The 121,896-nt window shown below is 37.9% G+C and overlaps 1 protein-coding gene across 2 annotated transcripts; it reads right to left on the bottom strand.

The window, feature by feature from the left end:
- Positions 1-52,807: 52,807 nt before the first annotated feature.
- On the bottom strand, positions 52,808-118,080 carry CCDC50 (coiled-coil domain containing 50). Of its 2 annotated transcripts, XM_032337823.1 has the most exons (12): positions 117,252-118,080; positions 90,066-90,128; positions 88,412-88,538; positions 83,496-83,586; positions 74,665-74,782; positions 69,850-70,377; positions 62,835-62,950; positions 62,370-62,414; positions 62,169-62,273; positions 60,289-60,368; positions 54,889-54,995; positions 52,808-53,341 (listed from the first exon to the last, which is right to left on the bottom strand). In XM_032337823.1, exons 1-12 carry the CDS (start codon positions 117,298-117,300, stop codon positions 53,322-53,324), a joined length of 1,449 nt encoding a protein of 482 aa, XP_032193714.1. In that variant the 5' UTR covers positions 117,301-118,080; the 3' UTR covers positions 52,808-53,321. The 2 variants fall into 2 exon arrangements, with proteins under 2 accessions (XP_032193714.1, XP_032193721.1); XM_032337830.1 differs by lacking the exon at positions 69,850-70,377.
- Between the last annotated feature and the right edge of the window lie 3,816 nt (positions 118,081-121,896).

A 121,896-nucleotide genomic window follows, 5' to 3' on the forward strand; every position in this document is an offset into this window, starting at 1 on the left:
TCCTAATAAAAGGAACACATTTCAACCTTGATCTTACTTTATTTCTCTGAGGTATAAAGAAGTCTGGACCAAACTTCTCTTGAAATTGTCTCCTGAAGTTTCCCATGATACAATTCTTGCCTATTTTTCCATCTACATCCGTGGCCACTTCTTAACCTCCTGCCAGGATCTGACTTCTCTCAGCTACCCCTTAAAAGACAGCGTTTCTCGGAGTTCCACCTTTGTTCCTCTTTTCCTCTTACAGTATTTGATCCTCCTGGGTGGCTGCATCTACTCTTTCGATTTTAGTTACCACTGTCCTGACAAAGCACAGATCTATTCTGCTAACCTAGATGTCTCTCCAAGGTACCTAGCCCCACCAAATGCCCTTCATAACTTCTTGATCTACTTATTCAGGGACCACGTTAGGCCGCACAGGATCACTCAATACTTTGTAACATCTCTCCAAACCTCCTTCCTTTTTAGCCAATAGAACCAACACCTCACCTAATCCAAATCAAATCACAAGAAGTGTGCTCAATACTTCCCACTTCCCCACTCCTCACGTATGATTGGTCACCAAGTCCTGTGGAGTCTCTCCACAAAAGGTCCCAGAGTTCTCTCAGACACTATTCCCCTGCACAGGTCCTGAAGCTTCAGAACCTTGCCATTTACATCCCCTGCCAAGCTCTTCTCCCTGCCCACAGTTAATACTTACCTTTACTAATTCTACCATAGCACTACCAGAATGATCTTTCTAAAATGCAGAGCTGATCAAGCTATTTCTCATTTCCACTAGTGCTTAAAACAGCTCATAGGCTTCCTACAGTCTACAAAATAAAATATCAACTCCTAGGCATGGTCCTCCACAGTCTGGCACTGCCAATCTCTGAATTCTTGTCTTTTACCACATTTGCCTTGCAGCCTACATTTTATCCTACTGAAATGTATATATATACCAAATACTGACATTTCAATCATATTGAAATAAATGCTCTGAATGAATCCCTGAAAAACCATGCTCTTTCAAACATTTGCACCTCTGCACATCCTTCTCGCATGACTCAGATTAAGCAGCACCCAGGAAGCTTTGTCCTCTCCTAAGAGACAGGGGAAATTCTCCTGTTGTATATTCTCATAGCTCATTGAACTAATCTTAGCTATAAGATCATCTTACTGTTTTATGAGAGTGTATGTATGTATTTACCAGTGCACTCTCTGGGCAAGTGGATTCACTATACCTTGATGACATGGATTTTATCTTCTTCATATTCCCATTTTTCCTCAATGACTGACACATACTGTATACTCCATCAATGGTGAAAAAATGAATATAAGCTCTACTTACTATATTCCTTTGTCATTAGTCATGTGATAAATGCATATGATTTACCAAACTGTACAAATATTTTACTTCTTATGGATGTACTGATAGATGTATAAATGAAAATTAAATTGGGAATTTGTAGTCTGGTCCTTCCCACTGTAGACATTAACATTTTTGCCCATAATTTTATGTGTTCCCATACACAAACACACATGCAGAAAAGTTTCTTATTCTGTAGAAATGCAAAATATTATTTTTGGAAGCTCTGACAAAATTATTAAAATGCTTTATGAACCAGAAAGACAGTTATTATAATAAGGTACATGAAAGTGGAACATGCAGATAAAAAATTCTTATGTAAGTAAACAGTATTCAATGAACATTTTTGAGATCATAATTCCTTTTTTAATGATATTCTTGTAAACGTATAATGTGTAAACATATTTTCTACATATATGTCTTTAAGGACATTATTAACCAAATGCATCTTTGAGGTTTCAAAGAATATTAAAATATTGGAACTCTGTGAAAAATACCTTGCATGTAAATGGAAAAGTCATAAGATACTAAAATTTTAAGAATTAAATACATCTCGCTACTTTATTGGAAATAAGTTTAACTTAATATATTGTAGCCTCTAGGATTTTTTCTGTAATTTTAAAGTCTCACTTAGACTTATAAGACAAAATAAAAATAGGGATTCTATGTGGTACCCATTCATGATAAGACTTTTTTATGTTAGTTTAATGGGTACCATAGGGGCAGTTTACACTTCATCTGCTTCCAGCCTTAAACTCCTGTCAAGTAGAATTCCAGGGAATACAACTTATGTGCCATTAAACCATCAGGGGCTCTTAATAAAATAGAAATCTACAGTTAGGTAATGTCGGCAATGGCTTAACCATTCTGAGGAGAACTAAACCACCAGGTCACAAGAAAAAGTACCCAGAAAAGCAAAGGCTCCCCTTCCATGTCTAACCTTGCCATTATGAGGGCTCACTCCCAACAACCTGGTGACACCACCCATCTGACACACAAAAGCTAGACCAAGAGACAGGAAGAAGATGACACGAATGTATCTACAGTAAGACTACTGACCCCTACTACACTTTACTGCATTGTAGTTTCTTTTCATACCTATCAATTCAATACCTGTGAAGCTCACTTTTTATAAAAAATGAGACAATATACAATGAGCAATATGTGAAATATATTAGATTAAGTTCCCTGACTTAGGTCACTAACTGTTCTTCTTTAATTATCAGAAATGTTTCATACTCCAGGAAAAATCTGATATTGATGTTTAAATATGATTTTGGGTTCTAAGAATTCTTATGTATTCATGATAATAAAAACAACTTCTACAGTTTAACTAATTCTATGTATGGTTCATAAAATGCTCCCATATATGTTTTATTGACCTCCATATAGGCCTTTTTAAGATTTTTTTTTTTAAATTTTAGAGTTGTATTAGAGTAAGCAATATCACATTAATTTGAAAATTCACATACAAACTAAATGGGAGGTCCTAAAACTGATCCCGTGAGTTTGGGCACCAAGTCCAGTGTTCTTTCCACTACTTAATTCTGCAATGTTGTTAAACACACAATATTAAAAAGACAGTAATGTATTTTTTTTTCTTCAACAAAATTATTCAGAGTAACTCTATCAGTTTAGACTTTGGAAGGTTATTTATGTGTGTGTGAGAAAGAGAGCACATGTAGAGAGGCAGAGGGAGAGGGAAACAGAAACTTTACAAGACTCTTCACTGAGGTCTTAGCTGGTTGGATGGAGGGATGCAGGGCTCCATCTCAAAACCCTGAGAGCAAGACCTGAGCTGAAACCAAGAGTTTGATGCTCAAATGACTGCATCATCCAGGGTCCTCCAGTTTAGGGTTTCAATTTTATCTGCCTTGTAAAGATATGCTTCCATCCCAAGAAGAGTACCCAAACTTTTAATTCCCTAAATAAAAAATAGAAACCATTATTAAAGGATAAATAAGTTGAAGAGATGAAGAAAGGGAGGGTAGAAAGAAGAAAAGAAGGAAAGTGGGGGAGGGGAGATCAGGCATGTCATTTTCAAGAAGAGAAATGGTGTGCTAGATATCTAAAACAATCTACTTTTAAAAACCTTTAGCTCTTAGCAAATTCTAGGTAAAATTCCTTGTATGCAAATATGCATGATTTTCTGGGGAAAAGAATGTAACGTTTTCATCTACTGCAGTCCACTATAGAATCATCAAATGAAAAAGAAACTATTTGTGTAGGAGACAAAAAATAGAAGGGCAAAATGTTCAGGGATAAGAAAAAGCAACTGAATAAATTTTAAAAAACTGAATACATTTAAAAAAATCTTGGAGGGGTTTATGGAACTCACAAAATCTATACTGGGTCTTGAAAGATAGGTTTAATTTTGTTTGATAGGAAGGGAAAAGAGGAGAGGGCATTTCCTGTTAAGAGAAAGGTAGGAGGAGAGGAATCAAGATGGTAGAGGTGTAGCAGGTTAAGATGACATCAGGTCACAGGAATTCATTTAGATAGTTATCAAATCATTCCAAACACCTAGAAGTCTAACAGGAGATCAAAGAGAAGAAGAGCAGCAATTCTTGAAACAGAAAATCAATCACTTTCTGAAAGGTAGTACCTGCGGAGAAGTGAATCTGAAGCAATGGGAAGATAGACCGCAGGGGGAGGGGCCAGCTCCCAGCAAGCAGCAGAGCAATGGAACACAAAATCAGAACTTTTAAAAGTCTGCTCTATTGAGGGACATTGCTCCAGAGGCTAAGCAGGGGTGGAGCCCTCACGGGGACAGAGTGGTCTCAGGTCCCGTGGGGTCACAGAAGGATCAGGGGTGTCTGAGTGTAACAAAGCTCACTCATTACAGGGGGGAAGACGGCTATAGAGACAGAGCCGAAGAGTGATCTCTCAGCTCAGGGTTACCTTAAACTGTGATCCATGGCACAGTTGGACCACTGCTCTGTGAGCAGGGACCCCACAAGTGGCAGATCTGGGAAGACTCACCTTCCTTCTCTGGAGGCAGGAATCTGCTGGATTTGGAGACTCCAGATGGGACTGTGTACTAGAGACAGAAACACTCAGTCATAGACCGGGTGAGCTTGGAGCAGCCAGAGGCCAGGGGGACAGGAGTGATTGAGAGCTTTTCTCCGAGGGTGCACTGAGGAGTGGGGCCCCGAGCTCTTGGCTCCTCTCAGCTGAAGATGGGAGGCTGCTATTTTCATTCCTGTCCTCCAGAGCTCTACAGAAAGCATTCAGGGAACAGAGCTCTGGGGAATGACCCTGAACAGATTATTAGCCTGGCCTCTGGCAAGGGCAGTGCAATTCTGCCTGGGGCAAAGACAGTTGATAATAATTACAACAGGCCTCTCCCCCAGAAGAAAAGCAAGAACATTCAGCTAAGACCAAGCTTACTGATCAAGGAGAACAGCAGAATTCCAGAGGAGGGGAAAGCAAAACATGGAATTCAAGGCTTTGTACCCATGATTCTTTAGACTTGCAAAGTTAATAAATTTTTTTTAAACTTTTACACTTTACTCTGTTAAAGTTTTACAAATAGTTTATCTTAATAATACATTTCTTTAAAAAATCTTTTTGAACCTTCATTATTATAGTCATATTTTATCTTTCATTGTATCTAACTTTATATTTTGCATACACATAGGGTTTTTTCTTCTAAAAAATTTTGGGATACAACTTATTCTAATAGATCAAAATATACCCCAAATCTAGCACAGGGCTTTGTTCTAGTCTCCAGCCTGAGCAATTCTCTCCACTTTCTTTTTCTTTCTTACCCAACCAACTTATCTTATCAACTCCTTTTTTAGATTTCTTAAAAATTTTCATCTTTATAGTCATATCCTATTCCTTCATCATGCTTACTCTTATTTCTGTATATATGCATAAGTTTTCAAAATTGTGGTAGGTAGTTTTTTCTCAGAGACAGAAATATAACCAAAATCAAGTGGGTGGCTCTGTTCTATTCACCATTCTAATACATATATATATATATATATATATATTTTTAATTTTAATTTTTTACTTGAAATTTTTACCCCCTTTCTTTTCCCCATGATTTGGGGTCTCTTCTGATTTGTTTAGCACACATTTCTCTGGGGTCTTTGCCACCTTTTTAGTATTTTATTCTCTCATTCATATATTCTTATCTGGATAAAATGACAAGGCAGATAAACAGACCACAAAAGAAAGAACTAGAGGCCATACCAAAGGGCAGGGACCTAATCAAAACAGACATTGGTAATATGTCAGATCTAGAGTTCATAATGATGATTCTCAAGGTGCTAGCTGCACTAGCATGGAAGATATTAGAGAAACCCTGTCTGGAGAAATAAAAGCCTTTTCTGGAGAAATAAAAGAACTAAAATCTAACCAAATTGAAATTAAAAAAGCTAATGAGGTGCAATAAAAAAATAGAGGCTCTTACTCCTAGGATAAATGAAGCAGAAGAGAGAATTAGTGATATAGAAGACCAAATGACAGAGAATAAAGAAACTGAACAAAAGAGAGATAAACAACTACCTGACCACGAAGGGAGAATTCAAGAGCTAAGTGATACCATAAAACAAAACAATATTAGAATAATTGGGATTCAGAAGAAGAAAGAGAGAGGGGGGTAGAATGGCATGATATATTCAGAGCACTAAATGAGAAAAACATGCAGCCAAGAATACTATATCCAGGTAGGCTATCACTGAAAACAGAAGGAGAGATAAAAAGCTTCCAGGACAAACAAAAACTAAAAGAATTTGTAAACACCAAACCAGCCTTACAGGAAATATTGAAAGGGGTCCTATAAACAAAGAGAGAGCCTAAAAGTAGTAGACCAGAAAGGAACAGAGACAATATACAGCAACAGTCACCCTCCAGGCAGTACAATGGCACTAAATTCATATCTCTCAATAGTTACCCCTGAATGTAAATAGGCTAAATGCCCCAATCAAAAGACACAGGGTATCAGAATGAATTAAAAAAAAATCAATATGCTGTCTATAAAGAGCTCATTTTAGACCTAAAGACACTTCCAGATTTCAAGTGAGAGGGTGGAAAACAATTCACCATGCTAATGGACATCAAAAGAAAACTGGGGTGGCAAATGTTACATGAGATACATTAGATTTTAAGCCAAAGACTGTAATAAGAAATGAGAAAGGACACTATATCACACTCAAAGCATCTATCCAACAAGAAGATCTAAAAATCTTAAATATCTATGCCCCTAACATGTGAGCAGCCAACTATATAAACCTATTAATAACAAAATCAAAGAAACACATCAATAATACTACAATAATAGTAGAGGACTTTAACACCCTCCTCACTGACATGGTCAGATCATCCAAGCAAAAGATAACAAGGAAATAAGGGCCTTAAATGACACACTAGACCAGATGGACATCACAGATATATTCAGAACTTCCCACCCCAGAGCAACAGAATACACATTCTTCTCCAATGCACATGGAACATTCTCCAGAATAGACTACAACCTGGGTCACAAATCAGGTCTTAACAGGTACCAAAAGATTGAAATCATTCCCTTAATATTTTCAGACCATAATGCTCTGAAGCTAAAACTCAATCACAAGAGGAAATTTGGAAAGAACCCAAATACATGGAGGTTAAAGAGCATCCTACTAAAAAATGAATGGGTCAACCAGGAAATTAAAGAAGAATTGAAAAAATTCATGGAAATAAATGATAATGAAAACACAATGGTTTAAAATCTGTGGGACACAGCAAAGGCAGTCCTGAGAGGAAAATATATAGCAATACAAACCTTTCTCAAGAAACAAGAAAGGTCTCAAATACACAACCTGACCCTACACCTGAAGGAACTGGAGAAAAAACAGCAAAGAAAACCTAAACCCAGCAGAAGAAGAGAAATAATAAAGATCAGAGAAGAAATCAATGAAATAGAAACCAAAAAAACAACAGAACAAATCAATGAAACCAGGAGCTGGTTCTTTGAAAGAATTAATAAGATTGATAAACCCCTGGCCAGACTTATCAAAAAGAAAAGAGAGAGTACCCAAATAAATAAAATCATGAATGAAAGAGGAAAGATCACAACCAACACCAAAGAAATATAATTATAAAAACAAATTATGAGCAACTACACGCCAACAAATTTGACAATCTGGAAGAACTGGATGCATTTCTAGAGACATATAAACTACCCCAACTGAACCAGAAAGAAATAGAAAACCTGAACAGACACATAGCCAGTAAGGAGATTGAAGCAGTCATCAAAAATCTCACAACAAACAAGAGCCCAGGGCCAGACGGCTTCCCAGAGGAATTCTACCAAAGATTTAAAGAAGAATTAATTCCTATTCTCCTGAAACTGTTCCAAAAAATAGAAATGGAAAGAAAATTTCCAAACTCATTTTATGAGGCCAACATTACCTTGATCCTAAAACAAGACAAAGATCCTATCAAAAAAGAGAGTTACTGATCAATATCCTTCATGAACACAGATGCAAAAATTCTCACCAAAATGCTAGCCAGTAGGATCCAACAGTACATTAAAAGGATTATTCACCACGACCAAGTGGGATTTATTTCAGGGCTGCAAATCTGCTTCAACATCCACAAAACAATGTGATACAATACATTAATAAAAGAAAGAATAAGAATCATATGATAATCTCAATAGTTGCTGAAAAAGCATTTGACAAAGTACAGCATCCTTTCTTGATCAAAACTCTTTAAAGTGTAGGGATAGAAGATACATACCTCAATATCCTCAAAACCATCTATGAAAACCCCACAGTGAATCTCATTATCAATGGAGAAAAACTGAGAGCTTTTCCGCTAAGATCAGGAACACAGCAGGGACATCCACTATCACCAGTGCTATTCAACATAGTACTAGAAGTCCTAGCCTCAGCAATCAGACAACAAAAGATATTAAAGTCATCTAAATTGGCAAAGAAGTTAAACTATCATATCACTCTTAGCAGATGATATGATACTATATGTGGAAAACCCAAAAGATTCCACTTCAAATCTGCTGGAACTTGTACAGGAATTCAGTAAAGTGTCAGGATATAAAATCAATGCACAGAAATCAGTTGCATTTCTCTACACCAACAACAAGACAGAAGGAAGGGAAATAAAGGAGTCAATCCCATTTACAATTGCACCCAAAACCATAAGATATCTAGGAATAAACCTAACCAAAGAGGCAGAGAATCTGTACTAATAGAAGTATAAAGTACTCATGAAAGAAATTGAAGACGACACAAAGAAATGGAAAACATTTCCATGCTCATGGATTGGAAGAACAAATATTTTGCAAATGTCTATGCTACCTAAGGCAATCTATACATTTAATGCAATCCCTATCAAAATACCATCAATTTTTTTCAAAGAAATGGAACAAATAATCCTAAAATTTATACGGAACCAGAAAAGACCCCAAAAAGCCAGAGGAACATTGAAAAAGAAAGCCAAAGTTCATGGCATCACAATTCCTGACTTCAAGCTCTATTACAAAGCTGTTATCATCAAGACAAGATGGTACTGGCAGAAAAACAGACACATGGATCGATGGAATAGAATAGAGAGCCCAGAAATAGACCTTTAGCTCTATGGTCAACTAATCTTTGACAAAGCAGGAAAGAATGTCCAATGGAAAAAAGACAGTCTTTTCAACAAATTGTATTAGGAAAATTAGACAGCCACATGCAGAGAATAGAACTGGACCATTTCCTTACACCACACACAAAAATAGATTCAAAATGGATGAAAGACCTCAAAGTGAGACAGGAATCCATCAAAATCCTTGAGGAGAACACAGGCAGCAACCTCTTCGACCTCAGCTGCAGCAACTTCTTCCTAGAAACATCACCAAAGGCAAGGGAAGCAAGGGCAAAAATGAACTATTAGGACTTTATCAAGATCAAATCTTTTGCACAGCAAAGGAAATGGTCAACAAAACCAAAAGACAACTGACAGAATGGGAGAAGATATTTGCAAACAACATATCAGATAAAGGGCTAGTATCAAAAATGTATAAAGAACTTATCAAACTCAACCCCCAAAGAACAAAGAATCCAATCAAGAAATGGGCAGAGAACATGAACAGACATTTCTGCAAAAAAGACATCCAAATGGCCAACAGACACATGAAAAAGTGCTCCACATCATTCGGCATCAGGGAAATACAAATCAAAACCACAATAAGATACCACCTCACACCAGTCAGAATGGCTAAAAATTAACAAGTCAGGAAATGACAGATGCTGGTGAGGATGTGGAGAAAGGGGAACCCTCCTACACTGTTGGTGGGAATGCAAGCTGGTGCAGCCACACTGAAAAACAGCATGGAGTTTCCTCAAACCCAGCAATTGCACTACTGGGTATTTACCCTAAAGATACAAATGTGTGATCTGAAGGGGAATGTGCACCCAAATGCTTATAGCAGCAATGTCCACAATAGCCAAACTATGGAAAGACCCTAGATGTCCATTAACAGATAAATGGATAAAGATGTGGTATATATATATACAATGAAATACTATGCAGCCATCAAAAGAAATGAAATCTTGCCATTTGCAACAATATGGTTGGAACTAGAGGGTATATTGCTGAGTGAAATAAGTCAATCTGAGAAAAACAATTATCATATTATCTCCCTCATATGAGGAATTTGAGAGGCAACATGGGGGGTTTCGGGGTAGGGAAGGAAAAAATGAAACAAGATGGGATCAGGAAAGAGACAAACCATAATAGATTCTTGATCTCACAAAACAAACTGAGGGTTGCCAGAGCGGGGGAGGTATGAAGAGGGTGGTTGGGTTATGGACATTGCAAAGGGTTTGTGTTATAGTGAGTGCTGGGAAGTGTGTAAACCTGGTGATTCACAAACCTGTACCCCTGGGGCAAATAATATACTACATGTTAATAAAAAATTAAAAATTAAAAAAGAGAGAGAGGAATGTAGGAGCAAACACACACACACACACACACACACACACACACACACACGTTTGTGAGGTACAGATGCTGCCACCTAACTAGATCTTAGATTGTGCTTAAGTGTTCATGGGGGATCTGAGTGCTAAATGAAGGGGCACTGAACTGAAAACAAATACATTTTCTCCTTTTGAAAGCAGTGTTTGTTATTTTCAGTAAGAAAAGCAACACCAGAACATGTGAGCTAGAAAACACCATTTGTTTTCCTGTGTTTATTTTACAAAGGAGAAACTTAAGTCTTAAACCTGCTTTCCAGCTCTGGGCTTTCTTTCAGCTCTTTTACATGAAGGCTAGGCTGTAGTTATATTCCATTTTAGAAATCTTCAATAAATACTTGTGCTACTAGGTATGCTTTCTGCCTCACTGTCATAAATAATTTGGTCATTTCTTCCATTGAAGAAACTCAGTACTTTCTCCTAAGTATATAGGTAGAGTATACCTCAAAGTATATTTGGTTTTTGTTTAGCTTGGGAGAGATATAATTATATCTTTCAATGGGCTGAGTTAATGTGTGGATTTCATCCATTCCCACTTCTCTGAGTACCGTTTATGCATCCATTCCAATGCATGCAGTTCAAGAAAACTGAGTAAATTAAGTTACGTGTGTCAAGAGTAAGTTTATTTGATCCTTTTCATTAATGGCTGAGTCCAGCACAAAGATCTTTGAGAGAAAAATTGATTATTCTGTAGAAACAACTTAAGAAATGTAATTTTCACTGGTTAGATGAGCACTGAAGTCCTTCTCTAAAATTTCTATTTTATGTTCTCAAATTTTTCTTTAGAGAAAAATAATTCTTATATATTTGGTTCTACTTAAATTGCCTAACTGTATTTTTATTTGTATCCTAGATTATTAGAGACTGTGCAGTTCTCCCTTATGCAGAGATTAACTAAATTCTAAAAGCAGGACAGAAGGTGAAAATCCCACCTTCCAAATTACCCTATATGTGCCTATATGTATGTGTAAGTATTTGTCATACTATGGTAATTTAAAATAGTGCCTACCAAAGACACAGAGAGACAGACAGACTCATGAATTATACAATGAAAAACATACAGAGTTTAAAATTAGTCATTTCAAATGTCATTTGATAAAACTCTATTATATATTTAATTACAGACCCCTGCAGTGATGGTAGTACATCTGTAAAGAGTAAGTACACTGAGAAATTACTTTCTTTGTATTAAAATTTATTGTGATTAGTTATCCATCTGCTTCTACCTCCAAATCGATTCTATACTCTGTTCTGAAACACTGGGGTTCAAAATACGCAAACTATCTTTCCTAGACTCCCATGCCAGCTGGCTGACTGAGAAATTTGGTCAATAGGCTGCACTCATTGATACTGGAAGTGTGGCAGGTGGAGAGTGAACTGCCTGCCTCACCTCCAAGCCAGCCTCAGTAGCTGCTGTAGCAGTGATGACACCCGGTCAAGCTGGTAGCTTCCTACTGCATTCCCCAAGCCAGCCACACACACTGTGTCCCTTTTCTTCTATGCTTCCTCTTCATCCCAGGCTCCTGCTGTAACTCCTATTCTAGGTCACCGGTACTCCCTTTACGCTCTCTCAGCTCTTCAGTGACTATGTAATGATAGCCCGAATCAAGTCAACTCTATTTTAAATGACTAATATGGCTTCCATGTCCCATCAGGATTCTGACTAAGGCTATAAAGGATATCCAATTGAATGTCAGTCTGTATACACTTTGCCACATGACCACAGAATGTGTATGATGAGAAAGTGGAAAAAATCCAATGACAGTGTCCTGCCCTTTGGAGAAAGAAAATAGTACAGACACAAACATGTGCCCAATCCAGTGAGCAAAAGCTATATTCTCAGAAGTGATCAGGGAAAAACAAAACTCTCTACACATCAGTCACTCAGAAAAGAGGAAGTAAAAGGGCAGCAATTTTAGAAGAGCTTTCCACTAGAAACTGGGCCAAAAAAAAAAAAAAAAAAAAGGGAAAGGGGGCATTGAGGAATAATTTTATCTTCGCTTGGAGAGCTTCAACATTATTTTATGCTTTTCAGCTTCAAAAATTGCCTTCTTCATTAAAGTTTTATGAGTAATTTAAGTATTTTCTGCAAAAAGATACAGAATATACAATGAGTTTCTAAGTTCAGGGATTTCCTCCATTAGCAGCCAATTTCTGATGCTTCTCAAAAGGCCCCCCAGAAATGTTGATCTCTCTAAGCTACTCACACTCTCATTTAGTGAATAATTAAATGAAAACTGAGCACCATTTTAATGTTACCTTAAGGGTAAAGGTAATGTTATTTTAAATGTTAAATATTTTAGTTTCAGAAAACAGCATGGTGCTTAAGTGTCTCATAGAAAGAAAAAAAGAAAGAATACTAATAGGCCACCCAGTAAGGTATACCTGAGATGTAATTTTATGGCCACACTCAAATGAAGCCTTTGATATGTGAATCCTAACAGAATTGTTCTAAGGATTCTAACAAGAACAGTCATTTTGAAATCCCACTGCGTGCTGCCAGCAGAAGTAACATATAACCCCTTAAGAGCAATCAAGTATCATCAAGACCTCGGAAATGGGGGAACACATGTAGCCCACAGGGGTTAAGAATGTTAGCAGAGCCTTCCCACTCATCTGTGAGTATTCCAATAGAACAAGTAGTTCATTGTATCAATGTTTCCAGAGGAAGATTATTTATCCTAGTAAAGTAGTTTTACTCCTGCTCATTTCAGTCTTCTAAAAATACAATAATGCCATTTCACAGTTACAGAAAAATGTATGGATCCTTGCCACGTATCTTATCTAATCTGATCCACACAGAAACATCCCTCCAACTTGAGAGATGAAAAACAAGAATGTTCCAGAGGTGGGGTCTTAGACCTGCTCACACAGATATTGAACTAGGAGTCCAGAATAAGCAGTCAGAAATATCAGAAAGCTGGGAAATATGGTCCTCACTATTCTCAAACACAGAGGTCATACTTCATTCTTTTCAAAGAAGAAAATAATGTTGTTTTATTTCAGATCTGTTCAGAGATTTCAGAGGATAAATTATTTCGGCCATACCCAAGCAAGATGATGTCCTGTATCCACAGGAAAACAAAACCAAATTATTGAGTTACCTGCATTCCTTTGGAGCTAAAGTCTTTGTTTTGAAAGAATCTAAAAAATGAAAATGTCTAACATGACCTAATACTATCCTTAGCTTACTCACATGTATATAACAATACAAAAAATGTTGATGACACTCTACAAGCTAAAAAGCAATATAAACTTCTAACACATAACTATAGTAGATGAGCTTCCAAAGTTGTCAAAACCTTGGCATAGTCTAAAGCAGTAGTTTTCACAATGTGATCCCTGGACCAAGAACATCAATATCATCTGAGAACTTGTTAGAAAAGCAAATTTGGGGTCCTTACTGAATCATAAACTTTTGGGGTGGCACCCAGAAATCTACCTTTTACAAATCCTCCAGGTAATTTTGATACATGCTAAAGTTTCAGAACATCAGAGCTAATTGAAGAATTCAATTTAAGGTCACATTTGAACTTGTAAACAGATTTGGCTGTCTACTGTGTCATCTAGGCTGAATGATTCAGTTTTTCATAGCCTAAATGTATTTTCCACCAAAATGAAAATAACACCTCTCTGTTGTATTATTTTAGAATTTAAAATAATCATAATAGCCAGTGTTATGGTGAAAAATGAGCCCAGATATATGCTAATAAGAGAACCAAACAACCACTCCACAAAGAAGTTACAACCAAAATAAAATTCCATGGACACCTGCTTCACCTTGAGAATGCTTGGGTCATGAAAGTTTAAAAACCACAGAGGTTGCCAAAGACTCCACATGGAGAAGACCATTCTGTAAGAATGCTGAGCATGGTTTATGCATTGAGGCAGAACTCAGTCCTCATCCATTTTGCATTGCTCCTTTGAAGGGTGAATGTACAAGATTTCAGGGCATAAATAATTTACCTAAATACCCACGGATCTTCTAAGTATTAAGATTGTCCTTTTAAATAGGCCAAACACTGAAAATTTGCCAAAGAAAGACAGCAATGCCCAGCAGCAAAAGCTGTTCTTTAGTGAGAGCCAGTAATGGAATGGCAGGCATTCCAGGACTAATCTCATCCCTGGAAATGGGGGATTTTCTTATTTTCTTCCCGCTGTGTCTGGAGGGCCTCCAAACCTCCCCATGGGTCTTCCCCTAAATGCTTCCAGAACAGATCTAATCTAGGAAGTGTCTAGCTTTACAAAGCTAGCTTTTCAGAACCTCATGAACACAATTTCAACTAGTCACCCTAATTCCAAATGGTTGAGTTTAAGTGATTTTTTTTCTTACCACAGTGGGGGGGGGGGAACACAGATACTTTTTCTAGACCAGGAATCTCCTGGCTTAATGGCTCCCAAGAGATCAAATGGCTGAGATAAGTAGCCTCCTTCTCTTTTAAGAAGATTCCAGTGAGTTCTTAAAAACACTCTGCTTTCATTTATAGTGCTCTAAACCTAAGACCGACCTCTCTGGCCTTAAAAGAACTAGGGCTGCAGAATTTGGCTATAGTATCCCCAAAGGTCCCAGAATCTGGGTATCCACTTGGAACTTCTTCATACCATCTCTGAAAAGCTCCAAGATTATGGAATTCTAGATAACATGTAAATCCTGAGGGAGCCTAGGACTGTTTCTGTAGCTCACAGTAGGTATGAGAACACCCAATCATTATCCTAGATCCCTCTGTGGAAGCCAGGTTAGCCAAGAACTGTCTAAAGTCCTTGCCTGAACCCACAGTCGTTTATGGTCCTCTGGAACCAGATCCTGGCACATAAAGTATTTTCAGGTCCAACGAAGATGCCCAGGTTGCTCCTTGAGCTCACCATGCCCTGATAACACCCAGAAATCTTTTTCCTCACTTTCTCATGAAGCAGACCCCCAGGAAGAACAAGGCCCTAAAGGCCACTGAGAACATTGGAATCCAAGATAAAGAGCATAAAGACTCTCTTAGATCTTCTGGAACATGCTGGGGATGTCATTTGTCCTCAGCAAAAGCCAGCAGTCATTAGTGAGTATTCTAGATGCAGTCTGTTGAAAGCTTTTCAGAGCTGACTGTGAAGGTCTCAAAGTGAGCAAAATGACCAGTCAACTTTGGTGAGGTTGATGCCATCAAGAACTGGGCTAAAATCTGCTGTTAGAGATCACATTCTGGTCACAGCCAGAGGACCTCAATTCTGAGACCCCTGGAAACTTATTCTACATTTGGACAGTTAATATTGCTGTACCAGAGAAGCCTTCGAGGTGAACTTGACCATATTCTTGGGGGAATTTTGACTTCATGTGAAGAGACATTATATAACTGATTATCTCTCTCAGTCTCAGGAGCCTGAAGTTAGAGATTTTTACTACCAAAAAATCCTCAGGCTAATCCAAGTGTTTAGAGGCTAGGGGAAGTCTGACAGTTAGTGCAAAATCTCATTCAGTTCGAAGTGGGACACCCATAGAAGAAATAATTTTGCAAGGCAGAGAAGCCCTATAATTGTACCAATGACTTTCATTTAGTAAGACCCAAATATCCTCTGAAAACCTGGGACTCTGCTGAGCCATCCTGTGATCACTTTCACAGATCATTAACCTTTGGGTCAGACTTAGCATTAACTGACACTGTATTTCCTTAACAAAGTTCCTGAAATCAACCACTTTTTAAAATAAAACCCCAAAGTGATACATGTTTGCTTTAACAATTTAAAGGAAATTGTAAGAGCTTATAAAATAAAATTAAGTTTCTTCCTTCTTCCAGTTTTTCTGAAACAATCTGGTATACATGCATTCATACTCTTTCCTATGATAGATATATATTTATCATAGGAAAGAGTATGAATTAAATGTATATATGTATAAAGAGTATGAATTAAATATATATATATACTTAATTGCTGGTTAAATCTTCCTTGTGAAACTAACAACTGGAATTATAGCTATAGCAGATCCAAGATAAATAATAACATTATTAATAAATAAATAATATGCTGGGCCAAGCACCTGCACATTATTATCAAAGTGATTTTCCAAGTATTAAGTAAATGATATTGATGAGAAGCTGCTATACCAGAGCTACAACTAGCAAGGTATGTGGAACTGTGGAGAATCCAGGGCTGATGGATAGAACTCAGCTTTGTTCATTGTTACCACACATGGCTAGAACTCAGCTTTGTTCATTGTTACCACACATGTTCTGACTGTGTAATGACTTGGAGACTTCACAAGGTGTGCTTAATAGTCAAAAGACTCCACTGTATTGGTGTCATGCATGATTTGTGGCTGCCTTTAATTTATCCCATCATTAAATGAAATGAAATGGTGCTGAGTAAAGTCCATTCTTTCCCTCATGAGTTTATCAATCAAACCGAAGATCAATTGTCACTGGTCAAGCAGAGTGGGCACTGCAGCATTAATTTGAATTTTCCTGACTACGATTAGGTTTCCCATCTCCACATCTTCTCTGAACAATCTGCTTATAAGTTTTACACTTTTTTCTATGGGTTGTTTGTGTTTTTCTTATTGCTTTGTTGGAAGACTTTACACACTAGGTATAGTACCTAATTTATAAAAAAAAAAAAATCATTTATTTTCTTCTCACGGTCAAAATTTTTTTTTTCAGCATAACAGTATTCATTGTTTTTGTACCACACCCAGTGCTCCATGCAATCTGTCCCTCTCTAATACCCACCACCTTGTTTCCCCAACCTCCCACCCCCTGCCGCTTCAAACGCCTCAGATTGTTTTTCAGAGTCCATAGTCTCTCATGGTTCACCTTCCCTTCCAATTTCCCCCAACTCCCTTCTCCTCTCTAACTCCCCTTTTCCTCCATGCTATTTGTTATGCTCCACAAAAAGTGAAACCATATGATAATTGACTCTCTCTGCTTGACTTATGTCACTCAGCATAATCTCTTCCAGTCCCCCCCCCCATGTTGCTACAGAAGTTGGGTATTCATCCTTTCTGATGGAGGCATAATACTCCATAATGTATATGGACCACAGCTTCTTATCCATTCATCCATTGAAGGGCATCTTGGTTCTTTCCACAGTTTGGCGACCGTGGCCTTTGCTGCTATAAACATTGGGGTAGAGACAGCCCTTCTTTTCACTACATCTGCATCTTTGGGGTAAATACCCAGGAGTGCAATTGCAGGGTCATAGGGAAGCTCTATTTTTAATTTCTTGAGGAATCTCCACACTGTTCTCCAAAGAGGCTGCACCAACTTGCATTCCCACCAACAGTGTAAGAGGGTTCCCCTTTCTCCACATCCCCTCCAACACATGTTGCTTCCTGTCTTGCTAATTTTGGCCATTCTAACTGGTGTAAGGTGATATCTCAATGTGGTTTTAATTTGAATCTCCCTGATGGCTAATGATGATGAACATTTTATCATGTGTCTGATAGCCATTTGTATGTCTTCATTGGAGAAGTGTCTGTTCATATCTTCTGCCCATTTTTTGATATGATTGTCTGTTTTGTGTGTGTTGAGTTTCAGGAGTTCTTTATAGATCCTGGATATCAACCTTTTGTCTGTAACATCATTTGCAAATATCTTCTCCCATTCCGTGGGTTGCCTCTTTGTTTTCTTGACTGTTTCCTTTGCTGTGCAGAAGCTTTTGATTTTGATGAAGTCCCAAAAGTTTATTTTTGCTTTTGTTTCCTTTGCCTTTGGAGACATATCTTGAAAGAAGTTGCTTTGGCTGATATCGAAGAGATTACTGCCTATGTTCTCCTCTAGGATTCTGATGGATTCCTGTCTCACGTTGAGGTCTTTTATCCATTTTGAGTTTATCTTTGTGTACGGTGTAAGAGAATGGTCAAGTTTCATTCTTCTATATATAACTGTCCAGTTTTCCCAGCACCATTTATTGAAGAGGCTGTCTTTTTTCCACCGTGTATTTTTTCCTGTTGTGTCGAAGATTATTTGACCACAGAGTTGAGGGTCCATATCTGGGCTCTCTACTCTGTTCCACTGGTCTATGTGTCTGTTTTTATGCCAGTACCATGCTGTCTTGGTGATCACAGCTTTGAAGTAAAGCTTGAAATCAGATAACGTGATGCCCCCAGCTTTATTTTTGTTTTTCAACATTTCCTTAGCGATTTGGGGTCTCTTCTGATTCCATACAAATTTTAGGATTATTTGCTCCAGCTCTTTGAAAAATACTGGTGGAATTTTGATCGGAATGGCATAAAATTATAGATTGCTCGAGCAGTATAGACATTTTAACAATGTTTATTCTTCCAATCCAAGAGCATGGAATGGTCTTCCATCTTTTTGTATCTTCTTCAATTTCTTTCATGAGTGTTCTGTAGTTCCTCGAATACAGATCCTTTACCTCTTTGGTTAGGTTTATTCCCAGGTATCTTATGGTTCTTGGTGTTATAGTAAATGGAATCGATTCTCTAATTTCCCTTTCTGTATTTTCATTGTTAGTGTATAAGAAAGCCACTGATTTCTGTACATTGACTTTGTATCCTGCCATGTTACTGAATTGCTGTATGAGTTCTAGTAGTTTGGGGGTGGAGTTTTTTGGGTTTTCCATATAAAGTATCATGTCATCTGTGAAGAGAGAGAGTTTGACTTCTTCATTGCCAATTTAGATACCTTTTATTTCTCTTTGTTGTCTGATTGCTGTTGCTAGGACTTCTAATACTATATTGAACAGAAATGGTGAGAGTGGGTATCCTTGTCATGTTCCTGATCTCAACGGGAAGGCCACAAGCTTTTTCCCATTGAGGATGATATTTGCTGTGGGTCTTTTGTAGATAGATATTATGAAGTTCAGGAATATTCCCTCTATCCCTATACTTTGAAGTATTTTAATCAGGAACGGATGCTGGATTTTGTCAAATGCTTTTTCTGCATCAATTGAGAGGACCATGTAGTTCTTCTCTCTTCTCATATTAATTTGTTCTATCACTGATTGATTTGCAAATGTTGAACCATCCTTGTAGCCTGGGAATGAATCCCACCTGGTCATGGTGGATAATCTTTTTAAGGTGCTGTTGGATCCTGTTTGCTAGGATCTTGTTGAGAATCTTAGTATCCATATTTATCAGTGATATTGGTCTGAAATTCTCCTTTTGATAGGGTCTTTGCCTGGTTTGGGGATCAGGGTAATGCTGGTTTCATAGAAAGAGTCTGGAAGTTTTCCTTCTGCTTCAATTTTTTGAAACAGCTTCAGGAGAATAGGTGTTATTTCTTCTTTGAAAGTTTGGTAGAATTCCCCAGGGACTCCGTCAGGTCCTGGGCTCTTGTTTTTTGGGAGGTCCCCTTTGATCACTGCTTCAATCTCGTTACTAGATATCGGTCTATTCAGGTTGTCAATTTCTTCCTGGTTCAATTTTGGGAGTTTATAGTTTTCCAGGAATGCATCCATTTCAGCTAGGTTGCTTACCTTATTGGCATATAACTGTTGATAATAATTTCTGATGATTGTTTCTACTTCCTTGGTGTTAGTTGTGATCTCTCCCTTTTTATTCATAATTTTATGAATTTGGGCTTTCCCTCTTTTCTTTTGGATTAGTGTGGCCAATGGTTTATCAATCTTATTGATTCTTTCAAAAACCTAGATTCTAGTTTCATTGATACGTTCTACTGTTTCTCTGTTTTCTACCTTATTGATCTCAGCTCTAATCTTGATTATTTCCCTTCTTATGTGTGGAGTTGGTTTGATTTGCTGTTGATTCTCCAGTTCTTTAAGGTATAGAGACAGCTGCTGTGTACTGGATTTTTCAATTTTTTTGAGAGAGGCTTGGATGGCTATGTATTTCTCCCTTAGGACCACCTTTGCTGTATCCCATAGGTTTTGGACCAAAGTGTCTTCATTCTCACTGGTTTCCATGAATTGTTTCAGTTCTTCTTTGATCTCCTGGTTGATCTAAGCATTCTTAAGCAAGATTAGCTTTCATGTGTTTGAGTTCCTTCTGAACTTTTCCTTATGACTGAGCTTGTTTCAAAGCATTGTGATCTGAGAATATGCAGGGAATAATCTCAGTCTTTTAGTATCGGTTGAGTCCTGATTTGTGACCCAGTATGTAGTCTATTCTTGAGAAGGTTCCATGTGCACTTGAGAAGAATGAGTATTCTGTTGTTTTAGGGTGGAATGTTCTGTATATATCTATGAGGTCCATCTGGTCCAATGTGTCATTCAATGCTCTTGTTTCTTTATTGATTTTCTGCTTTGATAATCTATTTCTGAGAGAGGTGTGTTAAGATCTCCTACTATTAATCTATTCATATCAATATGACTATCTTGATTAACAGTTTTCTTATGTAATTGGCTGCTCCCATATTGGGGGCATAGATATTTACAATTGTTAGATAATCTTGGTGGATAGTCCCTTTAAGAATTATGTAGTGTCCTTCTGTATCTCTGACTACAGTCTTTAGTTTAAAATCTAATTTGTCTGATATGAGAATCGCTAGCCCGGCCTTCTTTTGAGGTCCATTGGCATGAAAGATGCTTCTCCATCCCTTCACTTTCAGTCTGGGTTTATCTTTAGGTTCAAAATGGGTCTCTTGTAGACAACATATGGATGGGTCCTTTCATTTTATCCAATCTGCAACCCTGTGCCATTTTATAGGCACATTTAGGCCATTCACATTGAGAGTGATTATTGATAGATACATTTTTATTGACATCGTTTTACCTTTGAAGTCTTTCTTTCTGTAGATTGTCTCTATATTTCTGTTCAATGCTAGTCTTAGGATTTTTCCTCTTTTATAGAGCCCCCCTTAATATTTCCTGCAGTGTCGGCTTGGTGGTTGCATAGTCTTTTAAGCCTTGCCGGTCTTGGAAACTCTTTATCTCTCCATCCATTTTGTATGTCAGTCTTGCTGGATAAAGTATTCTTGGCTGCATGTTCTTCTCATTTAGTGCCCTGAATATATCTTGCCAGCCCTTTCTGGCTTGCCATGTCTTTGTGGACAGGTCTGACGTTATTCTGATGGGCTTTCCTCTGTAAGTAAGGAGCCTCTTTGTCCTAGCGGCTTTCAAGAGATTATATCTAAAATTATACCCCTCAATTTGACTATCAGGTGCCATGATTTTTTTTTGGAATCTATAATCTTGGGTGGAGACCGTTCGGCCTCTAGTACATGAACGCTGGTTCCATTCGTGAGATTGGGAAAATTTTCATGAAGAACTTGTTCCACTTTATCTTCTAGACTTCTTTCTTTCTCCTCCCCTTCAGGGATTCCAATAATTCTGACATTGGAACGTTTCATGGCATCATTTATTTCCCTGATTCTGTTTTCATGGCTTCTAAGCTGTTTTTTCCAGGCTTCCTCCTGATCCTCTCTCTCTATCTGTTTGTCCTCCAGATCACTAATTCTATCTTCTGTCTCAGTTACCGTAGCTTTGAGAAAATTTAGATTAGTTTGGAACTCATTGAGAGCATTGTGAACTTCATCCCTGGTAGCTTTTAGCTCTGCCCTAACACTGTAAACATCATCTCTGGTCGCTTTCAGTTCAGCCCTAATCAATTCTGTTTGGTCACCCATGGCCTTCTCCAACCTAGCTATTGTCTGGATAATTGTTAGCCTGAATTCTCTTTCCAACATATTGTCTATGTTGATAGCCATTAGCTCTGTTGCAGAAGGTCTATCCTCTGTATTTTTCTTCTGTTGGGCATTCCTCCTCCTAGTCATTTTGGTGAGAGATGACTGAACAGATGTAGCTGGATGTATCAAGCGTGGTGCAGTCAAGGTGCACCCTGGAACACTTCTGAGAAATCAGGATTCCCCACTCAAATGAGAGAAAAAAGAAAAGAAAAAGAAAAAAAGAGAGAGAGAGAGACAGGAAAGAAAGGGAAGATAAAAGAGAAGGTTCAGCCCAAATGGTCCCCGAGGTAAGATTTATGAAGTATACAAACAAAAACAGACAAACAAAAAGACTAATAAAAGTACATGACAAGAGAAAAAATATATATATATAAGCAAATAAAGGAAGAACCTCATCAAAAAGAACCCCAAGTGTAAGATTTATATACTATCAGGACAAACACAAAAACACAGAAACACTGGTGGAAGAAAAAGATGGGAGAGTGGTTATAAATTCTCAGTGTGGGCGAGGAAGGTTGTTTTGATTCTTCTTGGATGTATCTTGGTATCTTTATTAAAGGACTCAACTTTCCTACGATAAAGGGGGATTAAAAATTGGTTTACCTATAGGGGTAGTATTGATTGGGCAAAGGGTATTACTTTGAAGTTTAACTCTATATGAATATTAGACAATAAAAATAAAAAAGGAATAAACTAGACTAAACTAAACTAAAATTTTTTTAAAAATTTTAAAAAATACAAATGCAAAATAAAGACACAGGTGTATGTATCAAAAAGTTCAGGTTAGAAGGTTATTATGGAATTTGATGTACTGGACAGCTCACTGTGATGGTAAATAGGTTAAAAAATTAGCTATATAAAAAAAAATGAGCCAGAATAGTGGGAACAAATTAAAAATAATAGTTGTCCTATGAAGTAGTGGTAGTTGTTCGCTTGTAGTCTTTTTTTTTTTTTTTCTTTCCTGCTTGGTTTTCTGGGGGAGGGGCCTGCCACGTGAGTTTTCCAGCAATGATGTTCCCTGAGTTAAGTCCTCCTGCACCCCTCAAGGGGGTGGGCTCTGAGGAAACTGTTTTTTTCAGGCTTTTATTCTCTGGAGGTTTTTATGTTTGTTCACTTTTTGTTTTTTTTTCCTCTTGCCTTGACTGCTTTTGATGGTTTTTGTAGGTTTAGAGGAAAGCAAACTGCACCCTGACCTCCCTCTCAGACAGAAACCTCAGTCTGCTCTTCTGTGGGTGTTGCAGAGCCCATATAAATTCCCCCTTGGCCACTGGCAGAGCAGGTTCTGAGTCGCAGTCCCTGGGGAGGCAGGATCTTCTGCTTGTACTCAAAATCACAGCAGCGGCAGCTGTCTGGGCAGCTCCAGACCACCAGAGAGGTTCCAAGCAGTGATCGCACACTGAGATTTTCCCGCTGGCCCAGGCTGAAAGTGCCTGGTCTTTCTGGGTCTCAGAGTGCCCAACTTGTGCACACCTCTCTCAGGGGAGGCTATGGGTCGTGTGCGCATCTCAGGCTCTGAGAGCAGGGCACAGGTCCGAAAGCACCAGGCTGGGCCTTTGCGTACCTGTCTCAGGGGAGAGTTTGGGGTGCATGTCTCAGGGTCTGAAACAATGGCACGGGTCTAAGAGCGCCGGGTGGGCCTTTGTGCACCTCTCTCAGGGAGGGTGAGGGGTGCGCATGTCTCAGGCTCTGTAGCAGGGCTCGGCCTTCTGCCATCTGGCATGGCTCCCAGACCCTCACAGGAGCCAGATCCCACACAATCTCGGGCTCGCTGGCGGCAGAGACCAAGACCTGGTTTCTCCGCCTCACTCTCTCTGGCTCAGCCAGGGGAGGCTGTCCTGGGTCCGGGGACTTAAGCCCCTGTCCCTAGTTGCCCTGATTCCCACAATCCCCCCCCCCCCACAATCCTTTGCTCTTTTTGAGTGATTTCAACCAGTCTCCAAGTTAATACTGGTCCCCAGATGCAGGGCACTCTCGTATTAGGGGTATTACTTTCCAATTGGTCGTCTCTGGTGGCTCCCTCCCCCTTTTGTTTATCTTCCGATATCATTCCAATGTTCCCATTCTACTTAACCTGCCCACTGGTGTCTTCTGCCCCTGTAGAGATCCAGACGTGTATAATTCTGATCTCAGGCTGATTTCATGGGTGATCGGAGTTCTTTGGTAGGTAATCAGCTCACTTTAGGGTATAGGTTGAAAAGGCACCTCCTCCTACTTCTCCGCCATCTTGTCTCTTCCCTTCACAGTCAAATTTTACATTTATCACATAATTTATTTTTCTCACTTAGACTGCAATGTGCCATTATATCTTGTACACCTAACTTGATTTCTTTCAAAAGAAAGTCAGTTATCCCATTACCATTTATTAAATAATCCATCCTTTTCCTTTTCCCTTGAACTAAAATACAACCTATTCAGATACTAAGAAAATACACATTTACATTTACATTCAATTCTGTTTCCTACTACTCTCTACCCTGATCTCTGATATATTTGTCTATTCCTGTTGTTTCTTTTTAAAATAATAATAACATTATAGTCTTGGTATGCAGGTCTTCCTCCATTTTTATTCGTCAATATCGTCTTTAGTTTCTGTTGGGTAATCATGCAAGAGCTTACACCGGGTTTACAAGAATATAATTTTGAACAAGTCACTTATTTACCCTCTCTGGAACTCACTTAGAAAATAAGATGAGTAGTTCTCAGTGTGTTCCACGGCAGTTCACGTACTTACACCCTCCTTTTCAGTTCTCTACTTAGTGTTCCTGGAGATTTCCGACCTTGTAAGTGATGTCCTATTAAAACCTCAGTTGTGCTTTGAGTAGAATATCAATTATCTTTCATCCAGTATCCCGAGTAGCTGTGCGCCTGCGTGTGCGTTCATGTGCACGTGCGTGAGTGTGCACACGTGCATGTTGTGCGGAGAGAGTTCTAGCCATTTATTTGGCCATACAGGTAAATAGGACGGAGGTCCCCATATCTCTTAGTCCCTAGTAAATACAGGAGTTGAGCTAGATTTTGCTTCTTAGGGCGCTCCCTAAAGCAGTGGCGTGGTGATCCCTTGGGAGATTAAGAGAAGGGCAGAACCTAGGTCTTCACTCCAGACACGCATTTTTAACCAGACCCTTAGGTGTTTCATTTGCATATACCAGCTGGAAAAGCACAGAACTAAGTGTTCTGTTGTATCCTTATAAATCAAAGATTCTGGAAGTCAATAATTAAGTTATAACCTGGTTTTCCTGGTTTTTCTGTATGTCCAACTGAATTGAATCTGGGAACATTCTCCAAGGTTTAAGACCTTTTTTGTTTTGTTTTGTTTTGTTTTTTAAGATTTTATTTATTTATTTGACAGACAGAGATCACAAGTAGGCAGAGAGGCAGGCAGAGAGAGAGTGGGGGGGAAGCAAACCCCCCGCTAAGCAGAGAGCCTCTTGTGGGGCTTGATCCCAGGACTCTGGGATCATGACCTGAGCCAAAGGCAGAGACTTTAACACACTGAGCCACCCAGGTGCCCCAGTTTAAGACCTTTTATAGAGTTAATAAAAAGGAAAGAGAAAAAGCAATGATCAGGTTGTCTCATAATTTTCCTAGTCCATGATAAATATATATGGTTTATCTCTCTCATTTGCATGATTGTATGTCTTCTACCTGGTCTTCTGTTTCCAGTTTTTTCTCCCTTCCACTCTTTCTGCAAATTTCTGCTCTATTGATCAAAAATCTTTAGTCAACTTTAGTCCTCCAGCTCCTACAGCCCTGCTCCAACCTATACAGTTACACCTTATCTATTTTACATAAGTTTGCTTCTAAAACTGCATTTGAAAATAGGTTCCCTGTTTAAAAAAGAAAAAGAAAGAAAGGAGAAAGAAAGAAAGAACAAGAAAGAAAGAAAGAAAAGCTCATTAATTTGTGGCATTCTCATATTTTAATATTAGTTAGAAAATGAAAGATGATTCACAGAACTATAAATAGCCCATAAGCATAGGAAAAAAGGTTAGTCTCTCTAGTAATCATGAATTGTGACTTAGAACAGATTGTATTTAATTGGACAGCCACATGCAGAGAATGAAACTAGACCACTTTCTTATACCATACACAAAAATAAACTCAAAATGGATGAAAGATCTAAATGTGAGACAAGCATCCAACAAAATCCTGGAAGACACAGGCAGCAACCTCAGCCTTAGCAACTTCTTAGTAGACACATCAAAGGCAAGGGAAACCAAAGCAAAACTGAACTACTAGAACTTCATCAAGATAAAAAGCTTTTGCACAGCAAAGGAAATAATCAACAAAACTAAAAGGCCAGCCTGTGGAATGGGAGAAGATACTTGCAAATGACATATCAGATAAAAGGCTAGAATCCAAAATCTATAAAGAACATTATCAAACTAAATACCTCCTAAAATTAAAAATTCAGTTAAGCAATGGTCAGAAGACATGAACAGACATTCTCCAAAGAAGACATCCAAATGGCCAACAGACACATGAAAAAATGTTCCACATCGCTGGGCATCAGGGGAACACAAATCAAAACCACAAAGAGCTACAACCTCACACCAGTCAGAATGGCTAAAATTAACAAACTGGGAAATGACCTAAATTGGCGAGGGTGTAGAGAAAGGGGAATCCTCTCATACTGTGTTGGTGGGAATGCAAGCTGGTGCAACCACTCTGGAGAATAATATGGATGTTCCTCAAAAAGTTAAAAATAGGGGCACCTGGGTGGCTCAGTTGGTTAAGCGACTGCCTTCGGCTCAGGTCATGATCCTGGAGTCCTGGGATTGAGTCCTGCACTGGGCTCTGTGCTCAGCGGGGAATCTGCTTCTTCCTCTGATCCTCCCCTTCTTATGCTCTCTCCCTCTCTCTCTCTCTCTCTCTCCTACATACACAAATAAATACATAAAATCTTAAAAAGAAAAGTTAAAAATAGAACTACTCTATGACTCAGCAATCGCACTACTAGGTATTTTTCCAAAGGATACAAACATAGTGACTTGAAGGGGCACATGCACCCCAATAATTATGGCAGCAATGTTCACAGAGGCCAAACTATGGAAAGAGCCCAAATGTCCATCAACAGATGATTGGAAAAAGAAGATGTGGTATATATATTTACAATGGACTATTACTAAGCCATCAAAGGGAATGAAATCTTGCCCTTTGCAACAAGGTGGATGGAACAACAGGGTATTAGGCTAAGACAAATAAATCAATCAGAGAAAGACAAATAACATAGGATTTCACTCATATGTGGAATTTAAGAAACAAAACAGAAACATAGGGAAAGGGAATTAAAAATAAAGTCTGATGAGAACAGAGAGCAAAGCAAACCATAAGAAACTCTAAATGATAGGGAATAAATGGAGGGTTGCTGGAGGGGAGGTGAGTGGAGAAGGTATGGATAACTGGGTGATGGACATTAAGGAGGGCACGTGTTGTAATGAACACTAGTGATATAATGAGCAACTGATGAATCACTAAATTCTATCCCTTAAACTAATAACACAGTTTATGTTAACTAAATTAAATTTAAATTTTTAAAAAGGAGGAAAAAAAAAAAAAAAGAACAGATAGTATTTTTCTGCAATCAAGTTGACAAGATTAAATATCATGTCCAGGGGCACCTGGGTGGCTCAGTGGGTTAAGTCTCTGCCTTCAGCTCAGGTCATGATCTCAGGGTCCTAGGATCGAGCCCCGCATCAGGCTCTCTGCTCAGCCAGGAGCCTGCTACCCCTCTCTCTCTCTCTCTGCCTGCCTCTTTGCCTACTGGCGATGTCTCTGTCAAATAAATAAATAAATAAAATCTTTAAAAAAAATCATGTCTGGGGTACTCAGGATAAACTTATCTCTCAAAGTGGGAGTATACAGCATTGTCCCCATTCTGAAGGAAGAAACAGTTATCAAAATTCTTTTAAAATGCACAGTAATTATATTTTCAGAAATTTGTCCTAAGAAAATATTTAATAATGTATACAGATACATAGCTACAGGGATAGTCACCAAGTTGTTGTCTCTAATTAGGAAAGAAAAAAAAAATCGAAATGACATAAATATCAAATAAATATGAAGTAGTTTAAATTGCTTATGGCAAAACCATATAGTAGAACATTTACATGGAAAGATATTCACACAAATTAATTGTAAAGAATGTGTTACAAAATAATATCACATTTTAGTAAAATAAATATGTGCATTTAGGTGTGTGTTTGGCTTGAGAAGAATATAGATGAGTTGTTATTTTTTGCTCTGGAATTACATTTCCCCTTCTGTTTTCTTTTCTGTATTTTCTAACTTATTTACATTTTTGTGCCTTTTAACTAGAAAAGATTAAGGGGAAAAAAAAAAAAGTATTGTTCGGATGCCTGTGTGGCACAGTCAGTTAAGCGTCCAACCCTTGGTTTTGGCTCAGGTCCTGATCTCAAGAGTCCTGAGATCAAACAGCATGTTGGGCTCCATGCTGAGTGTGGAGTCTGCTTGAGATTCTCTGTCTCCTTCTTGCCCCTCCTGCTTGTGCTCTCTCCCTCAAATACATAAATCTTTTGAAAAAAGTATTTTTAAAGTATTTTAAAAAATAAATCTTTAAAAAATAAATCAAAAAATTTTTAAATAAATCTTTCAAAAATCTTCAAAAATACAGGGTCTTTCTCTCAAGGTTGATGATAGAAGAGATACAGGTGAAGTCTAAGGAAAAAGTCATCTTGCCTTTTACAATTCTACAATTCTTGTTTTTAGATGAAAACTCCAAGTTAGCAAATACTTTTTCATGCACTATGATTATCCTATTATGGGCAAGGTCAATTTATTTGGAGATTAATTTTCATTAAATAAATATGTAACTACTCGTGTCCTTTAAATGGAGACAGAATATAGAACATTTGTTTCCTTAGAGTTTCCCTGTGCCTGACTTGTGCTCTTTCTGGAACTTTCTAGAATCCTGGGTTTCAGGCAAATGTATGTACACTTTATTCAAACCACTTGGTTTATCCATTTTTAGTAACTACAGTTTAGATTCCAGTGTTAAAGTAGGTGACAACTATTGGTTAAAGTTTGAGAAAGAAGAGGGGTTTTTTTTCCATTTTTTTCCCATGTTAACAACCAAGAGAAACCAAATACAAGGAAAACCACTTAAATGTACAAGTATAATAATTTTTGTTTTCTCATGTTAATAAATAATAGCCATTTGAATAAATTAAGAAAAAATACAAGCAAAAGGAAAATATATTAAAATCACCCATAATCCTGCTGCTAAGGAATGACTGTCTTTAACATTTATAAGGTTATTGTTCCATTCTATTTTTTATTCTAAAATATGCATGTACACATGGCTTATATAACTTGAATCACAGTGTGCCTATTATTTGATGAGCCTTCATCTTAGTCAAAAATGAGTCATGCATATATTTCATAGATTACTTTCTTATAGCGTAAATTTAAAGGCAGCAGGATGATCTACCTGACAAGCTGACAAAATTTTATATTTCTTTTGAAAATTTAGATTCACAGAATGATTGCAGTACTAATACGAAGAGATCCTAAAGTCCTTTCACCTAAATTCCCTAAATGTTAACATTTTACTGTACCTGTTTATCTGTTTGAGTTTGTCTTTCACCCTGTCTCAGTTTATGGGTGCGTGTATTATACTTTTTTGAAAAAAAAGAAGTATAATATATTTAAAAGTAAGCTGCAGATAGGAAAATGCTCCCTTTCCTTCTAAGTTGACTGAAACTTTCTAAAATGAAGGACATTATCTTATGATATCTTACAATTATTAAAATCAAGAAATTAACATTGATGGGCTGCTGCTCCTGATGTAGATTACACATTTCACTCATATTTTTCTAATTGTTCCATTAATGTCCCTTACAGGAATTTTCTTTTCTTTCCAGGACCCAATCAAGGATCACACATTACACCGGTGAATTGTGTTTAAGAGTCAAAACACAGGGAACGTTCAGATTCTCTCTCTGGAAATTTTAAAGTCCTTTTCTGTTCGTTTTTAGGGTGAACTGGGAGGTCTGAAAGCTGCATTTCAGAAATGCTATCATAATGGTTTTCAATTCCTTTTGCTCTTCTTACTGGTGCTATTTTGTAGAACAAAGAACAACATTGATAGGTTCTGTGGGAGTTTTTTAATACACTTAAAAAAAACTTCCATTTTTATGTTTTAGCATTTTCATAATTTTGTTTTGTTTTGTTTTTTGGGGGGTAACTGGAGCCATGTAACATGGATAGGGGAAACATCTGCCTCGTTTCAACAGTTGTGCTCATTTTTAGGTGGAAAGAAGACAGTTGCCTAGAGTTTCCCTTCTGTTGAATTAACGTCCGTGTTTCTCTTGGGAAAAAAAAAAAAGGAAAGATGTAGGTCAATTAAAAGTTCTTACCTAACCCTAAAAAAATAGAAGACATTGTGGGTTTTAAGCAGGGCATAAGATTCTCAGATTTTATTTTATTTTGTTTTGTTTTAAAAATCATTTCCTTGGGCACCTGGGTGGCTCAGTGGGTTAAGCCTCTGCCTTCAGCTCAGGTCATGATCCCAGGGTTCTAGGATCAAGCCCCACATCGGGCTCTCTGCTCGGCAGGGAGCCTGCTTCCTCCTCTCTCTCTCTGCCTGCCTCTCTGCCTACTTGTGATCTCTCTCTGTCAAATAAATAAAATCTTTAAAAAAAAAATCATTTCCTTGGCATTACAGAAAATGGTTTTGAAGAAGGTGCTTTAGTGAATTCCTGGAATGGTGAGAGGGGAGAGGATACGGCGAAGACTGGGGTTGGGGAGGAGAGGAAATAACAGAGATCCAAGTCCAGCATGAAAGTGGCCCCTGCTCCAAGCTCCACAGAAGGACTGAAAAGGTTTAGGTTTGTGATGTCAGACCTCTTACCACTTACATGAAAACTCATGAAAGAAAGAGGACACGAGGGGCACCCGGGTAACTCCGCTGATTAAGCATCTGCCTTCAGCTCAGGTCATGATTCTGGGGTCCACAGATGGAGCCCCATGTTGAGCTCCCTGCTCAGCATACAGCCGGCTTCTCCCTCTACATCTCCCCCAAGCCCCTGCTCCTGTGCTTTCTCTTTCAAATAAATTAATAGAATCTTAAAAGAAAAAAAAAAAAAAAGAACATGAAATGTTCCCTGCTTTCAACCGATGTTTGCAAAGTATGTTTTAACTGAATCTTATTTCTCAGAAGTTGAGAGCCCCGTCTCACGTCTTCCCATTTCATTTCTGAGTCTTTTTCTACTGCCACAGTCCCCTATTGCTCTACAGCAAACTAAGACAGCCCTTGAAAAGTCTTCACTTTAACTCAGTGTAATGTTAGAGAACATTCCCCAATTTGTACTTGATTTCAAGTAACCATCTCTTTAGTCATCTCCAATGCTAAACTTTTGTCATCTAACAAGCTAAATTAAAGAATAATCAACAGTCTATTGAATGGAAGTGAAAACATATGCACAAGATGTGACGTTACAATCCCATAGAACCAAAAGAGCCTACCTTAACAAAATATATCCATCAATTAAATTTTAAAGTCTTGCCTGAAAACTTCCTGTGCTACACATTTCAGTTTGCACCTCTATCTTCTGGGAACCGATTTGAAATGCAGATTCTGCTTCCCTGGGTTTGGGATGGGGGTCCAAGATTCTGCATTTTAAAATTCTGCCTCCCCTACCCCTGGTCGGGGGAGGGACTCATCCCACTATCCTTAGACCACATTCTGAATAAGCTGTATGTAGAAATCATCTATCACTGGATACTGGGTTTTTACTTGGAAATAGAGGTGGTACTGCCAGTTACGAAGAATGCCGGGGTGGAGTCAAGATCAGGAAGCTGAGACTTGTTTGCCACCAACAAACCAGGTGACTCCAGGCAGTTCCTGTGATCATTTCAGGCCTCAGTTTCCACAATGTTGACATCTGCAACAGAAGACTGAGTTTTTAGGACATAAGGTATGTTTTTTAGAACAAATTTAGCAAAATTCCCCTCCCCCTACTCATGCTCGCTTTCTCTCTCTCTCTCTCAAAAATAAATACATAAAATCTTTTAAAAAGGTGGGGGGCAGGGGTGCCTGAGTGGCTCAGTGGGTTAAGCCGCTGCCTTCGGCTCGGGTCATGATATCAGGGTCCTGGGATCGAGTCCCACATCGGGCTCTCTCTGCTCAGCGGGGAGCCTGCTTCCCCCTCTCTATCTCTCTCTGCCTGAATCTCCATCTACTTGTAATCTCTCTCTGTCAAATAAATAAATAAAATCTTTGGGAAAAAAAAAAAAAAAAGGTGGGGGACACCTGGGTGGCTCAGCTGTTTAAGCATCTGCCTTTGGCTCAGGTCATGATCCCGGGGTCCTGGGATCGTGCCCCATGTTGTCGGGGTCCCTGCTCTGTGGGAAATCTCTTCTCCTTTTCCCTCTGCTCCTGCCCCAACTCATGCTCACAGGCACATGCTCTCTCTCTCAAAAACAAATAAATAAAATCTTTTTTAAAAATTTAGCAAAATTCAAAACTTCAGAATGAACAAGCTTGAGTTGGTTTAATTGCAGTAAACATATTTACTTAAAAATGTTAAATGTTTTCCTGCTGAGAGCACAATCCCAAATAGCTACCATGTGATTAGAAAGAAAATGGAAAGCAAAATTTCCTTACTGAGAAAGTGACCCTTTCTCTTTATGAAGTCACAGGCCAAATGAGACAGTAAACAGAGAATCTGGCCAAAGAGTCATGATTCAGGAGATTAAAATATCCTTTCCCATATAGAAACAGATACACTGCTTTTCTGCCTCAGGCATGGCTTTTAGCAAAATAGACTCTTTGAATTTGGAATGAAGCAGTTTTTCATTTTATTTCAACATCTGGCTCTGAAAATGAGGGAAGGCAAAAGAAACATCCCTTGCTTGAAGAAGCTTTCAGATGAGCCGTGGCGCTGCTCCCCAAGAAATAAGTGGGATGCAATTGGAATGGCCCAAATTCCAAAATGTATAGACAGTGTCCAGAACATTATGTCTTAATAATCTGCAGGTGGTAAACTGGAAAAAATGGATTCTTGAAGAGAGAGAGAGAGAGAAATGACAGAGAGGTCATTTAATTTGCCAGAGCCTCATCCATTCTCTTCCACAGTCTTCGGGATCAGCTGTGCCTTTGGAGAAGCTGCATTATCTGGGGTCACCTTTTGCCAGCTGCCTGAGTCCTGTTGCTTCGGATCACTCTTGTAGGCAGATGTGATGTGATTCATTCTGCCAGCTCGCTCCTCTGAGTATGCTCACTCGGGGCACCCTGCTCTCATCTCACTGGCACGACCGCCTCTGGGTGAGAGCACTTAGTCTTGCCAGAGGCCCACTCCCCCCGGAAGAGCAGGCCCTCCTGACAGAGCCCTTCCAGATCCCCAGCGCAGCTGCAGCTGTCCCTGTGGTCCTGGTGTCAGATTCAAAGTCCTGACTGGCTTCCATCAGCACAAACTGCCTCTAATGGCTGTAGATCAAAAGCTCCGAACATGTCAATTAAAAGAGTCGAAGAGAGCAGAGGAAGACAGAGCGATCTTGGCGATTATGGAGATAACCCATTTCCTGCTGGGTGGGTGGCTTCCTTTATGCCTCAGTCCTACTTGGTTGACAGGCCAGTCACTTCTCCACCAACACCAGGAACACAGCAAGGGATTTCAGGGTCTGTCTTATTTACCTTCCTTGATGACTTTTTCTTTTCTATCCATTTCTATCCATTCCCCTCTGTAGCAAAAACGGTTTGTTCTTAGAGCTACCGCATATTTCCATCAGAAGAGAAGCCTCAAGCCTCACACCCGGATGTGAAGGAAGTGGCCTCATTTCTTCTCATTCACCTATTATCAGTCCTTTATATTTTCCTATTATATTCCATCAACATGGCTAAAAACATAGTTTTTTAAAGCTGGAACAGGACTTCACTACCTAGTCTCACAGATGAGCGAAGTAAGGCCCAGAGAGGTGTAGGGGCTTGCCCAAGGCTGCACAGAAGCTCTACTTACTAATTTACTTTCTAGCAGACCCTTGCTTCCACTGCACAGCCATGTGGCCAACCAGCCATATTTCAAGAACCCAGTCTAAGACCTGGAGAGGCAATCACCAGGCAACGTGGGGGTTAGAAGCTAACCCTACCATGCCTCCTTGGCCCTGCCACTTACAGGCCCCTCCCCTGAAGCATGAAAACTCCTTCATGGATTTTGTGTCAGCAGTAAGATTGTTAGTGTTGGTAAAGCTCTTTTTTCCTAACAACAGTAAGTTCCAATTTATGGACTTTCTTTTTAAGATTTTATTTATCTATTTGATGGAGAGAGGGAACACAAGCAGGGGGAGTGGGAGAGGGAGAAGCAGGCTTCCTGCTGAGCAGGGAGCCGAATAAGACGCCACCGGGGGCTCGATCCAAGGACCCTGGGATCATGACCTGATCCGAAGGCAGATGCTTAACAACTGAGACACTCAGGTGCCCTGGACTATTTCTTAAGTAGAAATTAGTGTTCAGAGGAAGCTGAGGGGTTCAGGAAGCACTGCCGCCCAAAATAAACCATCTTGGCATACTGAGTATCTTTAGCTGCAGGAGTCTGAGAAAATGGCAGAATTAGGACATTCACTCTGACATCCTCTCTTGCCTTTCCTCCCCGAGAAGGGTCAGGAGGCTGCCATGGGAAAGGTACTCTCCCTGACCGGAAGCAAGGAGGGGATGCTCTCCTCACTCACGATGGGATTTGGGGGTTGAGAGATCCGTACAAACCAACCTTGTGGAACTAACCCTGATCTCTCTAGCTGCCCCTTCACCAACCACTATGCCTTAATAGCTTAACTCCTCTGTCTGGTCGGTTCTTCACAGATTTATAATTTGTCTAAAAGGCATAAAGGGTTCCTGCTCTGATCGTTTCTTCAGGTCTTTATACTCCTGTGAAGACTTCCAAGTCCATGTAAAGATTCAGTAAAAATGTATGCTTTTCTCTGCTAAATCTGTCTTTTTGGAACCAGTGAAGGATCCTAAGAAGGTAAGGGATAACTTTTCCCTTCCTTACAGAGTGAAACATTTGTTATTCATTCCATTTATTTCATGTATCTGAATAAGTTAGAAAACAATGGTTCTTAATTTGGTAGATCAGCAGATTGCCAAAATTTGTTTTCCAAGTAAGCAAATTAAAAAAAAAAAAAAACTACTTACTAGCACATCTATTTTGTAAACTAAAGAACACTAAAATTTTGGAAAGGGGATAATTGGAAAAATAAAAAGTAATCCTTCTCAAAAAGGAACAATACTGGGCGCCTGGGTGGCTCAGTGGGTTAAGCCGTTGCCTTCGGCTCAGGTTGTGATCTCAGGGTCCTGGGATCGAGTCCCGCATCAGGCTCTCTGCTCAGCGGGGAGCCTGCTTCCTCCTCTCTGTCTCTGCCTGCCTCTCTGTCTACTTGTGGTCTCTCTCTGTCAAATAAATAAATAAAATCTTTAAAAAAAAAAAAAAAAAGGAACAATACTGCTTGCTTCCGATGAGAAAAACGCTGTCATGGGCCAGAGTCCGTACAAACACCGCACTTTGCAAGGTTTGTCTCCAGCTCGTCTTCTCCAAGGAAGACACACACTGCCAGAGGCTGTGTGGGGCCCCTTCCCTCCTGCCTTCCCATGTGAGCCCGGAGAGGCAAGGCTCAGGGGCCTTAACTATGAGGATAATTTCCAAGTCTCTCAGTGAAGCAGCTGCCAATCTCCCAAGTCTTGGCCAGTGTTCTTCAAATCTACACGTACATCCAATTTTCCATAATCAGCCCCCCCCCCCACCCAATATCATCAAAGGTAGACAGTAGGCAAATCTGCAAAATGAAATGGAACCTGGAAAAAGAGCCAGCCTTGCCCTCTGTTGCAAAATTCATCTGCATTTCTGGAGAAGTCTGTAAGAGTGGTGCACTAGGAAACAGATGGAAAGCTTAACAGAAGATCTATGTGGGCTCTAATTGCATGAACTGTGTCCAAACTTAGGATGGTGAGGGCCCTGCTCAGTTCAGTGGAATTCAGACCCTGCCTGGGGGTGAGGTGCGAGGAGCGGCAGAGACGGAGGGAAACAGGCAGAGAGGCACTGAGAAGTGCAAAGGCCTGGCTGTGCTGTGAGAGGGCACTGAAGACCTAGGGGTGTCTCGGGTTAGTGGAGTGGAAAGTCAGGGGGGACACAGTCACTGGCTTCAGAGGTCTGAAGAGCTGTCACATGGAAGACAAAATAGAATAGCCAGAGGGCATAAGAGAGTCAAATGATTGGAAATAAAGAAAAACAGATTGATGCTACAAAGAAGAAAAACTCTTAACTCTTTAAAGCAGTCAAGAGAAAATTAAAATAAAGAGAGAGAGAGAGAAGAGGAAAGAAAAAGAGCAGTTTTTTGGTAGGCCGTGATGATTTCCCTGCACTGAGAAATATTTAAAGAGAAGCCAGGTAAATGTTCTTCAGTAAGCAACACCCACACCAGAAAGGGCTTAGGCCAGATAGCTAACAAAAGGAAAGAGAATGCTCTGGCTTCATTCAAGCGAGGAGCTAGAGATCCTGATAACCCTACCAAAGGATCTTGAACAGCTCCTGGTTTCTTTCTCTGTTTCCTTGGGCCCCCAAATGAAGCTTGATATATGATAAACTCAGAGGACCCATCTTATTTGATTATGTTCTGGATTCTATCAGTAAACAGACCTAGCTTTCCTTACTTTTGCTTATGATAACTGTCACTTATTGAATATTTTCTATGAAAAAGGCACTATAAAATTTTGAAGTAGATTATATTGTCATCCCCTGTTTTATAGATAAGGAAATTCAGCTTCAGAGCTGATATGTATTTTGGCCAAGCGCCACAGCTAGCAAGAGTGTCAAAAACCGATTTCAAATCCAAATCTGTCCCATGCTTTTGAACCCCAGGCCTGAAAACAGTCCAAATTTACTATCTCGAAAGTATTCGCATTTTATTCTAGCAGCCTTGGTTTCACTGCCAAGTTCTATGCCTAGAAATCGACACAAATTCCTGGTGACCCCAGGGTTACCTTGAAGATCAGCGTCATGAAATTGTCCTTCCCGGATCTGTTTTCTTTGCTTTTGAAGCAAGCCTCCGCGACAGCTCCTTCTTTCAGGTTCTGAGACTCATGTAAATCACCCTTTAGGCAACCTAGAATCCCATGTGCTTGATCTCAAACTACAGTCATCTTTCTTTGCACTCCACCGCAATCATTTGGTCCTTGGGCTTAACTCCCTTTTCTATATCTAAGATACTCTTCTTCTGACCCAAACAGTTCATCTTTTACATACCCTTGTTTCCTGACCCCAGCACTCTGATCCCAGTGATCTCTCAGAGAACTCTTTCCTCTTCTCTCAGCTGTCACCCTGCCCTGGGGCCTCATTCCAAGAGCTCATGCTGCCTCTCCTCAACCTCTTTCTTTCCTTCTGGTCCTTCGATGTTGCTGCACAAGCACACCCACACATCAACAATGGATCCCTTCCAACCAGCCCTGTCTTCTGCTTCCACACATAAGCTGCTCATGCAGCTACCACAAGCCAAGTAGCCATGAAGACTGATGCTGCCAAAAATGCGTAGAACCCGGTACAGCTGCCCACTCAGTCTATGGTACTCAGTGCTTCCTGGCCAGGCCCTCCACCCTGGCCCTCGGGATTCTTTCAGACCGTCACATTTTCTGTAAGCATCTAAATGCCACTCTCTCATGCAGATTAGAACTTGCATTTTATTTCGCATGCCTTGAGCTCCCAACCTTGCCCCCTCATTCTCAGCACTGAGAATCAATCCCCTTCTAGGACCCAAAACAAAGAAATTATGAAAACTTCATCCACTTCCCATCCCCAGGTCCAGGACATCTCCCAAGCTTTCCTCCTGCCATCATATCACACGTGGTCATGCATGAATAGGTCATGTAGAAGAGGTCATTCTCCAATGTGATCTACCTGGCCAGCCCCTCCTCTGTGTAGGTCTGCTGCACATTCAGCGTGGGTATGACCTTGTGTCCCTGGCTCCTCTCTTTAACAGGAACTTTATTCTATCATTGGTCAATTTCTCTCCATGGTTAAGCTCTTCTCTCTAGTTCATCATTCCCATCAGCATTTAAACGTGCTCAAGGATCCCTGAACTCCACATTTTCCTTAATATGACTACAATTACATGGAATTAAATCCTCTGTACAGAAAAGGGCTTGGAACAGAATGTGGTGAAAAGGGTTTGTAATTGTGTTTCCGTTGGGTCCGTGGATGATGTATTAATTGGTTTAGATTTTACTTATTGATATTCTAAAAATTCCTTTAATTATCATCTAATACTTTTACAGATAAAGTGCTGTTTCTGTAAAAGTATGATTTTTTTTTTTCCTAACTAAACCAGTGCATCGGTTTTTATATACAGCCAATCCAGTTGGAAGAGTGCCCAGTCTGAGTACTGCAAAGTTTAGGCTGTCTTGCCTGCTCTGAGCGCCCTCTTCTGGCGAAAGTGCATATAACAGAAAGACAATTAAAGTGAGTTAAAAGAAAACCACCACTTCGCATTTATCAATCACTTTGCAGGTTATGGTTTCACTTCCATTATTGTATAATGGCTAATTAATATGTTACAAATAGGGCTCTCCCTGTCTCCATGTCATCTGTATGTAATAATTCTGTGCTGTCTAAAACAGTAGCCTTTAGCCACAGGTGAATTGTGAGTGCTTTGAACATATCTCGTTTGAATTTCAGACTGTCTTGTAAGTGTAAAATACACACGACAGTTCAAGCGTTAAAATAGGAAAAGAGAATTTAAGGCATCCAATTAATAATTATAGTGATTACTTGTTAAAACGATAATATTTTGGCTGTATTGGGTTAAATCAAATATCTTTTAAAAATTAATTTCATCTCTTCATTTTTCACTTTTTTAAAAATTATTAATTTATTTATTTTCAGAAAAACAGTATTCATTATTTTTTCACCACACCCAGTGCTCCATGCAATCCGTGCCCTCTGTAATACCCACCACCTGGTACCCCGACCTCCCACCACCCCTGCCACTTCAAACCCCTCAGATTGTTTTTCAGAGTCCATAGTCTCTCATGGTTCACCTTCCCTTCCAATTTCCCCCAACTCCCTTCTCCTCTCTAACTCCCCATGTCCTCCATGCTATTTGTTATGCTCCACAAATAAGTGAAACCATATGATAATTGACTCTCTCTGCTTGACTGATTTCACTCAGTGAGTGGGAGTTGGAGTTGGAGTTGGGCTTGTGACTGCTGGGAATTCCCTGTGAGTAAAGGGCAGTGAAGGGGTGAAAGGAGAGGGGAGCACATATGCCATGTGACACTCTCTGCCCTTTTGAGTGGGTCTGCTCTCCCCCACTTCCTAGCTTAACAAAACTGCAAAAAAAAAAAAAAACTCTTTGACAAATCTCTGAACATGAGATGTGTGGCATTCATTTGAAATATTCATTTTTGCAAACATCAGTTATAAGCAACTGATAAGTCAAAAACACAATGACCATCAGGGAAATACAAATCAAAACCACAATGAGATATCACCTTACACCAGTTAGAATGGCAAAAATTAACAAGACAGGGAACAACAAATGTTGGCAAGGATGTGGAGAAAGGGGAACCCCCCCTTTTAAAAAAGATTTTATTTATTTATTTGACAGAGAGAGAGATCACAAGTAGGCAGAGCAGCAGGCAGAGAGAGAGGGGGAAGCAGGCTCCCTGCTGAGCAGAGAGCCCGATGCGGGGCTCAATCTCAGGACCCTGAGATCATGACCCGACCTGAAGGCAGAGGCTTAACCCACTGATCCACCCAGGTGCCCCGAAAGGGGACTCTTTTACACTGTTGTGGGGAATGCAAGCTGGTGCAGCCACTCTTGAAAATACTATTGAGGTTCCTCAAGATGTTAGAAATAGAGCTACCCTATGACTCAGCAATTGCACTACTGGGTATTTGCCCCAAAGATACAGACGTAGTGAAAATAAGGGACACATGCACCCCAGTGTTCATAGCAGCAATGTCCACAATCGCCAAACTGTTGGAAGGAGCCGAGATGTCTTTCAACAGATGAATGGATAAAGAAGATGTAGTTCATGTATACAATGGAATATTACTCAGCCATCAGAAAGGATGAATACCTATGATTTGCATGGATATGGATGAACTGTGGGGTATTATGCTGAAAGCAACTAATGAATCGTTGAATACTACATCAGAAACTAATGATGTACTATATTGTTGGCTAATTGAATACACTAATAAACAACCAAAAAGCACACTCACCAAGTGGTCTCTTTAATCCTTATGCTAGAGTCTTCCTAACATTCATTAATTTATTCATTGGATTTTGAATAAGACTTGTTAAAATAACTTTCTAGGCCCCAAATAGTGCTGCACGTGCCCTGGTTGCCATGTCAGCAAACCAAAATGTAGGTAACTTTCACAGCCCTCTAGGTGCTCCACTTGGTCCGAAATGCAGTATATCCACTCAGCCAATCCCCAAATGCCAAGCCAGCTATGCACTCTATACTCATTGCCTTGTTCCTTGTCACTACAGATATATAGATTTCCTACTTAATAGTCATTCTTTTTTATATTTCTGACCTTTCATCCATGATCATTTTCCTTTTGCCTCGAGAACACATACATAGTTAGAGTATGACTTTCCATAGTTTTAGTTTGAAAATTTTATTTCTCAGCCATTTAAAAAACTTTACTAATGGGCAATTTGAACATATATGAGTAGAGAGAACATTATAATATACCTGATTGTCCCTTTCCTAATGATTGATATATGGCTGATCTTTTCTTACCTATATCTCATTCGCTTCATACCCCCTGACATCATATCATTTTGTCAGTGTGTATCCCTGAAAGATAGGGGCTTTTTTTGTTTACAGTCTGACCCCAACATCATCACACCTAAAAACTCAACACTAAATCCTCAATGTCATCAAATATCCAGCCAGTGTGCACATCTCCCCCATCACCTTATGAATTCTGTTTTCAGTTCATTTGCAGTTAGTTAAAATATTGCTTGCATCTTATACTCCTCCTTCTCTCCAGTTTCCTCATAAGTATATTTCATTTTGGAGAATTTTTGCTATTTGTTTAATAAAGTTTCTCACAGTCCGATTTTGTAGATTGCAACCTTATTTCCTACTTAAAGTGTTCTTTAATGCCCTCTACTTCCTACAGTTTGGTAGATAAATCTAGAAACTTGGCAATTTTGTTGTTAGTATTAATTCTATTAGAGGTATATAATATCCAATTCTCTCTCCTTTTATGATACCAAATGATCATTACCTAGAGCTATTAATTGAGGGTTGCAAAATGATCATAATCATTCTATCATTTTTTTAAAAGATTTTATTTATTTATCATTTTTTTAATTTGACTACCAGTTAAAATGTTCTATAAAGGGAAATGTAGTATCATCAACTATTCATTTATTCATCAATAAGGTACCCATCTTATATATAAAAATACCATCTTATATATAAAAAATACCAGGCAGGATAAATCCCCAGTTATTACCCTTATTCACCAGTTTTCAAAAATAATGAGTTGGCCCATAACATCTGTCATAGGTAAGCAGTAAGTGTTATTTTAAGAGGATAAAGATGCTTATAAAGACATGGATATAAACATATTTGATATGCTTCTATTAATTTCAGTTATTATCTTTATTGATGCACAACCTCCTATGTCTGGCTAGTTGGACCTTTTGATATGACCCTAGTAGTCTTTGATAACTTCCTTGCTTTTTGGTAATAAAGATATTCCAGTTTTATCTCGTAAATGTAAGCTCATACTTAAGCTAGCTATATCTCTATTAAGTCTGTTTTCTTTTGGTAGAAAATATTTCAAGTATTTGAAATATTATTTCATATTTTTAATATTATGAAATGTTAATATTATTAATATTATGAAATATTAATATTATGAAATATATTTCATTAATATTAAACATATTGTGAAATAATATTTCAAACTATATTTCATACAATTTGAGTATGAAAAAAATGTTCATTGCTACTAGGGTGTCCATTCTTCTAGGTTTCTTGGCCTTTCCAGTGAACAAAAATGGTGGAAAATATTGTTAAAAATATGTATATGTAGGGACGTCTGAGTGGCTTGGTTGGTTAGGTATCTGACTCTTGATTTTGGCCTAGGTCATTATCTCAGGGTTGTGAGATTAAGCACCATGTAAGGCTCTGTACTGAACATGAAGCCTGCTTAAGATTCTCTTTCTCCCTCTCCCTCTAACCCTCAACCCCTCCCTCTCAAAAAAAAATATATATATATATAAAATATATAATAAATATATATAATAAAATATATATAAATATATATATAATATGTATATGTGTGTGTATAGAAAGAGAGAGAGAAGATATAATTTCATATATAGATAAAACCATTTGAAATAGTTCCCTCTGTATGATTATGTACCACCTGGGTATAGTTAAGTCCATTGTTTCGTTTTACTTTGACTTTTATAGTTTCCTTTTAATGTATACAATTCTGTTTTGAAATTATTTAAAGTATCTGGTTCTAACCTCAGATCTACAAAATCAGGTATATGCCACTATGCCTGGGTTCCACATCTCCCCTACACATGTATTTCTCTGCCCTCCTTAGAGCTAACTTCAAAAATGTTGACATTCCATTTACTTGTTATAAAAAATGCATACACATTAGCATCATTTCCCCTCCTCTCCTTTTCCAGCTACATGGTAGAAAACTTTAATGCTTTCTCTACCTTGCTTTTCTCATTTAAAAATATATTCTGGAGACCAGCCTATGGCTGAGATTTCCCTCACTTCTTTTGCTGTCTAACTAGTACTCCACGATTCATTAGTCCCTAGTTATTTATGAAAACAAAATGAAATAAATTTTCCAACATTGATCTATAAAACGACAATTTGCTTTTTAAGAAATTGCCAAGAGTGATGTAAGCAAAGTGACCAAGTACATAGCCCCAAGCTCCCATTCCCCCAGAGAAATATCAAAAACACAAGCAGAAATTGTCCGAACCAACATTGTCAGAACTCTGGAAATTAATCAAGAGCTTATAGTAACCAAGTAAACATGGATTCATGAAAATTTAACTTGGAAATAGAAAAGCATTCAGTGTTTTTCTTCCTGGGCAGCAGTCTTGAAGACAGCAGCCTGTCTTTCCTGCGGGGGACCCTATTTCTGGTGCCAGAGGAAGCAGAGCAGAATTTATTTGCAAATTATTGTATACGTCTATTCTAACCTGACTTGGGGACTAGTTGAAGGTGAGGTGCAAGGTTCTCATTCTGTTTTCTCTAACTTGGAACTCACTGAGGACAGAAAAGCAGTGGGTATTATTTGAAAACATTGCAAAAGTGGATAGACAATTTGCAGACACCTGAGACAAGACATTACAGTTGAGACATAGACAGCTTAAGTCTTAGGAGGGAAACTTGGAGAAAATTTGTGAAACAGGAACAATAAAAAAAAAAAAAACCACCATATTTGTGGGGGAATTTAGAAAGCCATGCACAAGTTCAAGGCAAAATGAATACTCAGAAAAGATTTCAGAAGACCTTTAGCTTTGACCTCAGTGAAAATTCAGTTAAGTGTTAAAGGAAGCCTTCAGAACAAAGCCAATCTGCAAAGACTAAAAGAGATTCCTTTTCTTACCTCTAGTGTTCAAGAAAATGTCCATCAAACACAAGATGAACAAAAGCTAAGAAACAGAGACTACAGAGACCACAAATAAAAGGAATGCAATCTCTGTAAACACACACACACACACAAACAAACAAACCAAAACAAAAAAACAAAATGTCAACATCAACCCAAAAAACTTGGAAAAGCCACTAGATAAATTAACTGCTACAACCTTCAGCAATCAAAATGTAAAATAAAAACAAAAACTCCAGGTAAAAGGAAGAACCTGGCCTCCAGCGTTACCATATTATAGTATTCAACTGTCCAGTTTTCACAGGACATACAAACTCACAAGAAATTATATGCTATCTACAAGAGACTCACTGTAAATATAATGGCATGAACAGGCTGAAAGTGAAAAGATGGGGAAAATGAACTGAGTGGCTATACTAATACCAGAAAAAATAGTCTTCAAGTCAAAAATTGCTACAAAAGGCAAAGGACATTACATAGGAGGGTTAATTTCATCTAGAAAACATAACAAACACATGTGCAACAAACGGAGTCTCAAAATAAACACAGCAAACATTAACGGAATTGAAGGGGAAATATATAGTTGGAGACTTCAATACACCACTCTGAATACAACAGCTAGACAGAAGATCAAGAAGGAAAGAGTGCACTTGTACAACACTGTAAATCTTTGTAGACCTAATATATAGAACACCCAATGCAACAACCACATTTACTATTCTTCTCAAGTGCACATGGAATGCTGTCCAGGAGAAACTGTTAGACCATGAAAGTCTACAGAAATTTTAAAAGATTGAAATCATACAAAGTATTTTCTCTGACTACAAAGTAATAAAGCTGAAAATCAAGAGAAGAAAGAATATTTACAAGTATGTGGAAATTAAGCCATGCATCTTTAGACAACCAATTGGTCAAAACAAAGATCAAAAGGGAACTTAGAGTATACTTAGAGAGAAAAGAAAAAAAAAAAAACCACAACATATCAAAACTTATGGATGCTACAAAGGCAATACTCAATGTAAATGTATGTATTAAAAACAAATACATGTATTAAAAACATGTATTAAAATGTATTAAACATGTATTAAATGCATGTATTAAAAACAAATATCTCAAATCAATAACCTAACTTTATATCTTGTGGAGCTAGGGGAAAAAAAAGAAAAACCACTATATTGAAGATTATTAGAAAGAAGACAATCATAAAGATTCAAATGGAGATGAATGAAATAGAGAACAGGAGGACAATAGAATCAGCAAAACCAAAATTGGTTCTTGGTAGTCTTCTGAGTGTGGAACTAGGAGCCACAGGATAGTGCAATCCAGAACACATGGTCAGCAAAGGGTAGACATTCAGTTTAGGTTTGGGGGATCGAATATACAACCTGGAGACTATGGTTAGTCATCAGGTACTGTATACTTGAAATCTGCTAAGAGTAGATCTCAAGAACTCTCACCACATACACACACACACACACACACACACACACACACACACCCATATGGAAGCCGATGAGAGAGGTGATGGCTGTGTTAGTTTCATAGTGGTCATCATTTCACAATGTATACATACATCAAAACATCACACTGTACACAATAAAGTTTTGTCAAAAATAAAAAAGAAATTAAAAATAAATGATCAGTAATGGGGCCTTTCAGCCAAGTGTTTAGGAAGTCTTTGTGACTTTCCAGGCCCTCAGTACTGTATGAGGGTACTCTCTTTCTGAGGCACCTTGAAGGAACCCAGCAGCCGTTGACAGCAGGAATTCCAGAATGTTGGACTTACAGAGTACTTAGAGATCATCAACTCTGCTGCAATGTGCTTATTACTCTATGTAAAAGAACTGAGTTAGCAATGGTTAAGTGGTGTCCCAAAGGTCCTGAAGCAAGTTCAAAGCCAGGACTAGCACCCAGGTCTCCTTATTCCTGTTAATGCATTTAGTACACTATGTCACAGCCTTCATGTCCTTAAGCATGTAACCCATATATAATGGGGAGCCAAAAAACAATCTTCAAATCCCTACCCTTACCCCATGACTTGTAGTAATCCCAAAACTTCTTAAAGACGTCACCTGATTTCCAAGGTGTAGGAGGTGAATGTTCTCCTGGCTGCCTTTTTAGGAAGGGGCTTTCTAGCGTGCCACAGCTCTCTGCACAAGGCCACAGTTTAACATCCAACTCAGCCATATTACACAAAATCCACCCAATCATACCAGGTATGTCCTCCCACAGAGTAAAGAAGCTACCTTAATTGCATATTCAATTTTTTTTAAATTGGCCTGTGGATATGTCTACTTCTTTCACTGTCAGCTTTCATCCATAACTCTTTAGAAAAGGAAGGTTGAAATCGACATACCGACTTTCTTCAACATTGCGCATCACCGGTGTGCCTATACATCGGTAGGGTATCAGTATAGGTATATTAACAGAAATCATTTAGATTTCGTGTTACATTTGCTAGAGAAGAAACTAAGGCCTAGAGAATGTGCTAATTATCACTTTAAAAATTGTTTAGTAGGATCTTCTTTTCAAGATACCTCCTAATTTCTGCAGCCATCAGTTTCCATTACTATGGCTTGTCTACAAAAAAAAAAAAAAAAAAAAAAAAAGAAAGAAAGAAAGAAAGGAAAAGAAAAAGAAACAAGCTTTTAAGATAAAGTCAGGGACACCAGGGTGGCTTAGTTTGGTTAAACTACCAACTTCAGCTCAGATCATGATCCCAGGGCCCTGGGATGGAGCCCCCACACCACCACCCAGCTCAGCAGGGAGCCTGCTTCTCCCTCTGCCTACTGCTCCCTCAGCTTGTGCTCACTCTCTAATAAAATCTTAAAAAAAAAAAAAGATAAAACGTTAAGTGGTAGTTGTTTCTATCTATTTTCTCAAAATCCACAGAGGACCAACGATAGACTTGAATTGTTGCACTCATGGAGTCTTCATTCAGATTATTCTGTGAATATCCACTTAACTGTTTTTCTCCCACATACAACAAACTAAGTCACCAACCACCACACACACTTCTTTAGACAACTTTAGATTTAGGAGTGTTTATTGCGGACTTCAATGTACTAGGTATCAACATCAGATTTGGGAGTATTTGTTGACAATTTCAATGTACTAGATATTATCATGAGGGCTATACACGGTTATAGAACATGGATGGAACTGGAATGAGAGAAAATTCTAATGCTTTTAAATGAATACAAATTAGGGTTATGTCATTTAAAAAAAAAAAAATACTCCTCCTCCCAGAACTTCCCAAGTCCTTGATTGCAAAAAAGAAAACATGAGACCATGGACTTAACAAATGGATGACTTTATTAAGAGAGAAGGACAAGACTGGTGTTTGCCTCAAACCATCCAGGAAAACAAGCACACAGACATATACATACTTTGGTTTAAAAATTATTCATAATATTAATGTTAAACCTGATATTTAAAGAATCAAATGGGACATAAGTGTAGAAAACAAACCATAAAAATTTAAGTTTGCATAGATGAATTAATGTAGATGTAGAACTGGCATTTAAGGGAGGCATGAGCACTGGAGAGTGCTGACTGACTAGACCACCTCAACCTCCCAAGACACACGGAAGTCACCAGCACCATGTTTCTCGTGTTCCTCAATGAGGTCATGAACAGGAACAACTTGCACTATGTGAAGGTGAATGGAAATAGATGATTTCCGTCAGCCTAGCCCAGATGGGTGCACACATACCCACCAGTACTCAACACCAGTCACCTTTAAGGCATCCACAGAGTGTCCCTCACAGTTTCATTTAATCTCTAAAATGGCATGTGGTTTGAGGTGGCCTCTTTTGTTTTCTGTCCTCAGACAGACAACTGGATTCCATTAAGGTTCTGTTCAGTTCCATGAAGTAGCTATTTCAAAGCTGCCTTTCCTTCTGGGGCTTGGCGACAAGTTGATAGGCACCTGGGTTAACAGCTCACTCATTTTATAAACATATCCACATTCCAGGTGTCAAAGGACCCCTTACCAAAGAATCCAAAACTGCCTGGGCACTATGCAGTTTCTCTCTCAGGAAAGCACTTTTCTGAATTATAAGACAAATGACAGCACCACCTCTCATTTCCTGAGCAACTTGATTTATATGTACTCATGAAACTCTATAATCCAGCACCTTTTTAAAATATAATGTTGTTCTGGGATGGATTCTTTTTAAGGAAAACCCCCTTATAGAGAATTCTCATTGTGGAACACCATTTTTATATGCTATCTTCCCCCTGTATCTCCTCATTATTTATAATACTTCATGAAACAAATATTGGACTGCTTTTAAGAGGCAGGTGAAAAATATAGCTACTTCTGAGAAAGGGCATTTGGCTTTCTGCTTATAGCAAGAGCTTAAGTTATAGCCTACCATGATTTCAGGGGCTAATTCAATCAGAAATTTAAAAAAAAAATTCTGACATCAAAAACCCTCTTACTAAATTTAATAGCTAGAAACTATTTCAGGAATTATGGTCTGAAATTCAGTGCAACAAAAATACAGCCTAAGTATGCAATGTGTAATGGTATATTCTCTTAGCTGTATATAGCTGCTCTTAGTCCTTGCTCTTTTGTGAAGGACATGTCCCTCAAAAACCCTGTCTTTCAAGTCTCCTGTTCTTTATATATGAACCTCAGCAATGAATAATAGGGCACTAACTAAGATGCACAATTAATTCTGTCCTCATCTGAAATGCTGAAACCAGCACAATGCTGGCTTGCTATGCTATCAAGAGTTATTCAAAAGGAGAAAACCATCCTCTAGTTTGCTGAGAATAAACAACAGCATATGAAATGCATTAGGAACATGTTTCTAGGCAGTATTCACAAATATAGAAGGGAAGAAGATGGTTTCCAGCACTAGATATTTCCAACAAATCAACACAATTACTTAAATGATTCTGTCAATTTACGGCATCAAACACAACCTTATAAAAACACTCTGATGTCTTCCTTACCAGCAAAAGTTTTCCTGGTTAATTTTCTCCTAAAAGTAATAAAATAGAAACACTCTTCATGTCAAAGGAGCTCCCATTTCAAGTAAATGTCTCTGTTTTGTTTGGTTTTCTCTCTTTTTTTTTTCTTTTGGTCAATGGTACGCATTTAAAAACACAAGAGTGTTGGTGAAATCCTCACAAAACAGTAATAATTGGCTTCGCTACAAAATACAACCTTTGGAAGTATCTTCCACATACCATATAACAGAAAGACAGTCAACTCTCAATTACACAGAATAACTTAGAGAATCTGATGAGGAAAACTCTCACTCTCCTACCACCAGCCTGTTTTGGTCATGCCGCTGCTCGTTCACAAACTGAGAGGCAACTCAATGAAATGATGTATCCATCAGTACACAGGTCATGCATAGCTCAGTGGGGGGAAATCCAGAGTTTCTGATGGCAAGGATGTTTGCGGATCACCTGTGAATTTCAGATCTCAAAGGCGAGTTGACGGTCATTCACATATCGGAAGTACAGTACTCTGACCTTCGTCAGAATCAAACTAATTTAAGGCAATACTGCTCCTTGAGACATTGCTGGCAAAAAGGGCAAGCCTCATCAGAAAGTGACTCTGTAAGAAGTAAAAATTTCCCAGTTTACCCCTTCTTTTTTTACTTCTCTGGAAGTAAATTTCAGCATTTCCAACAATTAAATGGCAGGAGCAACAACAGCCTTGACTTTCCCTTTAATAAGCCTTAGTATCTTCAGGGGTAAAGGAGACTCTTTGACCAGGAATCTGGATGACACTGTGCCCATGCAGCATTATCAGAACAGTCTCCAGTTTGCTCCCCATGACCACAGTCCCTGTTACAAGCTAAAGGAGAAAAACAGGATTTTATCAACAGGAAGATAAGCAGTTTCAGCTTTAAGACTCACAGGCACCACCAGATGTGAGGAGAAAATGGCACCACTTTATCTAGTCACTTCTCTAGCTATGAGCAGTAGGTAAGGGACAAAGTACTTTAAAAATCTGTTTTTTTTTTTTTTTTTTTTTTTTCCTTTTGGCTGAGAGAACAGGTTTTGGTGATTTTAAGATTGTTTCTAAAAAGCCAGCATTATGAGACTATGGCACACTACCTCTGGTGAAATCAACCTGAATGTTGTTCTCTTTCACAGTAGTACTGTTTTCTCAAAAGGGAAAAAAGCCTTTCAGTGCCAATTCTATTCTGTTCTCAGTCCCTTGGAAAGCTGATTACACTGGGGTCTCACTCCCTTTATTTAGAGGGAAGATCTTATATCCAGTCACCAGTTACCTTTCAAGATAACCATCACTGAATCAAGAATAATCCTGATTTTCCCCGAAGTGATTTTTATACAAAGGCAACACCCCTTAAAAATCAAGGCCCTAAAATGTTAACCACAGATGTGGTAAACTGAATGCACCATATTATATAGCAGGTGTTTCCAAAGAACAATTTGGCACAACACAAAAATTAGAGAGTATTTGACAGTATTGAGGAAAAATAATTATCCATTAAAAGTTAACTATATTTATACTGAAAAGTCCTGACATCGATGGAAAGGTGTGGACAGAGTCAGCAATGAATTTAGTCACCATCCAGTTCAGCTGCAGACCACAGTAGAGAAGAAAAGGGGAAAATGAGTCCAGTTCACAATGTTCTAGAGTTCAGGGGAACACAAGGCCCAAGGTCACACACCTTGGACTATGTTGATTGAGATCCAAGTGGCCACTGAAAATTTGAAAAGGTTTTCCTCCTGGGAAATATCTATCCATATCTTTCTTTTCTAATTTAGATGTTTCTCTATGATCAAAAACTGTGAAGTCTTTTTTTGCAGTTCATTAGTCTGTTGCTGGTTGCTATAAAGTCACTTGAGAAAAAGTAACTCAAAGGTATGCAAAGTCACTTTCTAAAAATCGCAATGTTCTTTTGAAGCATTATGTAGCAACTGTCCAGTCTCCTGTAAAATAATTATGTCTAACAACAGTTTCACACTACAGATTTCTTCAACTCAGAACATTTAATCTGACCCTTGTCTCACTTTGCTTCCAGGCAATGAATTACAAAAAGTTAGGTTGGGGGAAGAGGGTATACACATCCAGTAGCCTTATGATAAGGCTCTATAACATACTGTGCTCATTCAGCAATACCAGTGTTAATGGGGCCTCCAGGGAAAAAAGTACAGAAACAGATTTCCAAGGCCAGCATATTAGTTTACATCACCACATTAGAGCATAATACACTGTGGGCCTAAAAATTAAATTGCCTGTGGTCCAGTGGTAGAAAGAGGAACAAAATGTTTCCAAATTTATATAAATATAACAAAGTGAAAAGCAGAGAACACAGTGAAGAATGTTTGTTAGTTCCTTTTAATATAGTTGTTACTTCTATAGTCAAAGGTAATAATTAATCTTAAAGATAATATAATCTTAAAGATAATAATATTTGAATGAGAATAAGAGGATTTAACTAATATGAAGAAAAGAATCACTCTGATATTCTTTGAAAGTGTCTGCTTTACAAAAAATAAAAATATTTTAAAATTCTAATTTTTAAAAACCTAAAAAAAAAGTTAACTAATTTTCAATACAGATGTTGAGTTACGTGTCACAGGGAATTATCACCTCTGGGCACTAAGACAGCTGAAACACTAATATCCAAGGGTTAAGTGTTAAGTGGACTAACATTTTTTTGAACGAAAAGATCTCCAGACAGCATTTTACAGTAATAAATATGATTGGCTAGAGTACATAAGAAGCAAGACAAATGCAGAATTCCTAAAGTAAATCTGATCATTGTATGAGATAGAAAAATAAACATTTATGAAATAAAAATATGGCAAATGATGTTGCCCATTTGCCTATCAAAATAAAAATACATTGTTTTCTTTTTTAAAAGTTACCACACAAAAAAAAATTTAAAACATGAAACAAAATCACAGGGCAGACAAAGAAAAATACAGCATTAATAGAAGTCAACAAGGCCTAAGTTTTGGATACTGAAAGCACCCTCTAGAATTTGACTAAGGCTAGGACCCCCATTTCATCTGCCCTTGCCTACTGAATTGAAAACTGCTTCATTCATTTCATCAGGGTCATTCAAAGTCCTATTTGTTTTTCTCTTTCCCCATTTCTTGACTCATATTTTAGTGTTTCTTTCTTTCTAGATTATCATTTCCCTAAACTTGACTCTTAGCTACCTTTCACCCACACTTCCGCAATCCAAAAACTTTTTGAACTAAAGATCTTTTTCAAAATGAAAGGACCTAAATCCACTCAGAATTCTAAATAGTTTCCTGAATATTGCCTGACTTCAAAGACTATCCGGAAAGATAAGGCAAAAAATAGGCAGTTTCCAGTGGGAAAAGAAGGGACTAACCACTTTTTCCTCTACTCACCTCCATATTTCTTTCCTGAACAAAATGTCAGATTCATATAATGAAAAATAATGTCAAAATGTCAGATTCATATAATGAAAAATAATGGAAAGTTAAGCTGAAGGGAAATTATATATATAGATAGATAGATAGATAGATAGATAGATATACCTATCTATCTATATAGATAGATAGATATATCTAATATAGATCTATCTATCTATATAGATAGATAGGTATATCTATCTATCTATCTATCTATCTATCTATCTATATACACACCATGATTGCCATTTATATTAACTAACTAGTATGGGAAAATAAGCATTTCCACAAGGTTAGAAACTGGACAAAGACTAGGTTTCTCAAAGAAGGCTTTAAAAGGTCCTGTACAAAGGAATCCAATGCCATGAATCACTACCGAATATGTGGAGCTAAATACCTGGATAAAGAATGACTGTATCCACTTCAACTTCATGTTGAGTTAATCTGACTACTGACTGATAGATAAAATACTCTTTGAGCGGTTGCCAACAAATACCATCATTTTTTAAGCAAGTGGAAAACTTATCAATCTATGTCCACAGAGAATGACGGCATCACCACTTACATAAACATCTTTCCAATTCTACTTCCCTTGGCTCTATCTGTAAATGTAAAAGAAGAGAAGAGATACAACCCTTTTTTACTTTTTCACTTTCAGCTGAATTTGCACAGACCTGAGTTAATATTTCATAGAATTAAACTTTTGCCAATAAATACTAATAAATAGCCCAATGCCCAGAGGCCTCATAAAGACTTGCTATTAAGCTGAAGCAGAGGGAAAGTGTCAGAGAATGACATCTGGGCCAGTTCTCCCAGGACAGCTTATAAGGATAAAACTGCTACAGTCCTGGTGGTCAGCATAACATGTTCCAACTGTTCCAGGTTTTCTACTTTTTTTTTTTTTAATACTTTATGGTTGCGATTTTTTTTTTTTAATTTTCCTGAAGAATACAAAAAGCAAAAGGTTCTTTAATATACCATACACTAATGCACGAAAAAAGCTATTTCTTATATTCTTTTATTCTGTATTGCTTCCAGACATTATGTTTTATTCTGATCATAATCTCCACAAAATTCTAACTGCTAAATAAAGCCTAGTCTCTAGATACCAGTACTCCATTCCTAACAAAAATGATATTTCACAGAGCTTTTAGAAATTATATCCCAGGAAGCATATGTAGCAGAGAGGTGGCCAATATTCAGAAGCTAGATTTTCCTGTACTGCCCAAGTGATCAGGAATAACCAAACATTTTAAACGAATTAAAATTATTTATGGTCAGAACACTTGAAGATAAATCCCAGGAATACAAACCCAGGAGGAAAAAAATGAGTGTGGAATGCATTCTGTATCATCCAGTAATGTTTGCTACAGTGAGTCCGTTCTCAAGGCAGATTCCTAGGGTTTTACTGCTTATGATGGAAACCTTGGAAAGGAGGAAAAAAGAAGAAACACCATTAAGGACAAAACCTTGGAAATGCTCTGCTTTCTCCCTGCTCGGGCAAAATCACTTATCTTCATTTCTATACATGTCTTCTTTGTTCTTGATTGTAAAATATTTACATACAGAGTCAATGTGCTATCTTAGTATTGTATATCAAATGTATGTCAAAGATAGACCTCCCCTAAAAAAGTAGTGCATTAATTTGAGGGGAAAAAAAATCATGAGCTACTTCCAGTTAAGCCAGCCACATTGGAAAGTCCGCCAAAGGACAGAAATTAAAGTGTAAGGGTTGTTTTGGTAATGTCCAACTAATTCTGCCTTTTACATAATGTCCTTTGTCTGATCAACCCTGTATGAATGTCCGAATGGAGAGGGTTGGGGTTAGGAGACCTTTCTAAAAAGATATAAATGCTTGGCAACCTCCTCCTCCCAGAAATTCTCATTTAATTTGTCTGGAGCAGCACCTGTATACTGGTATTTTGTGATGATCACAGGGGGAAAAAAAAATTAAAGAAGTTTGGGAAGTCATGACCATTAGATTTGTTAAAGGATAATAAAAGCATGACCTAAGAAATCTTCAAAAGCTGTACCAAATAACAGGTATCAATTTACAGGACTTAATATTTATAAAGACTATTGCAATGTGCTTTCATGTATTTTATTTATATGATCCTGACAACACTGACACCATTAAAATCACTTCCATTTTTAGATGAGAAAATTAATATAAGAATTACCACCTTTTCATTATTTCATTTTATGAGTGAATGTGTATGCTTGGTAGAACAGCTACATGCAACCATTCTTTTCTTTTTAAATATTTGGCACAAAAATAAATAAATAAATAAAATAAAGATCTGGTCCAACTTAGACTTCATATTCTTTCATTTCCTTTGCCCAGATTTTCTTTTGTGTGACAGAAGTTTTGTGTGAATTGTGTATATATATGTGTATACTTTATTAATTTTAATTTCTTTCCTTTTTTTCACTTTTTATTAAATCCTAGTTAGTTAACATACATTGTAATATTAGTTTCAGGTGCACAATATAGTGACTCAACACTTCCCACACAGCCCCTGGTGCTCCTCACAAGTGCCTCCTTCACCCCAATCCCCTATTCACCCACCCTCCCTTTGCCCTCCTTTCTGATAACCATCACTTTGTCCTCTGCAGTTAAGAGTCTGTTTTCTTGGTTTCTCTCTCTCTCTTTTTTTTTTCTTTTCCCTTTGCTCTTTGTTTTGTTTACAGTCCCCCTTTAACAATCTGATAAAAGCTACAAATTCTCCCTAAGGGAAAATGCACATACATAGACCATCTGGCATTCAAATTAGGGTGTTCTGTTTTCTGTTTTATCTTTTATATTTTTTAACAAATGAAGAATACTATAATGATGTTCCAAAAGAAACGATAACTTATTCTGCCACTCTAGCGATCTATAAGACATCCTTTGATTTTTTCCACCATACCATGAAGATTGTTAAAAAAAAAAAAAAAAATCCTAAGCTTGATCACATATATATTTTTCTTACCTTTATGAGTGGATTCTGATTTTGAGAAATGACGCGTGGAATTATGCTGGTTTGTAAAATGAGTGTAATCCAAATCTTCAGCATCCGTCATGATAGGTGGTGGTGGCCTGAAGGGAAGTCCGAATTTAAAGAGATACTCTAATTAGTGGTGACTACAACTCCACCTCTCATTGGAATCCTTGCCTGTTGCATAACCTTGAATAAATTATTTTATCTTACTGTTCCTTTGCTTTCATATACATAATTCAATAAAAACAAATATTTTCTGAGCACCTAGTATGTAGGAAGCATTGTGCTAAGGACGAGAGAAAAAACAATTACATGTATGACTACTGCCATTGAGAAATTGACTTTCTTTTGGTAGATTTTAAGAAGAAAAAGAAGAAAAAAAAGCAAAGGATAGAAAAGAAGTAATAAAGTTAAACAAGGAAGAAGGAAAAAGAGAGGGTGAGGGTGGCGGGTCAGGAGGGAGGACAGGAAAAAAGGAAAGAGGAGGGCGAGGATATGGCTCAGCTGGTAAAATCTAGAGCAAAGTTCCTCAGTCCACTAGGTGGCAAAGCAGAGCTTAGAGAAGGAAAGCACAGTCACACACTGGCAACTTTTCATGTCAAAAGGAGACAAAATGTAAAAACACTGGGGAATTTTTATTACTCCAAAACTGTAATTATTTTAAAATCACGTGACATAGTGTTTTGTTGTTGTTGTTGTTTTTGGGTTTTTTTTTGTTTTTTTTTTTTTGCAAACTCTTGGCATTGATGAAGATAAGGAACAAAATCTCTCATCAGAGGTGTATTAAATGCTGCACTAGAGCATGGAACCAGAAGAGGTAACAGAGTATGTCTAATAAATGAGCATGCTGAAGGACATTGTTTGTAACCATATATGCAATCTGGAAGGCACCAGTATACTGCAGTTCAGAAAGGTATGATGAATTTGATACAAACGGCTCTGTCATGCAAGAATAAAAACAAGTGATTTTAAATTTCTCCATCAGTCTCTAAGCAGCAGGTCTCTGGGTATTTGGAGTCTGCCACAGGTCAGCACAGGATGTAAGCTTGAGGACTGTGCTATGGGCTCTTCTCAGATGATCTCAATAAATTTTCAGGACCAGTCTGCAGGGCAGCTATCACATACATACTTCAGAGTTACACTGGGTTAGATGAGGCAAGTGATCTGTCCAAGCTCACACAGTTGTTAAATGGCAGGGGTGGGGCTCAAACTCGACTCCTCTTCAAAACCAGTGTGCTCTTCACTACACTCCGCTGTGCTACACACGTGTATTTTTATCAGCAGCAGTATCTGCATTCAAGACTATACACACACGTATGTATCTTACACTTTCAAATGGTATTTGGCTTATATTTTTATATTTTCATGCTTTTGTTCTACATATATAACTAATATATAATATAATGTGAGCATAAAATGATACAGTATTTTTAATTTTTCTTATTTTTCACTTTGAACTACTTGTTTTCAAATGCTAGAAATGAAACATAGTGTTTTTCTTTCATTATTGACTAACAGTTATAACATGTGCCTTAAAAAGCAGTGTTAGTAGTTAGCAGGAAGAGTTGAGACAAACAATCTAGAATTAAGAAAGTCAACTTCAAAAAGAAGGTGGTTCAAGAAGTAGGTTAGGCCCAAGAAAACAATACTGGTTATCAGGACGGCAGAGTCTCATCTCCACTCCTCCATTAAACTCTCATATTAGGTGATCAAAACCCAGAAAAACAAAAGCCAAGTGTAACTCTCAAAACAAAACCAAACAAAAACACAACAAACAAAAACCCATGATTACTGCCTTACCATCAACCTATCAAGGAAAAGGATGCTAACGTGTGAAACAACACACGGAACTTCCATGGGCTAGGGTCTCCACGGGCTAAACAAATCAATGCTCTCAGTTTTCTTCGTATCCTGTCTGCTTAGTTTGTTTTCTGGTTTTTGTTGTTGTTGTTGTTTAAGATTTTAGAGAGGAACAGAACACATGCACACAAGCAGGGGAAGGGCAGAAGGAGAGGGAGAGACAGAGTCTCAAACAGACTCCCCACTCAATGCAGAACCAAGAGTCCACGGCTTAACTGACTGAGCGGCCCAGCCACCCTATGTCTGCCCAGTTTTTTATTACAGACCAAACAAATCTTGGCTTATGGCTTCCAGTAGTTCTATCAAGCTATCTGCCCCACTGGAGACATTGTTGTAAAGCTAAGGATATTCATATTCAAAATCAGGAAAAGCTTGCTAACCAATAGTCTGTTTCATAATTTTAGAAGTATTAGGAATACCTGTTTCCTATTGTTCTCACAAAATAATTTAAATGTTTAAGTCAGCAACACAGCCAAATACCTTTCAGAATTCACTCAAAAATCATTCCTTCAGGTGCCTGGGTGGCTCAGCCTGGTAAGCATCCAACTCTTGGTTTTGGCTCAGGTTATGATGACAGAGTCCTGGGATCAAGTCCCAAGTAAGGCTCCCTGCTCAGTGGAGTCTGCTTCTCCCTCTCTCTCTCTCTCTCTCCCCACCCATACCCCCACTCATACTCTCTCTTTCAAATAAATAAAATTAAATTAAATAAGTCATTTCTTTTTTTTTTTTTTTTAAAGATTTTATTTATTTATTTGACAGAGAGAGATCACAAGTAGGCAGAGAGGCAGGCAGAGAGAGAGGAGGAAGCAGGCTCCCTGCTGAGCAGAGAGCCCGATGCGGGACTCGATCCCAGGACCCTGAGATCATGACCTGAGCCGAAAGCAGCGGCTTAACCCACTGAGCCACCCAGGCGCCCCTAAATAAGTCATTTCTTTAAGAGGCCCTCCAAGATACCCGGACCAGGCAATCTCCTTATTCTCTTATAATACCATGCACTTTTCATCCAAAGCATTTAACATGGTAATAGTTATTTATACTATTGTTCAGATGATACATTTCATCAGAACAAAAAACAGTTCTTTCTTGTTAACTGCTGCTTACTCTAACTATGGGCAATTATTAGGACACTCAACAAATATCTGATGAATGACTAAGTAGAGATAAATATATTTCATACTCATAAGAATGCTGTAGGAACTGAATGAGATTTTTTAAATGCTTATGTTTTTCTAAGGAAAGAATGCAAATAAAATACCAGGAGTATGATGAGTATAAAATCCTACGCTTTAAAAGATTTTGGAACTTGGTTGAAACTTTTCTCAGTTATAAAATGTCTAAATTAAGTCAGATTGCCAACTAACTTTGCATTTCCTTAGAGAGGGTAGAAAATCTTGTAATGGACAAAGAAACTGATTTTGGACCATGAGTGTTACAAGCTCTCATGATAATTTGTTTTCCCTCTACTACTATTATCACTATACTGAAGTAAACTTCTAGACCTAGGATGTTCCGTGATCCTTAAATCCATCTCTTTCTGTACAAACAGGTAAGTAAATCCACCATACTTAAACATGAAGGAGGAAATAGAAAATGTGAAAGAGGAAACCACAGACTAACCAGAAAGCATATATTCTAATATTAGTTGTACAAGATCTGTGGTAATATGCTTACTTTTTAACTATGAAATACAAATTTCATAAAATTCTCATTTTTATTTTGTCACCTATATCTAGATCTATATCTATACACATGATCTTTCTATAACTGACACTTAAAGACAAATGTTCCCTTCAAGTCAATAAAAGACTTCAGTTCTATTAGTCACAGGTCACTTTCACTCATTTAAAATAGCTATTTTTAATACTGGATCATTTGTTTATTCATCTTCAATATACCAAATATTTTTAAAGTAACTTACATTTCAGAAACTTGTTTTCAACTTCAATACATCTTTTTTAAATAGACATTCCAGACTGCTCTATCATATCTGATGTCAAAATTATTAGTGTTTAAAGTGCCCTAAAATTTAGGAGACTACAGAAAAACCCAAAAGATGTTTTAATTCAGTTGACTAAAGAAAACGTAATAAACCACTTATTTACCTACTGAGAAGACATTAATTACTTCTTATTTTACTTGGATATTGCAGGGATGAAAATAAAGTCTGCCTTAAAAAAACCTTTGGCTGCTGGGGAGAGGGGAGTATGGAGAAGATGGTTGGGTAACGGGCATTGCAGAGGGTCTGTGCTATGGTGAGTGCTGTGAAGTGTGTAAGCCTGACGATTCACAGACCTGTACCCCTGGGGCAAATAATACATTATATGTTAATAAAAAAAATTAAAGCAAAAACAAAAACAAAAACCTTTGGCATGTGCTTACTTAAAATATATAAGAAGAATTAACTTTAAACAATTGATAGAATATACTACTGTTGCCCCAAGAGCCTTACAAACCTGAGGTAGTTTTCTGAAGGATATTATCTTCTAAGAGCCCGTGGGTTTTAAAAATAGAATACAGCCTTTTTTTTTTTTTTTTTTTTAAAGTAGGTAGGTGTAGAGCCAACATGGGGCTTGAACTCATGACCCTGAGATGAAGACCTGAGCTGAGATCAACAGTCAGATGTTTAACTGACTGAGAGACTCAGACATCCCAAAACAATTTGGCCTTCTAAGGACACTAAACATATTCTCTTTAAGCCAAAAAGTCTAGCAGCTTAAGTGTGGGCAGTGAGTAGCAACAGCAGTGTATATTTTTCAATGTGATAAAGCTAATACATATATTAATAATTAGGACCAATATTCAAAGTTTTAAAAGAATTTTCAAAATGTGAAATTTAGTGTTAATTCTGTCTTTCTGTATATAATATTCTTTCTATTCCAAACAGGTTTTTTTTTTTTTAAAGCCACAGGAAGCAATAAAGGACAAAAAGAACAAAAAAAGGTTGCTTCCTCAGAGACTTAAATATTGCTAACTTGAGGTAGGAGGTAGAAAGATTGCATATACTCCTTGAACTATGACCCAAGGCTGTTTGAGAGAAGTCCAAAAGTACATCTACTATAGCCACAGCTATTTGATCTAGTTGGATTTAGAATAGTCTGCCATGTCTCAAGTAGGTGCCAAGACTTTGAGATTCACGCAGAAATGAACTTAAGTATGTGTAAATATCAAGCACACACCAGTATGACCATGAAACTCAGTAAAACTTCAAAAGCTGAGATTTTACTGGGAAATTGTTTAAGTTCATCCCTTCTTAGCTGAGGGCTGTGAATCCAAAGACAAGAACTTGTCCTAACAAAAATCACATCATTCTTTATATGCCCTAGTTTCTGTAAAATTATGATCTTCCTGATTTGACTTGATCGACCCAGTTTAAGAAACAAAGTTTGAGAATAATCCCGCAAGACTTGATACCACCTCACAACTGCCAATTTCTGGATCTCCTCTCCAAAGAACACTCTTCTCAGACTATCCACATCTCCTTACTCACCCCAAGGTCAAGTTCCTCACTCCCCTTTCCAGGTGGCATCTTACCGTGCTGGCCTGTCATTCTTAGAACGGTGAGGGTCATCACTCTCTTTCGACTTTGAGTGTGCTGATTTAGTTGTTTTTGGCTAAGGATAGGAAAAAAGAAAAAAAAAAAAAAAGGAAGAAAAAAAGAGAAAAGAAAAGAAAGGAAAAGAAAAGAAAAAGAAAAAACATACATATAGAAAACAGCAAATGGTAAGATTGTTAGGTTTAGAAAATATCTAAATCATATCAAACTATAGCAATTTCAACTTACGTTCACATGAACAACAGTAAGATATTTTTACATACAGTCACTCAGATAAAAAAAAATTATAGTCACAAACCTATGCTGGAAGTGGTCAGTATAGCCAGATGAGTGGGCTAACTACACATCAACACGCTCCCTGACAGCAGTGTGCCTGGTCACCCATTATTAACATAAAGCTGCACAACAGCTGACAAGAACTTCCCGAGAATGTAGGTCTGTGCTCTTAAACTTATTTCTGAACATGTGACTTGGGGATGGTGATTTTCAAGCCAGGAAACTAAGGAACATTCAATTCAACCTTTCTATCAGAAGAACGATGCCAGCACCAATTACAGAATCTAGGAACTAAAGAAGTCTTGATACTTGCTAGAAGTGTGGCCTTTCCCTTTTATTGCTTGATTTGTGATTTTTAAAAATACTCACTTCTTCACAGTTGAGCTAACAAAGAATCCGAGTAACTCCTGGGCAATTATTTGTAGCTTAACTTATAGAGCAGAAGCATTTGGGAGCCCTTCTACTAAAATGAAATACATTTGTTAGGAAAATCCTGAATTACTAAAAGGGTAAAAGAAAGAAAGACCTATACATAATTAATAATGCTTTCATTTGATTTCAAACTGACAACTGAATAACTGAGCAAGAGGAAACAGTAGAGCAATGCTGTTATCACGGTTTCTGTCTTCTTTTTCCTCCTAATCGGTGCTGAAACCAGAGACCCAAGGGAGGAATTTGTTCGAGAGAGAAAGGACAGTGCTAAACATCACTATGGCTTGGATACACACCTGAGCTGAATCTTCTCAGGCCTAGTACAAACTCCCTCTCTGAAAAACCTTCACCTTGGGAATTCTTCCTCCCTGCAACTCTGCTGTTCTTCTACTCTGCTTTCTTCAGCCAGCTTGACCTTGTATCTGTTCGCAGTCTACACTGTCCTCTTTACCCTCCTACATTTTACAGTATTATGAGGAAACTGTATGTTTGCCCTTCCCTGTTAAGTGCAGAGCAGTGCACTGCACACAGTAACTACTGAGTAATGTTTGTGAACCTGGACCTGCAACTACCATGAACAACAATGACATTACTTTACAGCAGAAGAGATGGCAGCCACTACTCTGTCTAGTGTTTCTAACTGATGAGGGGAAGATGATAGTTCAAGCTCATGCTAGACGGTTCCTACACTCTGACCTAAGCCTTGGTTGCTAGTGGTATCTGTCGGTTTGCCACAGATCAAGTTATGTCAGAGGAAAGAAAAATTATGGGCACATGATCATGGATGGACAATAAAAGCACACAGAAAAAGCAGAGAGAGAAAAAGAAAAGGTCACTGGTGAAATAGGAAAGCATGAGAAAATACTACATTCTCCTGTAAGGTAAATATTAGTAAAACTAAGGTTGCTTATGACCAGAGGCATCTGTACCTCAACTGATCTTAAAATCAATGGAATGAGTTTTCAATCTTAGCAGTAATCTTTTCACAGTTACTTTGAAGAATTAAGTTTCTTTGTAATGAAGTCACTTTTACAAATTAGATCCATATATGCAATACAGATAATTTGTAAACACTAAATATAGTTGCAGAATTTACCCTAAAAGTAGAGTCCCCATTACAAAAACCAGAGAAACAATAAACAGAACTTACCTTCCAATCAGGGTCGTGCTTCCTTTTGTCCAAAGATGATTTCTCCCGCTCCTTGGCCTTCTTATAAGCTTTCTTTTCTTCAGCCATGAGAAGTCTAGCGATTTCCTAAACAAAATCCAGTCAATACCATTGATTGCAGAGTTGTGGGCAAAAACTACTGGATATTTCTAAAGAGTACTGGCCAAACGAATATGAACTCACCTCATCCTGGGCTACTTGAGCTGCTCTCATGTCCACCTGGGTAGCCTACAGTATAGAAATACACAAAATTGAGTCATTTAACTAGAATCTGTGTTGTCCATTTTAAAAAAATCTTCCATAAAAGTAAACTGGTATTTCAAACCAGCTGTAATTAACATCCCTGAAGTTTAGTTAGTATACTTTCACCAGCCAGAGCAGGGGCTATTTTTATCAAATTCCACACCAGATTACTAAAGGATTATCAGGACTCAATGAAAGAGAGAAAGGGATATGGAATTTTGTTGCTAATGTTTACTCAGTAAGTAGAACTGAACAATCTATTCCCATTGTCTTGATTTTTCCACCAATAAAAAGGTACCAGCTTCTCAACTCATAGAGGTTCATTAAGCCTATAATCTCAAGAATGATTCAATTCAAGAAAACCTAGTGATTATCACCTAAAGTTCTACGTGAAAATTTACTCACCAAAATTTCTTCTTCTTGCAGTTTTCTGGCAATTTCAGCATCATACCATTCCTGATCTCTGTGGGCCACTCGTGAGGGAGTAGAGAGAGCTTCTTTCATCCCTCTTGGCTTCATTCCTAGAAAAAACTCAATGTAATAAGGCAACTGCATTTGTTTTCTGAAAAGGTGCAAAAGTTAAAGTTCTTCTTTAGTATCTAACACTGACAACACTGCCACCACTACAGAATTCCGTGTAGGGTGCACGTGAAATAAGTTTTTCCCTTAGGCACAGAAGCGGCAATGCAGATTATCCACACATTGAAACAAAGTTACCCACACAAAACCACCAGGCAAAACTCCCCTTTCATATAGTTTCTTCAACAGCAGAAAATCGCACAATGAACTGTAAGTGAGGCTTTTGCAAAAATTGCTAGTAAAAAAAAGGTGAAGTCACTGAAATTAAAAAAGAAAAATAGAGTAAGGAGAGTCAGAAGAGTTGGGAGTTTTAAAGAGGCTGAGGAGTCAAGACTGGAGGAAATGAGGCTCTTCCTTCTATTTAACTCAGCCTTGCATACTTTACTTCAGGGGGAACAGAAACAGTATCACCAGGGAGCTATGTGACAGTACCTGCGAGCCCACAAGAGGCCCTACCATAGTTTCCGCTCTGATGGTCAACAAACCCACTTGCTTTAGATCCTTCCTGTAGCTTTGATTAGTTCAGTGTTGTTGCTAAATTTTAGGGAAGATATAACATAAGGGAAATACCAGAGAACAAAATGAATGACTTTGATTTCTACTCCTCTGAGGGAAAAGGAACATGGGGGACTGATGGGGAATTGTGGCATTTTACTTTGAAACGTTATAAACAACATGTAGTCCTTTTATAACTTTTTTTTTATAACTTTTAATCAAGTGGTAGCTGCTAATGTTTATTTCAAAATTGCAGATATCTCCCTCTTTGTATCTTGTATTAATTACAATTATTCAACATTGTAAATGTATTGGATACAGAAGTAATAACAATTTTCAGTGCCATGAACATGATTAACCATCTGGAATAGTAACTTCCAGTAAAGGGACTACTGAAGGGAGAAAGAAAATTTACTACTAACTGCCTACTTCTTTGTATCAGTGGTTGTCAACTCTAGCTATATATTAAACTCACTTGGGATGCTTTAAATAAACATAAAAATCTTCAACTCAAACCTCAAGGATTCTAACTTAGGTAGCCTGGATGAGATCTGGTTGTTTTAATCCTAATAGTTGATGCTTGCTTGAAAATGGCATTGAAACTATTAGTTTACTATATTATATCCATCAAAATAACCATACATTAAAATAATGTTTATCAAAATGCCTCACTGCACTTGACAAAAAGTAAAGGAAAAAATACAACTAAATTCTGGGCACATGAAGAAATTTAAATTATTTGGAGAAGTCTCTCTTTGTAGAGCTTTACACCTAGTTTTGTGGTAAATCCACAAGCCATGTATTCATATGTCTTCCCCCACAAATACAGACTATTAAACCTGGATTTCTTAACTTCAGGCCTATTAGCACCTGTTTATTCAGAATACAGAATTCACTTCAGTTTCTCATCACCTCTAGAGCTACTGAATCTTATATTCTGGGCTAGTCTGAGCTGGGCTGGCTTTAAAACAGATTTCTGAGTGGTTTGGGACAGTCAGGAAACAGAGATATTCTCAAGAGTGAATCATATTTAAATGAAATAGTAAACCTCCCTGAGTTATCATTAGTTTGGTCATAACTGGAAAACAGTATTTCAGGGAAAATAAGTGAAATTATATAGGGAGCTGGAATTGAACAAAGTTAGTGGAAAAGAGGTTGTGATATTATTCTCCTATCTATAGGAAACTGATACTTCTCTAAGCAGCTGAGTCTCACAGCAAAGATTACAGTTAGGCCTTTTTCCTTCCATTTTGCCACCAGTGAAAAAAAACAACAGAGTGGGATGTGTTCAGATTTTAACACACTAAACCCTCTCCACTCTTACTCTACACCACAGAATTCACTAAGAAAACATTTTGTCTTAGTATCTTTCAAAGACACTTAGAAGACATTCAAGTGAAATAGTCAAATGAACAAACTTAATTGGTTTGACAGGGTGGTAAGACTGTCACTTCCAGGCAGTTTAAAAGAAAATGATACACAGGTCAATGGAACAGAATAGAGAGCCCAGAAATAAATCCATGCATATATGTTCGATTGATCTATGACAAGGAAGCCAAGAATATACAATGGGGAAAATACAGTCTCTTCAATAAGTGGTATGGGTAGAACTGGACAGCTCCATGCAAAAGAATGAAACTGGACTTATACTATAAAAAAATAACTCAAGTGGGGGTGGCTGGGTGGCTCAATGGGTTAAAACCTCTGCCCTTGGCTTGGGTCATGATCCCAGGGTCATGGGATCAAGCCCCTCATCAAGCTCTGCACCGGGCTCTCTGCTCAGCTGGGAACCTGCTTCCTCTCTTTTTCTCTGCCTGCCTCTCTGCCTACTTGTGATCTCTCTTTGTCAAATAAGTAAATAAAATCTTAAAAAAAAAAATAACTCAAGTGGATTACAGACCTGAACATAATACCTGAAACCATAAAACTCTAAGAAGGAAACATAAGCTCTTAGAAATGATTTTTTTTTTTTTATTTGACACCAAAAGTAAAAGCAACAAGAACAAAACTAAACAACTGGTACTATGTCAAACTGAAATGCTTCTACACAGCAAAGGAAACCATTAACAAAATGAAAAGACAACCTATGGAATGGGAGTAAATATTTACAAATTTAGTAAGAAATTACTATCCAAAATCTATGAAGAACTCATCCAACTCAATAGCAAAAAACAATCTGCCTTAAAAATGGGCAGATGTTCTGAATAAATATTTTTCCAAAGACATAGAGATGGCCAACAGGTACATGAAAAGGTGCTCCACATCATTAATCATCAGGGAAATACACATCAAAACCACAATGAAATTTCATTTTGCACCTGTTAGAATGGCTATTATCAAAAAGACAAGAAATAATGAGTGTTGGTGAGGATGTGGAGAAAAGGGAACACTTTGTGCACTGTTGGTGAGAATGTAAACTGGAACAGCCACTATGGAAAACAGTATGGAGGTTCCTCAAAAAATTAAAAATAGGACTACCATGGGATCCAGTAAATTCCATTTTTGGATATTTTTCTGAAAGAAACCAAAACACTAACTCAAAAAGATATATGTACCCCCATGTTCACTGTAGCATTATTTACAAAAGCTAAGAATGGGAACAACCTAAGGGTCCATCAACATATGAACAGATAAAAAAATACGGTATATATACAATGGAATATTATTCAGTTATGAGCAAAAACATTTAGCCATTTGCAACAACATGGAAGGACTCTGACAGCATTATGCTAAGTCAACTAAGTCAGCCATAAAGAAACAAATACTTTATGACCTCACTTTATAGAGAATCATAAAAAAAAAAAAAAAAGAAAAGCACTCATAGATACATAGAACAGACTGGGAGTTGCCAGAGGCAGAGGGTAAGGAGTGGGCAAAATGGTTGAAGGGGGTCAAAAGGTACAAACTTCCAGTTATAAAATAAGTAAATATGGTTTAGCTATTGGTAATAATACTATACTGCGTATTTGAAAGGTGTTAGAGAATACATATTTTTTTTGTTAAGAGAGTACATCTTAAAAGTTCTCATCACACGAAAAACATTTGTGCTTGTATATGGTGATGAATATTAACCAGATTTATGAACATTTTACAATATACACAAATATTGAATCATTTCACTGTACACCTGAAACTAAACTAGTATGTTAATTATACCTCAATATAAATGAATGCATGAATGAATGAACAGAATAGTTAATGAGTAAGTATTTGAGGTAATATCTCTCTAAGTCTCAAATATCTAGTGGAGAAACAGTTTATTTGAACTATTGATATGTCATTGAAATGTACATGTCTCACAAGCAAAAAAACTCAATTATTAGATTTCTGGCAGGACTGGTGACTGCATGCAGTATGCTCAGTACCAGAAGTAAAAAGAGCTTTTTTAAGTATATAAGACAAACTTCAGACACTACATTGGAAGTCTACGCATTTCATTATAGAAAACGGAGATGCTTTAAAAATGTTAAAAGCGGAGTTAATTGAAGGAAATTAACAGAATGGCTGCTCTTATCTCAGTAGACTTAACAATCCAAAAACTAGCTTCCAAAAGATCAGGTGAGGGCTGCCTAGGTGACTCAGTCAGTTAAGCATCTGCCTTCAGGTTCAGGTCATGATCCCAGGGTCCTGGGATCAACTCCCCACTAAGCTCCTTGCTCAGTGGGGAGTTGGCTTCTCCCTCTGTCCCCCTACCCTACTCTCTCTTAACTCTCAAATAAATAAATAAACTCTTTAAAAAAAAAAAAAAAAAGATCAGGTGAGCCATACTTAATGGCTGCACATTCTTTTATTTATTTATTTATTTATTTGTTGACAGAGAGAGATTGAGAGAGGGAGGAGAGGAGAGAGAATTCGGAGCAGGCCCCAAACTCAGTGCAGAGCCTGAAAGGAGACTCAATCTCATGATCCAAAGATCGTGACTGCAGTCAAAATCAAGAGTTGGATACTTAACTGACTGAGCCACCCAAATGCCCCTGCACATTCAATTCTTAATTTAATTCTTGCTTGTCTTTTGTTCATCATTCTCCAGTTTAGGACACAAGAACCTTCCTGAACAAACACAAATAAAGCTTACCTTTAAATTCTCACACAATAAGCTAAAATTATTAGAAGTATTAATACTGAAGACACATTTATCCCAAATTTGGAATAAGGTAAGATGAGGACTGATAGATTCTTGAATATCATGCAAGAATATTTTTTAATAAGCTAGTCTGAAGCTTAGGGAATGTCACAGCAGAAAGATATAAATGTCTTATGGTCCTAAGAGGCTGGAAGTTAACCAGCAGGAAGTAATAAGCTGTTATAACTTAAAAGTTCATTAGAGAACTTACCCTCATAGGAGATAGGGTTTTAAAGTCCTTCAGAAAGTTAACTGATCTTATATTTAATTTAGCAATTGTATTTTGCATTCCTTTTTCAACTGACTATGCAAATTCTGTTAGACCTAGCTCTTTGTCATCCTGGTAGTTTCTTCATTACTAACTTAAACAAAACTTTGGCTTATGCTAACAACTTTAAGAACTGTGCTTTTATAAAAACAAGAATAGACACCAGTATTTAATAATTGCATTTTAAGTAATCTTCTATTCTAGAGGGTCACAAAATCAAATACCTCAAATCTCTAGGAAGGTAAAATTTGTAAAGATGAGTACAGAATGACAGATCAGCAGCTACACTGTAGCCATTTTAGTAGCTGCCTAGCCACATTGTTTTTTTAAACTACTGGGGGGTGTGGGGGTAGCAGGGAAGAGGGAGTTTACCCACAATTCCAGTAGGAGGGTTGTGAATCAGTGTTTTATTTCATATTAGCTTTACCTTTCTCAAGCCTGTTTAAGAAAGCCTCAAGTATAATGAAAAGCCATAACCGGCTCTCAAAGCATACTTAAAAAGCAGAATCACAGAATCAGAAATGTAGAGATAGGAGCAATCCTTCACCATGTTATGACTCCAACATACCTTTCTACATTTGGATATAGATAGTATAACTTGTTATAGAGAGATCATATCACTGCCTCCTCTACTCCCACATAGCTCTTTGTTCAAAGTACATCTAATTTGTAATTGTTTACATTTATTCTACTGACTTATACCTCTGGGGCTCAGATCCAAGCATATATCCCAGAACATAAAGCCTGAGGCAGAATATTTTCAGCAGATACTCAATGTGGTTGCTGAACTGAAGTTTCATTTTCTTTACGACCTCGTCTTTTAATAGCTTAAATGACTAACATCATAGGAAGAGATAACATGTAGAAGAAACCTACCAAATCCACCTGAATCTGCAACGTAGAAACCAGTTCCAGACCCAGAAAAAGTGGTTGGCTGGGCAGTGAGAAGGAAGAAAATAAGAACAGATGCCTCCATGGAACTCCCCAGTAACCCTCGTGTCTCTGTAAAACTTCAGGAAGAGTAAAATAGAATGAGGGAGAGGAGTATGGCCTGATTATGGCTGATAGTGGTACAGCCACAAGGAAAACATCACCACAGCAGTTTCCAGATAAGAACAGAGAAAACCATTACTGTGTCAATGAAGGATGTCAGAGCCTCAAAGATGCCAGAAAATTTGAGGCTCAAGTCTAACATTCACCTCATTCCAAACAAACCCCAAGAACAGAACGTACCCAATACTGACATTTCAGAACACCAACTGCAGTCTTAGAGTCTAGATGGTTACAGCTTAGAAAGAAACTTAAGGCAATGGCCTTCCAACTTAAAGTACAGGTCAAAAACAAATCCACCCCACCAGAAGAAAGTACAGAAATGATCATATGAGATCCAGAAAGCTGCCTCTTTAGGAAACAGCCCAGCTGATTCTGACAAAAATAGCCCAAGGCCCACAATTAGAAATATGCTGTTATAACAGACTGCCTAGTCAATCTCTCACTTTACAAATGGGAAAGATGAGACCAAGAGAAGCTGGTACTTCCAGACTCATTGGTTATCTAGTTTGGCAAATACTATGAAGACAGTGTCAATACCTCTTACTTACAACCAGAAATTCAGGAGCTTTGATTTGGTATCTGATCTCTGGTATACGGTCTTGGCAAATGAAGAAGTGTATCCAGGACGGGCACCTCCACTGCAATCTGGGGCTAAAAGACCTTTGTAAGGAACTGGTGTATTTTCTTAGAAAGCAGTAGGAGAAAGGTACAAATATTTTTCCTCTTACTGTAAAGTTGATTTTAAGTAGATACCTTTTATAATATTTGGCTCCAGGATTTATTTTAAAGCCATGAGTATAAACTAAAGATAAAGAATAGGTTGCTTAAGATGCTTATTAAATACATTCGCTTGTATACATATACAGGATACCAGGACTTTCAAAGTGACTGTCCTTTATTACCTGTGTCATGGAGCTGGAGCTGTTCCTCACTCTCTGAGAAGGGAGGAGTCCTGGGCCTGTGTTTCCTTTGTCTGTGCTCACCTTTCCCATGGTCCCTCCCATAAACAGCTTCCTTGCAATGAAGCCCTGCTTTCTGTGAAGACTTGGGTGAAAGTTGGTCTTGGTGTCTGGACTGCTTTTCCCAATTCCAAGTTCGATGGATACTGTTAGCCTCCCCATCATCAAATCCAGTACTCAGAAACACCTCACCACTGATCTTGGGAAGTGGAGGTCTCCGAAGTCTCTCATGATCAGACCGTTTCCTTTCACGCTGCTCTGTGTCAGTTTGGGAACTGGCCCTCACTTTGCCCAAGCTATAGGATGACAGACATTTCCCTGATGAACAATGATCTTCTAGTTCTTCCAACTTCTCCACTGGATGTTTGGATTTCTTGTTCCTTTGCTTCACAGTGTTTCCATCACTTTGGAGTCTACATGACCTTGAGACTCCAGAACCCAATTCCCTTGCCCTCCTGGACTGTGGCTGGTCTGAGTGGAAGTGGAGGGATGTGAAAAATAGAAATGCAGGTTAACTTAATGAGAGTATGAACTCACTATGCAGGAAAGACAGGGCCCAAGTTTAATGTATTTTAAAATGGAGAAGACTACTTTGTCAACTTAACTGAAAATAGGGGACAGGCATTTATTGGAATGGTCCATGTATACATGAAGGATTCTGGGTATTCAGTCAAAAACGTAAAAGACTAAAATAAAATTATGTTAAATAAATCTGAAAGAAGAGCTTGATTATGAATAGGGAGTTAGTATAGTACTTTGATATTTGCCAATAACAAAAACCACAGTCATTAAATGTTAAAGTCTACTTATAAAACCAATTTGGAACTACTGTGGGGAGAAAATAGGGATTGAGAGAGTCTTATAAAACAGAAAACAACTAAGCCTGGTGATAACTAAGCATTCCAGGAAGAGACTTTCAAATATTCTTATTGGAAATGACAATAAATCTCTATCAGAATGCTGCTAGTTTCCATTTCATTTGGAGACATGACCCAGATTTTAGTATTTCCCTACTCTCTCCCAGCCATGCAGTTCAATGTGGAAGAGGATGGAATAGACAATTTTAAGTGAGTAAATGACCCTGTTATCTTTAGACAACTCTGCTCCCAAACTTCCTTAACTTTGCCAGAGGAAAAAATTAAAAAGGGATGCCATAACAGAATACAGGAAAAGGAGTCACTTCCACCCCTGTATTCATTTCAAAAAATGAGTCGATACTGTATTCTTTGTATAAAAATACAGTGTGTGCTAACTATACAAGTCCCAAATGTAACACAAAATAGCACATAGAGGGGTGCTTTTGTTAGATCTCACTGAGGCAGGAAGATACTATGAAAATGAAGGAAAGATATTACTGTGCACTTTGCAAGGCATATTTAACGACAAGGCATATTTAAGACTCAATACATTCTAGAATAAAAAGATATCCTAATTCCACAGAAAACTGGTAGATTAGCTAAAATACCTTTCCTATTGAAATTACCCACTTGCTGAATTGCATTTGAAACAGCTACCCCAATTTGATGGGACATAGAGGAAATAATGAACTATATATTTTCTTAATTTTGGGGGGTTTTGTTTCTTTTTTTTTTTTAAGTTTGTTATTGCTAATCAAATAAAGGAACAGAAAGGAAGGGGAGATACACACTAAATGTATCACTGATGTCATCAGGGTTCTCAAAACCTTAATCATTTCTTCTTGGGTTTTCCAGAAGAAAAGAAAATCTGCTTCATAGATATCTAAATTAAAAGCTGTCTTCCAAAAAGTTTACAAAATTATCTACAGAACTTTTGATTAAATTTATTTTTTACATAAAAGTGAAAAAGAACAATTATTCTCTATGATAGAGGTATCTATTCTTTTACCAAACTATTATTTTAAGTATATCTTGACAATTGAGAAAGAATCAATTGACTACTGCTGTGAATTATTAATATAATATTGACTCGCTACTTAAATGATGACCACATCCAGGGAACAATGGTTTAGTGTTAATACCAGTGTTCCCACAGAGAGCTGCATGAATGAAGTCTGCCTTCCAGCCCACCAAAACAAGAAGGGCTTTGTTTCTGACATGGATATGTGAGACTATGATTGTTTTGTTGTTGTTTTTAACTCTTTCTAAAAAGTTAACTAATATTAGTACTTCTACTTTAGGTAAGTGTGCTCCAAGAATCAGAACAGAGCTGTCACTATATTTTCACAGAGTTGACAGGAAAAATACATGTTGTCTAGTTCACTTGTGATAACTTTAAACCTCAGAAAGAAAAAAGACTGAGGTGGGGGAATCTGCTTGAATCTTTTGAAACCCTATCCAGTTTAAGGACTGAGACTTGTATATTTCTTGAGACTAGGTTATTTGGCAAATATAATTAACTTACTTATAGCCAATGCATATATATTTATATGCACACATACATATATATATATAAACATTTGTGTGCTTCCATGTTTGTCTTTCAAAATAAGATGATTTTTGTATAGATACGCAAGATATTGTTGTATACACATAATACTGATATATGCATAAACAATAGTACTTAAGAGTTTAAGTCCTCACCAAAATTACATTATTTGATCTTCTCAAAATCCATGTGAAGGATTTATTTTTAAAATCTCCATTTTATCAATAAGAAAAAGGCTTACTGTGATTACAGTAGATAACTTCCCAACACTACAATTGTTCTATAGAAGGGATGAAACTTGAACTAAGGTCTTGTGACTCCAAAAGCCTGATTAAAAAAAAAAATGATCCATATGCCTATGATACAGGTATGGCTTTGAAAGAAAAACATGGATTCACAAATGAACAAGACAGCATTTCAGCTGATATCAATCTGACATACACTTTAGATAATTTCAAATTTGCAGAAAATCTACAAATGATCATTTTTAAGATTTAAACTTAAGAAAATAAAAGCTAAAAAGAAAACCACTTCTATAATGTCTACTTTAATTATTATATAATTAAGGCAAAAATCATAGTATACATAAAGATAGAGAAGTACGATTAAATAATATCCCTATGTGTTGGGAAAAGACCACTGCAAAGGAATAAGGATTACACTTTACACTTTGTGCATGTGAGCTGAATTATAATGTGGTTTCTGTGGAACTCATCTTGGTCCAACTCAAAGGCAAATGAATGAGGTTTACACATGTTCCGCAAACTATAAACTCGCAGAAACAACACAATTGAAGAGGAATTCTAATATTTATATGCATATGCTCAGGAGGTCACAACTTCATGATTTTTTTTTTTTTAACTTTAAGAAAAACCACTGAATTCTTAACATAGTCTCCTGCCCTAGAGGATGACAGCACTCTGGCTAAATCAACCAGATTTGAGTCCCGACTGAAATTAGCCAAAGGTTTTAACAGAGGAAGGCCAAAATTAATACTTTAGTATACTTAGTTACTTGCCATCCTAATGTTTTTATAGACTTAATAGTTTCAAATGGTTGTTTTTATTTGCAGTGAACATGATTGCAGAGCAGAAATAAAAAACAAATGAAAAACGCCATAGCACATTTCTAAGCTTTTAATTAAAGCTGAAGAATAAACTCTTTGCCTTCTGGTCTCTAGCTACAGAAATATATGGCAATATTTTTTTTTTCTTCTTAAATGATGTACTACATGATTTCATTAAAAAAAACCAGCATAAGGAAAATGACTATCAAGAAAGAGCTGAGCATTTTGCATATGGAAGAAGAGCACAAACAATAAATAATCAACCTGCTTATTAACAGCAGTAGAGCCAAGCTCTACTGATAACAATAAATTTAGAGCATGACTGGGTAAGATTGTACTCAACTATAATAATCCTAGCATCTACATATGCATTCCTTTCATTCTACCCATCAAAGACAAATAAATACCTGCTTCTCCTTTCCAATGAAATTATAGATAAGTACTGACAATTATCTCACAAGGGCATTGGGGATCATTGACTTTAATATCTTTACTCTTTAGGAGATGCTTCAGGTTTTACTTACTTGTTAACCTAAGTCTGGTCTCCAAGTTGAACTACAAAAAATACTGATAATAGAAATATAAGAAATGTCTTTCCTTTGACAGATCTTTAAAGAAGATGGAACAATACTTGCAAATACTCCTTTCCCAACACACTTTTAAGGTAAAGAATCACCGGCACCACAATTGCCACCACAATGCCATTGCCACCACTACACTGCAAAAGCAGGCACTAGAGAAGAGAAATTGAGAAGGGACTTCTTGTCCTCAGGAATTTTTCTATACGGCAGTCAAACAGCAAGGAAGCATCAAGGACAAATAATGAACAGAGTGTCTTAGAATTTAATTTTGTCATCAGCACACATACTCATTGGTAAACGTTTGAATAGGCAAGAGGCAGAGAAAGAAGCTTTGTTACCAGCTGATGTAGGACGTACCATCTTCATTATCCGTGGCTCTCTGCTACTTCGGACATTCTGCCCACACTCCTTGAGAAAGGCCAAGCCCAGAGACTCACCCCATTTTCTACACCCCAGTTTATGTGCTTAGAATGTAGTACAGCATTCCAAATGGCTACAGCACAACAGAATGCATGTCAAATCTTACAAAACCACAGTTGTTTTAACAGCCATAAAAATAGCTCTGATCATTCAACTAAGAACAGTTGAATTCATTAGATTCAGAGAGGATCTGGCCACAAATCCACACAGCCCCTGAGGTCACTTTACAAATTTAAAGGGGTGTCTTATGGTTGAGTCTAAGGACAGAGTAAATCATATTGTTACCTCCATTTTCGTAATAGTAACTATCTCCATAAACACTGGATCCAGAGGATTCTGGAAAGTGTTTCTTCCGCTTTTTCTCTTCCTGTAACTCCTTTTCTTGCAAAAGGCGAGCTATGTCCTACAAGTACAGAGAGAATGCTAATCAGTATGACGAGAGAATGAACAAACCTTTTACAGTGGAACAGGTTCCACCCAGTGGCCCTACAAGTCAGTAGTTTGATATTCCATTGCCAAGCTTTTGTGGGCTCTGTCCATAGCTTTCCAGACTTTCAGGTATTAAGCTCATGCTATTCAAATGCCATCCATAATAGCCCAACAGGAGTGGTGCATGATCCAGATGAACAAGAAAGACTTTTCTTTTTTTTTGTTTTCAACTAAATTTAAATCTAATTCAATCTGAAGACATACAAACCTAGCTTTCCTAAAGCTGGCTATACAATATAATTTGTAAAATACTTATTTGCAGGCCCTTTTTCCAAGCTGATGATTCAGTAAGTCTGGATGGAGAAGAGTGTAGTGTGGTAATCTATGAAACTTTATAAACTGTATGTATAATTTAATTTTAAAATTTTATAAAAGAATTCTTCTGTTGATTCTGATTTAGCTTTGCATTAAGAGCACTACTGTCATAACTGAAGAAGAGAAAACAGTATTCTTTCTGTCTCCCCCTTGCTTCATCTCCAGGCAAGTTTTTAGCGGTTACTGAGTGATAAATAACATTCTGACCCTGCCCCTAAAAGACTACCATCATCATCTGAAAACAAAGGTATGTGTAAATAATTATAATACAATTAAATCATAAATGCCTCAATAAGAGGGTAAAAATACCAATGTGAGTATATAAGAGGCAAGTCTTATTTCTGCTTAAGTTAATTAGTGCAAGTCTTTGTATTTGCGTTAGGTTTTGAATAAAGAACTGGATTCCAATAGGCAAAGTGAGGAGGGAGAACCACCTCAGAAAAAATATGAATGTTGTATTGGGAACAACCAACAGTCCATTTAGAACACAGGAAGTGAGGTGTTAAAGAGAAAGGTAAGGTTAGATAAACAGTCTGAGACTGGATCACAGGTCTTCTTACACACAATCTCAGTGTGTGTGGACTCTGGAATCCACACTGGATGGGATGAAGGCTTACTAAACGTTTGAGCTAGAAAGTTACAGTGTTCTGAATCTGAAGCTTATTTCTATGAAAGACCCACAAAATAGCACATAAACTTTGTTCCATGTACACTTTTTTGGACAGAAGGTCCCTAGGGGTTGCCAGATTCTTTTTTTTTTTTTAAGATTTTATTTATTTATTTGACAGATCATAAGTAGTAGGCAGAGAGGCAGACAGAGAGAGAGGAGGAAGCAGGCTCCCCATGGAGCAGAGAGCCTAATGCGGGGCTCGATCCCAGGACTCTGGGATCATGACCTGGGCCGAAGGCAGCGGCCTAACCCACTGAGCCACCCAGGCGCCCCGGGGTTGCCAGATTCTTACAGACCAAATATGCAACAGCATTCACTTGTGAAAAATAACAATCCCAAGAAGTTTGAGGTGCCTACTTTATATTTATAATAGGGAATATAAGAAGTGCTTAGATGTTGATATAAATTTTGAACCAAGAATTCATTACTACGCTGCCTTCTGCAATTTTTTAAATAAGTCAAAATGAAGAATATACTAAGACTGGAAGGCAAACTTCAAAAAAAATTCATCTGAATAAATGAATTACTTTCAGGTCAGTGTAGAACATTATGGATGTGGCAGCTAGGTAAATCAGCAGTGATTATCCACATACTCAGCTTTTAATGTTCATCAAAATGGCCTTACAAATCTGACCGTATGTTAAATGAATACCTAAATTCAAACTCATGAATATACTAATTAACATACTGTCTTTAATGGATTTCTATGCTGGAAGTGTCTCATAAATTTTGTGCAAGATATACATACCTTTCTACCAATCAACTACTTGATTGTCTCTCTCTATATATATGGTCATGTATCCACAAACACATACGTACTTATCTATAGATATACATACATATTTATATCTACATAGTCTATATATACATATAGATGTCAATTTATATACATATTACACACATTACCAGTCAGTCTTAAAGTCAAATGTCTTGCTTGATTCCCTAATGCATCATTTTAATAAATCTGTTACCAGATATAGCCCCTGTGCCAGGTTCATTGTATTTGGTGTCTTATAAAGTAATATATCAATCAGTTCGAGAGAGAGAGAAGTAGGACAGATATCTTGCTCTCCCAAAGCTAGTATTATTATAGTAGAGTTTCCCAAATCTCTATGCTTCTTGCAAAATAGGAAGAAAATGCAAAATTTTCCTGAGTTATCATGTTTACTAAGCACCTAACACTATAAATTGTTTGCTTTACAGAAATTTCCCTTGCTGTAACGGAGTAAAAATATAAGGGAAAATTACCAGGTCCAGCAGAAATGATTAAGTTAAACTATGCTTTAGAGACCTTATACTTGCCCTCCCGCTACTGAATTTTGTCCTAATGGATACACAGTAATAAGCCATGTTCTCAGTGTAAAGAACCAGGAAAGAAATGAGGATGATGCCACTTCTTGCCTTGCATTATCTAGTCAAAGAAAGTGCTCTTCATCAAGGAAAATAACAGTTACGGGCCTTAGCACCCAAACCTGTTGTTCTTCTAAGCTCTCAGCTCTTTTTTGAGTAAGCTTCGACTGGGTGAGAGGAAAGGCTGCCCATACTTGATGAGGGAAAGGATCAGGGCCCCACTGACAAGTGACTGCTGTGTGAAGAGCTACAGCTTCACCAAGTGCGTGTCCCTCCCCACGTTCTAGCATTACTGTGCCCTGCCTTCAGGAAGGTGATTTCAGGAGAAAGAACTTCCCCTGAAACAAACTAAAGATGACAATTAGTCACAATGCTGTGTGCAGCTTAGTCACCCATGACATAAACAACCTCCTTGGTCCTCCTCAGCTTCCTTCCTGTTAAAGGCTGGTCTAGAAGAGCATTTCCAAAGCTCTGTTTCAGAGAACACCAGTCTCTAAAGGTTCTCCAGAAAACACAAGGCACTGAGTAGAAAGCATACATTACATCTAACTCTTTAAAATGCACCTTCACCTACTTTAAAACTTTGGTAAAAGAAGCCTGTTATCTTCCTATAACAACCCAAATATACTCAAATATACTCAAATATACCCAAATATACTCAAACTTATTTTGAGAAAGACGACTTTAACATAAAAAGCATAAACTTTATGGATTTACTGTTTCACAAAATGTAACTTGATAAAACAAACCTAAAAGAACTTATAAGCCCTTCTGAAGTCAGCTTCAATTATTTTTTAATTAATCATATTAATCAGGTAGGCTTAATTTGCACTAATGTATCAAAAAAAAAAACCACTCCATAATTAGATTTCCTGGTAAATACATTTATTGGAATAAAAATTCTCCACTGTATCCAAATCTTGAAAATGTGAAACTGTGAGTACAAGACAAAACACAATTAAGGATCTCTAGATGCTAGGAAAAAAGTCATTTTAATAAAAGCATAGTTTTTTTTTTTTAATAACAAAATTCACATTTTATTTAAGTTGAAATAAACTATACAAAACAGATTTTCCTCACCAAAAATAACAGCAATATTTTTTGTATTATTCCTAGATAAAGCACAAAACACTTATTTTTGTAGGCTTTCCAGGTTTTGTTTATAAATCAAGACAAGGCAGTGGATATAGTCATGGAAAAAGACAGAGGAAAACAGACAAATCAGTTGTCAGTATGCATGGCCTCTGATTCTGCCTTAACCATGAACAAAGGTGTTCAACATATACCTGCTAAAAAGCTTATGAAGGCTAAAAACACAGTTTTACTGACTGCCTTCGATGGGCTAAATATTCTCCTACAGACCTGTAGAAAAACAGCATATATGGCCAATATTCTCAAAGTTCTTACCTATTAAGTTTTAGAAGCAAAATTATTAGCATAATTTAAAACATGCAAAGGTGAGTGCCCTAAGAGAAGCATTATCACAAACAAGGTGTAGTGGAGCCCAGAGGAGCCTAACACATCTTTCCCAAGTAGATGACAAATTACTAAATTACTGGGGCACTTGGGTGGCTCAGTGAGTTGAGTGTTCAACTCTTGATTTTGGCTCATGTAATGATCTCCAGGTCCTGAGATTGAGCCCTGCAGGCTCCACACTCAGTGGGGAGTCTGCTTGGGGTTCTCCCTCTCCCTTCCTTCTGCTCCTCCCCTCTGTTCGTATTCTGTCTCTCTCTCTCAAATAAATATATATATTTTCTTAAATTACTAAACTATTATGTTGGATTCCTTAGGCTATTTTTTTGGTTTATATGACTTTATATTGGCATCACTTCTCCCTGAAAGCTTCCACTTCCATTCCTCAATGGTAGTAGGTTTCAAACTGAGGAAATCTTTGGCATAAAATCAACTGAGGAAATCTAAAAATGTGATTGTCAAATGATCAGTGGAAAGAAAAAAAAGAAGAAAAAAAACCATTCTATTATATTGCTATACTTCTTTATCAACTAGCAATTATCACCTAATTCAGTAGGGAACTCATCATACATATAATCTTTAGAAGGTGTAAGACTGGAAAACAACATACCAATTCTATGAAGTAAAAACATCCGTATGACCAAGATAAGAGAGAAGAATTTTCTCAACTAAAAACCTTCCACTCACTCCCCCCCTTTCTGGGCATATATGTATAATCTTATTTTTATTTTTTTAAAAGATTTTATTTATTTATTTCACAGAGAGAGATCACAAGTAGACAGAGAGGCAGGCAGAGAGAGAGAGAGAGAGAGAGAGGGAAGCAGGCTCCCTGCTAAGCAGAGAGCCCGATGCAGGACTCAATCCCAGAACCCTGAGATCATGACCTGAGCCAAAGGCAGCGGCTTAACCCACTGAGCCACCCAGGCACCCTGTATAATCTTATTTTTAAAGTACCAAAACATAGGGCTTTTTTTTTTTAAGTAGCTAAAATGTACTGCTATTTGAGCTATGCTCTAAATATTAGCAGCTTACATAAATACTCTTTTAGAACATGAAATTCTAATCATTTTAATAATGTTACGAAAAAGTACCATGGTTCACACTAGATTAATTTTTAATGTACATTGGTTACTTAGTCTGTCTCTGAACAGTTCATATTATAAATGGTTTCAAACTGTTGGACTAGTGCCACAGACTTTTCATAACATGGTCATGCTAATGTTTACTTAAGCAAACAAACAAAAGTTTTGCCCTAAAATATTGCACATTAACATATATTTGGACCTAAGTTCAAAAGACACATATGTATATCTATAGATACACACACACAAACACACACATATGCTTAAGAGTTTTATTTAAAAATAACTTCAATCAACCAAACACACATTCTTTAGCTTTATGAAATGACAAATGCTTATGCTGTAACCAAAGAGAATGATCCCAATGGAATTAGCTCACTTTTTCTTAGTTACAAACTCATGCGGTCCAGTATTCCCGAAGGCTACAACCCTGCTTCAACAGGGGCCTAAGGAAAAATGCAACTACTATAGTGACACTATGTAAAAAAGTTTAAAAAAGAAAAAAGAAGAAAGAGGGAAAGGAAAGAAGGGAGGGAGGGAGGAAGGACAAGAGCAAAAAAGAAAGAGAAGGGGGAAAGTAGGGAAGAAGCAGGAGAGGGAGGCTACAATACTGGTAAGAATACTAAAGATCTTTTTTTTTTTCCTTTCTTTCATTCCTTCTTTTTTTTTTTTTTTTAAATTTTGTACATCTGTCTTCCTGCATGGAAATGCTATTTTCCTTACATCTGTGCTCTGTTAAAAAGCACAATAAAATTATACCAAAACAAAGCCAGATATGGTAATTCACCCACATGGAGTTGTGTAACTTCTCATGTACAATGCTGTTCAGGAAAAATCCTCTGCCCCAAGAGGAAAGAGGCCTTGGATTCTACATCTGGTTGTTTGGGGGGTTATAAACTACGGAAGAGAGTTGAACCCAAAAATCTGAAAATGAGATCTGGATGAAAATCAGAGAGGAATTTTCCACAGCCCTGCTTACATTTAGTAAGAGCTTACTAGCTAAGCAGACTCCACAAGGAAATAGAAGAGCACAGACAGAGAAAAAATTCAAAAAGAATTAGAACAGTTCATGAGTAACAGGCAATGTTTTTTTAAGAGTTGGGCAGAAACCTTCCACTATTATCCCATCTCAGTCTCAGTCTCCTCTGCGAGGCACAGGGACGAAAATAAACAAATATCATACATCCTTCAATGACAAGCTTTACTACTGCACATTTTATTCATTTAATATTAATAACATGCCAGTCAGCTGACAGTCCTATTTTTTGATAAGAGAAAATCTCGGCATGGTAGGCATCTTCTAATCTACGGCATCAGCTGGAAAATCAAAGAAGCTGAATGGAGTATTTAAGGCTAGTCTTAAGAAATCTCCCAACTGGATTTCTCCTTTAATCTCTCCACTGCGCTGGGGAATGGGGGCATCAGAGCAGGTAAAACGGCACTGGAAGGCAAGCTAGCTGGGAGACCTATTAAGGCAAAGAGATGCTTGAAGATTGTTCAGATCACACCAGACTGGAATACACTTAAGCCTGTTTACTCTCCCCCTTTCTAATTTAACACACATCTCTTTTTATAAGAGAAATTTTTGTTATAAAGGGCCAAGTGGTGTGGAAACGACTGTCAAGAAAGTAAAAAAGAAAGAGAAATTATTAAACTTACTATGTCCCAGAGGCCTTACATACACGATCTCACTTAAACCTCACAACAGCCCTCCAGAGTGTGTACCATTATCACGGCTTTTCCAATTTGAAACCTGAGGTTCCACATCGTGAAGTGAGATTCTGAAAGTCACAGCTAAAAGTTAAAGAGCTAAGATTCAGACCCGAAGCACTCTAACTCCAAAGTTTACTTGTTTTCTGTTGTGTCACAGGATATCTGTGTCAGAAGTGGTCAGTCAGGGAACCTGAACTATACAGACCTTTCTCTGGCATCTTACTACAGCTGGGGACAACTCATTGATTTCTTCAAGTCTGTTTCTTCATCTGAAAAAGAGTTAATTACTAAACTGCTTACTTTATCTAGTATTACCACAGGACTATTTATTGTGATTGCTGTTTAGATTCTACACGCCTAAATAAAATGTTTTGGTTTCTCTTTCTTTCCTATTTTTCCTGAATGGGCCGGGGTGGACCACAGGACACCAGTAGCATTTATAAGAAGCCAACTCCATTACTCTTATTTTTCAAATAGAAGTTTTCCTGTTTAGAAAATATAATCACTTCTTTCAGTTCCCAGTTTCACCCCCAAAGCAAAGTCTTGACTATGGAGAAGTAACACATCCTGTAATAAGAGTTCCTGTGTTGATAACAGGAAGGATAAGAAGCAATCCTTAAATCTTACTTGCAGTTCTGATTATCATAAAATCATGGTTTGTTTCTTAAAGAAACAGCTAAATACACACATACCAGGTGTCTCATGCTCACCTGGCACAGAACAAGGGGTCTTACAGGAACAAAGATGGCTCTGTGGGAGCAGCAGTATATGCAGGCTGGTTTACTGGTGGCCCTCATCCCACCTATTTAACAGGGTGATCACATGTACAGGCCCTGTTTATGTAATTATTAATAGTGCCCCCTTTTAGCCCAGAGAAGTAGTTGAGTATACATATAATAAATCATATGGCCATTCTACTCTTAAAATTATAAATCATTTTCTTCCTTAACATAATCTTAATCTGTGGCCAAGAACAGCACAATTGGTTTCAAACAAGGCAGACACAGAATCAATACACACTGAAAAGGAAATGTCTGTAAGAAATGCTAAAAGTCCAACACAAAGTCAAGCAACCATTAACTGCAAATTTAAGACTTCTTACCAACAAAACGCTATTGCTACTTTTAGTCATTTTTCAGCTGGAAAACAATACAATTTAAAAATACCTACAGACTCAAAAGGATGGGTTAGTTGTTTGAGGCAGCACTCATAGGAGGGTGAAGCCACGAATGACGTAGAGGGACAGTAACAGTGGCTCCCAGATTCTCACAATGACACCCCTGACTCATGTTCAGCCTGCACTCGGATCTGCTTTCTCTCTTTCTCTTTCTCTCTCTCTCTCTCTCTCTCAAGACTATAGGAATAGCCCATAGATATAGAGCCTGTACTGGGTCGAATAATGTCCCCACAAATTCATTCTTACCAAGAACCTCAGAATAGGACCTTATTCAGGAAAATGGTCTTCACAGATGTAATTAGTTAAGAGAAGATCATACTAGACTAGGGCAGGTCCTCAATCCAATGACCGGTCCCCTTATAAGAAAACAAGAGGACACAAATATACAAGGAAGGCTATGTGACAATAGAGGCAGAGATTAAAGGGATGCAGCGACATGTCAAGGAATGCCAGTGATGGTCAGGAGCCACCAGAAGCTAGGAAGAGGCAAAGACGCATCTTTCCCAGAAGGTAGCAGGGCCCCACCAAAACCCTGATTTCAGATTTCTGGCCTCTAGAACTGTGAAAGAAAATATTCCTGCTGCCTCAAGCCATCAAGTTTTTGGTAATTTGTTAAAGCAGTCCTAGGAAACTAATCCATACCTTAGGTTGAATTATCATCATTTTTTAAAATTTCACTTGGGTTATCAAGGGGTAATAAACAGTGGTCTATGGAAGGGAATACGTGGACTATGCACCCCAAAGACGAGAGCTCTGCTGCCCATCCAGCAACCCTACCCTGGGCCTGTGAATACTGAAAGCAGCCCTTCCTCTGCACTGGGGTAGAGGGGTGTTATCTAAGTTGTACCTCATCCTTCTTCTCCTGAATGCGTCGTCTCTCTGCCTCGATAGCCAGCTTCTCCTGGATTTCCTGAGCAATTTCACAGTCTTGCTGTTCACTAAAAAACAAAGGTGAAAACAGTATGAATAAAGAAACTAAGGCATGATTTTTCCTAAAAATAACATAATTTATTAATACTCACTTTGAGCCCATGCACACTTTTTATTTTACTTAAACCTCACGAGAGTGATGAAAGAGGTTGATATCACCACATTTTACAGACAAAAAAGGCGGGGCCCAGAGTAGTGAAACCATTGCTCTAAGATCAGAGAAAATAAGTGGCAGAACAAGAATCCAGTGCCCAGACACTACAATGGAAAGTCCCATGCTTTTTCTACATTCCTAAATCACCTCACCATACTGGGGCCACCCAACAGAGAAGCAGGTTTTCTCAAGAACATGTAAAGGAGACAAAGACTGAGATTAATGTCCACAAATATCCAAATACAGATATGGAACACATAGAAAAAACTTGGGAGATAGCTCACTAAATGTCACTGTAATCACCTAGGGGTGCTGGTATGACTTTAAAATTATTTCTATAAATTTTTAAATTAGATGTATTTTTCAGTTTCACTAATACTTAAAATTCCTCCCCTGCTTCAGTTCCCAATAGACACCTCTTTGGCTGATGCCAGTTTCCTTAATACTCAGGCCCCTAAGAAAATAAAATGTAATACCATGGCCAGCACGGATTTTGTTTGGGTATTCATGCATTCAACAAAGATTTAAGTAACACCTGCTATGGTCCAGGCCCTATGCTCAACACTGCGGATACAAACATGAGGAAATCTTTACTCTGCACTCAGAGAGTCACAATACTTTTTGGTGAAAGAAACAAGAGAATGACTTTGGTGGGAGAAACAGATCCTTTAAAACAGCACCTATAAACTAGCAGTTCAAACACAAAATAAGGCTTTAATCTCTCAGAGGTGGGTACAAATGTACATGTCATCTGGCTTTAGGTTTCAAGAAAAGTAAATGGACAGCTCAAAACTCCTGAATGTGATGGCTCTGGACACCAACCTTTATACAAAAGTGTTGTGAGGAATAAAGACCAGAAACATACATAGAGTTTACTATTTAAAAAGATGCTGGAATAAACTTACATTTGTGACTCATGGGTACAGTTTGTTTCCTAAACAAATATATCCTTTCATTGTCCCCTGCCAAGTAAACTTAAAATATTCAGTAGGGGAGCCTTGGTGACTCAGTTGGTTAAGTGTCTGACTCCTGATCTCAACTCAGGTCTTGATCTCAGGGTCCTGAGTTCAAGCCCTGCATTGGAATCCATGCTGGGTATGGAGTCTACTTTAAAAAAAAAAAAAAAAAAAACATACTCAGTGAGTCTCAGCCTTGGTGGTATACTCCATGTTTAACAAATAGCATTTTCTAATTCAAAAGTGTTACAGAGGGCAATAATCCTCCTGCCATTGAGGAATTAAAATCCATATACTCTATTCTGACGAAACTGAGAGGATAAAAATTATTCTGACTATTCTATATGGAAATGGGTCACTTTCAACATGCCTGGAAATAGCTGTAGAAGGAAGATGTGTGCACAGATGCAGGTTTGTACACATGTGGTGTGCACATACAAGACAGAAACAGAGGGAAGAGAAACATATCTTCTCATGGCAATTTATCAGCTATAAGTATTTGGACTTAATGACTTCATCTTATAGGTCTAATATTTTAGGATTCTTAACCACTCAAACCAAAGAACTCAAAAGAAATAAAAACCTACTCAGAACAATTTTTATTTATATATCGTCTTTTCATTTACTCACTTCTAATAATTAAGGATCATATATAAAATCATGGTCTTAGTTTTCAAAGATTTCTCTACTAGGATCTCCCAAACTCATATAAAATCTGTACAGAAGTTAGCAACTATTAATTATATGCAGATGATAACAGATGGGAAGAAAGCAGAAGCTCAGCAAAGAAGACAAGGCCAAATCAAATGTTAAAGGTACCAAGTGACACAGATGTACCTCCTAATATGCACAACAGCCAAAATATGGAAAGAGCCCAGATGTCCACTGTCAGAAGAATGGATAAAGAAGATGTGGTGTACACATAACACACTCACACACACACACACGCACAAAGGCACAGGAAGACTACTCAGTAATTAAAAAGAATGAAATCTTGCCATTTGCAATGACTTGGATGGAACTAGAAGGTATTATGCTAAGCTAAATAAATCAATCAGAGAAAGACAAATACCACAGGAAATCACTCATATGTCGAACTTAAGAAACAAAACAGATGAATATAGGGGAAGAGAAGAAAAAATAAGACAAAAACAAAAAGGAAGGCAAACCATAAGGGACTTTTAACTATATGAAACAAATTGAAGGTTGCTAGAGGGGAGCTGGTTGGGGGGAATGAGGTAACTAGGTGATGGACATTAAGGAAGGCACCTGATGTGATGAGCCCTGGGTGTTATATATAATTGATGATTCACTAAATTCTGCCACTGAAACTAATATACACTATATGTTAACTAAAGTGAATTTAAATACTTTTTAAAAAATAACTTAAAAATATATAAAGAAGTGAGGCTTAAGCTGAGCCTAGTAACTTCAAATCCTACTTCCATAAAGGACCAGATCCAGCCAATTATACAGAATCCCAAGAAGAAAAATCAAGTGGGAAAGGAGTAGTCAACAACCGCCAAACCTGACATTGGACAGGGACCCCAGGATGCAGATGGAGTGAGCTGTTCCAATTCATTAATATTTACAGCATTTCATCCATCCACTGATGTGCAATGTCAAAATTACCAGGGTGTGAAAATCAGAAAAACGTCCTTTCTAACTTATTTATTTCAGTTAGGAATACCTCCCAAATCCCTAAGTCCCAGGCAGAAATATAATACCTGGTTCTCCTCTAATTTAAGACCTATAATCCATCACTGTCTGAATCCTCATTTATATTTAGTGTTTTATCTTGATAATCTCTGAATAATCTCTTTATACTCACTATCATTACCCTAACTTAGGATCTTAAACCTCTGCATCAGCCTCAGAACTGCCCTTCAGAGTAAAGCACTGTGAATCCTGTAAAGGGCAATAACTGAGAACTCTAGAATATTATTCTAGCTCTGGGTTTGATCTTCCCTCTGGTTGTGACCCTGAACCTCCACACATCTCAAGTCTCTCTTTTTTTTTTTTTTAAGAATTATTTATTTTAGAGAGTGAGTGAGAGAGCAGGGGGGATGGGCAGAGGAAGAGAGAGTCCCAGACTCTGCCCTAAGCACAGAGCTCAATGCAGGGCTCAATCTCCTGCCCCTAGGATCAGGGCTTTAGCTGAAATCAAGAGTTGGTCGCTTAACTGACAGAGCCACCCAAGCGCCTGTCAAATCTAATTCCATTGCCTCAAATCAAGCCCCGTCATCTCTTCATTTGACCACTGCTTAACAGTTGCCTCCACAATTCTTCACCTACCTAGCAGCACCCAGAGAAGGCCCCAAAATAAAAACCCCAACAGGTTCTCCGTTGTTTATAATATAAAATCTAAATTCCTAAAAATATAACTTAAGTAACCTTTTGGTCCAACTTTTGACCACTTTTCTGGCCTCATCCCCTACCCAGGCTCTTACTCACACTCTGCAGTCCAGCAGGACTGAACATCGTGTAGCTACCATGAGATTCCAGGTTCTTTTACCTCCTGTCTTCCTTTTTACTTCCTCTGGCTAGAATCATTTTCCCCAGCTATGACTACATACTTCTAATTAACCATCAAGGTTCAGATTAATTGTATCATCTGCAATTGGGATGGTTTTCTCAGTCTCTCCCCTCTTCAAAGGCATGACATGTATTCTCCAATTTCCTGGGGCTTGTGCAGGTTATCTATAGATTTATAATATTCAGAGTTTTATTCTGAGGCCCTTAAGGGCAGTGTCTACATTTTATTCCTATCTGTGGTCTTCAGTGCCTTTCATGGTGACAGGTATAGCAAGAGTCAATAAGAGTGTTTATTTCGAAAATAAGTAAGCTAACAAAATGATGACTAAAATTCTTTCTACGAGTATTAGAACAAAACGATAAACCATTCCTCAAAATGGCAAAAATGATGGGTTTTCCTGTTTCTTTGAACATGAACTACAGTAAATTAAAGGTCCCTTCACTTCTTCCTTAACCTTTCCTCCTCAGAACAAAACCATGCAGTAAAACCCACCATTTGCGATTTAGGGTTAGGACCACTGACAAGAAATGCACTCTGTGAGCTTGTGCTGGAAGAGATTCTAGATGTGAACTTTACATTTACCTAACTCTTAAAGGAGGAGACTGAGAAAGAAATTTTGTTAGATGCAGAAGTTATAAAAAGAACTAAGGGTATAATTCAGAGCTTTCCAGAAGATTCTCCCTCTCCCTGAAAAGGACGAGGTTTAAGGAAAATAAGAGCAGCAAACATCACGAGAAAAGAGTAAAGGAATCCAAATAATTCCTGAAGTTCTTCGATAGCCAGTATTTCACTGGACTCCCCCAAACAACCTGGGACAGAGATTATGTTCAGATTATGTTCAGGGACAGAGATTATGTTCAGATTAAGTTCAGGGACAGAGATTATGTTCCACATGCTATAGGGAAGGGATATACACTCAGAGAGAATGGGCCAAATGCCTCAAAGTCTGTGTTACAAGTGTTAAGAGTTCATACCAGAAGTCACATGTCCCAAAACCAAGAAAGAGTTCCAACAATAAACAAATATTTTCAAATCAAAGAAAACTATGGGATAGCCACTACAGGATTTATAATCTAATAGTGAAAGGCATAAGAGGGATAGACCCAGTCTTCTTCCCTGTGCTGGTTGCTAACTCCACAGAGAAAACCAGTCCCAGCATGACTCCCTCCCATCCCCCAAATCCTCACAGGTCTTTGTAGCGCTTCTGGAGCTGAGCCTGAGCTTTCAGATCTTCCTCCTGAAGCTGCTTAGCCACCTGGAGATCATGTTGGACCAAGCGGTTCCGCTGAATGTTCGATGCCAAATGATGCTCGACTGGACAGAAAGATTGAAGAGAGGAATGACAATGTCATTTTTTTTTGGCTTATTAATACTATGCCTCAGAATAATTTAAGAAGAGCTTTTCCATTAAAAAGAGCTTCACAGGGCGCCTGGGTGGCTCAGACAGTTAAGTGGCTGCCTTCAGCTCAGGTCATGATCCCAGGGTCCTGGGATCAAGTCCCGAATCAGGCTCCCTGCTCAGGGGAGAGGCTGCTTCTCCCTCTGCTTGCTGCTCTGCCTATTTGTGCTATCTCTCTGCCAAATAAATAAATAAAATCTAAAAAAAAAACAACTTCATTTAAAAAAAAAAAAAAAAAAGAGCTTCACATCCACAACTTCACTGTATGCTCTCAATAATGCTATATAACAGGGAAAGAAGAATTCCTCTTCTCATCTTTCCATTAAGTAAAGTGAGGACCACAAAGGTTAAGTAATTTGCCTTTGGTCAAATGGTGAAACAGTCGTAGTACCAGGACTTCCACACATACTCTAAGGCCAAGGCCAAGGCTCCTTCTGCTCCACCAGTTGATACTCTCTTTATAAACTACATTTTTCAATACTTAATTTTTATATTGACATGTAAATGATTCTCAAATTACATACTGTTGTATAACACACATAACTTAGATCTAGCTTCTATAGATACATAATTTTTTTAAATTTAATTTTATTTTTTGTGTGTGTTCCAAAATCCATTGTTTACGCACCTCACCAATGCTCCGTGCAATACATGCCCTCCTTTTTTTTTTCTTTTTTTGAGATTATATTTGTTTATTTGACAGAGAGAGATCACAAGTAGGTAGAGAGGGAGGCAGAGAGAGTGGGGGAAGCAGGCTCTGTGCTCAGCAGAGAGCCCGATGCCAGGCTCAATCCCAGGACCCTGGGATCATGACCTGAGCCGAAGGCAGAGGCTTAACCCACTGAGTCACCCAGGTGCCCCCCCAATACATGCCCTCCTTAATACCCACCACCAGGCTCACCCAACCCCCCACTCCCCTCCCCTCCAAAACCCTCAGTCTGTTTCTCATAGTCCATAGTCTCTCATGGTTTGTCTCCCCCTCCAATTTCCCCCAACTCACTTCTCCTAATTTCCTCTGTGTAATTCCTTATGTTCCACAAGTAAGTGAAACCATAGGATAATTGACTCTCTCCGCTACATAAATATTAAGAAAAATCCACAATCTAGATATTGTCAGTGCCTGGAACGATGTTTAGGCCCCTATTCTAGGGGAAGGAACAGATGCCAGATAGTGTCTCTCTCCAGTAACATTAGGGTAAAAGAAAAGGTTCAAGTCCCTCTACTCCCACATAACCAACAGTCTTCTCCTCCCTGGTAGCTGTCACGCTTCAAAATACCCAGAACTTCACTCTCCACCCAGTGACATTTGCCTAGATAAATTCCTCAGGAAGGAAGGGCAGTGCGGCCTGGTGACTCTGTTCTCTCCTGCCTCACCCTAAGAAACCTGCCTCAAGCTACCACTAAAAAAGCAGGCAGAAGAACAGAATGAGGCCATTACTCACTTTCTTGTTCCTGCAGGCTGTGGGCCAGGGTGTGGTCCTCTAAGACAGCAAAGTCTCGGCACACTGCAGAGGATGAAGGAAGAAAAGCAAACAAGACGCATTGGTAATATTTTAATATATCTTAAAAAAAGAACCGTGTTTACTTTAAAAATTAATTCAAATATTTTAGGATGATCAAGTTTATATCATGCAATGCAAAAGAGTGACTAGTTAGTATCAAGTCTTCATTCACAAAAATCCACATAGTACCTGCTCAGTGCCAAGCACAGGGTGTTACAAAATAATGGTTAGCTCTGGTCTCTGGCCTAACTATACTAACCACAGAATCAGAACCCAGAGGTCCAGATATTCTAATCCACATCTATAAAGAGAGGGCAAGAACTGTTACCACAATACAAGAGTCAAGAACGTTCTGTGTACTGCAGCTGAGAGAAAACTGAGTTCTCGCATGGTCAGAGAAGTTAAGAGCAATCTAGCCTTTGCAACAGTCATCTGGGGTTGAGGGGATCCTCTCCCAGAGACTGACATCCTGGTTCCCAAAGGAAAAAACATACCTGTATTAGTCCCGCGGGTAGAAACAGATCTCTAAGTCAAGGATAATCACATTCTTTAATGGGTCCATACCCTCAGACATGAGTTAGAACTGGCTCCCTAGATCTCTCTAAATGTAGAGCTTCCTAGAATGGATCTGTACACCAAAAGAAAATGGGAACTTTAGGGGATACAGAAATCTACCCCTAATGTTGTCTTGATTTGGAGACCCAGGCGGGAGCATTCACTGGCCTATCTTTTTAGAAGCAAACAGGAAGAGATGGTCTGTCTCCAAGGTCCATTCTACCCCAAACTGCAATTCAAACTCCTGTTTCCTAACATAAGCATATACATAAAACAATACTTATGAAGGACTCTTATCATGAAATGTGCTTTTTATTTGTCTGTTTGAAGGGCAGTAGTTTAGGTGATACCTTCTTACTCTATTCCAAACACACAACTCACATGAAAAAGGAAAATTCCTCAAAGCCATAAACTACTACAATATGTAGGACTCAGAAAACTACCAGAGGAATACCAGAAGCTATAGATTTCTTTCTGCAGTTTTGGATTTGCCTATGAGGACAAAAAATAAATACGTCTTTGCCATTCTTAGCACTTAAATATGCTGACATACACATTCATGTAGCTCTGTCTCTGAGAAATAATGCAATAAAAAAAGGAGGTAGGTCTTGGACATTAAGGTTACTCCAAAATGGTTTTACAAATCATTTCTATCTAAGAACCATTTAAGCTACATATGAGCTGCTTACCCCTTGTTCAAACGCAACTGCCAAACTATTAATTTCCAGTACAAAGTCCTGTTCTTTTACATCAGATATAGTCTCAGCAAATTCTAACTGTGGCCCAGATCCTAGTCTGTGTTTCACAGAATGAAAGTGCTTTCAAAATGAGCTAGTTAACCCTTTCAATTAATAGGTGAGGAAAATGAGGGTCAGAGGGAACAAAGGACTTATTAAGGCTATATGCACTTTGTTGGTGACAAGGCGAGAAGTCAATGACTGTGCCAGCAAGAGCTCTTTCCTTTCCTGACACTATGACAGCCCTCCTAGACTTCAGACAAACCGGGAGGCTAGAACAGACCAAAGGAGATATTCAACACTGACTAACACGCATTCCCTAAAATGCTTAGCTAATTAATATTAATTGATTAACTGCCCAAAACATGCATGATTTAGTTCACAGAAAACAAATATTCAGAATCAGCCAAATGAATGTAATCAAATCCTGTGCAAAAGAATGCTATTTTAATATGCTGCCTTATTATCTGAAGTGCTTTTATTATACTATGAAAGTTTATGTCTATATACTAAATTAATTTTAGTATATAGAATCAGAATTAATTTTAGATTAAAATTAGATTAATTATTAAGTTTATTATTTTTCACATCAAGAATGGCAACTTATTATTAGGTCATAAAACAATTTACTAAGTCTAAAACAAGCATTTGAAAATGAATATGCTAGAAAATAGAGTATAATAGCATACAGAGTAAGGGAAACTATGGTATAGAGAAACTTTTTCAGTTTTACACACATAACACACACATACACACACACAGATACATTATATAGACATGATATGCATTAAGTCATAATGTAAAACGTGTCATTCTGTAGGTTACGGTCAAAAAAACTTAAAAGGCACTTTAATTTATGTGATCAGGGCAGAAAGTTATATCAAACAATATATTTTATATATTTTTAATGTCATGCTGAATAAAATTAAAAATTGTAAAATTATTACAGTTTTCCATGGGGATAACCACGTGAAGAACTGAAGTAATTTCATATTTTTTCTTTTAGTCAGTGCAACAGTAAAAACATAATGTTTATGGATATAAACACCTGCAATAAAAATATACATTTTCCACATACTAATTTAGAATCATGGTCACCTACAGAGAGAGGCAAAGGCAGAAGTGTCTCTGCTATATCAGATGGAGTTCTATTGCTTTATGAACTAAACAGAGAAGACTAAAGCAAATTAAGGCAAATATTAACATCCATTCAATTTGACCAATAGGTTGTCGGTTTCTGTATTTCTTTTGCTTTTTGTAATTTTTTATGTATTACATTTTAAATTCTATAATTAAATACAAACTTTAAAAAAATCTAGATCTTTAATTCCATCAACAGCATATACTGCTAAATCATAAACATGGAGACACACCGACATAACAGGTACAAGGGGTTTATGAATTACTGGTTACTGTAACAATGACTCTTCTCAATGATTTCTTGATATTTAAACAAAAAGTACAAAGTCTATTCAGTCATTATGATTTGATCCTAAATCTTCTTACAGCATATATGGGTTATGGCTTGAGTTAGAAGAGAATCTAGAAGATCTTCAAAGACTACAAGGAAGTGCACACACACATATACACAGAATTGTCCTGTCAATACAATGACTTAGCACTTCAGAGTTTGCTAAAAACTTCCAAGTATACAATCTCATTTATACCAAGTATTGTGTGTTCAGTACAGTTTCTTCTGCATCCACTCTGGTTCCTTCCAAGATGTGCCTCTGTGTTCTCTGCACCATAATTCTACTACAAGCTGGAAAACAACCACACATCTAGCCACCTTTGTAAATCAGTAATCAGATGGGCAATTACAGAAAAATTTCACAGTCAGGACAAGTTCAGAGCCTAGATCTTTGCTCCTTCCTTAATCTACTTTGAAGCAAATAGTATAAATGTACTGAGGGTAAACAGCATAAATTCACCACACTACCTTCCCCCTGCAGGCATATTTAAGATGTACAACTTGGCCTTGAACTCTTACCCTCCCACTTCTCAAACTTCCTCCCTCCTATGTTCACTTTCACTCATCCAAATTTCATGCTGATCTTGCCAGTAAAGCAACACCATCACTCCCCTTCATTCCTACTCATACTTAAATGGTCCTCCAGCCTCTTCCCTCTAACCTGAAACATTTTCCCCACAATTAGGGCATAGTAACTAAGTCTCGTTTGAAAACTAATAACCATGTAACTCTGCCTCCTTGCTTCTGAAGTGGACCAACAGAAAGAAACACATTTATCCGTCAACTCAAATACACAGCTGCCTCCCTGACCAGCTGCAAACTCTTCAGGGGAGGGACCTTGTGGGACTAATCTTTGCACCTTCCACAAAATTAGCACTGGATGTAGCATGCAGTAACACTTCAAGAGATATTAACAGGAAAAAAAAAAAAATGAAGAAACACTGGTCAACAAAGTAAAAAAAACACAACAGCTTGTTGTGAGAGCATCACAGAGACTTGTAAAATTTTCAAATTCCAAATTTTCAAATAAAAACTAGAAATCTTTCCCATTCCCATTAAAAAAAAATAGCCTTAGTGATTCTTCTAATCCAGATACATACATGTAAGTATACAACGAATTAGTTTACATTAAGCCAAGCAAATCTCAGAAATATGTTGGATTTTTACATATATAAATACACACACACACACACTCACACACACACACACACACACACTCCCCCTCATCCATTTTCCTTGAAGAGATTTTCATTCATTCATGAATCTCCCTAAATAAATAAATGACATAGCATGTATCTAGTAAAAATACTCATTCAACAAACATTTGCTGAGTTCTCTTTTAGGATAAGTAAATCATCTTCAAGCTATCAAGAAGGTGGAGATGACAAAAAGGTACATAAACATAATATAATTTAATAAATGTTATAAAGACCTATTGAATATTCTTTGAGGCCATAAATATGGAGGAGTTATGCTTATTATGAATTGGAGGTAAGTATAAGGAATGACAGTGACTCAGGCAGAAGTATCAAGGAACCTTAAAGTAGCTAAAATACAAAACAAATTTCAAAGGAAGATTAAAATTCTTAAGGGCAAAAGGGGTAGGCATTCTCAGTGAAGAGGCCAATTAACTCTTACAAACCAGAGAAAGAGTGAAGAAGTCATTTCCCTTCTGTCCTTTTACCCAAATCCCAAAACTTTCTGAAAATACAATTCCAGTGAGTCAATCTTTACAAGCTCCCACCCACACAGAAATGCCTGGGTTAATAATACATTCACTAGAAACTACTTCTTTCAACTGTGTCTGGATTGCCTTTTATGTTCTGGTACAGCTTGTGAGTTATTTTTGCGTAAATGCTATTAGCAACAGATGGAATACATACTCATTACACTGAGAGCAGGGATGATACTTACTTTCCTTTGTTCTGTACACATGAAAACAGCTTCTATGAATGACGATATCCCAGACACACATTTTGTCTTGAAAAGTTTGGTAACAACAAGCAGCCACAGTTGATGCTGATGGAGCACTCTGTTCATGACAATGTACTTTCACATTTATTCCTCCTAACCACTTGAAGGTAAAGGCTTTATCAGTGTTCTCATTTCATTTATGGGGAAACTTAAGGCTCAGAGAAATAAAGCAATTTGACTAAGATAGCCCAACAAATAAACAAAAGAACTGGAAACCAAACCAAGTTCCTCTGACCCTAAATATTTCTGCTCAAAGAACTCCTGTGGAGAAATAATGAGTCTATATTTCATTATGACAGAAAAAAGTGATATTATTAAATAGTAAATAAGACAAATCTGCATTCGGTTCTCTGAAATTGCAGATACAAAATAATTTAGGTAAGGCTGGTACATGTGCTCAGAAGGTAGATTCCCAGTCCCAAAATAGAGCAATAAAAATGGGACATCACTTAACTGTGTCTCACTATCTCCCCAAAATAAGTCTCTAGCAATCAGTTTGTTTTCACTGCTGAAAAACAAGGGCAGTACAAGTTCTTTTCATTCAGTGTTTCATGGGTGATCTACAAGAAAATCCCTCAGCTGTGAGTATGGTGAGAAATTCTGAGGAAAATCTCCCTTTGGGATCTAACCACCTCCCCCCATCTCCTCCAGCTTCCATCCAACATTAGTGAGTTTCCCTCCCTTTGCAAAGACAGTATTAATGAATTTCAGCCTAATGTGTCCATGAGATGCTGAAGGCAATTTGAATGAAGAAATAACATATGTAAACCCTTATGCCTTTGTTTGTTGCCCTAAAAAAAAAAAAAAAAAAAAAAAAGTCTTCCTAATGAATTAAAGAAGAGTCTCTTTTATTTAAAGTTCTAATAAAATTGCCTGAGCAAGAGAGAAATGGGATTCGGGAAAAACTGTGAACAGTTATCATCATAATGACAAGTCCTCAACATTTTCACCCCAAACAAAATTTACATACATAGGAACTAAGAGTATACCAATATCACCACCACTAATACCAACACCAAAATGAACCCCTACCCCCAGCACCACCACCGTCAGCCTGGAAGCTTCTTAGGGATGCCCAGCTGTGGACTGGACACTTTTTTAACCATCTGCCCCAATAATGAGTCCCAAAATAACAAACATAGCTTTGAGTCACTGACCACTCTGACAACTGAAACATCTCGGTGATGTTTAAGCAATTAATTTACTAGCGAATACAGGGTAACTGAAACCTTTGTTCTTTCTGATTTTTAGTGTCCCTAGATGTCCAACCTATTGAAATTAACAAAATCTAAGTACGATATGACAGAAGGAGGTAAGTGGCACTTAATTTTGACTACTGAAAAACTGGTAAATGACACTGGTGTTCTGTCCTCATTTACTTTGTTCCTAGTCAAAGTAGCCTATGGCAGAACTACTTTTCCTACCAAGTCTCCAAACCTCCTGTCCTATCCCATACACTATGGTAATTCCATCTGTCTGGAAGACAGAGGATCTTTCTGAGAAGAGACCCATGATATAATTAAGTCAGGTACACTTTTCTGTAATATTTATCCTTAGTACAACTGCCCCTCTTACTAACCTGCAGAGTGCACACAGATTTCTGTAATTGCTTTATGAAAGACAAAGACTTTTATCCACATTTTGTACAAATGATTGAATCAAGTACTATTAACCAACCTTTCAACTGCTTGGGGATTTTTATGATTATTAGTTTGGGTTTATGTTTTAGTTGGTTGGTGTGGGTATGGAACACCGAGAATGGGAGTTTAGCAAGTCTGAAGGGAAGCTTAGTCATAACACAGGTTGTGTGTGTGTCTGCCTGAGGCACCTCTCCACTGTCTAAAAAATTCATAATCAACTTTCAAAAACCCTCATTCAAAAGTCATTTCTCTATTTATCCAATCATACAGAATAAAACCAAAACCATCACAACTGACTCTCATACACCCAGTAGATCCACCGAGGCTTCCCCCTCTCCCCTGCAGTGATTTCACAGCATACAGTAAATACAGTACTATGGCACTAATCATAATTATCTTACCCATCTGTTTCCCCAGTATACTTTCAAGATCCTGCAAGGCAGGAAAAATATTATGGATCATTTTCTCTCCAACATTTATCACGATGCCTGAGATGATTATTTTCAAATAAATACCTGTGGAAATGAGGGCTCGAAGAAAAATGATGACTAATATAAATAATGATGTACAATAAAATACTGTATTTTTTGCAGGTGTGAGCCATCCTCCCCTTCCAGCTCACCTGAAAAAAGGCTGAGTAGGAGCATGGCTACCCACATTACTTAAAATGACAGTAAAGGCGGAGGGGGGTGCATGATAGTTCAGTCAGTAAAGTGTCGGACTCTTGATTTCGGCTCATGTCATGATCTCAGAGATTCTGAGATCGGGCCTGTGCCGGTCTCCCCACTCAGCGGGGAGTCTGCTCCTCTCCCCCTGCCCTTCTCTTGCTCACTCTCTAAAATAAATAAATAAATCTTAAAAATAAAGTGAAATAACAGTAAAGGGTTTCTGCTTCCATCACCCAAATTTCAGATACCTTGTATGCATTATAATGGACAGAAGCTGGTAGAAACCTAGAATATCTAGAAATCCTACACTATCTAAGTAGGTAGTACACTCAGACAAACGGTCAACTGTTGGTCCCTTTAGATCACAATTTAAACACATAATTCAATTAATGGAGAAATGATGAGAGCTGGAATAACAATGCTAAGGATCTCACAAATAAGTGTTACTTCTAAGACTAGACCCTGAGACTATGAAAAATGTGTCCATACAGGAGGATATGTGTTGGCTAAATAACCCAACAGAATGCATAGGATGTACACGGCATTTTGAAGCAGAGAATGCAATCTGTACTAAGGTGCTGATTCTGATCTTAGAGCTAGTGTCCTGAGTCAAATATTTGAGAAAAACTTCCTCATGTCTTCAGAAATCCTCTATAGTAGCAGACTGCCAAACAATCCTGAAAATTAGAAAATTTTAGTAAATTAAGGTAAATGAAGAACATGTCAACATCGGAAGAAGCAAAAAAGAAGAAGAAGAAGAAGAAGAAGAAGAAGAAGAAGAAGAAGAAGAAGAAGAAGGAGGAGGAGGAGGAGGAGGAGGAGGAGGGGAGGAAACATGAGGGATCTTTATAAAAGGAAAACATCTTCCAGGTGAATTATCCTGCCACAAACATTACTGAAAGAAAGAGAGCTTCCCTTCCCATAAAAACCTCTACAAGAACCAGAATAGAGTAACTCAAGATCTTCTGAAAAGTTCTACCAAATACCTTGTCTGCTAAAGCCACCGCTTCGGTGACAGCACCAAACTGTCTTACAGTATCAAGAATCTTAATTTCATATGAATATCTCTAAAAATAATAAAGGCCCTGGATGACAGGCCAGGTTCCCCAACTTCTTCAAATATTTCTAAACTTCAAACACCGTTCAAAAAATGTGCTGATTCATCACTTTCTTAAAATTATAGAAACTGATTATCAGAAAGGGCTTTAGCAGTTGTTGAGTCCAGCCTTATCCTGCCCAAATAACCATCCTCTTAAATATTTCAGCCCCAAGATGCCCACTTCCATTCAACAAAGTCCCCCATTCCCTTTCAATGCAGTCCCCCTGTAAATAACTGTAAGTAAAATAGTCTTCAGATGGATAAAGCCTGCCAATCTATAGAGTTTATCCACTGATCCTATTTCCAGCTTTGGGTAGATGGGTATGATTTGTATAAACAATGGCACTTTGAAAATTGTTGTTTTACACACCCTATAGATAGATGACCACTCATGCAGCTTATCATAGGAACTAGGCACAAGTAAAGATACTCTCCATTATATGGGCTAATCCTGTGAGCCTTTCTGACTATAGGTGACATACCTGTCTTTTCAACTTCATAAAATATTAGGAAGGGTAAACATCAAAATCCCAGTACTGATTATGTACTACAGAATTATAATATCATTCATTTTATTTTTTAAGCATTTCTATATTCTCCAATTTACCTACCATGAAGGGAAGTCTTATTATTTATAATCCTTTTAAAAGTATTTTATAATAAAATATATGTTTTTAATCTAGCTTTCAGCTCTAAACATTGAAACAAATATTTACTAGGAAAAAAATGAGCTGCACTAGCAATGTTTTCTTGATTCAGTTTAATTATACTGTTTCCTTACGGTTACAGAATCAAAATTTTTTTTTGTTACTATTAAGGAAAAAGTATGTTAGCAAATATAAACTCTACATAGACCCCCAATTTGTATCTGTTCTTCCTGAGAACCAAAGCAAGCAGAGAACTATGAAAGTTGCTCAGTTTTCATCGTCTAAAAAAGAAAGAACACCAGTTCTTCACCAAATAGAAATGTTTTCCTGGCAGCAAACATGAAACTAAAGTGTTGTAATGCTAGAACTTAAATAGGAAGCACTAAATTATATAATGGACATCATCAATAATTCAAGCATGAGTTTTTAAACATGTGCCTACAAACACACACACACCCATCTTCAACAATAGCACAGGACTGAGCATAGTAAAGAGACATTTTAAAAAGCAAAACAACTTATTTAATCCCAACATTTCACTCTGATGCAACTTATTAAAATCGGTTCCTGACTTTTTTTTTTCTTTTTCCTAATCCCCCAAATTCAAAGTTAAATGAAAACCCTAGTAATCCAAACCACTTGTTTGGCAAGTAGTTATATTATAGTTAACCACAGACACACTAGATTGCAGGCAAGTGGGTTTTGAAAACGCTGAGATAATAGAAGTCCTCAAACGAGAAGTACTACTTTAATATCACAAACCATCTACATCATTATCAGAGACCACAGAGTAACTGGGTAACTTATTGGAAAAGTGAAAATGGCTGAGTCAGAAATTTCCATCTGACAGAGCAAAAGACTGAGAATGAGAGGAATAGTGAGAAAGTGGGAGGAGGGAAGGTAGCAGGGTAGAAACAGAGCAATATTTACCCATCCTTATAGAACTGTCAGGTAAGACTTCCCATAAGGAAATATCTGACTCAAGTTATCATAAAGGATAAAAATATCCACAAACAGGCAACCTTACAAGTTTCCTATGCTTGCAGGCATCAGCTTTAAGGATTGGTACTCTGAAGTCAAACTTTTGTGTTGGAAGTAACAAAAAAAGCTACTCAAGAAAAGTTACAACTCAGACCTTGTCTATTTTCAGAAAAAGAAGATCTAAATACTAATGCAAATCACTGAAACTGAGCTTCCTTTCTTCTTAAGAAGCATCCCATAATCTCAAAATGAGCTCATCCCAGAGGTCATTTGGTCTGCCTTCCCAACAAACTGGTGTTTGGGTTCTGTCTTTGCATTCCCACCAAGTGATCATAAGTGAGGTTCTCTTCAAAACCCCATATGATATACATCTACATCATCCAATGTTGGAACCCATGTTAGAAAGTATTTCCTCAAACTAGACCAAATCTGTATGTTCTACTGATCCATCATTATTCTACCCACTAGGGTTACAATCTTTTCCCTATACTGTATATGGTAGCCACTACTGATATGTAGCTATTTTTTCAAATTAACTAAAATTAAATTTAAAAAATTTAGTTCCTTAGTCTTACCAGCCGCATTTTCAGTGCTAAATAACTATATGGGGCTTATGCCTACCATTTTGGACAATGTGGAATATAGAACACTTCCACCATCACAGAAAGTCTATTGGACAGCACTAAACAATAATCACAGTGTGATAGATAAGTTATTGCTAACTTAGACAACCGGATCATTCAGTAGCATTCAAGGCCATTTTAATCATTCATGGTACATGTACACATACGTGCATAGGCACTTATATTTAAAACAACAGATGGAGCTTACTTTACCAGTATGGGCAACCAAAGATTTTGAATGTATTATTGGTTTTGTGTTAGCCACTGATTTATCTTCAAAATCCTTGTACGGTATTTCTCTTTTTCTTCAACTATGAAGTAACAGTGGTTTTGCTAACTTCAGCAGAGTGAAAAAAATCAAAAGTTGTTCTACATTTATCAAACAACTACTCTGTAGATAATATGTCACAGAAACAAAGTAAGCAAATCTCCACTTAGGATAATACATTTAAAGGAATTCAGTTCTGGGAAATAAACCTGCTACTGAATAAACCCACCAGATCACTAATATATACTTACCAAACACTGAAGAACTTCACATTCTGATAAGCAAATGTACATTTGTGACTCTCAAATGAACTTGTAAAATTAAACTGATGAAAGGTGGTGAAGATTCTCCTAAGTTTACTGTCTTTAGTGCACTCCTTAAAGAACAATTACATTTTAAGTGGACATTCCACTTCAGAACAATTCAGAAATACATGAATTTACACAGCAGCTAAATATTTAAAAGAAATCATTCCTGCTTTAAAATGATTCAGTTTATTTTTTAAATGGATTTAAAGTTTCCTAATTGAACATAAAAAGATGACTACCAAATTACACTTAAAAGGGTACCTGGGTGGCTCAATCCACTAAGCTTTGGAGTCTTGGTTTTGGCTCAGGTCATGATCTCAGTGTCCTGGATTCAGCAGTGCATCGGGCTCTCTGTTCAGCACAGAGTCAGCTTGTTCCTCTCCCTCCCACTCTGCTCCTCCCCAGAAAACCCCCAAATAAATAAAATCTTTTAAAAAATTATGTTTAGAAAATGAAGTGTTTTCTGCAATATACTACATAGAGCGCTGGTATTCAGTGAATACTCACTTCATAAAAATGCAGTACAGTATAACTAAGTACTCTCACTCTGATTACAGTCTTGGCTCTAACACTCACTAGATGAATAATCTTGAACAAATTAATATAACTTCCATTTGCCTACCTGAAATACGGGAGTGACAGCAACCACTATAAGTACTTCAGTACTACAGGAAATTTATACATTAAAAAAAAAAAGTATTCACAAGTTATTCTGATGAAGATAGTCAGAATTTCCAGGAGACCTCACAATACCCAAAATACTTAAATACCCTTAGATTAGCCAGCAGCAGACAGAATTTTTCAAAGCAATTTTCCACTAAGAATATCCAGATTGTAAGAATTTATTGCTTTTATTTTGATTGCATGTATCCCTAAAGAAACTTCAACCTTCTGTTGTTCCACTACTTGAATGGCACTCTTCCTGGCACTTAAGCCCTCAAATGGTTTGGCAGCCCTCAAATGGTTTTGGTTTCTCTGTTTGCCTTAGCCTAGAAAGAAAAGCCACCCATCTCCTTAAACCCTAGTAGGATAAACCCAGTCATGCCCATTAAAAACCCAAAAGATCATATCCAACCCAACTTAAGTACAAGTTTACACCAAGGAAAGAAAACCATTTTGGTTTATTGGCTTCATATGACAAGAGAGTTTCCTTAAGTACTAGCTACTGCAAATTCTATTTACCCTGAGTCAGATATTTCCACTTTCAACTTCTCTTCTGCAAGGAGATACTTTAGCTGGCACTTTCTTTCCTATTAGGATTAGCAAATACATTTCAATTTCAAAAAATCAAGAGTAAGGGGTGCCTTGGTGACTCAGTTGGTTAACCCTCTGACTCCTGATTTCAGATCATGAGATCAAGCCCCGAGAGGGCTCTGCTCAGCATGGAGTCTGCTTCAGATTCTCTCCTTCTCCCTCTACCCTTCTCACTCCAGCTCGCTAAAAAAATAAAATTTAAAACAAAATCAAGAGTAATACTCAAAATCCCCCCTCACAAAATTATGTTTCAATTAACAGCCATGGGGTAAGCAGGCATGGTGAAAAGATTCTCCTAAATCTTGTTCCCTTAAAGCAAACTGTACTACTTACAGTTCCACTCTGGTAACCATTTGTCAGAACTCTACACACGATTCCAGTAATCTTAGATCATATAAATCCAAAAGTATGAACAAAAAACAAATAGGTAAATCTTGAGATTTTTGGAATTTTACTCTGATATGCTGCCATATGCTCAATAATTGGTCACCTTTACTAACCAGACATGTGTTTTCTACAAGTTATCTTGAGATCACGGGTACCTTTTTAGAATTTAGGGGAATGCCTCCCCAGAAGATCAGAGATTTATCTTCCTAATACTAATACAAGTAGGCTTACATTTAAATCAGATTTCCTAGAAATACTGTCTATACAGAAGGAAGCAACCCAAGAGTAAACTGAAAGAAGTTAGCCTATGTTTCAAAGCACTCCTAGAAAATCCCTATCCTGATAACAGGGAGTTGTGCCAAGAGTTTAAAAAGTAATTCTGTCAACCACTTTGGCTCTCTATGTAGTTCAGCAGAGGGAATATTTTACTTTATTTTTTAAAGATTTATTTATTTATTTTAGCGATAGCCTGTGCACACAAGCAGGAGTGGCAGAGGGAGAAGGCGAGAGAATCTCAAGCAGACTCCCCGAGCACAGAGCCTGGTGTAGGGCTTGATCTCAAGACCCTGAGATCGCAACCTGAGCCAAAACCAAGAGTCGGACACTTAACCAACTGTACCACCTAGGAGCCCCCACCATTATCATCATCATCATTATTATTATCATTATATTGAGAAAAACCTGTATTCACTTTAGTGGTATTTAAAAGTTAGATGCGAACTTTTGAAAGTTCACTAAAAAAAGCTGGAAACACAGCCACTACTATGGGAAGAAAGCAAAACCTGAAGCATAAAGGTAAATTCCAATAAGCAGAAAGCTGAGATTTCTTCCTTAACACAAAAATAAAGAATATATAAAGTGGCAACATTATTCCATTTTGGACTTTTCCTACTGTGTGAAGAGTATTTCAGAGGGGGAAAAAAACCCTCAACTTTGGAGCTATAGAGATCAGGATTCAAATATGGCTTACTTAAATGGCTATAAAACTCTGGGCAAGTTATTTAATCTCTTTGAGCCTAAGGTTCCTTCTTTGTAAAATGAGAATAAAAAAATGAGAATAAATGTCTTGAGAACTAAATTAGATACGTGAGGGGCCAAGGAATACACCACACCTGTCACTCAATAAAAGGAAACTCAATACATGGAACCTATTATTATTGGCAGCATCAGAATTAAGGAATTCTTATGTCCCATAGTTATTTTCCATTAAGTATTTTTCTTCCAATGAGGTCCCTTAACTAAGTCACTGATTAAGTCACAGATCTAGTCACTTGTCTAGCATACAATCCATTATAGAATATGCAATCATTGCTTCACCTTATGATGTGTAGAAATGTTTCCTGGCAAAGAATTAAACTGTAATCAACAGCTTACTACATTTCTATAGCTCTTTCTAAACTACGTCCAACTGAAGGAGGATGTTTCCTACACATATTGTGGGCCTGAGTCAAAGGAAAATCAGTATGTATAAAATGTTTAAAAATCTCCATCACTTCAAACTTTTTTTTTTTCAATTGAATGTCCAGAGTTAGAAAGCAAAGTAGAATTATATAAGAAAGTCATGTAATTAAGAGTTTAATCAACATCAAGAATGATAGGAGGGTAGACTGTTAAGTAGAGGTATAGTTGGTCAAAATATAAACACACTAACATACAAATTTAAAACAGTGCATGCCTAAAACGATGGATTTTCCTAACTTCTATTCTTTAAGTTGCTCTACTGAAGACTTTCTGCCAAATTCACATGCCATTTTGACATCTTTACTGGAAGAAATATGAAAAAAAAAAAGAAATATGGATATTTCTTGCCCAATGTATAGAAGTATGTCTTTACTGTACCATATAAGAAACACACAAGTACAAAGAGCCCAGTTTTTAATCCTAGACACCTGAAAGAATTTTAGTTCTGCTTCCGTCAATAGCTCACCAATCAATAGCTCACCAAGTGACCTCTGACAAGTCACTTTCCAAATCAGAACCTCAATGTCCTTAGCTATAAGGAAACAGTCCAAATTAAGAATTTATCCAACTTTGGAGCTCCTAGTGGCTCAGTCTGTTAAGCCTCTGCCTTCAGCTCAGGTCATGATCCTAGGGTCCTGGGATCAAGCCCCATGTCCGACTCCCTGCTCACTGAAGCAGGGAGAACCTGCTTCTCCGTCTGCCCTTCCCTCCACCAACTCTCTCTCGCACTGGCGCACACTCCCTCTCTCTCACATAAATATCTTTTAAAAAAGAGGATTCATCCAACTTAGACACAGGTTTGCATGAAATGTACTCGATTCAGAATAAGTTATATACACTTGTCTCTTGGACACAAGCGTATCACCTAAAATGTGATCATCACAGCCTGTAAAAAGACTACCCAACAGAGCAACTATTGTGCTTTCTCCTGCACCAAATACTGCTTTCTTCATTGTTGCTGATGGTTCAACTATTTCCGCAATACAAAATGGCAAACATCTGCTTTTATTCCTCCATATAGAAGCTTCAATGACCAATAAATCTTAAAAGAACCTTTCATTTAACCTGGTGCCTTATTAAAAAAAAAAAAAAAAGGTACTCTTTTCCTATTTCAACTAGCAATTCTCACAAAATGTTCAGTATCAGCGTAAAATTAGACCATGTTATCAGTCATTTATTGTCCAACGAATATGAATGTGAACTGTGCCATTAACTGAAAGGTTTATGCAGGGCCAGATGATCACAGTACAACCAGGGAAAGTGAGCACTCTCCATATTCATCATGCTTCTGAAAGATCACCAAATGTTTCAAGTTCAAGTGGAATATGTTCTTAAAATGTCTTGGATTTCTCTCTGCAATGCTACTGAAACTGGCTTCAGTACATTCTACAGTGTACTTGGTTATCATGTCATTCCCCTGTAGAGGAAGTGAAAGAGAATCAGGGGCTGCCTGCATTTGTGAACAGGAAGACAGCTTCTCCAAATCCTTTCTGCTCTACAGGATTTACTTGCTTCATGGTTTTTTTAAGGAGTCAAAATTATTTTGTTTGTTTGTTTTTTAATTGAAATAATAGCTGCCTCTAAGCATAAATGTGTTTTTTACAGCACTGCCTGTTTTGAAAGCAGTGTTACCTCCTAATATATCATATGAAGCTGAAAGAGGCTAAACAGTGTACCTTAAGTTAGACAACCATTCCAAATTAAGCACAATTGGACATATCCATGCCCAAAGCAAAAACTCTTTGAGCTCTTTCTTGCTCGTGCTTTCCCACCCTCTTTTGATCATAAACCACTCCGAGTTTGCAATCTGTACATCCATCTCTTTAGTCTCCAACCTAAAACTTTCAGATTTTTCAGTTAGCTCCCCTTATATTCAAAAACTTTAAGAATACATATTATGCTTATCTGTTTAGTTAAAGATTTATAAGAACCTTGCTCCCTTTATGTCAAAATAAATCTGAGAGAAAATAGCAAACAAAAATTCTGAATGGAACCTAACATCATCTATTAAACTTAACTGGATGCTCTAGTAACAGTGACAAAATGATACTATATAACATTCCTGGAATATATGCAAATATCAGCATTATCTTACATAACTAAAGTCAATCCATAAACAAGTAAGCTCACTGTCTGCAAAGGAAATTACTGTGTGTTTAGGCCTTGATTTAACTTTGATACCAATCAACATCTTATGGAAATTTGAAAAATGGAAAAAAAGACAATAAAAAGTAAAAGTGACTTGTTCCTTGTCCTCTATTCCTACCCCAGTGAATTCACGCAAATGATAATAGGTCTTAATCTAGTGTCATTAGTTCAGTTAGCTCAGTTAGCCCACTGAGCACAAGCTGTCAGACAGTCTGATAAGTTTTCTGGAGTATCTCTTATATGTAAGGATCCAAAAAAGAAACTGAAATTCGTCAGCAACCAGTCTCATGTTAAGAGGAAGGGAGTAAATTAATACAGAGAATGATACACGTTGCTTACAGAAATAAGTAGTTCAAAGAGGCTTGAAGAAATTACAAAAAGAAGCAGGACAGACTTAACAGAAAATGAGCACTTGAGAGAGGCCTGGTGGGGTGTTGAAATAGGCAGATTTGGATAGTGTAGAAGGAAACTCCAGGCAGGGCAACAGGGCTCACAGGAACAACAGTCTGGAAGAAGTGAAAAAGTCAAAGTATTACAAGGCGACTTGAATAGTAATGTCAAGCTTGATTGCATACCACTACATTTTACAGAAAGTTTTCATATCCATTTCTTCAGTTAACTGTCATCACAAGCCCATGTATTAGGCACAGTATACATTATCTCCAATAAGCTGATAATAAAACCAAAGCTTAGAGATACGGAGTATTATCTCTGAGTTCTTAAACCTAATAGGTGGTAAATAGGAGATGTGAAACCAGGTCTTACAAGTCTAGGTTGAGGGTATTTCCTTTTAGAAAGAAGTCCGTCTGCTGAAGTTAAATTTTATACTGTAAGTCTGATTTCAATGAGGAAGAATTATTTAATGTTTCAGTAAACTAGAGCAAATACTGCAAAATAATTATAGGAGGAGCTCAATTACTAAAAAGATGCTTGGCAGAGGTGTATAGAGTAAAAATGTAGCCTCCTTCTATATTTAAAATGAAAAAGAAAATGAGAGACATATCACATATTGCCAAGTAAACAGGGATTAGAAACATCTACATTTCTTACCTCCCTTCAATTGGCATAAATCTTTTCAACATCTGTTCCCCACATTTTGTGGGGAACATAGGGAGAGAACCCATAAATAGGGAAGAGAAAGTTGGGGTGGCTCAGTGGGTTAAAGCCTCTGCCTTCAGCTCAGGTCATGGTCCCAGGGTCCTGGGATCAAGCCCCACATTGGGCTCTCTGCTCAGCAGGGAGCCTGCTTCCTCCTCTCTCTCTGCCTGCCTCTCTGCCTACTTGTGATCTCTGTCACATAAATAAATAAAATATTTTTAAAAAATAGGGAAGAGAAAGTAAACTTAAAAAAAATGTTGATTAACCCAAATATGAACAACACCCTAGTGATATCTGTTCTACAATCTAGAGAGCAAGTTTTCATGTTTTACACAGTAATCAATTATGAAACAGAAAACAAATTTAGAATCTGGAGACAATCTGTGGTAGACAGGTACCCTCCAGGTTTTAAGTGCCAATGAAAACTTCACATATCCAGAAGAGGCTTTGTAGTAAGGACTTCACTCAGTAGTCACATCCAACTGCTCATGGTATTTCAGCAATGTCTCCTTAGCTGCGTGATCACCAGTATCCATTTACTCTGGTGAAGTTATTAGAATCCTTCTTTTTACTCACAAAGTGTCTGGGTTTGGCCTATAAATTCTGTGGCAACCCTGTCTTAAGCCTAGTAGTTTTCCTAGTATGGGAAGCTTGAGAGTCACTGACACGAAGTTCCTGGACTTCAGGGATGTTAAAAGCACAGTAAACTGGGGTCTACCCATAACTCCCTAATCATTTCTAAACCTCCAATCTCTCCTCCAATCTCTCCTCTCCAACATACACACATAGCCAAGATGACCTTTTGAAGATCGGCTCTGTGAAGCTCTAATGAGATAACTATAAAAAGATACGAAGAAATGCTTTGTGGGTCCACTAAAGCCCTATTTGAAATAAGGTGTGACCATGGAAACCTAGGAAAATAAGAGAAGCAGACAAGTCCAGTTAAAATCCAGCCATCAGGGATAAGATAAGGGGCCTTTTGTAGGCAAAGCCAGAAAGTGATCTGTAAATACAGATATTGAGAATGGGCAGTTCTTTCCAAATAGCTGTTGGCCCAGATGTTAGAGCAAGCTCAAGTAGTACAGATGGGGCGATAACAATCTTAATCAAGTCTTTCTCTTTCTCTACTTCAGGTTTCCCATCTAGACAACAAAGACTTTTTGAAAGTATTTGTCAAACCCTAACATTCTGTATTTTACAGACCCTCATAATATTAAAGGAAAAAAAAAAACTATATTTTAAAGCATTTGATAGGAAAGTGCTCCTAAAATATTAACGTAATTAATGCAATAAACTACGGACTCCTCTACACAGTCAATTTAAAAAGAAAAAAAAAAAAAGACAGGAAAAAAAATGTTGTTGTTGATTGAGGGGCAGTGAAGAAGGAAAGATACCCTTATAAGCCACTCACACTTTTTCTATTTGCAGTTAAAAATCCCGGAGTAAAGTTAATGGATTAAGTGACTCAGCTTTTATGACTCATTAGAAAAATAAAAGCCAAAAAAGTCCAGTGGAGACTCCCCTGATATTTGGTCACTGAGGAGCTGTGTTGAGACTGGAAACACTCATCACACACTAAACTTTCGAAGCCTAATGGTCAACCTAGGCACTTCTGATAGAAGTTTCTAAGAAGACTAAGTAACACTTCCTTCATGCAAAAGTCAGTAACACATTTTGAAGAGAGCCAGTGATAAGCAGTAAGCTAAAAATCCAATTATTTAAAAAACTGAATCTGTTTACTCATCCAATTCATTCATGAAAGCCCACAGACCCTTACACAGAGCTGACATACGAAATACTCGTTACACATGGCTTCTATCTAGAGAATCAATTTTGAAGTACCTAGAAATATATATGGAGTGTAAATTTATTCTTCAAAAAGAAAAATCAGGATTTGTCTATATTTTTAAAAGTCACTATCAATCTAAAACACACTATCATAGGAATACAGTCAGCAATAGTCAACGACACCAACATATTAAAGAAAAGTTGTAATGGATGCTCATGGTGACAAATGAATATCAAAAAAAAAAAAAAAAGTTAAATAAGGATGTTTTTTAAAGTTTCATCAAAAATGGTCCCGCAAAACCTACTATTTGTTCCTATAAAGTACCAGATAATAAAAAGTTTAAGCGTTGCTGGTCATATGCTCCCTGCCACAATTACTCATCTCAGCCTTCATAGCGTGAAAGCAGACACAGGCAATATGTAAACAATAAACATGGTTTTGTTCCAATAAAACTTTACTTATAGAAACTGAAATATGAATTTCAAAGCATTTTCACATGTCATCAATCTTTCTCTTTTTTTTCAACCATTAAAAAATATATAACCCATTCTCAGCTCACCTGCTGTGTGAAAACAAAGAAGTAGGTAGGCTGCATTTGGCCATGGTCCATAGTTTACAGACCCCTACCCTAGAGGAACAAATTCCAATTACTAGAGAGGGGGATTAAAAAAAAAAAGCCTGCTCAACATTCTTGAACACTGACAGAGAAATGAGTTGCCACTACAAAAACTTGAGAAATTATAGAGTAGAGAGGATTCCTGCACTAGGGTGACCACAGTATTCTCGTCAGTATACTGCAAATGTCCATTGGGAAAATACAAATGTATAATCTGGGTATAAAAACTACAGACTCCTGGGACCACATCCAAGAGATTTAGCTGGTATCTAGTAGGGCCAGCAATGTGTTTATAGTGAAGCTCCCATCATGAACAGTCTAATGTTGCACCAAAGTTTAAAAACCATTGACATTTGTAAAATATATATCTGATATAAGACCTGACTCCACAATGTATAAAGAACCCTCAAAACTCAATAAAAAGAAAACAGCATAATTTTTTTAAGAGGGGCCAAAAGCTTAGAACACACACTTCAACAAATATGTAAGACTGGCAAATAAGCATAAGATAAGAGGCTTAACATCATTAGTTATTAGAGAAATGCAAACTAAAGCCACATGTATTATTATACACCTATTAAAATAGCTAAAAGTAAAAAACAAAAACAACAACAAAAAACCCTTGACAATGCAAAATGCAAACTGTGGACAAGGATGCAGAGCAAGTAGAGCTGGTGGGATGGTGGGAATGCAAAATGGTACAGCCACTTCGAAAAACAGTCTGGCAGTTTCTTATAAAGCTGTACACTCACCATATGACCCAGCAATCCCACCATAAGTGCTTACCCAAAAGAAAAGAAAATTTTCTTTCACCAAAAAAACCTCTCTATGCAAATGTTTACAGGGACTTTATAACCACCAAAAGTGAAAACAACCCAAATGTTCTTCAACAAGTGAATGGATAAGCTAACTGCGGTATAGCCAAACACTGGAACTCAACAATGAGAACAACCAGAATTACTAATACAAACAACATACTATCAGATACATTATGCTAACTGAAAGAAGCTAAACTCAAAAAAGTACTTACTGTATAAGCCAAATGATATGACATTTTTGCAAAGGAAAAATTTATAGTGGCAGAAAACAAATCAATGGCTAATGGGAGACAGGGAAAAAGGGTAGAGAAGTTTGGGGGTTATGTAACTGTACTGATCTTGACTGTCGCAATAATTACAAGACTATGCATTTGTTAAAATTCAGAACTGTAAATTAAGGATGAGTTTTTACTGCAAATAAATTATACCTCAGTAAATCTGACTAAAAAGGAAAAAAATACTGATATATAAACAAAACTGATTACACCTTGTTCTGGTTTATGAGAAACTTTTCTCTGTTTTAATGTTAGTGTATATGGTTACCAACTATCAGATGCATACATACATACTTTAATGTATGTGGAGGATTTTTTGTAAATGAAATGCTGTAAAAATAAATGGGTGTGTGTATGTATGTGTACATTTGTCATGACTTCTAATGGTAATATCTGGGAACTCTTTTGCACTGGTTTCTAAATTCAAACATCTGGGGATAAATGGACTAAATAATCCCCAAGATCCTTCTGCATATATAAGCCAATTATCCTTTGTAGGTATTATTCAAGATCTAGGGTATCCTAATTTTACCTTTTGAAGCACAGGTCACCTTTAAGTGGGTCATCAGTTAAAAATATTAATTCAACAGACCTTCCATAGCTACTTCTGAAACTGCAAATACAGCTAGGATAGGTTTGTTTTTCCCCCATGACTCAGAGTGATTCATTTTAAAAATATGCTCGTTGTACTTAGAAAACTAGGATTTCAAGCAGAGTTTCCTAAAGTTTTGTGGTATCTATAAATGCTTTCTTTATTAGCAGAATATCACATAGCTTTTTATCACTAAGGCAAATTCATTTATTGCAATAAAAACTCCTATACCCCTGGCAAGGACTGTGGAAAAACCATGGCCTATAGCTTTCTTTGAGTTTATTTCCCTATATGTTCAAAGTGTCCAAGCCTTTAAAGTTTAGCCCCATCAGGTAGAATACAGCAGAGAACATATGCAGTTTGTTTGTTTGTTTGTTTGTTTTTTAAATACAGCATTGAGGCAAGAGTGCGACTTCCCACACTTCACTCAATAATTCATTTGATGAATCAAAAATAAAACCTAAAAAAAGGTTTTAATTAAAAAATAAAGCCTATATTATCTCATTCATATCAAAAATTATCCCTAAAGTAATGCCAAAACATCACTGAAATTGTTCTCATTATTTTCATTCAACTGTTCTAAACATAAGATAGTATTAATGAAAAACAGTAAAAATTAATCTGATGTATCTATAGAGTAATTTAAAAGAGAGAGATGACAAGGGGAAGGAGGAAAAGAAAGAAAAAGGGAAAAGGTAGGAGAAAAGAGAGAAAATGGGGGAGGAGGGAGAAGGTAAGATAGGAGAGAATATTTGCAGCTTTAAATGTTTCTAATTCTAGCCCCAATGTGCTAATTCCTAGCTACTTAACCTCAGCAGTTCAGTACACTCACTTCCCCGTTCTATCCCTAAGACTTTCCTCTGGAAAATAAGGAGGTTGGTTGGGATCAGTGGTTTTTAATGCTTTCTACTCTGAGATCCTTTGATTAAATATCAATTAATTTTACAGTTGACACATGGAAGAAGTTGTTCTTTAGGTATCTATTAGTTAAAAAATTCACTGACTTAAAAATAGTTTATTAAAAATCATAATTTACAAATGATAGTTATATCCATTTTTAAAAATTAATTCAAACAAGAAAGCATTGCATCTTTGCACATAGCAACAAACTGGAAGAGTTTTCCTTTTTCCTTTATGTTAGAGGCACTTGGGGTGCAGTATAAATTTAGAGGGTTCTTTACAGCAACTCCTTGAACTCTACACAACTGCCTCTCCACTACAGTGAATGAAGATCATGTCCATGCGCCACAGGGCATGCTTTATTGTGAAACTACCCTTGCATAACAGGTGGCACACAGTAGATAAACACTTTTTAAAAAATATGTATCTAAGATTCTTTCCAACTTCCAAATTGTGAGATAAGTGCTTTAAACCTATTACTCAAAGAAAAATCAAAACCACAAAAGAGCATTTGTTAGGTGTTTTCACTAAAATTTTATTCTTAATAATGATTACCTCCAAGGACAGAAGAAAAGCATAGAATTCTTTTTTCTTTTTCTTTTCACTTTTTGTTATACATCTCTACATAGAATAAAATCTATTTTTAAGATTCACCTATGAGAAAATAAACATTAGGGAAAAAAGATTAGAAGTTTTTATACAAAAAAAAAAAAGTATTTCTTTAATAAATTTAATTCTGGCACTGTGATCTGTAATCCCTATGGATAAAAGGCATTATCCCTGCCCTTTAAGAGCCTAGACTCTGAAAAGGAATATAAGATATTATTTTTAATATATAATAATAATATACTACACCAGATGTATGATTCCTGAACCAACAGGGAGCATTTAATAATATATTCATTCATTCATTAATTCACATATGCAAATATTTGCTGAATATTTTCTGGCTATGTGAAAGACCTGAAGCCAGATGAGGGTAAAGAAAGATAAATAAGATACAGATCTCCCAACTCAGGTAGATCCAGCCATTGTCTCCTTAAAAAACAGCAACAACAACAACAACAAAAACCTGCTGTATAATTCTGAAGAAGAGAGAAAATGAGTTTGCCCTGGAGCCAGATGCTGTATGTCTGACAGATACTTCCTTCACATTACATGCCTAGCGTGCGCATGATACGCTTTAGATCTCTGGGAAAACTTGCTTAATTTACTGCACCAGACCTAATTTTGTATCTTTCCCCTTAAAATTCTGGATGTGTGCCATTAATTTAATTTACCTCATTATACCACTGGGGTGTTCTGAACCTAAAATGAATCAGTGCTTTCGAGACATATTTCTGAAAATTTATTAAACTTTATCTTTCACAAAAGAAAAAGATTTTATTTCAGAATAGCTAGCTGCTTTTACTTCAAGAAATAAGTCACTAGGTATACTGATTCAGACACACACGCACACACACAGAGTTAATGAACTCTGGAGATGGTGGAACTTTCCATCTGAAGAGTAGTACAAACACGTAATACATAATGCATTTCTTACTACTGTAAGAGAAGAAATAAGAAGCCTGGCAGTAGCAACTGATGTGTTGTGCTAAATGGCTATAAATGGAAAAACTCAAATGCCTATATAATTACAAAGGAGTTGGTAAAAGTTTAAGAGTCTAGAAATGGCTTTGATGGGCAGGCTAATATTAGTTTTTAGAGCAACATTTTAAGAGTTAAAACTCTGTTAGACAGAAGGAGCAAGATTATGATGATAAGTGAGCCACTCCAATTAAGTAGCAATATGGGAATCTAAGTGGAGGGGGCAAATAGGAAAGTGAGGGGTCTGGACGATTGTGTCAGAAAGAAAATTCGGGAAAGAAGCCAAAACTGACCAAAATCCTAAGTCTGCCAACTGAAGACAAGCATTCATTTTTTAGAAAAATATACTCCCAGTTCCGATCTAAACTAAGAAACTTAAAGAATACTGTTGGAACCTGACCTGACTATACCTTTGTCTAACATTTGCAAATTGCATGATGCATTTGAATTATACATCTACTGATTTAAGAAAACAACGGCTGGAATTATTTCAAATCTTGTTGGGTAGAAGCTCAAATGTTTCAGGAGAAATAAAGGACTATTCCTAAACATTGGCAACAGTAATTGCATTATAAAAAGTATGTGTGTTCCAAATTCGCTTTTAAACCAGAAATAATGATGTGTGTTGACATTTAGCTAGACTTAATTCCTTTCATCTACGTATGAATTCAAATGTGTCCCTTTGTCTCCTACTTTAAGAGATTTCCTAAGGTAAAAATACTACTGTAATTTTCTTTTTTTTTAAAGGTCTGTCCAAATGATGAAATCTTCAACCACCTTAAAAGTAAGTAAGCAAGCACTGGATTTTAACATAGAACAGAAAATTTTAAAATATTCCCTGATGTCAGCTGTTACCCATGACCTCTGTTGAGATGTTCACAACAAAGGTCACAGGGCTCCCCAACCCCTCCCAAAGAAAAGGCAGTGTGAAGCCACAGACATCCATTGCATTATTCTTAATCTCTATTGGAATCCACCCTATGACCCCAAATCGTAATTGTATATGAATCTACCAAAGTTTAGATTGAAAAGAGAAGTGGAGGAGACGGATTTTAAAAACAGCTTAAAAATCTATGCCAGGATATTAAGCAATTTACCACTAAACTTCCTTTACAAACTGAGTTGGAGTTTCAGTATTGAGAACAGTATTGAGAACAGTGTGTATTTTACCGAAACATGGGCATCAGCTTTATTCTCTTTAAATTAGGGTTCAAAGACATTGTTAGGGAATTACTGGGCCATAATTAAGAGTTATATTACAGAAAGATACCCTTTATTATACTTCAATGGGTCCCAGGTCAAAAACTACACCCATTAGGAGGTTCCTAGCCTAATACAGCATTTCCTTTGAGGATCCTAGAACCAGAAAAGTCAGAAGCTTACAAAGACAATGATCTCTACAATTTCTGACCACCTTCGAAATCAATCAGTATTTAATTCTAACTTAACCAAAGAGCCACACCAAATTTCCTTCCCACTTTACCCTATCATGCAAACTGGATCGTCAAACACCACATTATGCAAAGTGAAAGCCAATTTGAATGTGCTAAAATTCCAGAGTTTAGGAATAGAAACATCTTGCATTTTTAGATGGAAAGTGTTTTTTAGAATCCCTTGAGAAAGAAAGTACTAGAATAAATCATTCATCATTCATGTTTTGGTTAGAAACCAGAAGACCTAAGAGTCATACAAATGCATATACAAAAAGTGAGTTTCAAGTTTGTTCCAGGTCACAAACAGGTACAGGGGGCTGGGTAAAATCACAGCACTACATGATTAATACTTAACCTGTTAAGGTTGTGTTTGAATTCCAGTGTTCACTCTACCCATCGTCCACCCCCAAAAAAGCACAACACATCACATAGGGTCACTTTTTCTTTAGAGATATCCAACACACTGATATCTGTCCATAAAACTCCAACCCAAAAGGCTAAATACAACCAATCTCAGAGACTAGTACTTTCAAAGTCTAATCTGCCTTTCCTCCCACTCAAGCAACAGACTTGACACTGCTGTGAAAACTACATTTACATGAGAATACCTGAATAGTCACCAAAGCCAAGCTGGAAATTGAAAGGTTGAAAGATCTCAGGCCTAAACTCTCAGACCCTTCAGGAACAATAGGGCAAGCCTGGCCCCATCAAAAATTCTACGTAAAACCAGTGACTCTATCTCCTAGTGTTCTGAACTCTGGGAAAGAAAGCAGTGAAGCCTACTTGGTATTTTGGGGTGGGCCTGAACACCCACAAGACCATCAGAGTCAAATCAAGCTGTCACTGAAACATGCAGTTCCAAGAAAGCAAAAATTCTTATTTTCAATTCCACATTTCCAGGACACCCCAGGCCACATTGTTCAGCTGAAACAATTGACATTCACAACAAAGACAACCTTTGCAAGCCTGGATAGCACTCTGTGATTTCCACACTTCCGGGGCCAAAGAAGAGCCAAAGATAACTAAAGGTTATCTTTTCAACAAAAAATGCTAGATCCTGGAGCAGACAATCAAGAGCAGAGGAGGGAAGTCAAAAGGCTACTTGCCAGTGGCTAAATCAGACCCGTACTAATCAACCATAATTTCCCAGGACATCAGAATAAAGAGCCCTTAAAAATCAAGGTCACCAGTCAGTCCCCTGTTCCCCCTTGCCCCTGCTTTTCCTAAGAAAAAATGCTTATAGCAACTTCCCATCAGCCTGCCCGCACTGGGCAGTGCCAAGACTAAACTTTTAAACCTTGAGGGAGGTGGGAAAGTCAGCCAGCCAGCCGCTGGGCTAGTTAAAGTGGAGAGAAGGAGGGAAAGAGTCAAGTTTCAAAACAAAGGCTCCACAAGGAACTGAATGTCAACCCCTCCCCACTTTCTAGCCTTCAAGCCAGCTAGGCTGGGCCTTGATTTTTAAGGACACAAATAACTCAGATTTACCCAGCTCTCGAGCGTTCACCAACGCTTTGCTCTTCGGTAAAACATTCTGCACAACCACTTGCTGAGGGTGGTGCCGTCCGCTCTCCCCCCACTTCCTCGGGGGAAGAAATCGGGCTCATTAAGTAGTGACTCGCCCAAGGTACCACAGTAGAGCCTCAAGTCAGTTCTGTCCCCGACCAAGGCGCCAGGGCCAGGGCACCGGAGGCGCCCGCGCGAGGGCCTCGGGGGCCCAAAAGGACGACGTTCCCCGCCCGGAGAGAGCCAGGCTGGGAGAGGGGAGGGGCCCCGCGCGCCTCGCGCCCCGGCCCCTACCTTCCTTGACTCCCGGCAGCTTGGACTGGTCGATGGTGACTTCAGCCATGTTGGGCCGGGGTCCCGGCCGGCCCTCGCCGCCCTCTTCCCCGCCCGCTACCTTGCCGCCGCTGGCCACAAGCGCGGCCCCGCGCGCAGCAGCAGCGCCCGACGCGGCGCAAAGTCCGGCCGGCAGCGCGCCGACCGGGGGGAGGAGCGGCCTCCGCGGAAGGGCTGGCGACAAAGGCGACCGGAGACCCGGCCCGGCGCCCCAGGCTGGCAGCCCAGCCACCCCGCCGCAGCCACCTGCTCCCGCGCCCCCGGCCCCGACCGATACCCAATCTCCGGAGCCCGGAAATGGACCCGGGCCGTCCAGTACGGAGGGAGAGAGGAGACAGAAAGGCGGGCGGGCAGGCGGGCAGGCGGGCGGGCCTGGGTGGGGAGGGGGAGGGGAGCTGCAGGTCTGTAACCGCAACTGCGAGTGGCTGGCGAGCGAAGATCGGCGCCCGCGGCCGCCTCCCTGCTGTCTCCTTTGTGCCGCGCGACGCCCCCGAGGCTGGGGCCCCCCGGTGCCCCCGCCCCCGGGCCCTGCCTCCCTATCCTCGGAGGGTCGCGTCTGTCGGCGGGGCCTTTGTGTCCTGAAGGCCTCAACAAAAGGGCCACATGGGTTACCCAGAACATGACCGGTATTGTCACCAGAGTCTACAGCATTCTGTGCCCTGGTTCCGGGCTGAGATTCCCTGCTGCCTGGCTCTCTCAGGCGTTCCTTGTCTCCCGGGATTAGTGGAAAGATTATATATGGACTCGGAAAACCTCTAATACAACCTACAGAACTAGACAACAGCTGATATCTGGGCCAGTTTAGAGAAGAGAGCGTTCACAACCAGCTGGAGGAACTGAGTCATTCATTCATCAAAAAACGCATGACTGTCTACCAAATGCCATGTTAGGTACTGGGGGTGTTTCAGACGTTCCAGACATTATCACATATTGGACTATAATTGTGACATTTTATTCTCCCAAAAATAGACATCCTGTCTGCATCTTCTGGCAACAGAATTCTCCCTCTCTTCGGGACTCCGTCCTCAGCTGTGGGCTCCTCTCCTAAGAGTGTGCAATCGTAGAACCTCCCTAGAGCCACCACGCCCACCACCACCCACACCTGTTTCTCTAAGGATGGGTGTGTGACCAATACAGGTCAAGCAGTATACTTCCCTGGGATTCTTGCCTAAAGAGGGACAGGTACTTTATGTTTTCTATGCGGAAGCTTTGGGCTCACTAGTAAACAATGAAACCAAACTGCAGACCGAGCAAAGATAAGAGAAAGAGAGATAAAGAGGGCATGTTCTGATATGAGAGCAAACCAGGTCCCCAGAATAGCTGCGATGCCTACCGCTCCTGGATTCTGGGATCTACCTCCAGCATCCTCTCAAATTTAAGCTGGTAATTTTACTCTCTCAAGCGTGTAAAAATGGATTTTCCTCCATTCATAACTCAAAGAGTCTCAGTCTGACAGGCCACAGGGAAGAGGTTTTATATGGACAGGACATTTTAAAAAAAATAGGGTAACAAAATGTAGGCTAACAAAAATTTAGGAGAAGGATTTCTAGGACTTTCTAGGCCAAAGGGTGAACAACTGTGGCCACAGGATTTTTTTTTTTTCTTTCTTCTTTTTTAAGAGAGGGAGAGGAGAGAAGTGGGGAGAGGCAGAGGGAATCCCAAGCAGGTTCCCAGCATGGATCCTGAAGTGGGATTGGATCCCTCCACCCTGATATGATGATCTGAGCCAGAATCAAGAATCCTGCCCCTCAACTGACTGAGCCACCCAGGAGCCCCAAGCCCACTGGATTTTAATGACTGCGTTTTATATGCTTAAATGATTACATTTTAACTGGTTATGTCAATATAATGTAACACATTCAGTTTTGCCTCTTATGTTTCAAAATCTAAAATATTTACTCTTAGACCCTTTTCCAAAAAAGTTTGCTAACCAGTAGTACTAGGCAGAAAGAACACTCAGTAAGTTAAATGTTGGAATAGGAAGGTGATAATATTAGAAAGGTAGTTTTATGGTGATTTTTAAGTTCCTTGCCTTCTACTGACTTTTTCTAAATTTATGGTCATAGAGAATGTTTGTAATAGATATTTTTGGTTGCCCTCTACAAATCCATTCTCTCCACTTCTCTGCCATGCTCTGCCCTAGGAGCTGACATTTATGAGTACATCACCAGGACCTCCTTGCCTTGTGCTTCCTGTTGAGTTGGACCAATGGGAAGCACTGTCATAAGATCAAAAGAAGGGAGGAAAGAAATACCAGCCTATGAATTACACTCCTCTCCCGCTTGAACTAGGCCAAAGTTTGGGCCATACCCTGGCCTTCAGATTATACCGCCTCTACCAAAGCCTCTTTTCCATGGCTACAGCTCTCATGGGTCTCTAATAATACCATTCTCTTCCAGTGCCCTTCAGGCCTAGGGTTGTAAAGGCTTACTACTATTATTAGTTCCTTGAACCACACCCACACCTCTGTAATAGTCCTTCATTATATTCTTTTCAATTAAACCATTTTGAATGTGTCTGGTTTTCTGCCTAGATTCTGACTAATAGGATAAATAAGATATGGCCAAGGGTCACTGATTTGTTTTCCTCAAAAACATCCACATATCTGTCCTAGAGAAAAACAAATGTATACGAAGTCATGTTTATGTTTCAGGAATCAGCTGCCTTCAGCAGGAAAAGTAATGAAAAGTGACCAGAAGCCCCTTTCTGTTGCTGGACCAAATGACCCTAAAATCCTCCCAAAAGTCAGGCTATCCTTCCCCACCTCCACCCTTACTCTGTATCTACCCTCAACCTGAGCAATTAGAGCTCACGTTATGGGGTCAGCACCTTCTAGCACAGGAGTGAAATGACTAAATATCTTCTGATGATTTAAAAGGAAATGAATGGACTTTTTTTTTTTTTCCATTAGACGTTCTTTCCTGCTTTGTCGAAGATTAGTTCACCATAGAGTTGAGAGAGGGTCCATTTCTGGGTTCTCTATTCTGTTCCATTGATCTATGTGTCTGTTTTTGTGCCAGTACCATACTGTCTTGATGACTATAGCTTTGTGATAGCTTCAATTAATGGTGTTGGGAAAATTGGACAACCATGTACAGAAGAATGAGACTGGACCATGTCTTTACACCACACACAAAAATAGACTCAAAATGGATGAAAGACCTAAATGTGAGGCAGGAATCCATCAAAAATCCTAGAGGAGAACGCCTCTTAGACTTCACCTGCAGCAAATTCTTCCTAGACACATTGCCAAAGGCAAGGGAAACAAGGGCAAAAATGAACTATTGGGACTTCTTCAAGATAAAAGCTTTTGTACAGCAAAGGAAACAGTGAAATCAAAAGACAATGGACAGAATGGGAGAAGATATTTGCAAATGACATATCAGATAAAGGGCTAGTATCCAAAATCTATAAAGAACTTATCAAACTCAACACCCAAAGAACAAATAATCCAATCAGGAAATGGGCAGAAGCCATGAACAGATATTTGTGCGAAGAAGACATCCAAATGGCCAACAGACACATGAAAAAGTGCTCAACAACACTTGGCATCAGGGAAATACAAATGAAAACCACAGTGAGATACCACCTCACACCAGTCAGAATGGCTAAACTTAACAAGTCAGAAAACGACAGATGTTAACAAGCATACAGAGAAAGGGGAACCCTCCTACACTGTTGGTGGGAATGCAAGCTGGTGCAGCCACTCTGGAAACAGTATGGAGGTTCCTCAAAAAGTTGAAAATGGAGCTACCCTACAGTCCAGCAAACACAATCCTGGATATTTACCCCAAAGATGCAAATGTAAGCAATTCGAAGGGGCACATGCACCCAAATGTTTATAGAAGCAATGTCCACAATAACCAAACTATGGAAAGAGCCCAGATGTCTATCAACAGATGAATGGATTAAAAAGATGTAGTATATATATACAATGGAATATTATGCAGCCATTAGAAAATGAAATCTTGCCATTTGCAATGATGTGGATAGAACTAGAGGGTATTATGCTAAGCAAAATAAGCCAATCAGAGAAAAAGACAATTATCATATGATCTCACTGATACATGGAATTTGAGAAGCAAGGCAGAGGATCATAGAGGAAGAGGGGAAAGAATTAAACTATACAAAATCAGAGAGGGAGACAAACCATAAGAGACTCAATCTCAGGAAACAGACTAAGGGAATTTGGAATGGAGGTGTATGGGAGGGATGGGGTAGCTGCGTGATGGACACTGGTGAGGCTATGTGCTAAGTGAGCGCTGTGGATTGTATAAGACCGATGAATCACAGACCTGTACCCCTGAAACTAATAATACATGTTAATAAAAAAATGAGATAAAATAAATGAAAGGAAATGAATATATATTGAATTCCTATAAAGAGTTTATGTATTTTAATGTCCTGAAATGTCAATTTTACAGTAAAAAGTAGCAAAAGATGGGCTTCCCAGAGGAGGTACAAATCCCTAATTTTAAGCAGATCTCAAACATGCAATTCAGGGCTAAATTGCAACTCAAAAGCCACAGGTAGAAATAAAGATTTATTTATAAGGTAATAAAATACCTTATTTATAAGGTAATTGAGTAGATTATTATAAAGGAAA

Source organism: Mustela erminea, chromosome 1, assembly GCF_009829155.1.
Source record: "Mustela erminea isolate mMusErm1 chromosome 1, mMusErm1.Pri, whole genome shotgun sequence".
NCBI classification, from domain to species: domain Eukaryota; kingdom Metazoa; phylum Chordata; class Mammalia; order Carnivora; family Mustelidae; genus Mustela; species Mustela erminea.

Bases quoted from the DNA above. Each gene is read 5' to 3' on its own strand.
- CCDC50 (XM_032337823.1), bottom strand. From the start codon at position 117,300: ATGGCTGAAGTCACCATCGACCAGTCCAAGCTGCCGGGAGTCAAGGAA. The intron at 62,951-69,849 runs GTAATAAAGGAC...AGTTTTTTCTAG, and splicing joins GCTCCAGCTCCATGACACAG to GAATGAAGCCAAGAGGGATG. The intron at 62,274-62,369 runs GTGAGTTCATAT...GATTTTGTTTAG, and splicing joins CTCAAGTAGCCCAGGATGAG to GAAATCGCTAGACTTCTCAT.